General features: G+C 34.9%; 1 protein-coding gene and 3 pseudogenes across 2 annotated transcripts; 3 read left to right on the top strand and 1 right to left on the bottom strand.

Moving 5' to 3' along the window:
• The first annotated feature begins 10392 nt into the window (after positions 1-10392).
• Positions 10393-10511, top strand: LOC120601357 (uncharacterized; annotated as a pseudogene).
• A 26919-nt stretch (positions 10512-37430) lies between these two features.
• Positions 37431-140062, top strand: TRIM24 (tripartite motif containing 24). 2 transcript variants are annotated; one of them, XM_039860978.1, is made up of 19 exons: positions 37431-38127; positions 80120-80238; positions 87170-87317; positions 91990-92122; positions 98874-98990; positions 100755-100869; positions 103980-104126; positions 114663-114780; positions 116986-117152; positions 121953-122126; positions 125103-125276; positions 127111-127246; positions 128689-128761; positions 129836-130004; positions 131880-132208; positions 132960-133086; positions 134122-134196; positions 135503-135652; positions 136363-140062. In XM_039860978.1, the coding sequence occupies exons 1-19, from the start codon at positions 37764-37766 to the stop codon at positions 136570-136572; spliced, it is 3045 nt and encodes a 1014-aa protein (XP_039716912.1). In that variant the 5' UTR covers positions 37431-37763; the 3' UTR covers positions 136573-140062. The 2 variants fall into 2 exon arrangements, with proteins under 2 accessions (XP_039716912.1, XP_039716911.1); XM_039860977.1 differs by having other exon boundaries at positions 37486-38127; positions 116986-117254; positions 136363-137490.
• LOC120601303 (uncharacterized) lies at positions 101716-101834 on the top strand (annotated as a pseudogene).
• Positions 109492-109610, bottom strand: LOC120601329 (uncharacterized; annotated as a pseudogene).
• Positions 140063-144179: the final 4117 nt, after the last annotated feature.

The following is a 144179-nucleotide window of genomic DNA, read 5'->3' as shown; positions in this document are numbered from 1 at the left end:
CAAGAGAAAATAACTAAATTTAATACATACGTATGTATGGGAACCCCACATACATGAGAGAGTTAGTGATCCCACATGCACAAGAGATTCAGAGATAAGAAAGGGACATAGGTATAGAAGACATCCTGAACTGAGAATGAGGTAAAGTTCCTTAGTGGCTTCAAAGGGTCATTGCAGGATTTTAATGTCAGAATTCTCCTAAGCCTCTATTATCAGGGGGTACAGCCCTCCCCTGCTGTTGAAGGGAACAAGCTCATTTCTACAAAAAACTTTTCAATGTTACTTTCAAGGAAACAACCACAGAAAAATACCATATTTATTAATTCCTCATAATAAAAAAATACACATATTTTTTACCACTCCGATTTTCTTGGCTACAATGCAATTTTTGTCTCAGTTCATTATAACTACATACCATTTTTAAAAATGTTGTATAACATTTTTTTCATTGATTCAAAAAATATTTATATTTATTGGGCATTTATTATGTGTTTAGGATACAACAGTATCAAAGTCTATGATAATCTCTGCTCTCATGCATTTCATATTTCTTTCAAATATCATAACATACATTTTCTGTTATTATAGTTATTTAGACTAAGTGCAATGGATAAATACATTAATTACATGTAGCCCCTCATTTCTCATAACTGTTTCCCCATTTATGTGCTTTCTAGTTTTGATTCTTCTCCCTATTGTTGGATTAGGTAATTTAGTTGGTTTGTGATGAAGAGTATCGGAATATACCACCCCAAAATGTGCCTCTTTGGCATAAAGATTATTTTGAGTTGATTATTTTGAGAAACCGCAGACTCGCAAGAAACTCTGAAAAGAGAATAGAAGTTACTCTTTGTTAGGAAAATGTACACTTGTGAAGGAAATTTCCACTTGTGTCTCCCTGTCTGTATCAGGAAGAGAAAGTTGACTCTAAATCACCAGAGAACCTTGTCAATAGAGAAGGAAATCTGCATAACAAACCTGACCCTTCTTTATCTTTTCTTCATAACCTCCTATAACTGTCCTCCTCCCCTTCCCCCCAGAATCTTTCTTTTGTCTCTGATTGAAGATAGTATTTGAGGTGGTGGCTTGGGGCCATTTCTGAAATATACTCAGTTTTCCTTGGTATCAACTATGTGTATGTGAGGTATACATGTTAATAATTTTTTTCTCTTTTAATTTGTCTTTTATTACAAGAGTTCTCAGCCAAGAACTCAGAAGAGCAGAGGGAAAATTGTTTTCAGTAATTTACTATTTAAACTATATACATAAAGTAAATTTATTTTCCTACAATGTGGTAGGGTTTTTGTTGTTTGTTTCTTTAGAAAAAGTCCTGAAAGACCTTTCCAAAGGATTTGCACATAAAAGAATTTCTTCCTGTTGCTTTTAGAAATAAATAACTACTGAGCAAGAGAGAATCCTTTTTGAAATTTTCCATCTTCAAACATTACTTGAGAAATTTCAGTCCAATCTGATGGATTTTGCTTTTAGGTGACCTCTTCTGTCTGACTGAATGTAGAATTTTTTTTCCTTTAAGTGAGTTTGAGGATGTAGAGAAAATGACAATAAAGAGATAAAGACAAAATTTCCCAAAGCTGGTACAGACCGGAATTTTTACTTCTCTTTAATCTCTTTCTAGGAATAAATTAGCATTCTCGATAAAAGGTTTAAGTAATTCTAATAAACGATAATGGAAATAATAAGCTAATAAACTCCAATAATCTTCTGAAAGACTTAAATATTCATCCTGTCTTGTAAGAGTTTATTTGAGCCAATCCGATGACAACTGCCAGAAGCAAATATCTCAGTAGATTGGGAAAATGCCCTGGAAAATGGCAGTTTTACAGCTTATTTTGTAGATTAAAATCAAAGGAGACGGTAAGGAGGGTTACATGAAATTCATTAGTGGTAGATTAGGAAAGTGGGAGAATATTTAGGATGTATAAGAAGTTTAATATCATAACTTGTGGCCCAAGATTTGAATTTTTGCAGCCTGAGCTCCGAAGCTGCTCGCACAGCCTAACTTTGCCTTTTGGGGGTCCAGAACTGCCTGCAAAGCCAGCAGCCCCTCCTCCGTTGATTGTACTGTTTGATAAATTATACTCCTTGCATCATTGTTAACGAATACTCCTTCTACTATAGCTGTGTGATCAAGGACAGCTTTTTTTGTTCTACAGGTGTGGGCTGAAACTAGGACTTCATAAATGCTTAATCATGCGTTACCCATTGTTCTCACCTCACAACCTCACCTGCTTGATCACTGAGTCAGCTGACCGTTGAAAGTCTAGTTGCCCTCACCAATCAGAAAACAAATGCTGTAGGTTTATGGTCTTAGTTCTCCTAGCAACCCATCTCTTGGATCAACAACAGCTCTTTGCAACTTTTGCCTTTATAAACACTGCCCTAACCCTTTCATTTTGAAACATATCCTCCATTCCTAGCAGACTATGTTCCCCAGTTTGCGAATCGTTTCCTGGAGAAACTCTCTTTAAATTTCTTTGAAAAGGTATCTCTAGCTTTTTGTTTACATGAATGGTGATGAGTATGGGATTTCAAGTGGCTCCTCCCTCCGTAGGTGGAACTCACTACATCCCGCGTGCCCTGCACAGCCCTTGACATTCAAGTTGCATTCTACCACCCAGAGGAGCACGCATAGATGGGTGCTCTCAATCCTCCAGCTCCCACGCTTTTTGTAGAGGTCTGTGAGTTTTATTCTGACAGTTTATCCTTAAGGGAGGAAACCCTCTTCAAAGTTTTCAGGAAGAGACGCCTCCATAAGGAATCGCAAGACTTAGATTTGACCCATAAAGTTTCTGGCAAAAGCCTTTCTCAAAGTTACACAGGAAGGGACACTTTCACATAGTAATTCCGGTTCTAAAATGACCTCTGCTGGCCAGCTGCCATCCAGTGTCTCTACAAGATGTATGTTCAAACACTTGTGGTCTCAATAGTTGGAATCAGCTTAATCTCTGGACAAGAATTACACAGGACAATTAATTTTTTTTTTTTCTGGCCAATGCGGGTACCTTCGAAGTTTCCAAATTAATTTAGTTGAGATCCCAGTTCAAATGCCAAGGTTTTCAACACTGCTAAAGAAAACAGGAGGCTTTCTTTAATTGGCATTTTGAGGCCTCGAAATGAAACTAGGAGAAAACAGTTACCTCCCTCTAAGAAAATAATTTTAAACTTAAAAAATGCCTCCAGAGATGAGATGATAAGGCTCACATAAGCGACCCTCCTCCCTTCTTTCAAAATCCCTTGCAGCCTCTTCTCTTCAAAGCCTTTCAGAACCTCCTGGCGTCCGTCTGTTGCAGAAAAGTTGCCAAAATCAGACAGGTGAGAAACCAAGCAGCACTCAGAGAGTTGGAGAACTCAGGTTTAGGACACCCGCTGTCCCGGAGGAGCTAGTGCTCTGAAGATCTGGGCCCGGAGCTCAGTTGCAACAATGCTTATGTGGAACTTATTTGCAATGGGCTTATTGGTTCATTTGTCCTCAGCCAGTTACAAAGCACAGTAATTGCTAGGGGATACAGGCAGTTACATTTGTTGCTTAGATAGAACAAGCAAAAGGAAAGATGAGTCTTTAGTTAACTTCGAGTAAAGCCTATGCAGCAAGCATATCTACAGAAGCAGAACAAAGAGCTGATTAGCCTTTTGATCGAAAATTCCTCTTCACCTCCACCTAAACCTCAACTATCTGCAGCTCTGCAGGGTGTTCCCTGATGGATGAATTTTCATCAGGGAAAATTCTCATTCAATTTTGTGCTCTTTCATTTCCTTTTCTTATCTCTGCCTCTTAGCTATTTGTCATTTAAAAAAAAAAATGTGTGTGGAGGGAGGAGAGATTTCATAAGGAGAGGAATCCAAAACTCTTGGAGATAATAAAAGGCATTCTTTATTTGGGAAACAAAAGTTTCTAGAAGACAAATTAATTTCTAAATAAATTCTAAAAGGTACTTTGGCCATCTGAGCAGTTGCTTTTGAAATTTTATACTGTTGATGTTGTCTGAAACCTGACAAGATATTTTTAAAAATTTAATAACTCTATGTCCAGAAATTTGACAAATTAAAGGCTAATAGGATTTTCTAAGCCTGAGTAACTTTCAAGGTCTGCCAGATAACCCAAAATGTAAACACAGCCCTTAACTTCGTGAACAAGCCAAAGGAAAGAAAAACAACCGGAAAAGAAAGGTTTTAAAATATATATATAAGCAACTGAAAAGCTCCCTTGCTTAAGCAGCCCCCTTACCTCACCCACCTTAAAAATTGTTTATCAAGGACAAATAAAAATCTTAAAACTTTAGCCACCTGAATGAATAACTTATTCCAAGTGTTATAAATTAATGGGTTTTTCTCTTTTACATTATATATCTGTCTCATTGCTAAACTTTTTAGATTGAAACTATTACATATCTATCTGTGTCTGCCTATATATGTATATGTATAATTACCTCCAGAGGAAATTATTAAAATTGGTTTATATAAAGAGCCCTGTTTAATTGGCTTAAAGAAATTAAGCATTTGTATAGATTAAGAACTACTAACAGAAATTAACTTAAATGTTTTTCAGGATCATGTGATCTGGAAAAACATTTAAGATTGAAACTAAGTTTAATTAAAACAGATATGTCTCTAAATTTAACGTCTAATATAATACTTTGTTTTTATCTAGGTTTACAAAAAAAAAGTTCATGTTATCTCTGTTACAGGATTTGTCAACAAGACAATAGTTATAATAATTGGCTCTGTCTAATGTCTCAAAATTTTCATAAGTAGTTGAAATATAATTATTAGGAATTAATAAATTAAAAGGTAAAAATGATTGAATATCTAGATCTATTTCCAAATAAGATGAAGTCCTGAAACATTGGTAAGTGAATCTAAGTTTACCTACGTTAGGCTTCTTAATACAAAAATATCTAAAGATGTTTGAGGTCTATTAATAAAAATATCTTATGCTATATTAAGAAAATACATGTTTTTAAAAAATTATAAAATGTATTTACCAAAGAGACTATGTTCCTAGAGATTATGAGATGTATTCCTAAATTTGCCAATCTAATGAATGCTTTTGGTTGTCACAAAAATTAAGGTTTTTATGGGTTAAATATTCTAATTAATATGAAAGAAATTGATATATGTCTTCAGTAAAAATAATGGTATAAGATATGGAGAAATATTTTCATTAGGGGAAATAGAAATGATTTTGTCCTGGTTATTTCAGAATGGGAAGAGAGAAAGTGAGAATTTACATCTTACAATTAAATTATTATTATTAAGGTTAAAAAATTAATTAAGCTTTAATAGCAATGATCTGGTTATGCAAAACTAAAACTTAATGTTATTGCTCTGTTAAAAGAATGAAATTTTTCTTGTATTATTAGTAGCTTTTAATAAGAGATCACAAAGGAAAAACAAAGATATCGGATTTTATTAAAATGATTTCCTGTACTCTTTAACATAGGGTCTTCCATTGCTTAAGTAAACTGAGTCTTCTTAATATTCAAATAACTAAATTTTGCTTATAACTATTTAACTTTTTATATTTGCCTACAAAGTCTTTGCCATGATAGATATGAATACCTTCAATATTGTTCCATAATACACTATGATTTTATTTGATCAAATGTTTTAGAACTTTTGATATGTTTGACAAGCTTCCCAAGATTCAAAAAATAGAGTCATTTTCTTGACCTTTGTGATTTTTTAAGAACTTTGGAGTTTTTCAGAAGGATCCCTGAAACACCCCTTTGGTTCTTCTTAATTTTGGCTCCAACCCACTTGGTAAACATAAATTTTCTCCTTTTGAAATAATAACAGGAAGACCTATGCATTTGACCAAAGGACCTTATCCACCAACTCTTATAAAAGGAGACCTTTTATATTATTGTCAAGAATTAATTAATATCTTGCAGAATAACTCTAAGCTCATTAAAAGAGTCCTTCTACAGTGCTCCCAGGAGATAAAGATCAGCTTCTCTATTTGTAACTGGTAGATTTTGTCTATTGGCAAAGACATCAACTCAGACTCCCTCCAGCCTCATTGGAAAGGATCTCATCAGATACTTTTAAACAATCCTTGTGTTGCCAAATTACAAGGTATTGACTCTTAGATTCATCTTTCTTAGCAAAGAAGGCTGACTCCAGAAGAACATTGGACCTCAGAACCCATCTCTGACACCAGACTATGCCTAACAAAGTCATTACCAGGACGAGAAACAAGCATTTCTTCAGGATAAGAAATAGACATCTTAATAAAGAAACTGACACCTGATACCTAAATGTTCACCAGAACACCTAACTGTAATAATTTTTCTTTTACTCTATTCCTTACTGTTTTTACCATCTTTTAGTTAGCCAACTAACCTTCTTTCAAGATCCTCTGCAAATAGCCTGGGTTCTCTGGTTTTTTCCCTGATAAAAGTTCACTCTGCCTTTCCCACTTTCTTTACCATTTAAATGCTCACTTCTTACAATGACAACTAAAACAAGCATCTTTTTCTTCTTATCCTTTTTTATAACCATTTACACTTAGAAACATAATGTCTTGACAAAGCTCTCCCAAAGTGCAGCTAAAGGAGGCAACCTCTATGTCACCAAATCCCTCAATCAAGGGAAGACCAATGTTTATCATTAGTTGTTCACTCCTGTTACCAATTTTGCAAACCTAGGCCTCCTTGGTCCTCTCATTATATACTTCAAAAATGTATTTAGTGAAAAAAGAAAAACAGAAACATGACCAATTTGTGTAGAATTTATCTATCTATTAGATATCAAGCAGATGAATTCTAGCCAGCACGCACAGAAGCCCACCCTAGATTAGGGGAAATTCTTTCTGTTATACCTATGAATCAGTTTATAAATGAGACTACTCTTGGAGGGATACTTGTGTACCAGCTGGGTTTACTTTTGTTTGTGGAATTGGACTAGACCCTCCAACTAAGGGATAAGCACTCTGGTGTCTTGACAGCTGGAAACTAGAAGGGCTTTGCCTATTGTACAATTGATTATTCCTATATCTGTTCATAGAAACACTCTATCATTTTCTAAGGGACATCATTTTAGCAGTCCCATTCAATCAGACTAGAAACAGATTGTTGGATCCTAAAGAGAAATGCTGTCTGGCTATAGTGATGGCAAAGGACAAAGCATTTTCAGTATACTAATCCCCAGTGCAGAAGTATCTATCGACAGAGAGAAGATCAGAAACTTACCTGCTACTGTAGGTCAAACAGCTGAAGAAACAGCTAAAGCCATTTCTGCCCAGCAGAAATCCCTAGACCCCCCTGCTTGGGTAATTTTAGACAATCGTGTGGCCCTAGCCTACCTGCTGGCTAAACAAGGTAGAATCTGCACTGTTGTCTGTACTACTTGCTGTACGTATATCAATACCTCTGGAGAAGTACAAACCCGATTAAAAAAAAAAAGTTCAAGGAGCCAAATGGCTACAGAAAATAGGAAAGAATGACCCATTACATGACTTATTTAGCTGGTTACCTTCCAGAAAAGGAAATTGATTCCAATCCATATTACAAATTATTATCATGATATCCATAGGGTTACTGATCATGTTTATAGCACTTAAGTTTATGGTCTACTGCTTTTCTCATTGTTCGAAATCAATTGTAAAGACTAAAATTAGGTAGCACATAGAATAGAAATGATTAATCAGGATACTGCATTTGTTTAACTTTTGTAATCCTGAATAAGTATATATTCTCTTACGCTTTAACTATCGCTTTTGCTGAAAGCCATGTTCTGCTACTCTAATTTCTTACATCCTAGTTACCCAGCCTTTACAGACTTTGGTCACTGGGGTTAAAACCCCTATGAAACTTTAGTTTCTTTTCCCTCCTCTATGCGATAAGAGGGACTCAGAGCAGGAAGTCATACCATTCTGACAATGACAATGGGACTCAAGAGAGAACTGGAGTCATCACTGGATTCATCAGCACTGATGCATCCTATGCAAAGGGAGAAAGGAGGATTCATAAGAACTCCAATATCAGAACTTGTGGCCCAAAATTTGGATTTTTGCAGCTTGAGCTCTGAAGCTGCTAGCAGAGCATAACTAGGCTCTTTGGAGCTCTGGAACTGCCTGCAGGGCCTGCAGCCCCACTGGTGCTGATCGTACTGAAGGAAGCCAAAGTTTGCCATCCTATCTTTTTTGATATATTGATTTTAAGGTGTTTATTAAGAAACAAACTCAGAAAGAAACTTCAACCCGCCCCCTTTCTGCCCAAGGGATTCAGATAGAAAAACCTACTTCAGAAAGGAAACCTTAGGATGATCGCCTTAGCCTAATACGAATTAAGTATGATAAACAAGAGTGCTCAGGCAGGGGCCTGTTAACTAGATACCCCTGTGTCTCATTGTTTCTGAGTTGCCTAGCAAGAATTTTCCTTGTCTGTATGTTCCGCTCTTCCCTAACTACCTGTAAATCACCCATTCTTACTTCTGAAAGCCAATACTACACCCCCTACCCCTTTCTCCTTTGCCCTCAAATGTCATATATACCTAATGTTGCCTCTTTGTCTTTGCAATTTTCATGCTTATGTGAATTCCCCATGTAAATATAGTAAACATTTGATTTTCTCCTGTTAATAATCTGTTTCTGTTCGTTTGATTATTAACCTAGCTAGAAGCACTTAGAAGATGGGAGGAAAACTATTAATATTTTTTTTAGCCCCCACAATAATGTTAGATAAGTTGTACTTCTTATAGTCGTTAAATAATACTCCTTGTTCTATAATCGTGTGATCAAAGACAGTGTTTTTGTTCTACAGGCATGAGCTGAAACTAGGACTTCATAAATGCGTAATCATGTGTTACCCCTTGTTCTCACCTCACAACCCCACCTCTTGATCACTGAGTCAGCTGACCATTGAAAGTCCAATTGCCCCACAAATCAGAAAACAAATGCTGTAAGTATACGGTCTTGTTTCCCCTAGCAACCCATCTCTAATCAGTAGTTCCTTGCAACTTTTGCCTTTATAAACCTTGCCCTTCATTTTGGAATGTATTCTTGATTTATCTTGGTTTATAATGAGGACTACATTTCTCAGTATCCAAATCGTTACCTGGATAAACTCTCTTTAAATTTCTTTGAAAAGGTATCTCCAGGTTTTTGTTTTCAGAACAAAGCAGGAAAATCTCAGATTGGATAAAAACCAAAATGGAGAAACATCATCCTTCTTTTACATTGGTGGGCACAGGATAGTTAATGTTTATAGAACGTAGAGATGGTACGTGGGCAACGACATAACAGCATGGTCTCATGCTCTGTTGCTGGCAATTGTGCCTTCGAGGGATCTGGAAAAGAAAAGTACTCTGGTATTTCAAAGGTATGTTATCTTAGATGCATAAAAAAGACAATAGACAATTGCAAAGGTAAAGATTGACCTTTATCAAGGAAGCTACAGGCCCAGGAGGTGACTACCCACCATGATCTGATTTTAGTTAGGAATTTTTATGTTTAGACCACCCTGTCAGGTTACTTTCAGTCACTGAGTTTATAAGGCCTACATGAATGCCTCCTTTTGTCAGGTTTAGTATGTGGCCCCTTTTTTATCCATGATCCAATCTGTGGACTATCAATGAATATTCTGATGATCTTTGAGCATTCTTTTTTCCTCTTATCTAATCTAAGGATGATTAAATGATTGTTTAACCATTCTCTTTTCTGATAGAATCTCACTACCAAGCGTAAATCTTTGATATATTTAGATCAATTCCTTTGTGACAAATGTAAACAAAAGTGGTCATAGATATTCATAACTAAATTACCAGAAAAAAATTAAGAAAGCAAAGATCAAAAGAAGGTTGAAAGTAAGGACCAAATAAAGATATAACAAATTTTAACTTGTTGAAAATTAAAAAAAAAAATTAAGGTAATAATATTGATAAATTCAAAATCTTGTAATTTGGAGGAAAAAGGAAAAATACAAAAACTTATTTTTCCAGAATTCTTTAGTTAAAATAGAACTTATCTAGAAAGAGATATATAGCAAAAGGCTTCAATGTGCTCTTTTACCAAAAATTCCAATGCTAAGGCTATATCCTAAGAAAAATAACCAGAGTTGTCAAAAAGATTGATGTACAAGAATATGTGTTTTAATATTATTTATAAAACATAGTGAAAATTTAGAAACAATTAAAATGTTCCACAGGAGTAGAATTTATTTATTCACCAATAAATATTTCTTTAGTACCTATTGTGTATTGAGAAATGCTGAGTATAGAGATTCTCAAATAAATACATTATGATAAATGCATGTTATCTATTATGCAGTCATTGAAACTGATTTACTAATTTATCAATATATATTAAAATGAATAAATTTTTTCATTCAGCAATTCTACTTTGAAAAAATACACCTTAAAGAAACAATCCGAGTCTACAGCCATGCCACCCTGAATGTGTCCAATCTTGTCTGATCTTGGAAGCTAAGCAGGGTCAGGCCTCATTAGTACTTTGATGGGAAACCACATAGGAATATCAGGTTCTGTAGGCGACAAAAAAAAAAGAAAAAAAAAGAAATAATCTGAAATGAACACAAAGGTTTATGTAAAAAGAGCTCTATTTAATAGTACAAATTTTACTTTTACTTATTGTAATAAAAATGTGTCTATGAAAAGGGATCATATGATACCTCCATATAACAGAAGTAGAAATTTGTTTAATGGCATATAATTCATTTTGTGGTTTTTTGTTTGTTTGTTTTCTTTTTATGGTATGAGGCAGGAGCTCAAATTTATTCTATTTTATGTGAATGTCCAATTTTACCAGCAACATTTGTTGGAAAATCTATGTTTTTTTCATTTGAATTGTTTTGGCACCCTTGTCAAAAATTGATTGTTACTGTAAAAGTTTATTTCTGGACTGTCAGTATTATTTCAATGATCTCTATGTCTATCTTTATGCCAGTACCACACTATCTTGATTGTGATATCCAAGACCTAAATATAAGAGCTAAAACTATAGAACAGTTAGAAGAAAATATAGGGATAAATTTTTGTGACCTTGGATTAGGTAAAGACTTCATAGATGTGACATTAAAATTACCAGCAACGACTACAAAAAATAGATAATCTCCCAAACTAAAAACATTTGTGCTACAATGGACACATCCAGAAAGGGAAAAGATAACTTATAGAATGGGAGAAAATATTTGTAAATCATACATCAGAGAATATGTATTCAAAATATATAAAGAACTTTTATGACTCAATAATAAAAAGACAAATAATTCAATTTTAAAAAATAGGCAAAGGACCTGAAAGATATTTTTCCAAAGAACATATACAAATGGCCAATAAGTACATGAAAAGATACTCCATCATTATCTATCAGGGAAATGCAAATCAAAACCACACACATGCACTAGGATGGCTATAATCAAAAAGATAAATAATAATTTTTGGCAATGATGTGGAGAAATTGAATTCCTCACACATTGTTGTTGAGACTGTAAAATGACCCAATTCCTTTGAAAAACTGTCTGGCAATAGTTCCTCAAATTGTTAAACATAGAGTTACCACATGACCCAGCAATTTCACTCTTAGGTATCTATCAAGATAAATGAAAACGTATGTCCACACAAAAACTCATGAACAAATATTCATAGCAGCATTATTCTTAATAACCACAAAATGGAAACTACCCAAATGTGATGAACAGATAGAGTATAGTATATCCATACAATGGAATATTATTTTTCGATAAAAAGAAATGAAGTGCTGGTATATGCTACGGTGTAGAAAAACTTGAAAACATCACGCTAAAAGAAGCCAGTCACAAAAGACCATATAATAATTCCTTCTACATAAATTGTTGGCAAATCTATAAAGACAGAAAGTGTATTAGTAATCGCCAACTCTGGTGGGACTGAGGAAAATGGCTACTAAAAGTGAAACTGAAGGTACCTGTGACTTTGATTAAATTTAGTTTTAAATCCTAGCTCTAGAAATCATATCCCTCTCCTCCTCTTTCTACATCCCTCAGAGACCTAGCCTTTCCCCCAGATAATCAGTTACACCCAAGGCAGCAGGAGACAGCAGCCTGGACCTGACTAATGGCCACAAGGCCCAGACCTCTGGCAGGCTAAAGATAATATCGTGACCTAAGTTATGTTTCAGCTCCTGAGCTCCAAGGTGGACTGGCCCCCTGGCTACTTTCCCATTAAACCAGAGGGATGCTGGAACTGACCTCAGAGCTGTCCTCAAGACCTGAAGAAATGATTTATTACTCTTACTTCTCTTCCAATCAATCAGCTCCCAGCATAACCCTGAACTCCCTAACGCATGGTGTCCTGTGATTTTGTCCTATATAATCTATAACCTGCATGCCATTGGGAAGTCGGAAGTTCTCCACCTTTGTATTGGGCAATTCAATTTTAAACTATTTTTCTTTCTATACTGCAAACTCCTGCTTTTATATTTCTTTGGGTTAGCATGCACAGGCAGATGGACTCAAAAACAAAAATCAAACAAAACAAAACCAAAACATTGGGGTCCCAGTAACAAAAGGCACTGTGTTTCTCTTTGGGTTGATGAAAGTGTTCTATACTTAGATTGTGGTAATGGCTGCACAATTCTGTAAATACATTAAAAGCCACTGAATTGTAAATTTTAAGTGGGTCACTTATAGAGTATGTGAATTATATCTGAATGAAGCTGTGTAAAATGTAATCAAAAACTTTTTTAAAAGAGTGAGTCAATTGCCACCCTCCTCTTAGCAATCATCCAAAACAGGAAGTTGACAAATTAATAAATTTTATGTATTTTTTTGACATGAAAAAGCACAGACTGATCTGAACTTTAGCAGCCTTCTCCATTCCATGTTCCAATACCTACTAATCAGATTTGATATTCAAGAGGATTTTTTTCGCCAGCTCAGCTACATATTCTTAAATATACCAAAAAAAAAAAAAAAGTAACGTGGAAAAATGTTCACTGTGATGGTATCTCTGGATAAAGTTTTTTTTTTCTTTTAACTTTCCTAATTTTCCATTTTGAGCAGCATGTATTACTTTATAATCAATAAAAACTCTTATAAACTTATTTCAAACATTTTTAATAGAAAATAACAGAATTTGTCATTGTTTACTGAGGAAAAGTTTTCTGTGTCTGTGATGCCTACTGAACAATCTTCCTTCTAAATATTCCTATCGCAAGGATTAAACCTGGTCATTGGAGTAGACAGTGTTGACCCCTAAGAGTTACCTCAAAATAAACCACTTGGGCATGAGGATTATAGAGCTGAAGGCAATTGAGAACCAACAGGAGCAGTAAAAGTCCTCTGTTCTCCTCTCATCTGCCTAAAAGCAGGGCAAAATTTTCCCTTTGAGGAAAGGGCATCCGCTGTCACCAGGTAGAGAAGTATAACTCTTATCATTGAAGACAAGAGAGCTAAGACCAAGATGAGCTGGTATCAACAGACCTTACTAAAATAGCCCTTATCTTCTCTTCCTTCCTCCATAAATTTCCTCGTCGCTTCCCCACAATTTATCATCCCTTGAAGTCCAAACTCCCTTTGTTTTGTTAAAACGAATACAATCCCGAGTCTAACCACTTCTTTGAGTTTTACTTCTTTCCTGTGAACTCATATGCATGTAAATATTAATAAAAATTGTTGCTTTTTCTCTTGTTAATCTTTCTTTTGTCGGTTTAATTTGCATTACGCCGATAATGAACACAGGAGGGTGGAGGAAAAATTTTTCCTCCTCGACAGACCCTTACATTTTTTCAATTTTTTAATATTTAGTTGTATTTGCATAAAAATTTTTAAGAACTAAATTTTATCAATATTGCTTTTTATGACTTGTATTTGTCCAATATTGTGTAAAATTCAGTGGGTTTTTATGGGTGCCTTTTCTCTCTCAACTAGATTCTCAGATTAAGGGAATGACTATGTCATATAATGTATTATGGATACTCTACTTCCCCTAGAATAGTCCATTGCACAATGTAAGTAATCAATACGCTTTTCAATCTTTTTATTATAAAACTTTTTTATAACAAAACTTTTTAATAACTTTTTTGTAACAGAAAAGCGTGCATTGTAGGTTGCTTTCTATAAATGTCTTCAACAACTGTTGTGTTCTTAGATACTAATCTAGATATTTATAGCTCATTTTGACGTGAAAAAGCACAGACTGATCTATAGCTCATTCTTTGCCATATCACCATGTTTATAAATTACCTTTTGGTTTTTATAGGTATTTTTAAATTGCCTTCAAAATTCTGTTCTTTTACAAAAGTCTTCCTATATTCTTTTTAAAAAATGACATACTTAAATTGCAAATGTGTCTTCATTTATGGTAAGTCTTTCTTATATCTTATCTTTCCATATCTCATTTACTCAAGTCTGGATTAAAGTAAACGCTTCTGATTTCTTCCTTTAGCAAAATAATTTTACAGCTGTTTAAGTCAAAAGCAAACTTTCTTTTTTAAATTCTACATTGATCTTATGGAATGAATTTAATATTAATCAAATGTCTTTAAGCAAACATTCCTCATCATTAAAATATGCTGTCCGAAATCTTAACTGTCCTTGGTAAAACCCGCCACATATGAAAAAGATTACCTTTCATCCTGCCTTCGCACTCTCTGATAATTTGTTGAGATGAGGAGTACAATGTGAGGTAATCCTACACTCTCTCTCACTTGGCTGAGAGAAAGGCTAACTCTTACAGGTTTCATGTAAACTATCAGACCAAGATACAGTAGAATGTTTTTAATCACTTCTTATCTCATTTTCCTCTTTATTTTTCTTTTTCTCTCCACCACACTAGTTTATCCCCATCCATTCCTTCCACCAAACTATCAGCAGATCAAGAGCCAACCATACAACTTCTCTGTATAAAAGTTTTTAATGAATTATCATTGCCTGGATAAAGCCTAATGTGAAAACTGAAAGAAGGCATGTGATGAAGAAGAGGATCTTGACTAATGGCTGGTTTGTCAAGATGATGTTTTCTTTGCTGAAGTCATCACTTTTGTGCTGGGTCTTCATTGGAATTAATTTTGCCAATTTGCCCAGAGCCTGGGCTCACTAAAGTAACAGAGATTGATATGTAAACGACGATGCCTATAGATTTAACTACACTGAGAAATTTAACTGGCAAGAGGACTGGCTAGTCTGATCTGCTCCTTGTTGAATTCTTAGAAAGAAAGGTGCGAGAATCTATACTATAATTGAAATTATGCTACTTAGCCTCAGGGCCAGAAGTGCTATGTTTTAAGTACCTGTTGACATTCGGTTTGATATTTCAGCAACAGATTCATACTGCATGTTGAATCCTTAACTACAGTGGTCCAGAATACTTCCTAATGGGCCATTAAATAGCCATTCTTCAGACAGATCCATCCTTTATATACGCCGATATTATTGATAAGATAAAAGCCACAATCTTACTTTTCTTGCTTCTGGACTAGAAAACATTTTATCCGTAAGGCACCTTTGGCACATATCTGTTATCATACATCTCATTGTATATCGTAATTCTACTCTCTGCATCTCAGATTGATTTGGTTTTGTTCAAGCCTACAATGATATGATAGTAAAAAGATTGTATATAACCAAGATCAGCATAATATGTGGGGCCCAGGGCAAGATGAAAAGTTGGAGAACTTTGTTTAAAAATTATTAAGAATTTCAAGACAGTGACAGCAGAGCATCAGACCAAGTAAAGGGCCCTTCTCAGTCCAGGGCCTTGAGCTCATGTCACACACCAATGAAGTCAGCCTACAGGTAACAATCTTCTAATGCAAGAGTCAGCCAACTACCACCCACAGTCCAAATCTAGTAGCTCCCTATTTCTGTTAAGTAAAGTTGTATTGGAATGTAGCTACGCCTATTGGTATTGTCTATCGTCTCTTTTGCTCTGCAATAGCAGAGTTCTAGCCGTGCTACAGTGATCATATGGCCCACAGACAAATATTTACTATCCACCCCTTTCGGATAGTAAGTGAGTTTGCTGACTCATGCTCTAGTGTCTGATCTGTCAGTTCTTGCCCCATACTTGCTATTCAAAATGGGCATTCAGTTTGATTCATTCTCCTCCTAAGAAGCCATGTCAAACCCATGCGGGGACTGCAGCTATAAATCAGATGAATCTGGGGATTATCGACCCACTCAAAATCCACAGACTGAAGTGCCACAAGTTTCTACGATACCGTAGGACAGAAACACCCATACGTTCTCCATGGAGAAGCCCGTGAAGCTATCTAATCTCTTCTACCCAGATTTCTTGGATGCCTAGGATTTCTCACCAGCACTACCACAAAGCCATATACCATTCCAACTCTCAGTCAGAGGACCAGCATTTGCCTGGAGTTTTGTGTGTCCATTTCATGAGGCACTGGGCTCAACAACTGTTCTTCGGCTTGAAATAAAAACTTTGAAATCCTCTGGCTCCATCTCTGGCAGATCTACCCCCGACAATGATTCCCCTGAATAAGGTGCCCATACAATCTTAATATCTGGGCTTAGGCCCCTGTACAGAACTTCAGAGCATCTGGAATTTTCCTCTACATGCTAGTCATCTAGTTAGCCTGTCACAGTTCCTTAGATGCTGGTAGAAGACACAATACTGGTGGAAGACATGAATGCTATGTAAGAAATGAAGGACATTTTATTACTCACAGCAAGAGCAGGAGCCAAAGGAACAGCATTTTTGCACCATTTTCCCAAGCCCCATTTCCCACAGGGTGACATAAGGAAGGGCCAATTTACACCCTGCAGTAGATTCTTTCAAAGGAAAGCCACCTTTAGCTTTGAGAACGAGAATTTTTTAAACAATGCACTATAATACTATAGATGTTCCCCTTATTCACGGGGAATATGCCCCAAGACTCCCAGTGGATGCTTAAAACCGTGGATGGTACCGAACCTTACATATACAACATTTTTTCCTATACGTACATACCAATGATAAAGTTTAATGTTTTTTCCAGACTAACTAAGCACTTAGCATGTACTATGGCCTTAACTTTTGCAGCTCGAGATGTGGCAGCAAAACGAGGACTAATTTCTTTTTCCTTCACCATTTCATGGATTCATTCTTAGTGGAGATCTTAGCAGCCTCGGCATACGATTTTTTCTCTCTCCTTATTAAGTCAAGAATGTTAATCTTTTCTTTGGCTTCTCTTTGGCATGTCTGAATTGCCAGCATCACTACTGCTCGTGTTCACTTGATCTGATAACTAAGTGACTAATGCGTGGGGAGTGTATATAGGCTGATATGCTCGACAAAGAGATGATTTATGTCCCGAGGGGGAGGAAGCAGGACAGCACGAGATTTCATCAGGCTACTCAGAACGGTGTGCAATATAAAACCATGAATTATTTGTTTGGGGAATTTTCCATTTAACATTTTTGGACCAAAGCTGACTGCGCATAGCTGAAACCACGGAAAAAACGAAACCGCGGATAAGGGGAAGGGACTACTGTACAAGCACACGTGCCCTTAGCCCTCTAGAAGGAAGGAAGTGTTATCTTTATCACACCCGACAGTAAGCAAATCTATCCATCGCTCTGAAGGAAGACGCTGTCTCTATCTTCCAAGGCCATTTGCTACAAAAACATCCTTGAAAATACAGTTGAGAACAAAGGGCAATCGGTGCCCTGGTTGCAAGTTGTGCAGAAATGCAAAAAACTCCTGGAGAATTGTCTCAGCAGCCCTCACTTGAATTTGTTCTTTTACAGTGGCTCCTCCCTCCTATTCCCACCCCCGAAGGAACACATGAGTAGCTTTTTCCTGTGAGCAAGTTGGAATTTTGCTACTGTCTTCTCCCAGGTTTGATTCCTTCTTTTTCTAGTTCTCAGCTTAATTGTTGGCACTTTAGAGAAATATATCCCACACACCCTATTGCCCCAACACCAACACGGAGCTAAATGCTCTCTCCTGTTTTGTGACTTTTCAAGTAGAATTGTAGCAATTGTTGTCTGTGTGTAACTAAACAACCTTGGTACCAAGATATGTTTAAAGCACTTAACCACTCCCCCCATGCACAGTGTTCTTCAAAATTTCCTGAAGTTGTGTGTGTGTGTGTGTGTGTGTGTGATGGTACAAAAAATTACGTTATGCAAATGAGAGGACAAATAAGAGTGAATAAAAGGGAACAGGAAGAGGAATCAGGAACTGACTCAAAACAAAAACACCATCCGGAGGAAACAGGATAAGCCTGTCCAGACACTGGAAATTATAGAGGAAGGAAAAGCAATTACTACAACAGATGGACGGAAGCAGAGCAACTAACAGAGGTGGAGCCATGTTTATTTGAGAAAGTGTGTCCGGAGATTTGAGGGCTGAATAGAATTTGTGCTCATTCCTCATAGTTCCTGGATCTGTAATGATAGATACTCATAGAGACTTAACGGGCATGGATGAACTCCTGTAAACAATCAAGATGTTTCCTAAACCTGTAATTCTCTGTCACTTCTGACTTCCTTTCTTTTTATGTATGCGTATGTTTTTATTTTAATGGATACTAACTTGATTTATTCATTTCCCACTTGCCAGAATATTTGAATTCCTAGACAATTGTCTAAGTTTATGGAGATGATTGGAAAGTATATTAAAACCAGTTCTGTCCCAGAAAATATGGGACAGATGGCTGTGGGGCATTAAAAAAAGAGAACTGTTAAGCCTAAATGCAGTATCTTATTGTCTGCTGTATTTTTCAAAAGCTCGCAGAGCGAGGCATACGTTATTGTTTCATCTCTCATGATATAACTAAATTCCTTCAAACACATACAATTAAAAAATAATCCGCTCTTGAGTAAATTGCACATACATGAATAAAAATGCAATCTCTTTTAGATGAGTTTTGTGTTTCCCAGCTGTCCACAAGATTATTATGTATATTAAATTATATACTCTCTACTCTGCATTTCATCAGAGCTACAAAGGAAAAGATTTAGCCATTTTAAAATTTCTTACTAAAGTAAAGCCCTCACTAATTATTCATCAGCTTTCAAAACTTTACAACTGTTCAATCTTTTGAGGCATTTGGATGCATAAACTAACTCTAATTTTAGTAGTTCTCTCATCTAGTTGCTTTAATAAAATTAGAGCATCTCTTTCTTTTATACTCTAAATTAAACATCAAATGCAATATTTTTAAAACAATTAGAATCATTGAAATTTAGAGTTGAAAAAATATTTAATTTTTATAGGGTAAATGAGAAAACTGAGACTCGATGATTGCCCAAGCATCATATTCCCAAAAGATATGCCCAGCTAGGAGTGCATTAAAACCCCTTTTTTCATATACTTAAGGGTCCATGATCTTTCTACAGCATGCAAACTTTTCTATTTGTGATTTTCATAGGAAGTCGACTCTAAATTTATTCAATCAAGTAGTGCCTATGCAGATTTATGCCTTGTCACCTGATCAGTGAACGTTTCTTTTTAAATCCATTTTTAAATTAGATATTTGTATATATTGCAAAATGATCACCATAAGTCTAGTCAACATTGTTACTAAAGTTACAAAAAAATTTTTCTTGTGATGAGAACTTTTAAAGTCTACTCTCTCAGTATTTTTCAAATATGCAATATAATATTATTAACTATAGTCATCGTGTTGTACATTATATCCCCAGAACTTATTTATTTCATACCTTTTGACTCCTTTCACCCTTCAGTCATTTTTATAAGAAAAGAAAGGCTTTTTCTTTGGGGACAAGTCTATTTTTTTTTAAGTCAAAATATGTGAAGCTGAAGCTCCAAACTGAACATAAGTTAAAACTCAAATTTTACCATGTCACAGGGCCAATGAGCCCCTGATAGATTTTCAAGTCTTCATAGAGTTTGGTGAAAAAAATCCATAGGGAATAGATTTCATTACTTAGGATTATAATGTCTTTACTTGGCGTGTTTCTGAAGTGTTCATGAGCCTGAAATATTTAGAAATTTCCATCTGGACACATTTTTTCATATTTTCCTTTTTTCATCATTCTTGTTAAATTAAGTGCCCCGATATCTTAATCTTTCTTGGGGTTGCAAATCCTTCTGTGGACTCTTTTACAAATAAAACTTTTCCTTAAGTAGAGGAACTCTTATGATGGAAAGTCTCTGCTCCTCAATGTTGCTGGCTGCCAGGTTTTGTTGCCACTTTCAATGTGTATGCTTTTCCCTGTGGATTCTCCTGTACTTCCCTTCAAATATTATCATGTGCTCATATTGCCCTCATAAGGTGTAATTGTATCTGTCTTCCATTAACATCGTTTCTGAGGAATCTCCATACCGTTTTCCACAGGGGCCACATCAATTTCCATCAACAATGTACAAGGTTTCTCTGTTCACTACATCTTCCACAACACTTACTTTATATATATATAATAGACGTCCCAACAGGTGTAAGGTGATTTCTCATTGTGGTTTTGATTTGCATTTCCCTGATGATTAGTGATGTTGAGCATCTTTTCATATACTTATTGGACATTTGTATGTCTTCTTTGGGAAAATGTCTATTCAGTTCCATTGTCCATTTTTTAATCGGGTTATTTTATTTTTTATTTTTTCTTATATATTTTGGATATTCATCCTTTATCAGGTATATGGTTTGCAAATATTCTCACATTCTCTGTGTTGATTTGTTTCTTTTGCTATGCAGAATCTTTTTAGTTTGATGTAGTCCCACTTACCTATTTTTTCCTTTTGTTGCCTGTGCTTTTTGTATTATATCCAGAAATCATTGCAAAAGCTAATATCAACAGGGTTTTTCTCTATGTTTTCTTCTAGGAGTTTTATGGTTTCAGTTCTTATGTTTAAATCTCAAATGATTTTAAGTTGTTTTTTGTGTATGGTGTAAGAAAGGGGTCCAGCTGTTTTGTAGTAGAATCTTATCTGTGCTCCTTAGACCAAAAACTTTTGTTATAATGGTCTGAAGCAAGCTTGATATTTTATAATGATATTTTATATTTATATTATTATGAACAATCTTTTCCTCCAAATCCATTTATTATCCATAAGACTTTTTTATATTAGTTAAAATTTTGTGTCAATTGATTTATATTAAATGTTTATACATTTTTCCTCCTTTTCTCTTCCTCAATACTTCTTTATTATAATAATCTTCAAATTCTAAGATTAGGTATTATTTTTTCTTTTGCAATTTTCTTCCAGTCAAACCTAAATTTATAGAATCTTTGATAAAACTTTGAACTAACCTTGAAAATTGTGATAAAATACATATAAGATTTACTTTTTTAATCTATTTTTAAGTATACAATTCAGTAACAGTACTTTACAGTTTTGGGCAAACGTTGCTGATTAACATTTTAAAAAATAATAGTGATACTTTTACTGAACCCCTGCCATTTATATTTATTTCATTCATTTTTCAAAAGCCCTATTAGGTTGTAATTGGCCATCTGCTCAAGATCACGTGACTAGGAAGGAGCAGAACTGGGTTCCAAACCATATCTTCTGACTGACTCAAAATCTTGTGTTCTTTAAAAAAAAAAAATTGTAGATGTATAAGTTTAAAAACATATTAATATAATGCATGCACATAGTTGAAAAATAAAATCGAAAACAAAATAATTAAAGCAATAGGGAAGAAAATACATAGTAATTTGTTGACAGCCTTAAAGTAAGAAGATGTTCTTCTTAAATAAGATACCAAAAGCAAAGAACAAAAAGGCGATATATTGCTAAATTTGACTATATTAAAAATAAAAATATTTTGTAACATAAAAAAAAATACCATAAACAAAATTAAAGAAGTGACTAGACCCGTTTTATAAGGACACTGGTCATATTCGATTAGGATGCACTCTAATGACTGTGAATGCCTATAAAGATGCTATTTCCAAATAGCATCTAAAGGCCGCACACTAAGGTAAGGGGGGGTTAGTAATTCGACACGTCTTTTTTTGGGGTGATGCAATTCAATCCATAAGAAATAGTATATCATATATGGAAACACAAACGCAACGCACAGTACCATATATTTTCAAGAGTTCATGTGTATATATGTAAATACAGATGAAATTTTTGAAAGCTATATACTGAATTGATATAATAGGTACTGCTCCTGGTAGCGGGTGGCCATAGTGGATTTTAGCCTTCAGTCTTAACTGCAATGTTCACATTTTTACAAGAAAATGCATCACTGAAACAATTTTTTAAAATCAAATAGTATAGAAAAGTTTTAATGAGAAACAATGGAACCCTTCCCCGCTGTTTTCTACCTTTTTAGTCCCATTTCCAGAGGAAAACACTTTTTAACTTTTAACTCATTGTGTTAGTAGTTACTTTTGTTGATTTAAATAGCATAATTAAAAATATAAAATAATCTCATAAGATTATTGAGACGAGGAAATGAATTTTACATGTCAAGAACTTAAAATTATAATTGGCACATGAATACTTAATATAGGTTGGCTATTAGTAGTTTTAATATACCATGAATATTGAATACTTAATATAGGTTGACTACCAGTATTTTAGATAAACCATGGTCTTGTCATTTGTTAACTTTAGACGTTACTTATTAACTTCAGTAGCGATGAGCGAGGATTTAGAGCCCTTATTCATCCTCTCAATTGCGTCATCTTTTCAACCACTGATTAACTCAGTTTGAATTTCTTCCAATTTGTTCTAATTCTCCCATTGCTTCAGCTTCAAACTCACCAGTATCCAACAGACTCTTCTCAGAATTACTGCACTAAAATTTGAAAGAAAATCTAGCTGCCTCAATTGTGGAGAAGTGGTTTTTAATTTCTTGCTGAAGCTCTCCCTTTCTTTGCCATCTTTCTTGGCCTCGTCTTTTGTAAATCAAATTGGGTTATTACTGTGCTTCTATTCTAATACGTTTCCTCCAGCATCTAGAGATCTAGTTTCAGAGTGCTGACCTAAGTGATACTGTCAACAATAAATATTTGTTGATGGATTGAAAGCCCTTTTATTGTGATTTTTATAGAAATAGCATGTTTTTGTCTTCTCAAGTTAAAAAGAGCTCACTGAGAAAGCCTATTCACAGTTCACATGTCATCTCATTCTCCTGTGTGCTATTAATGAATTTGGTGTTGCCAAATTAAATGGCACGTTAGCTTCCCTTTGGGTCATGACTTTACTTATGACTTTAGTTACAGCTCCCATCATCCTGACCCACAGGGTTACCTGCTTCCATGTTAATTCTCTGGAGCAAGAATAGACAAAACCCTTTTCTGGTTTCACTCAAATAGAGTTGAACAGAATGCATTTTTAAAAAATGCTTTACAGGACAAAAATAAGCATGGAGTTCAGGAATATCAGTGGTCTGGCTGACAAAGAAGAGATGTCATATTTTGCAAGCCAGAATTTCATATTCCTTTTACATCCAGTCCGAGAGATTTATTTTCACTTTAATGAATGGAATTAAATAGCCTTAAAATATTCTTATACAGGAAGTGATCTCGCCCATAGTAAAGCTCTAGTGGTGTAATATTATAATAAATATTCATATATCAGAATTATGCACAAAAAGTAAGAGGAAGATTGTTTTTTCACTGTGCACACCTCAAATCAAATGAATAGAATCAAGGTAAGAAAGAAAATGTTTAATACTCCACAGCATTGACCTTGGTTTCTGTGGGGTTGAAATCATTGACATCTTCCTTCACCTTGCAAGGAAGTAGGGGTAATAGAGAAGAAGTTGGTGCAGAAGATCTAGGACTAAACTAAGCATTACATTATCTGTATTCTACTTATCATTCTTCCAATTATTCAACTAGAGTTCTTCGTTCTTAGAAAAAATCAACTTTTCTGAATCTCAATTTCCTTATCTAAAAAATGGGCACACTAATACTTATACTACCTATCTCTCAGGAGTTGTTCAAATAGTTGTCATGGCAGCAATTTATTGCATAGTTAAATTTTCTTCAATCTTGTTCAAGGGAACTTGAAGCAGGTCAGTTCATAGATTTCTTTCACAGACACTTTTTTGAACAAGAATAGGTAGCTAGGTAACATTTTTAGACTAAGTACAAAAAAAAATCTGAGTACCGGTTATTAGGCCCCTCACGTACAGTTAGTTTTCACAGAACTATGTGAGGAAATCTAATATCCACAAGGGCTCTTTAATTAAATCATTTTTTATTGTGGTTCAAATACATACAAAGTTAAAGAGAATATATAATGGCCTAGTACCTATCATTTCGCTTCAAAGAGTATCTGTACATAATCAATTTTATTCATGTATACTTCTCTCTACCCTCAAACTGGATTATTTTAAAGTGAATTCCAGATTTTACTTATAGATATGTAAGAGATCAGACTATGTCACCCCACGATATACCACTCTGGCATAAAGATTATTTTGAACTGAAGGCAATTGAGAAAAAGCCGACACAAGATGAGCTCTCTGTCATCCCCCATCTTCTGGAAAATATTATAGTCTTTCTGTTGGTGGATGCCTCCGAGTGAGTATCGTTAAAGTCTCCTCCCCCATGGCTAAATTGGAGTCTCCCAAAGAGCCTGAAAAAAGAAACTTCGCTTTTGTAACATTTGATGACCATGATTCTGTAGACAAGGTTGTTATTCAGGAATACCATACTGTGTCCAGTCACAATTCTGAAGCAAGAATGCTTCATCCAGCCAAAGGGGTCAAAGTGGTTCTGGAAACTTCGGTGGTGGTCGTGGAGGTAGTTTTGGTGGGAATGACAACTTGGGTTGTCATTCAGTGGTCGAGGTGGCTTTGGTGGCAGCCATGGTGGTAGAGGATAAGGTGGCAATGGAGATGGCTATAATGGATTTGGTAATGGCGGAAATAATTTTGGAGATGGTGGAAGGTACAATGATTTTGGCAGTTATAATGATGAATCTTCAAATTTTGGACCCACAAAAAGAGGAAACTTTGGAGACAGAAGCTCTAGTCTCCATGGTGGTAGAGGCCAGTACTACAAAACCGAACCACAAAACCAATAACAGTCTCAGAAGCAACAGTAGGTATGGCAGTGGCAGCAGCTTTTAATTACTGCCAGGAAACAAAGCTTAGCAGGAGAGGAAAGCCAGAGAAGTGACAGGAAAGCTACAGGTTACAAGAGATTTATGAACTCAGCCAAGCACAGTGGAGGCAGGGCCTCGCTGCTACAAAGAAGAATGTTTTATTTAGATAACACTCATGTGTGTGGGCAAAAAACTCGAGGACTATATTTGTGACTAATCCTATAACAGATTATTTTAGTTTCTGTTCTGTGGAAAGTGTAAAGCATTCCAACAAAGGGTTTTAATGTAGATTTTTTTTGCACCCATGCTGTTGAATGTAATAGTCTGATCATGACGTTGAATAAATCTGCCTTTAAAAAAACCATAAATTCCCTTTGAATTTAGCAATTCCACCACTTCCCATGCCAGCAAGAGAATAACAGCCTTATCGCCCAAGATGAAATGCCACCGAGAAAGAGTCTACACAAATAAACCTCACTAAATAGCTCTAATCTACCACTAGCTACCCATATATTTGCTTTCCCTTAACAGGTCACCTCTTGAAGCTCAAAGTCCCTTTTCTGTCTTATTGTTTCTCTTTAACTTGATCCTCTTTTGACAGGATGGTATTTCTCTTTTCTCTATGACGTCCCCTCATGCCAGATAAACCTTTTTGACACTGTATACATTCGCATGCCTTTTCTCCTGTTGATTTGTCAGTAAACAATTTATTTTGCAAACCCAGGCAGAGAACATATGAAAATAAAGAAAAATTCTCCTCCCCTGCAGAAACTTGAGTCTGAACTTCTAAGGTAACCTGTCTTTCTCTGTCACTTTGTCGTGGATGTTGAAGAACCCAGATCATCTGTATTTGTACAGAATTTCTCATGTTCTGGATTTTGCCAATTACACATCATCCGCATTCTCTACCCCATCCCACCCCCATCTCCATGTGTTCTTTAATTCTCTGAATTTCCTGTAGACTGGTAGATTTAGGGCTTGATTGGATTCAAGTTTGATTTCTTTTTTTCCTCAAAATAATTTAGCGGTAATAATGTATGCTCTCTATTGTATCATATCAAGAGTAATATGATAATTAATGTTCTCTCCTTTTGTGATGTTAAGATTGATCTTTGGTTTCAGGTGCTATTAGCCTCATCCATTCATTATAAAGTTTCCCACCAACTTTTCACCTCGTGGTTTTAGCAGCCATTGATGATCATTTTTTAGATCCATTATTTCATTAAGGAATGAGTGGTGATGTTGTAATTTTATCAATTCTTGTCTATTTTTATATAATCTAGAATTCTTCTCTAAGGAAAAATTTTCCCAAGATTTCCCTGAGGGGCAGTTCTTATGTGAGGCAGGATAATTTTTTGTTATTGGTCAAATAATTTGGTTCTCTGGCATCCTCCCAAAATGATCAACGTGGTTTTGTGTTGACTATGTATGAAAGCTTGAATTTTCACACATATCATATGTTTAATTCATTGTGGTTATCACTCTTCTTTTTGATGTTCAAATTATCACTTTGGTCATTGGCAGCCCCTTTAACTTGGTTCCTGTGTCCTTTTGATGTGACCACAGAAATCTTTCATAGATTCTTTGTTTTCTGATCAACAAGATATTTCAGGATCATTTTATATATTTCCTGCCCCAAATCTGAGATCAGTCATTTCTCCAAGGCATCTCGGCCTAAAGATGCTCTTAGTTTCACAAAGTCTATCAGAAAATTGTTTAAAACATTTTCTCAGAAATGCTAGATATCTCCCAGAAGGTGGTTTAAATATTACATCACAGCAAAATTCTATCCTAAACCACTTTTCCTCAAATTTGAGACAATTTTATTTTTCTTAGATAGTAAAATATTTTTTTATAAATTATTTAAAGAGCTATATAAATGTAAACTTATTATAATTATGCATAGTTTCAAAGTTTTAAAGATGTATGGAGCGGAAGAGTAAGACGAGAGAAGCAGGATAGATGTGATTAACAAAATCTGGAGATTACGGCATCCATTACTTTGCCCATCACCAGTGCTAATGCTTTGAATTTTTCCTCATCTTTTCTTTTCTATTTACTTATCTATTTATCTATTCATTTTTATTTGTTTCTACTTTTGTGGCTGTTATAACTATTACTGTGATTTTTAAAAACTATACATATGCATTATTTACATTCATGTATACTTTTCTTCATTAAATAAAGTTCTAGGAGTGGAATTTTTGTGTCAAATGAATAAATGTAATTAAGTTTTTGCTACATATTTCAAATTGAACTAATTTATACTCCCACCAGTACACTAATACTTTTACAATGTTATGCTGCTATAAAAAGAAATAGGAGACAGCAACTGCTGGCTTCTAGAGGAGCTAAATGGATATTGCTTTCCATTCCCAAAGAATGAATGCTCACCAGCGCAAGAGACAAACTGGATTCATTCATTGTACAATTTGGAGGGGGATGGGGAGGAAGGTAGTACTGTACTCGAAGCTTTAAAAGTTCTGAAATCATCTCCTTCAATAGAAAGCAAGATTTGAAATTGAACATTTTATTATCAAATCTAATCTGGAGTGATTCAATTCAAATATTTATGAGCAATGAATAGTAACTCGAGTATAATAAATAGTTACTTGTCTTAATGATTGATATACTAAAGAAGGAAATATTCTCAGATTGAACTTCATGATTTCAACATGAAATTTTTTTCCTATACAACCGATTATAGAAAATCATAGTTTTAAAACAAATTTTCCTCTTTTTACTTTGAAATAAGAGTGGTGTTGGGGAGGGAGTCTGAAATAATGGAAAAGTTTTTAGAAATATTTCCAAAGATATAAGATCATTAAAGGTGTAGCAACATTCAACACATAGTTATTGAGTACCTACCATGTTCAAGGTCTTGTGCTGGCAAGTGGATGAAATAAGATGATTAAACTGAGCTTCTAACCCTCTCATTCTAATGAGGACACAATTAATCATAATACAAAATAGATGACATTGAAGTTCTGAAAAAGAGAATAAATTCTTTTCTGGAGGCAGGTATGAGAGGGAGCAGGGCTACTCAAGAAAGACCACATAACTTCCTAGGGCATCCAGTCATTAAAGTCTGTACACTTTACTATGATTATAACAGTAAAAATAGAACAGAAGCATTGTTCCAAAGAGATTACTTTTTAGGCTGGAGAGGGCTTGGGAATACTTATAACCATAAAGCTGTGAACTTATGTTGTCCTTTAAAAATTCAAATGAATAATAGAGAAACATTTTTGAGATTGGTAATATTTTTTCTCACAATTATAAAGGATTTTTCTATTGTTTTCTAGCTTCTTATGTGGTATTGTTATGACTCTTAGACTTTTATATATTACCTATTTGTTCGTTTTCTCTTTAGAGGCTTTTGGGATGTTTCATTATCTTCTAAGAGGTTCTAAGTAGTCTCCCCTTCTCTCCTGTTGCTTGATCCCAAGCGTGGGCATACACACTTCTTTTTGTTCCCAGTGGTGATAGCTAAGACTTGGCTGGAACATTTAACAAGATTTTACCAAATGCTTGTAGATTTCAGAATGAAAATTTAACACATCGGGCTAAGTTTTTTGTATTTTTCATTCTTAAATCTTAACAACTATTCCATTTACAACTTTTTACCACAATAGCCATAATGCCACTTTTCTGACAACTCATCTTTTAGCATAATGTTTTTTTTTCTCTCAAAACCATACTAAATATTCTATAAGCAGCAATATTTTGATATGACAGTTTTAGACAAAGACCCACTCCCCAATCCACTCGACACACAGTTTTTAGTTAAAAAATCATGTAGAACAAATGAATTGTGTGCTATGTTTGACTTTTATATTGCATGTGTTTTCATGTGCATTAAGCAAGAGGGATTCTTCTGTCTTGAAGTGATTTTCTGTTTAGCTTCCATTTTGTCCTAAAGTGTGTATGTGTTATAACTTTATTTTTAAGAGCATCTTGAGTGTAAAGTAGTATGAGCCTCCAAAATCTATGAAACAAACATTTCTCTAACTGATAGGCTCAAAAAGCATAATATTCAGATACATGATTCTGCTCAGCATTGAGAAATGTTATAAAATTATGAAGAGCATTTCAGCTCCTGGACCACTGTTCCATTCCCAAAGGCTCTTTACTTTGCATTTGCACAACTAAAGCAAAATGAAAATGGTTTCCTGGAACTCAGTGATGACTGGCCTCCTCATAAATCAAGTCTCTCCTAGAAGTCTAGGAGGCTGATGATCATTTATATATTTTAAGTGACAATTGTTTTCAGTGTCTACTTCCGCTGGAACCCAGTCTTAATATAGCTCACCGTCTTACTAAAACCAACCTTTCTCTCTCTGCATTTCATCCCAAGGCTCTAGGCTGTATTCTTGGCACTAGACAACAAAGAGAAGGAACACAAATGCTGTCCCTGGCAAGTCCACACTTCTGTTGAGGAGAGAAACACAATTACATATACAATTAACTATAGTAAAAATAAGACTGAGCAATATAGAAGTACGAACCAAAGACAGAGTTAATGACACACACTAAGGACGTAAGGGTCATAAATTCTTTTTCTACTAGTGCTTAGCATCTACATGCCATCTGCCATCGCTGCTTTCTAGTATGCACTGCTTTCTATATACAGTCTTATGCACTTTGAATTTTGCATCAGGCCCATGCATTTCCTGTTTGAAAAATACATGATTTCATTTTAAAAAATAATAATAAAATTCATCTTACAACTTAATAAATGGATTATAAAATTTAGATGAATAGTGCTGTGATATCTTTTTAAAGCTGCTTCCCAATTATTTCAAGTTTACATTATAAATTTTGACTAGAATATATATGACTATGCAAAAAAATTATTTGTATTCTTATTCAAAATGCTTCTGATAAGCACAATTCTTTAAATTCGTTATACCAGATAATAAAGATACTTTGTTTTCTCATAGAATAAATGCATATGGAATAATAAGCATAAAAGAATAGTCTAAATACTTTGAAAAGAAAAAGAAAAGTTAGGATGGACTTACTCTCTAAGATTGTGATATATATTTTAAAGTTATGGAAATTAAAATCGTATGCAGGAATAGACAACTCAATGAAACAGTATCTGAAGCAGACCCGTGCAGATGTGGAAATCTCATATAAGCTATAGGTGGCATTTCAAATTAGGAGGAAATGGATGAGCCACTGAATGAATAAGGTTGGTACTGCTGGTCATCCATAAGGAAACAAGAATGAACTGGGTGTCCCCTCCCCTCCTTCCCTGAAATAAGAACATACCCATGTTACAGAGTTGTTTTTATATTATGTGGTTGTTAAAAAGAATGAAGTACATTTATGTGCAAAAAATATGAAAAGAAATTCAGAGTATAAAGTAAAAAGAGCAAGATACAGAAAAAAATCTGTATATCACAATCCTATTTCTCTGTGTTTGAGCGTGCATTGGGGATAGCCAGAAGTCTCCAATACACAAGCGCATAAGAATACAATGTACAGATGACAGGTCTAGAATTATATACAATAAACTGCTACTGTAATTTCAAGGAAGAGAGTTACAACCGAGGGGAGTAGATGTAGAAGCCAATATTCTTTACCAAATTTCCATAATTGCTTATTTAAAAATAATTATACTATGAAACAGTCACATGTAAAGGGTTGTAAAATTATAAATAACCCAATAAGTATAGTATTAGTTAATAAATGAATCCATTCATCTAGCTTTTATGAAAAGTCGACCTGCTACCAGGCTGGTGCAGTGATTATCAAAATATGGTCTGAAAACTCTTAACGGTCTTAGATGCTCTCTTAGGGAATCCATGAAATCAAAACTATTTTAAAAATAATATTAATGTGTTATTTGCCTCTATTTGCTTTTATTCTCACACAAGTTTACAGTGGATTTTCCAGAGGAAGAGAAGGGTCATGAGGTTAATGCGATAGAAGAGGACAGGGATAGTAACAAGATTTTTCCCTGTGTAGTTTTCATATTTTATATTTATGTTTAAACCATATGAATGTGTTACTATTAAAATGCATACCCTAGAAGACAATATGGGTAAATATTTGTGTAATCTCTGGATGGAAGGCATTTCTGAATGTGCCACAAAATCAAAAGCCATAAGGAAAAAATGATAAATTTGACTACATGAAAAGTTAATTTGTCTAGCAGGAAAAAAAAAAAAAATCCATAAGGTTAAAAGACAAATGACTCATAGGAAAATATTTTTGCAACATATGGAACGTTATAAATAATGGTCCCTTTCAAATGAATAAGAAAAAAGAAGAGTACACGATAGAAAAAGAGGCCAAGGCCACGATCAGGCAATCACAAATGAAAAAGATGCAAATGTTCCTAAATGTATGAAGATATGTTCTGTCTCAGCATTAATCAAAAGATGAAAATAAAGCTGGTAGTGAGTTACCTCTTTTAGACATTCAGATTGGCAAAGATTAACTAGAATAATGGCAAAGATGTGGGGAAATTGGCATTCACATACAACGTTGGAGGGAGTGTAATGTAACATATTTCTAAAGGGAAGTGTGGCAATAAATACGAAGATATTAATTGCACAACCCTTGTTCTAAAAATTCCACTTCTAAGAATTTAAAGTCACAAAGATAAATAAGAAGCTGCAAACAATAGTGTGTCAGTTTACTTATTTCTGTCCCCACTGCCCCATTCGATCTCTCTTGATCCTTTCTCTAATAGAATCTCCACCCCTCATAGAATACATGACTACTTCACTGAAGAGGACATTTCTTAACTTTTCTTGAAGCTAAATGTGACCTTGTAACAACATGTCAGTGGAAGTGAGTGCTCAAATTTTTTGTTACTTGATGAAAATTGCCAGCTCTTCTCTTGAGGAAAAGGTGCTTATGGGCCAGTTCTGGCCACGTAGGTAAGAACAACATTTTGAGGGATGGCAGAATAAAAAGCTTGAAGGAAAATGTTGCCTTGAATGATTGAGAAGCAAAGCTACAGACTGCATTCATTTTTAGGAAAGAGAAATAAATTTGACATTGTTTGAGCCATGGAAATTGTCATACCAGGTTAGCCTATAACTTGACTAATAAAAATTTAAATGTCTGACGATAGTTTTTTCCCCAACAAATTTTGTTCTAATAAAATCATAGGCAATGATTAAAAGTGATTTTGTAAATTTCTAAATGTCTATATGTATTGTTGGGTTTTTTAGTGTGCATAAATTGCTGTAATAAAGGTTCACAGAGTGGATGGCTTAAATAACAGAAATTTATTACTCACAGTTCAGGAAAATGGAAAGTCCATGGTCAAAGTTCCAGCCAATTCGGTTTTTGATGGGAACTCTACTCTTAGCTTGCAGATAGCCACCTTGCTAGGTGTTCATATGGCCTTTCTCTTAGTATATATGCTTGGGGTTGGGGAGTGGAGGTAAAAAAAAAACAGATATTGAGAATGTGCTCTGGTTTCTCTTCCTCTTCTTACAAGGACACTGATCTGACCAGATTAGGGCTCCACCCTTCTGACCTCGTTTAACTTTAACTCCTAAAGACCCTATCTCCAAAAACAGGTTCACATCTGGGGTTAGAGTGTTGACATGTAAATTTGAAGGGGACACAATGCAATCCATAGCATTAAGTTAAAAAAGTTACTAAAATCATGCGTATTGTGATCCCAATTATATCAAATTATACTTGTGTGGGTATGTATGTATAGAGTATGTTTACATAGATAGATTCTGAAAAGATGCTCCCCAGTAGCAATGAACTCTGTAGATGGGGTTTATGGAGGCAGTGACAGGCATCACTGTGCTATATTAAGAACAAATTATAGCACAGAAAAGCACATATAATTAAAAATAGTGGCTGATGTATATCACCACTATAAGAGCAAACAAAACCTGTATAACAAATGAAGATTTGTTCACATAAGTAGAGTTAAGAGTAGAAACAATAACCCCAAAGAATGACACTTTTTAAAAATACAAATGTGACTTTGAATTCTACTATCAAGTGAAGTATTTCTTCAACAGTAGAAATTGCTTCTGCCATTTTGGTGCTTTATGTGGAGTTGTACTAGGCTGTAATTTTTAGCACTTATTTCTCAGGAAGAAACCATATCATCATTTTCAGAGTCCTTTCAAACTTCTGCTTTGGTTCGCTCATTCATCTTTCATTTATTTGCCCCTTTGTTGCGGTGTCTTTGATCTACTCATTGTCTTTCTAGTTACTACACTTTCTCAGTTACTACACTTTTCTTCCCTTCATTTTTTCCCTTACTATCATCCTTGTTTTCACTCTCTTCCTTTTTCTTGGTTCTCTCATTGACTTACTCTTGATCTATTGAGTTTTTCATTGCTCACCCCCCCTCTTCATTTTACCCCTCTGCAAGTCCTAACCTCAGAAGAAAACCCAATAAATGTGCCTCCACCGACCAAGCAGAATATTAAAATGTGGGGCTTTTCTCTGCCCCTCCACACTCTCAGAACGGTCTGCATAGGTATTGCTTTCAGTCCCTAAGCCACTTGCTCTAACTGTTGTAAAGGTAGTCTAAGTTGAACAAAGCCTTGTGTGTCAATATTTAGTTACAGCCACTTCATTACCTCTGTCATTCAAACAAGGGAAAAATATGCCCTTCCCCCGTCACTCCCCAGCCTTTATATGACTTCTTTTCCTCTGCACATAATGTTCTAAAAACATTATTTACCTGGAATAAAAAGGGGAGGTGGTGAAGGAAAAGGAAAATCACCTGAAAATATCTCTCCTGGATCTTCCTCTTTTGTAAATGGCTCTCAAGAGCCAAATATTTGAGGGAAAAAAAAAGCTATAATTGAGGCAAATACTTGGAATAGAGCAGAGGGTGAGAGGACTAAAGCAGGGGGAAGCAAGCTCTAGATTTTTAGCTTCCACAAATTTCGGAGCTATTAAGGGACTACAGAGTAGAAGACATGGTTGTTAGTCTAAAGGAATTAAAATCTAGTAGGAGAAATGACATGCCCTTCGTGTTGGGTGTCTCTAGGACCACCCTCAGTTTTGGTGATTTGCTCGGACTCGTAAGATTCAGAAATTTTCCCACTCTCGGTTACAGTTTATTACCGAGAAAGGATGCAGATTAGTATCTGCAAAGGGAAAAGGTGCACAGGTCGAGCCCAGGAGAAACCGAGAGCAAAGCTTGCAGTTGTCCTCTCCTAGGAGAATCCCACAAACAGCACTTGATTCTCCCAGCAACAATGTGTAACAACACGTGTAAAGTGTTTCCAGCCAAGAAAATTCCCCCAATCCTTGGTATCCAAAATTTTAAATGATGGGCAGTCACATGGGCATGCATTACCCTGTGACTGACCTCAGCTACTCGGTCTCCAGTCCTCCAGAGGTCAAAGAGACACAGCATGATCCAGGGCCTCACACATACAAAAAATCCATGTTAGCCATAAGTCATGCTATTGTTAGCATAAACTATCTGGTCAAACTGATGGAGTGTGGCCCAAAGCCTCAAGCATAAAAAACACTCTTATCAGGTAGGATAAAGGTTCAGAGGCCATCTCCCAGGAGTTAATCAAGGGCCAGCTCTTTCTTGGGAATATGCAGGATTTGAGTAATCCATGCTCACTGAGTTAACCTTTTAGTTCACCCCAAGTAGCACGTAGGCTATAAACATTTTTTAAACTGAGTTTTTATATTCCTGATGGCGGAAAACTTAATTTAGTCATATTTTTGATTACTTTAGGTTTTGTTTCTATTTTGATTTTGGTCAACTCAAATTTTAAATCAGTCAATACAATATTCATTCTTCTATCTAGAGCCGATTTGCAGATCCAAGGGTTTAATAGTGTCTTGGCGTATGCGGTAACGGCACTGGGTTCTCGAGCCTCCTTGGTTCACAGTGGCATAGACAGAATGTGCCTTGCCCGCCTTGGTTCTTGACTGTTGGCATCTCTGTGGAAGCCACTGAGATGATGAGACAGTCTTTAGTGCCAGCGTTCTGCATTCTTCTTGTCCTAACACTGAGGTCTCAAGTCATCTAGGCTTCTCAGCCACTACTGAAGCTACAGAGATCTTTTCTTTGTTCCTCTAAAGCTGTAGAAGATTGAGTGAAGGGGCTATCTCAAACCCTCCTTGCCTAGACATGTATCACCTCTGAGAAGTCTACTCAAAAATGATGTTAAACTTCCCTGAAAGTTCTAGAATTTCTATCCATTACTACTGCTTGGGGGGTGGAGGTGGGCATGAGAAATCCTCACTAGCATCTAATGCTCTTGTGCTCCTCTCAGACTCCCTTCTCTTCCAGCGTAAACAGCTCTTATCTCCTCTCTCAAAGGTGGTTGTAGAGGTGGCGGGGGATGCAGCTTACGAAATGTCAAGCCATCCAATTACTCTGAAACTTAAAATGAGTATGGAAAGGCAGTAAAGAATAATCTATTAGTAGTGTGGATCTCTGTGAAATTTTTTTGCAACATATTTGAGAGGGCGACACATGAGTAAAAATAACCCAAACTAATTAATTCATTCTCTAGACTTAAAAAAAATCCCAAACAAACCCAGAAGCTCTATGTATTTGAACAAAGTAAAACACACAATTGTTTTAATTACATGAGACTAGGAAGACTAAGAATATGGAAGGTAATTTTCTCTAAAACTGGTTATCCGTGATGACTGAGAAACTAAACTAGTGGGTCGTATCGAATTGCTTGGAAATCTCTCAAAACAGGCCTCTCCGGTTCACCTCTTATTTTTTTTCTTATCCACCACCATCATCTGAGGTAATAAAGAGCACTTGTCCTTAGTCTGCTTGAATTCTGTATACCACCTCTCTAATTATTGGATTATTTGATTAGCATATTCAAATCATTAATTTGTAATACACTTTGCTTTTCTAGTATATAAAGATCTTCAAAGTGCAGCTATAAAAAGTTGAATACTGAATGAGTACTGGGGAAGAAGTGAAGACTTTGAGGTGGTTTAGGGGGACAATAGGCAAATCTGTACCTGGGAAGAGCATTCCAAAACAAAAGGGAAAACATGTGCAAAGCAGTAGGCATTAAAATGAAACGAGAATAGTGGAAACCTCAGCTTGGGAGGAGTACGGGAATGAAATCATGGAGGGATAGTTAAGAAACTTTGGCTATGTCTCTAAGTGTTTCTCTAAGTGTGGCCCTGGAGCACCCAGACCGTAATCATGAGAGGCTACTAAAATTAAAAACTGGGACCAGCCCAAAAAAACAGCTTTTAAGCAAGCTTGCTAGGTAGTTTTCATGCAAACTAAAATTTAAGAAGCTACTGGGTTACAAAATAAATAGCCCTTGAATGTCATCAAGGAGAACTTTCTACTGTCTTACGAAGATTGAATTTTATGACCTCTTTGGAAAAGAACTGTAAGAGAGGAATAATCCGGGACGGTAAAGTATTGTGAGAGGGCTAGAGTTTGCACTCCTCCATTGCCATTTCTTCTTTCAAGGTCATTTCAACTTTAACAAAGCCTCTTCTGACCCCATCTCGCTCTCCTCAAAGATCCAGCACCACTTCATTTGTACTTAAAAATGACACTTCCACACAGCTTTTTAACAGTCTTGCGCATATGAAAGCTTTGTTTCATCGACCTCATTTCTACACTTCAAATTCTTTAAAAAGCTTGGCCATTTTCTTTGAGTGAAAATATGCTTAACTTCTGATATAAGTGTGCGAGTGTGTGGAGTGGGTGGGGAATGAAAAAGAATATTGAAGTTATGAAGTAATTGGACATAATTATTGATTTATTTATATTTTTTGTAATGATGCCATATTTATGCAATAAAGACGCTTGCAAACTACACACATATACATATATAAATTCTTTGGAAAATGAAGGCTTTTTATTCACTTAAAAATAAAATCATTGACTTTAAAAATTAATTTTTTTATTAGCGAAATCCTTCAAAAATTTCCGACTTGCAGAACCTTCCCCTTTATTCTTCATGCTCCAACGCTCATCATAGAGAATGCGTACATTCAAGTGGCAAAATCCATGCTGCCTCCACAATATCCTTTTTTCCACATTTTTCATTTTTACAATCCTTTCCTTGTTCGCTCTTCACTATCTTCACTTGGGCATCCTTTGACCCTTCTACCACATTTACTCCCCCTACAGGACCCCCGTGTCCAGCAAGCAGTAAAACCAGAGTTTTCGAAGCAGTTATTTAATTAACGCGTAGACACGGTAGAGCTCCGCCCCGTAGGAGGAGCCTACACATGCGGACCGAATTAGGTGGTCCGTGGTTAACAAATGAACCCTCAATATTTTCAGAGGGGCTACGCGCACACAAAGGGCCAATCAGAGGTCGCGGTTCTGGGATTCTGAGGGGCGGGGCTGGGCGAGCTCGCTCCCGCCTCCCAGCCTCCCACCGCGGCCGTCGGAGCCTCGCGGGCTTCGGCAGGCCCCGCCCCCTGGCCAGGCGCGGCGGCTATTGGGCGGCGCGCTCCCTGCCGTGGTCTCAGTTGCTGGGAGAGAGAGCGAGGGCGGGGGCAGAGCCGGAGGTGGGTCGGGGGCTGGGGAGAAAAAGCTGGGAGGCGAGGGCGGACTGGGTGGATTCGACGAGCGCCGCGGCGGTTGGCGAAGCGGACAGAGCGCAGCCTCCCGTGTGCGAGGGACGGTCCCCGCTGACAGATCCCCCTCTTCCGGCCTCGCCGCCCGGGAGGCGGATCCCCGGGGCCTGAGGAGGCTTCTTCGTCCCGGCCCGCCCTCCTTCCCTCTCCCGCGAGTCACCCGAGCGGCCTGTGAGGAGGAGGAGGAGGAGGTCGTCGGGGGCGGCGGCGGCGGGCGGGGACCGCGCTCCTCCCTCCCCGGCGGCGGCGGCGGCGGGGGCAGGACAATGGAGGTGGCTGTGGAGAAGGCGGCGACGGCGGCCGCGGCGGCTTCGGCGGCGACCGCCGGGGGGCCCTCGGCGGCGCCGAGCGGGGAGAACGAGGCCGAGAGTCGGCAGGGCCCCGACTCGGAGCGCGGAGGCGAGGCGGCTCGGCTCAACCTGTTGGACACTTGCGCCGTGTGCCACCAGAACATACAGAGCCGGGCGCCCAAGCTGCTGCCCTGCCTGCACTCCTTCTGCCAGCGCTGCCTGCCCGCTCCCCAGCGCTACCTCATGCTGCCCGCGCCCATGCTAGGCTCGGCCGACACCCCGCCGCTGGTCCCCAGTCCCGGCTCGCCGGTTAGCGGCTCCTCGCCATTCGTTACCCAAGGTGAGAGGCGGGCGCAGGGCAACCGGGGGAGGGCGTCGGGGAGGCAGGCGTCCTAGTGCGGCGCGACCCGCTGTCATGTCGCCGCCGCCAGGGGTGCGCGGCGGGGGAGGGGAGAGGAGGAGGGTCCGTGTCGGCAGCGGCGACACGCAGGGCTCGCGCGTTCTGCGGCGTGCCGCCCGCCGCGCGAGCAACTTCCACGGGCGCCGTGGACTTGGCGGCGCCGCCGCCGCTCCTCGGCATTCTTCAGGTTGGGTGGCCTGTGCGACCCACACTTTTGTTGAAAACCTCTGTCGAAGTCGGCTGTAGTGAGTTATCTCGGGTTCTTTGCCAACTGCAGCTAGTTAACGGCAACCCTCTGCCTCCCGCAAAGCTTTGTCCAGGTGCATATGATCCTAATCATCTCGTATATAACACACGTTTTTTGAGTTGGAGGGGAGAAGGAGGGATGAAGATGAAGTGATGGTGACTTTCTTTGGTGATTGATTACAGATCAGGTGCTGTTTATTTTCTATCTTGCATATTTCGGGTTCTCTACCTTAATGAGAACCCAATTCTTCCCCTCTGCTGTGGACAAAGGAACCAAGAGACGGTGTTTTGTTCTTTCTCTTTAGAAGATGTTATTTTTCAGACGGGAAGGAGTAAAGAGAAATAGAAAAAAGTATTTTGGGGTGCAGACTTTCTTGTATTTTGTAGACAGCAGCTTGGAATGTTGAAGTTGCTGTTCTCTTTGTGGTGTTTGTTACTGTACAAAAAGACTTTTGACAGGTAGTTCCCACTGCTAACGTTAACAGGTTTGATACGTTTAAAGTTAGTCAAAGTAAGCACAGCAATTATTTCTAGTAGAATACTTGAGGTTTTTAAATTTTAATATTGCAAATACTTGAGCACCTCTAAAAATTACGAAGTAATTGGAAAAGGGGAGTAATTCATTTTTAATATTTATTGACTTTTTAGAAGAAGTAGTCGATTTGAGATAAAATGTTAATTAAATAATTGGGCTAGGTCAAGGTGTTATGGAAAAGCTCCAAAATCAGACCAGCAAAAAACAAAGCAGAAAAACCAAGCAGTAACTCGGAGAGAAGGAGAACTCAGGTTTATTACCTGTGGTCACAGAGGAGCTAGCGCTCTGAAGGTCAGGACCCTCAAGCTCAGTTGCAACATTCCTTATATACAGGGATTTTACACAAGCTGATGGGTCAGTTTGAACTCAGACCCTTACAAAGAGGGGGAGTTGCTATGGTTGCAAACAGTAACATTGGTGTGGGGGGAGTACAGATGGTTACAGATTGTTACAGGAAGCTGGAGTGCTAAGATACAAAGTGCTACAAGGGGCAGGAGCTGCTAGGGGGGTACAAACAGTTACATTCATTTAGACAAGTAGGACAAAGTGCAAGTGAGCTCTTGCATGCAGCAAGCATATTTACAGAAGCAGAACAAAAGGCTGATTAGTTTTTAATGAGAATCCCTCAAATTTCCTCTTCAAATGGGAATATGAAATTAACGATTTAACTAGATAACAGTGTTAGACTATTCTTTTAATTACATGTTAGGAACAGTATCTAGTTGAAGAAAACAGTTTTCCGTTGGTCTCAGTATCTGCAGGTATGGCCAACAGACTGTCTGCCCTTTGCTTCTCTTTTTAAAGGATGTTTTTATAAGAAACAGCCTTAGAAGATATAGTGTCTTCCATCAGAACACAGAGTGGGCATACGTATGGTCCAGGTTAATAAAGATAAATGCCTCCTGGAGTAAAAGGCAGGCATGCTTATTGCTCATCATAAAAGGTTAAGATTCTCTAAGCTTAGGTTTCCTCTCATGTAATACAACCCATTACCTGTGCAGGTGTCAACTGGCTCTCTTCACCTTGCCAGCAGAATAGTTGGTGCTTTGGCTTATGTTATTATTGTAAGTAATAAACTGCCCTTTGAGACCTCCCAGTCTCCTGTTTTCTACCAGCATCTATGATAAGCTACTTTGTTAGCTTGTAAGTTGTAAAATCTCAGGTCCTTCACACTAGTTTGCTCAAATATGGCCCATCTGTTGGAAAGTTAGTACAGATGAAACTTAAATGTTGGTTCTTAATTTTTAGACACATTTTAGGATTTCTTATATTTTAAATGGTTAAATAGGCCAGTAGCCAATTAGGATATGAATTGAGCGTAATTCTAGAATTAAGATGTATTGTGCACCTGGCCGTGACATTCAGACCTGAATGAATGAGAACATGGGTAATAAAAGCTCTGGTCCTCAATTCTGAGACATGTTTCTTTTTTTCTTTTCTTTTTTTTCTTTTTTTTTTAAACAGTAAGGCATGTATATATATTTGCACTGTGCTTTACCTCTTTCTGTCACCAAATATTTGACTCCCTTTACCCTGTCTACCTCTCCCTCCCCACTACCCTCTGGTAACCACTAGTCTGTTGTCCATGTCCATGAGTCTGTTTGTTTGTCCTATTTATTTGTTGCTTTTATGTTTATATCTCACATGTAAGTGATATCATGTGGTTTTCGGCTTTTCCTGTCTGGCTTATTTCACTTAGCATGATTATCTTGAGGTCCATCCATGTTGTCTGAAATGGCAGTATTTCATCTCTTCGTATGGTTGAGTAATATTCCATTGTATATATGTACCACAGCTTCTTTATCCAATCATTTGTTGTAGATGATGATTGCAGTCATCATCTTCGGTTGCTTCCATGTCCTGTTCACTGTGAATAATGCTGTTATGGATATCAGTGTGCAGATATCTTTTCGGATATGAGTTTTCTCGAGTCTTTGCGGTAAATACCCAGTAGAGGGATTGCTGGATCGTACTGTTTTCCATAGTGGCTATACCAACTTGCAGTCCCAGCAGCAGTGTATGAGGGTTCCTTTTTCTCCTCATCCTCTCCAGTATTTGTTATTACCTGCCCTGTTGATTATAGCTATCCTAACAGGTGTGAAATGGTATCTCATCGTGGTTTTGATTTGCATTTCCCTAATAGTGATGTGGACCATCTTTTCATATATTTGTTGGCCATTTGTATGTCCTCTAGGGAGAAGTGTCTGTTCAGGTCCTCCCATTTTTGATTGGATCACTTGTTTTTTGTTGTTATTGAGTCGTATGAGTTCTTTGTCTATTTTGGATATTAGGCCCTTATCGGAGGTGATGCTTGCAAATATATTTTCCCATTCGGATGGTTGTCGCTTTATCTTATCCACAGTTTCTTTTGCTGTGCAGAAGCTTTTTAGTTTGATATAGTCATGTTCATTTATTTTTGCTTTTTCTTCCCTTGCCTTTGAGGTTAAATTCATAAAATCCTCTTTAAGTCCAAGGTTCCTGAGTTTAGTTCTTATGTTTTCTTTTATGCATTTTGTTGTTTCCAGTCTTATGTTCAGGTCCTTAATTCACTTTGAGTTAATTTTGGTGTGTGGCCATAGACAACAGTTTAGTTTCATTCTTTTGCAGGTGGCTTTCCAGTTTTTCCAGCACTATTTATTGAGGAGGCTTTCCTTTCTCTACTGTATGTTTTTGGCTTTTTTGTCTAAAATTATTTGTCCATATAAATATGGGTTTACTTCTGGACTCTTTATTTTGTTCCACTGGTCCATGTGTCTGTTTTTCTGCCAATACCATGCCGTTTTGATTACTGTTGCTTTGTAGTATAATTTGAAGTCGGGCAGAGTGTTGCCTCCAGCCTCGTTCTTTTTTCTCAGGATGGCTTTGGCAATTCGGGGTCTTTTGTGCTTCCATACAAATCTGATGATTTTTTGTTCTATTTCTTCAAAAAATGCCGGTGGGATTTTGATGGGGATTGCATTAAATCTGTATAATGCTTTAGGAAATAAGGTCATTTTAACTGTGTTGATGCATCTAATTCAAGAACATGGAATATCTTTCCATTTTTTTTGGTATCATCTTCAACTTCTTTTAATAGGGTCTTACAGTTTTTGTTATATAGGTCCTTCACATGTTTCATTAGATTTATTCCTAGGTATTTTATTCTTTTTGTTGCAATTGCAAAAGGAATTATTTTTTCCACTTCTTTTTCTGACACTTCATTATTAGAGTATAGGAACGCTATGGATTTTTGAACATTGATTTTGTATCCAGAAACTTTACTGTATTTGCTTATTGTTTCTAGTAGTGTTCTTGTGGAGTCTTTAGGGTTTTCTATATAAAGGATCATGTCATCCACAAATAGTGACAGTTTGACTTCTTCATTTCTTATTTGGATGCCTTCTATATATTTCTCTTGCCTGATTGCACTTGCTAGGACTTCCAGTGTTATATTGAATAAGAGTGGTGATAGTGGACAGCCTTGCCTTGTTCCTGATCTTAGAAGATTTTTAGTTTTTCACCATTAAATATAATGTTGGCTGAGGGTTTGTCATAGATGGCCTTTATTATGTTAAGGTACTTTCCTTCTATACTGATTTTGTTAAGTGTTTTGATCATAAATGGATGCCGTATCTTGTCGAAGGCTTTTTCTGCATAGATTGATATAATCATAAGCTTAGTTAATTTTTTATGTGGTGGATCACAATCACTTTGCGTATGTTGAACCATCCCTGTGCCTCTGGGATGAAGCCCACTTGATTGTGATGTACAATCTTTTTAATATGTTGCTGTATTTGGTTCGCTAGTATCTTATTCAGGATTTTCGCATCTGTGTTCATGTGAGAGATCGGTCTGTAGTTTTCTTTTTTTGTGTTATCTTTACCAGGTTTTGGTAAAGACAATATTGGGTAATGTTAGCCTCATAAAATGAGTTGGGAAGTATTGCCTCCTCTTTGATTTTTTTGGAAGAGTTTGAGGAGAATAGGTATTAAATCTGTGTTTGGTAGAATTCACTGGTGAAGTCATCTGGTCCTGGACTTTTACTTTTTGATGATTGTTTCAATTTCCGTACTGCTGATCGGTCTATTTAGATTTTCCAGTTCTTGATTCAGTCTAGGAAGGTTGTATTTTTCTAAGTACTGGTCCATTTCTTCTAGGTTATTAAATTTGGTGTTACATACTTTTTCATAGTATTCTTGTATGATCCTTTGTATTTCTGTGGTGTCTGTCATAATTTCCCCTCTTTCATCCCTGATTTTGTTTGTGCCCTTTCTCTTTTTTCTTTAGTGAGTCTAGCCAGGGGTTTGTCAATTTTATTAACCTTCTCAAAGAACCAGCAACTTGTTACATTTATTTTGACTATTTTTTTTTAATTTCATTTATTTCTGCTCTAATTTTAATTATTTCCTTCTGCTAACTTTAGGCTTCGTTTGTTCTTTTCTAGTTTTTTAAGATGAAGCATTAGGTTGTTTATTTGGGCTTGTTCTTGTTTTTGGAGGTAGGCCTGTAATGATAAGCTCTTTCCTCCTATGACTACTTTTGTGGTGTCCCAAAAGTTTTGATATGTTGTACTGTCATCATTTGTTTCTATGTATCTCTTGATCTCTTTTTATTTCTTCTCTGACCCAGTTCTTCAGTAGTATGTTGTTTAATCTCCATCTATTTGTGGTTCTTCCCGCTTACTTTTTTATAGTTGATCTCTAGTTTCAAAGCATTATGATTAGAGAATATAGTTGATATGATTTCAACCCTCTTATATTTGTTGAGGCTATCTCTGTGTTCCAGTATGTGGTCAATCCTTGAGACTGTTCCATGTGCACTAGAGAAGAATGTATAAGCAGCTCTTTTGGGATGAAAGGCTCTGTAAATGTCAATTATGTCCAGTTGTGTCAGTTAAGGATGTTATTTCCTTATTGATTTTCTGTTTGGATGATCTCTCCATGTCCAACAGTGGGGTATTTAGGTCCCCTGCTACAATAGTGTTTTAGTCTGTTTCTCCCTTTAGTTCTTAGTAATTGCTTTGCATATTTTGGGGCTCCCTGATAGGGAGCATAGATATTAATAAGTGTTATGTCTTCTTGGTGCATGATTCCCTTTATCACTATGATGTGTCCCTAAGTATCTTTCTTTACCTTTTTTATTTCGAAGTCTATTTCATCCGATATTAGTACAGCTACTCCGGCTTTTCTCTGAATGCCATTTGCTTGAAATATCATTTTCCACCCTTTCACATTGAGTCTGTATTTGTCTTTGGAGCTGAGATGTGTCTCCTGGAGGCAGCATATGATTGGGTTTTGTTTTTTGATCCAATCTGCAACTCTGCACCTTTGTTTTGGTGAGTTCAGTCCATTTACATTTAGGGCGATTATTGAAATATGATGTCTTATAGTCATTTTATCTTTTGCTTTCTGGTAGCTCGGTGTTTCCATTGCTTGTCCTTGTGTTTCTGTTTTCTTTATTTTGGTTGGCTTTTGTGGGTTTTCCCTCTAGTCCTTCTTGTTTTATGTTATATACTTCAGTTCTGAATCTTTGGCATGTGGTTACCATTACGAATATGTAAAGGATAGGTGTACACACACACACACACACACACACACACACACACACACACACACACACACACACACACACACACACACACACACACACACACTCACATCCATTTCTTCTTCTGTGCGTGCCTTGTCTCCATTCCCCTTTGTGAATTTGGATCTTTGAATCCTCCCCTTTTCAGTCATTGTCTCAGTTTGTCCCTATATGTGCTGAACGTTCATTACTATCTTGCTATAGCAAAACTCTTCCTATTGTTTAAGCTTATAATGCCCTGTTAGTTGCGCATGGGTTGCACTCCTCTGCTTCTATCAGCCTGCTAGTCACCTTACTCCTAATTATGTATTTTTTTTTTTTTGTCATTTTGTTTTAGGTGAGCTGACCCCTTTCAATATTTCCTGTAATTCAGGCCTCGTAGTGGAAAATTCTCTCAAGTTTTGAATGTCTGGAATGGTCGTTATTTCTTCTTCATATCTAAGGGAGAGCTTAGCTGATAGTTCCTTTCATTTAATAGTTTGGATATTTGATTCCACGCCTTTCTGGCTTATTGGTTTGTGCCGAGAAGTCTGACGATAATGTAATGGGTTTTCCTTTATAGGTTACCATCTCCTTTTCTCTGGCTGCCCTGAGAATTCTGTCTTTGTCGTTGATTTTTGATAATTTTAATACGACGTGTCTTGGTGAAAGCCTTTTTGGGTTGAGATAATTGAATGTTCTATTGACTTGTTGAATTCTGGGCTCCAGCTCATTTCTTAGATTTGAGAAATTCTCATCAACAATTTGTTTGAAAATGCTTTCTAGTCCCTGCTCCTTTGCCTCCCCTTCGAGAATGCCCATTATTCTTAAGTTTCTTCTCCTGACGATATCAGCTAGTTGTATTTCCCTTTCATTATTTTTCATTCTTTGGTTTCTCTCTTCTTCCTTCTGATTTATTTCTAGATTTATGTGAGACATATTGCTAATTGCAGATTTCTCACAATGCTTTGTGTAATTCTAGTCTGTAGGTATTTTTTTCCATCTTTGTGTTTATGTTATAAACAAGAGTTCAAGGAGAGCATTTAAATTGAAAAATAAATGTTTTTGTTTTTATACTAAGAAAAGGCTTTAACTAATGATAGTGTCACATATACCTCTAAAAAAGATTAGGATTATCTTCAGTTAATTAAAAATATCATCCTGAGCCTTATTTACAGGAATATTTTCTCCCCTTTCTCCCTTCAAACAATACTAGCTGAAGCAAAAGTTTAGACAGTACGTTTTAGAACTAAATAGGGTTCATTTGACCAGCTGTTGTTCATTCTCCTAATGAACTTGTGGGTACAGGCTTCATGGATCAAACTACAATACCTACAGGTGCTAAGCAGGTAATTGAGATGGAGAGCTATGAGCCTGGGGTTAAAATAATAGGGAATGGTGGGGATTGAAAGGGGTAGCGGGCAAACTACTTAGCTCCAGCAGATTGTCATGTGAGGGTAGAGGGCCAGTGTTGAAGGATCTTTTATTTTTTTTTTCCTTTACTGAGAAATCAAGTCTGGATTTTTGCGTAAAATATCTCCAGTTATTAGATATTGGCGGGCAATTAAAAACAAAAAAGCCACGTACACACACACAGGCCCATTCTGTAGGCAACTCCCCCACTCAGAAAAACAGTTTGGTATAGGCTTAGGCTACATATCATGTTGCAGTTATAACTTTTCCCTTTTAGATTTAGATAGGGGTTTTCAGATTTTAGCTCTGTTAGAATCACCTGATATATTTCTTGAAGACTTAGATTTCTAGTCCTGTCTCCCCAGAGAGCCCCATTTGGCATAGTTTTAGAATTCTAAAGTATAATATTAAACCCTAGTGTTTCTTAGCTCAAGCAGTATTGTTCCAAAATTCAGTTGATCATAAGAGGATTCTTTAGAAAATTAAGACCAAAATTCAAGGTGTAGCGTAGTAGTTTTTAACACTGTCAGACCTAGTTTCCTTTACTATTAAATACTTATTATTGTTCCTTATCTTTTCTTAAATGAAATTTATAGAAAATTTTTAACACATTTTAAAAATCAAAATAAAATTAGTGCTTTTAATTTTCAAAAGAAAAGTATTAAAAGATAAATACTTTAAAAAAATTACAATTTGTAAATGCTGAGACAGTGATACTGGCCACCAAGCCTTCATCGAGAACATTGGTTTAAACTGTCTTTATCTAAGGCTACCAGCTGGAAGGAATGAGAGTGAGTGACCATAAGCTAAAGTTGGATAACTACCTCAGAACCCTTACTGTCCTTTTCTTAGTATGCCGTTATATCCAGGAAAGAAGAGAGAGCTTAGAAAACATTCATTAGGTACTTTATAGGTACATGAAGTCAGGAGACAAACTGATCTTGGAGAAATGTTACAACTTATTTTTTTCCTTATAGTGATTTTTGTGTTTTAACAATTGTGCAGTATTTTATAGTGTTGATGTCCTTACTGTTCAGCCAAAGAATAGCAAATCCTTAGAAGCTATTTTTTAAAAATATGACCATACTTTTGAAAGGGGTCACATTAGTTATCCAGAGAGTGTAAAATATAAGAATCCATCAGTTTTCTTAGGCTACTAACTGGCAGTTTGTAAGATACAGAACTGTCAGTTCTGGGAGCTAATTTCTTGTTTCTTGGTGAAAAGTATAAATCATTTTGTGAATACAAGATATAATGACAAAGGATTAATAGTATTTAAACTTGATTCATATTGTCTATATTATCTATATCAGTTTTATGTGCAAGTTTTCTACTTCTGTCTACGTTGATGTAAATTGCTAATGTTTTTGGTGTAGGGCTACTATGAATAAAATTGTTATAAATATTTATAGACAGGTCTTCCTATGGATATATTTTCATTTCCTTAAGTAAATGCTTAGAATTGAAATTTCTTGTTTGCATCATAAATGTATGTTTACCCTGGTTGCACCATTTTTCATTTCCTCCAGCAATGTATGAGAGATCAGGTTGGTTCATACATATCCTCATCAATTTGAATGTTGTTAGTCTTTAATTTTAGCCATTCTAGTATGCCTGAAGGAGCATCTGATGGTTTTAATTTTTATTTCCCTCATGAATAATGTGAGCACCTTTCTCTGTGCTTATTGGCCATTCTTATATCTCTTGGTAAAATTTCAGTTTGTCTTTTGCAGATTTTAAAAATTAGGTAGTTTGTCTTACTGAAAAGTAAAAATTCTTTATTCTGATCCTCTTAGGTACATGTAGTACAAGTATTTTTTCCCATTCCTGTCGGTTGTCCATTTTCTTAATAGTGTCTTTTGCAGAGCTGAAGTTTTAAATTTTGATTGGCTGTTTTATCAAATTTTTCTTTATAGTTAGTGATTTTTGTGTTCTAACAATTTTGTGCCTACCTCAAGTTTACTAAGATTTCCTCCCATTTTTTTCCAGTATTTTTATAATTTTAGCTTTTATACTTAGATCTATAATCTATTTTGAATAATTTTTGCGTTAGGTAAGAGTTGAAGTTTATGTTAACTATACATTAAAGCACCATTTATTAAAAAGAGTACTCATTTGGCATTTTTATAAAAAATCAAACATGTATGGCTCTATTTCTCTATTTTGTTCTATTGATCTATCCATTCAGTACTATATAGTTGTTTGTTGTTGTTTTTTAAATACTGGAGCTTTTTAAGCAAAATTTGGAGTTGGACAGTTTTGTTCTTTTTCAAAATTGTTTGGCTTTTTGAAGTCATTTGCGTTTCTTCATAAATTTTAGAATCAGCTTGTCAGTTTCTATCCGAAAGCTGCTGTGATTTTGATTAGAATTGCATTGAATCTAGATACCAATTTGGGGAGGATGATTTTAACAATATTGACTGTTTCTATCCAAGAACATGTTTTGTCTCCTGTTTACTTATATTGTTAATTTCTCCCGGCACTTTTATTGTAGTGGTCTTGCACAATGTTTGTGGAGTTTATTCTAAAATATTTTATGCTAATGTTTAATGGTGTTTTTATTTCCAATTGTTGCTAATATATTGAAATACAATTGACTTTTGCATGTTGATTGTATCCCATTATCTTGCTAAATTCAATTATTAAATCTAGTTGTTTTTTGGAGATTCCTTAGAATCCTCTATGTAGACTGTCGTGTTGCCTATGGATAGTTATACTTCTTTCTTGCCATTGTTTTGTAAGTTTGCATTATTGCACTAGCTAGAACCTCCAGTCCAATATTGGGTAGGAGTTTAATTTCATATTAAATGAGAAGTATTATTTCTGGTCTTAGGAGGAAAACATTCAGTTGTCACCATTAATATGTATGTCCATTGTCAAAATTAAGAAGTTTCCTTCTTAGGCTGCTGAGGGTTTTTATTATGAATGGATGATGAATTTGGTCAAACGCATTTTTCTGTACAGTATCTATTAAAATGATTATGTGGTTTTTCTCTTTTTTCTGTTAAAATGGTGAGTTACATTGATTTCTGGGTATTAAACCAATCTTGCATTCTTGGGATATACTCCCCTTGGTTATGATGTCTTACCCTTTTTGTATACTTCTGGATTCGATTTGCAAATATTTTAAGAAATTTTTATTTTATGTTCATGAGGAATATTGGTGGTTAATTTTCTTGTATTTTTATCTGATTGGGGTAGCAAAATAATACTAGCTTCAAAATGTGTGAGGTGTTCTCTCCACCTCTATTTTCTGAAAAAGCTCTTGTAAAATTAGTATTTTTCCTTAAATATTTGACAGAATTCACCCATGAATTCATCTGAGCTTAGAGTTTTCTTTATGAGAAGGTTTTTTTTATTAGGAATCTGTTGTCTTTGATATTCAAAGGGCTATTCAGATTTTCTGTTTCTTCTCAAATTCTGTTTTGGTAAATTGACAGAAATCATTTCATCTAATTGGTATATTTATCGGCATAAATTTGTTCACAGTATTCCCTTATTTTAATGATTTCAGGAGTTGAATGATGTCTCCTCTCTTGTCTTTATTTGTAATTCATGTTTATTCTTTTTCTTGGTTACCATTACTGAGGGCTTATCAACCAACTTTTGGCTTTATTATTTGTCTCTGCTTTAAGGTTTATAGTTTTCTCTCTAAGCCAACCCGAACAAATTTTTTTTATTAACATTCCATTAAAATTTTAAAAAATTTTCTCATGATTTTTTTTCTATGACCAATGGGTTGCTTAGAAATGTGCTAATTTGTAGGCATGTGGGGGATTTTCTAGATACCTTGTTCCATAATAGTAAAAAAATAAGATTTCAATTTTTTGACGTTCATTGAGACATATTATGTTTTAGCATGTTAGGTGTCTTGCTGAATGTTCCATGTGCATTTAAAAAGAATTTAAAATCTACATTTGTTGGAGGTAGTGTTTGGTAAATGCCAGTTAGATTGATAGTGTTGTAAAAATCTATATTGCTTGTTTTTCTTTTTGTCTACTAGTTCTATCAGGAGAGAGGAATGTTAAAATCTTAAATCATGATTATTGATTTATTGCTTTAATCTGATTAGCTTTTGCTGCAGGTATTTTGAAACTTTGAACTGCCTGCCCTTTTTAACACTATGAAATGTCCTTTATCTCTCAATACTTTTTCATGAAGTCTACATTGCTTTATATTAATATAGCTACACCAGTTTTCTTCATATTTGAGTGTTATACTTTTCCATCTTTTAACTTTTAATCTGTATTTTTAAAGTGTGTCTCTGGAAGACGGTGCATGGTTGTGTCTAGCTTTTTTATCCAAGTTGTCCATTTTTGCTTTTAATTGTTTAATCCATTTACATTTTAAGTAATTATTAGTATGATTGAGTTTAAAACTACCATCTTTCTGTTTTCTATTTGTTCCTGCTGGGCCTCTAGTATTTTTGCTCCTCTCAGTCCCTTAGCACCTTTTCTCTAAGCTTTCTGAAGTCTGCACATGCGTAGTAGCCTTCAGCCAAGAACTTAGAGAAACCTTGCATATACTGCTGGCGCCTTTCCTCTGTGCACCACCCATCTCTCCAGTGCCTTATCTTGTTTCGTTGCCCCAAATTCTAGAGCTCTGTTGTGTTCTGTTTAGGCTTTAACTCCCTGCACCATGGTCAGGAAATAGCACCCAGGCAGAGAAGTAAGACATTTTAGGGGCTCACCTCCTGAGTTTCCCTTTTTTCAGGGATCACAGGAAACTGCATTGCCTATTTTCCAGTGCCTGAAAACAGTTGTCTCATATATTCTTGCCAGTTGCATATAGTTGTTTATGGCCGGCAAGCTAATCTTGGTACAAATTACTCTGTCCTTGTGGAAAGCGGATGTCAGAAGACCATTTTCAAATTGCATTGCCTCTGTTTAGTGTACTCAGATGTGGGAAATTTGCAAACTTTGGTTCTTAGATCTCTGGATTTCTGTCTTTTTAAATTATATTTAGATAACTCACTAAGTTAACTATTCCTTAGATTCTTGAGTCTCTCATTTCTTCCAGTAACCTTGATCCCTTTTTCAAACTTTACCCTGCATTTTCAAGTACACAGTAGAACAGTAGTCTCCAAAATGGAGTGTGTGCTACATTCTGAGGTAAAATATAATCTCTTGAAGTGAAGGAAAACATTAGAATTTCTTTGCATAAATTAAGCTTTAAAATACTTGATATGTAGATTGTCGTTGTCACCTAACTAAATAGGTCAAATGGCTACATTTCACATATTACGCAAAGTATCCTAAGGGAGGAATGAGGTACCTTTGTGTGAGTCAGAAATAAACTCCCTCTTGGCATATGTAGCACCAAGAGATACTTGCCTTAGGAAGTGGAGTGCATATTAATCCCCATTTGCCATCTTAAATTAGGCAGTCTCTTGCACTATGCAACCGATCAAACTGTGCATGGTTGCCCTGGAAGTAATGGGATTTCTACACTGCAGACCTCATTGTGTTTTTTAACCCTCACAAATGTAACAATTTCTATGCATTTGGCTAAGTAGAATTATAGATTTCAACATTTGTTTTTATCAAAAAATGACGGTCAAAAAGTGGAAGATTATGGTAGTCATAATCAAGACCCTGGCATAAAACCCCTGTAACCTCAGTTCCTAGGGAAGTCCCATATAGAGGCCATTCACAAAAGCCTCTTGTTTTCAGTAGTCTAGAAAGTCCCTAAATTATAGGATTTAGGGCATATGTGTAATGGCCATAAAAAGCGATCCTCAATTCCAATTAACAGCATAGAGATAGTTTCATTTAAGTACATAATCAAGGTTAGGTCCTGATGACTTGGCTTTTAAAATATAGAAAGCTGAGGCCTTTGAGCCACGCTTCTCTTGCTCAGGCCTGCTTCCTCATCTGGAATTGTACTTTCCCTTCTAATAACGCTTTTCTACTGTAAAAAATTTGTGTGTATGGCTGAGCCCAGAGAAATCAGGGCTGCTCATATTTGATGACTTCTTCAGTGTTGAGTGGGGTGGATACTTGTCATTCCTGTTGCCTACCTGTGAAACCAAAGGTGAATTATCTGGCAGGGCGATCCATGTTCTATGTAAAGCTGTAACCATTGCTACCTCACTTTGTTTTATCTGGTGTATGGAGTTGATGGAATTGTGATTTTTCACCAGCCTTAAATTATTTGAATCTTTGCAGTCTCATTTTCAGCTATGATAAAGATAATACTACATAATTTACAGGCATAACAGCATTAGAGTGGCAGAACTGATATGATACTTTTATAGGCTGTTTTGTGAAGTTCACAGCAATGATTAACCAGATCTCGTAAGAATTACACATAAAAGTTTCAAAATTAACAAGATTCTGAAGTTTATTGACATCCTCTGTGTTAATGATGAACTATGTCTTAAGTGTATATATATTACATCTTGGACCATTAGCTAATAGTATGAAGCTATCATGGTTAGCAAGACATTTAAAAATATTTTTTTATCTTGATTTCATTCTTTAACAATGTGTTAGGTTTATGTGATTTATTATGTACAAATTACACTACTATTATATGTATATAATAAATATGTACATGTTCAAATATTTGTGTTTAAAACAACACAAACAAACATATAACTATCAGCTGAATTCCCTCAATGTTTTTGCATGTTTATCTAGTCTTTCAAAATGTTTTTCAAATCTTCTTTGAAGTTGTGAAACTACTCTATTCCTCAAAGAACTTTGTTCTGATTTTTTTTAAGTACAGTTGACCCTTGAACAACATGGATTTGAGCTACGCAGGTCCACTAATACATGGATTTTAAAAAAAATAAATGCCCATACTGTTTTCAGTCTGTGGTTGAGAGTCCCCAGATGCAGAGGGCCGACTGTATGCTTTTATCTATGCCACTTCATATAGGTAACTTGAGCATCACAGATTTTGGTATCTGCGGGCTGCCTGGAACCAATTTCCCATGGATATCAAGGGTCAGCTTAAGTTTTGGGGGAGTCAGGTTATATTCGGATTTCCAACCGCATGTGGGGAAGGGGAGTTGTTGGTGCCTCACATCCCCATGTCGTTCAGGGGTCAATTGTGTAAATAGTCCATAGGTACTCATGTCACTGAACCTCAAATTTAGAAGAAAAATGTCTTATATAGTAATTAAGAATCAAATACTATGAGATCTTTATTTTACTTTGCTTATGTATGGATAGCCTCCCTGGAATCTCTTGATTGTCTATATTCAGCATTAAGCATAACCAGGAAGAGAGCCTATAACACACGAGATTCCCGATGTCTGTCCATTTCTTTGTACTGGTGCATGTTGATTTATGTCTCTTCCTGTCCTCATTAATCTTCTAGATTTGTTTGTCATGTACTTTGCTTTTACTAATCTTCTCAGCTCAGCTTTCCCAAATCTTGGTATTTCTCCTCCTCCTCCTCTGAACCTTCTGTTTTGGTCTCCTGATTGTCTTCCCTCGAGGGGTTCTCCTCCCTTCCACTCTGAAGAGTAGAGTGAGGAGATCACCTAGGATAAACCTTCAGGCATTCTGACATGTAATAACTTCTAGATAAGGATGAACCTACAAAGGAGAAAACCAAGAAAAAGTAATATGGAAGCCAAGGATAGAAAGTATTAGCAAAGGCAGCAGTGTTTGTCATGCTCCTGCAAGGTCAAGTAAGAGAGGCCAAAACATTTTTAGGGTTAAAAACATAGCAGCCATGCAAAAGCATATTTTGGTGGAGAGGTAGAAGGGAAACTATATTGGAATGCATTGAACAGTGGGTGGGAGTTAAAGAGATGTAGATGGAAAGTTTAGACAAAGCTGTAGAGAAGTTTACTTCTGAAGGGAGGAAAGGGAGAAGGCAGTACCTAAGGATAAAAAAATATGGAATTGAGAAGAATTTCTTTATTTCCCTTTCTGTAAATAGTAGAGGTTTAAGCATGTCGAAATGGAAAGGACCCAATCGCTAACTATTGAATACACAAAAGAGATTTATGAGTGTGTGAGGCTTTAGAAGGCAGGAGAGAATCGATCAAAGTCGTAGGTGGAGTGATTGGTGACTTTGGATCAGAGAGACGTTTATTATGAACAGGTAAGAAGGCAAGAATAGATGTAAATGTAGAGGATCTGTGGCCTGTTTACTGCTAGAGATTGTAAATTTATGGTGGTACCTGTCTGAGCCTCCTTACAATGCTACCCAGCACCTCTCTGAAAAAGCAGAGTACTTTAGGGCAGTGCTACTCAAAGTATGGTCCACAAACTGTTAATATGGGTAAACGAGACAAAGTGCCACAGAAAAATTTGAGTGAGCTGAGACAGCCAGGTTCCCGAGGTTCTTGGAGATATTCAGTGAAAGAACAAAGCCCCACACTGAGAAGCAACACAAGTTGACTAGGGTAGGAGTTTAGTGGTAAAGAGAAAAGACTCAGATATGTGTGGGAGGGGGCGTTGGAAGAGGCAGATTTCAGAAAATATTAGATAATTGGTTACACTAAGGAACCATAGGTTTTTGAAGACTTTGTGGTAACACCATGAGGGGAAACCCTGGAACTCTGGATCTAAGAAAGCAATTATAGCCTATTTACAAACTTCTATGTAGGAAACTGCTCTTATATATAAATATAGGAAAACCCATTCTACTGTAATGTAAAATTTGTAATATGAATTATAGAAAGTATTGTGGTTTTACACCATTCAAAGATATTATAAGAAACAGATAAGAAAAAAAGAACCCTCTGAATAACAGATCTAAAGAAATGAAGATAGCAGTATACCTTGGTCTTAAAACAGAGATAGAAGGAAACATTTCTACATACAAAATAAGGGAAGATAAAACAATATGTTATGAAAAATTAACATAAACCAGAATCAGAAAAGTTTAGAAATGAGATGATTGTGCGATAGGAGGCCATGAAAAAGAAAAACTAACAGTTAAGGAATGAATTAGAGATATTTCAGAAATGAAGATGAACCAGAAATTTATTGAATGAAAATATACTCTAGAAAGTATCAAAAGAATGGGAAAAATGAGTGAAAACAAATCAGTCAGGTAAAGAAAGATAAATTTATAAAGTGACAAGATCTTACATGCACACATATAAACATATGGACATTTATAATAGTACCTGAAGAATACTAAAAAAAAGGGGACAGAAAACTAAAAAAATATTAAAAGTGAACTATATCATGGAGCTATATCAAGGACTGGCTAGTAATTAGAACTCTAAAGAATATAGGTATCTTAGCAGATCTGATACAATAGGACATGATCTATAGTATCTCTAAGGCTGACACAGAGTGGGCAAGGAAGAATTTCCTCTCCAGGGCTGTTGGAACACCAGAGAGTGAGCCACGGCTGTACCCTCTCCAACAAGTTTGATAACAGCCCTGGAGGGAAAAATTCTTCCTTGTGTACTCTGTCTCAGCCTTAGAGGTCTTATAGATCATATCCTATTGTATCAGATCTGCTGTTATACCTGTATTTTTTAGAGTTCTCTCTACTTACTAGCCAGTCCTTGTTAACCCAATCCTTTGGTTAATATTTATGTTAAACTTCGTTTCATAAACTCAATGTTTGGTTTCTCTCTTCTTATTGTATCCAGACTGATAGATCATTTTTGGCAAAAATGATACATCCTTTTCAGTGCTTTACATTGGGAAATACCTCATTCTGTCCTGTTATTGTTAGTGTTGGCTTTGATCACTTGTTTAAGGTTGGTGAACTGACAGATTTCTCCACTCTAAAGATATCCCCCTCACCTTTGTAATGAATAAGTAACCTCCTTGGACATACTTCGTGTGAATACACTTGTTCCCCAAAACCTTAGATTGGCATCTGCTGATAAGTTTTGCCTTCATCAGTTATTACTGTGATGTTGCAAAATGGTTTTTTTCTACGCTTATTAGTTGATAGTTTACTATATGGGTGACATTTTACCTTTCCATTTATTTGTTGGTTATGGGCTGATGAAATTTATTTAATGTATTATAATATTCCTTTTATTATTTTGATAATCATTGTTCGCATTTGGGCAGTAAGAACCCCTTCAAGTTGACATTTTGTCCTTTGACATGCCTCTATTGTTTTAGTGCACTTCTAACTTTCTGGCTAAAGAGTTTCTAGGTTCATCTTGAACTTGTTCTGCACTAGCCTTGGTCATTTCTCCAAGGAACCCCCCAATTCCTTTTTTTTAATGAAGTTCAATTTATCTTTTATGAATTTTTCTTCCGTGCTGTATCTAAGAAATCTTTACCTAGCACAAATGTTTTCTCCTTGAAGTGTCATAATTTTAAGTTTTACATTTAGGTCTATGACCCTTTTTGGGTTATTTTTTTATGTGGTATAAGGTATGGATTCAAGTTCGTTTTGTATGAGGATATTTAATTTTTCCATCACTGCTGTTGAAAAGGCAATGTTTTCTCCACTGCATCACCTTCGTCAAATATCAGTTATCTATGTATGACTGGATTTATTTCTGGATTTTCTGTTCTGTTCCATTGATCTATTTGTCTCTCTCTATGCCAGTACCACACTGTTGAGTCTGTATATCAATACCAAAAGATATCATGCCAGGAAAACAACAGGGAAGATGTTTCATGGGGAATTCTTAGGTTTAATTGTAGAACTGAATTTAATGATGGAAATGAGGAGTAACAAAGTAGTATGTACTTGTGACAATGTAGTTATAATACAATTACCCAGGAACTTAAGGAATATAGAAAGACATGAATCTTTTGTGGGAAAGCTATTAGAGAATAAATTACAGACAACCTATGGTTTAATAGGATCATTGAGTGCCTTATAAAAATTTAGAGAATTAAAGTATATTATTACTTTAAATAGCTGTCGGGAGATGTAGTTCAGGGATGGTATGAGGAGAAGAAAGGAGCTAATTTCTATATTGTTCATAGTACAGAATCAATAGACAGTATCTATTAAATCGAGGTCTAAGGTTGTATAAAAATGTTAGTATAAAGATAACTATTAGGACAAAAACAAACTTTTCTAGATTCCAAAAGAAAAATGGAAGGGGAAAAAAGGGAACAAAGTAAACAAACACAAAATAATTTATATATTTTTTTCATAACAAAATTGAGATCGTATCAGTCATATCAGTAAATGGGCTTAAACTTGCCTATTAAGAGAAAAATAAATTGACGTTAACATAGCAAAATCCAACTTTGTGCTCTATGCAAAAGGCAAAACTGCAAAACTGAAAAATTCAAAGGTTAAGAATAAGAGGTTATGTAAAGAAAATGCCAGACAAATCAAATAAAAAGAAAACAGGTCACTATTTTGATGTTGCACAAGATAGAACTCAGGCCAGAAATCATTAAAGAGGCAGGGCACATTATAAGGCTACAAGCTGTAACTCTCAAAGAAGATGTGTTATTGGATACATGGATATTAATGATAACTTTTTAAAAAGAGTTTCAGGAGAGTTGGTATACTCGGAAACATATTAGTAGACTTAAAATCTCTCAGTTGAAGACAGATCAAGTGGACAAAAATGTTATAAGGCTGTTGAAGACATAATATAACCAAAAGGTGGATCTCATGGTTGTGTATTATATAGGTGAATAACACCTTCTTTGCACATGCACATGGAACACCGAAGAAAAATTATCATTGACATAAAAAGAAAACTTCCCAAAATTTCTCCTCAAAATAGATACAGCATTTTTTTGACTAAAAATCAGTTAAAAATTTCAAATAGGCCTTTCCATTTGGAAACTAACGAACATGCTGCTAAACAACTCTTAAAGTTGAAAGTACAAACAATTTCTAAATTTCTAGACATGATACACCAGAATCAATAGGTTATAGCAAGGGTCAGTAAATTTTTTATACAAGAATAGATAGTAAATATTTTAAAGTTTGTGGGCCATACGGTCTCTGTTGCAACTTTTAAACTCTTCTGTTGTAGCATGAAAATAATTACAATATATAAGTAGGTGTGGCTATGTTCCTATAAAACTTTATAAAAATAGGAGACATGTTGGTTAATGGATCATGAACTATAGTTTACGAACTTCTGTGGTTTTTGCCAAAGCAATCATCAAAAGAAAGTTCTTAGCATCAAATGCTTACATCAATGAGGATGAAAATAAATGAATACTCAAAAAGGTAGAAAAACAACAAAATAAACTTAAAGAATGCAGAAGGAAAGATTTAATAATAAAGGTAATGAGTTTTAGGTAACGGAAAAATAGTAGAATAAATACATCAAAATTTGGGGTTTTCTGAAGTTTTTTTTTTTTTGTTAAAGCTTATTAATTAAATTTTTAAGAAGGAACCTTAAATACAATGGGAAAGTAACCATAGAAACAAAATTTAAATATTCACAAAGATAACTATATAAATATATGCAAATAGATTTGAAAATAGATGAAAGAATCATTTTATAGGAAAACTGTTTGTTACAGTAGAGAGAGGCTATTTAAGCAGACCAGTTTCCATTGAAGAAATAGACAGTACTACAAATTGGCTCACCTGCACAAGAGTTCGAAGCCCAGATGGATTCATAACAGAGGTCCAAAAATTCAGATAATCTCCGTATTACTTCAGTTGTTCCAAGATAGTGATAAAGAAGGTAAATTTCTGAATTCTTTTTTATGAAGGATTTATAACATCAAAATTAAAGCCTAGAAAATATTTCACAAATACACAGGACTATAGATCAGTATTACTAATGAATATTAATACAAAACTTAAGTAAAATATTAACAAGCAGAATCAAACAATATATTAAAACGACAAAGATTTTTTTCTAGGAATGCAAGGATCAGTATTTGGATTTTAGAGCTAAAGAGAAAATTGTATGATTGTCTCCATACTAAAGTCATTTGGAAAAATTCAGCTCTCCTTCATGTTAAGAATAATCAATAAAATAGGAAATGATAGATACTTTTTTAAAAAACATTAAATATATACATCAAATCAAAAGCCAGCATATTAAAAGGAGAAAGTCTACAGGCTTTTTCCATTTAAAAAAACCAAAAACAAAAAAAACCCCTGAGGATTCCCACTATCTCTTCCACTCTTTTTAGGTATATGTGAAATTACTACAAATAATATAAAAATTTAAGTTGCAGGATATAAAATTATAGAGACATTAATAGCCTTCACATATATAAACTATAACCAGTTGGAAGATAAAGAGAAGATTCCATTGTGTAATTGTAAGAATTCAAATGAAGAAATCGAACACGCATATAATCTACACAAGAATGGTCAGATACTTTTGAAGACTGAGAAGCAGACTTGAGCCAAGTGAAAAGGTATTCCTTGTTTTTAGCAGGAAGGATGGGATAATAAAACACACAAAAGCTGTGTAATTAAATTTGCATAGTACTGGAGAATTAACAGACTCAACAAGCAAATCCAAAAATAGACCTAATGTATATGAAAATTTAGTATAAAAGTGTCATTTCAAAGTGAGGAATATTTTTAATAACCATTATTAGGAAAACTGCTTAGTCATTTAGAATTGTAAAAAATACAAATTAAAATAACATTTGATCCAGTTCTACCATATACCAGTATAAATTCCAAATTAATCAGAAGTCTAAAATGTAGACAGTGAAAGAGAAGGTTTCCCAACCATTCTCTCAAATCTAGAAACAATAAGGGAATAAATTGACAAAATTGAATACATAAAATGAAAAACAATTACAATACAGTAAGCATCACAAGCAAATAAAAGGCAAACAACAAACAAATATTTGAAATTTATATTTAAAGAGTTTATCCTAATATTTAAAAGTTTCTAAAAATTGGGGAAAAACCCCACAACCTGATAGAAAAAGGATAGACTGAATGTACAAGGTCCACAAATAGAAGTGCAAATGGTCCTTAAACTTGACAGTGTGCTCATTGTCATGTTTACAGAAATACAAATTAAAAATATAAAACTGTAGTGACAAAGCTAACCAGAATGGCAAAAAAAACAAAAGTTTGGCATACTTTTTTGGTGAAATGGTTGGGGAGGGAGAGTTAAGACACTCAGCCATATTGCTGGTGGATGCAGAATAGTAAAACTGGAATGGAATTTGGCACCATCGAGCAAAATTGCAATTGCATTTCCTCATTGACCCAGCAATCTTTGCTTTAGTCTTAAAGATAGATTCGCGAAAGTATAAAATGAGGTAGGTGCAGAGACATTGCAGCATTGCTTGCAATAATGAAAGATTGGAGTGACCAGCAATAGATAATTGGTGGAATAAACTATGGTATATCACTGGTAAGTTGTAAAGAAGGAATGAGATATAGACTGCTATGGAGTGAATTCCGAGATTTTAAAAATGTCAAGGTGCGGAAGAATGGATATTATATGCTAACTTTTGTGGGATATGGGGTGAAATTATTTGTATGTTTCTTAGCTCTGTCCACTATCAGGGCCTAAAAACAATAATATCTCAGTAACAATAAGAAATAGGTAGAGAAAATATGTTTATATTTTACAAAGAAGCAAAAAACTAAAATTGGCTACCCATGGAGGCAAGAGAGATTAGGGAAGAGAATTAGGGCTGTAAATGAGATGCAGGTAATGTAACTTCTATTGTTGTGTTGATTTCATAATGTTATCAATATGTTATATAACAAATAAAAAACGAAAGTATTAAACCCTATACCTTCCTAAAAGAAACCAGCCTGAAACAAATAAACATTATATATAATCAACCAGGTTGTCTTACGAACATAGTAATTTTTTCAGCTGATTTTAAATCACATTATTAGTCGTGCAAATCTCTAGTATGCTATATCCTAAACACAAAAAGAAATCTTATTAAGTGGCCTATTTTTAGTGGTTATATTGGTATTGTTACTTTGAAACTAGATTTCATATGGCATAAAGCAAAGGGATATTTGTTAATGTCATCAGGCATAGTCGTTCCCGGGATAATGATGAAGGAAAGTCCCAGTATGGCCCCTTGCAGCAAGCAGGCTTGAGAAAGATTGGAGCTGGAGGAAGACTTCAGAAGACACATCTGAGGAAACAAAAGTAAAAATTCATAGATTACTTGATATTTTTGAACATATTAAAAGGGATTTACAGTTTTGTTGGAAAGGTTGGGGCTGATTTAGTGATGAATACCTAAAAACTGAGGAAATAAAAGCAGCAACTTAATTACTAAGAATAAAATTGTTAGAGAAAGGGAATATTGTAATATGCTCTTTGGCTCAATTGTGAATATTTTTTAAGTGTTCATAATGGTTTAATTTAATGGAAAACTAGTAGAAATAAATATTAGGTGGATGAAGAGGGATGGGCCCTATCCATCACCTTCCATTGTACAGTTGGACAAAAGGATTCGTTTTTTATAATGTTAGTAAAATTTAAAAAAAACTTACAAGTATGTTGATTAATAGGTCAAGGCAAATTAAATTATTTCAAAAATAGAAAAAGTCTTTTAAAATCATACCTGTTGCAGTATTTAGTAAATCTCAGCTTATTATTATAAAGTAATATTTGAGTCCTGAGGGTTTTTTTGTTTTTGTTTTTTTACTGAAAAGTAGAATTCTTGGTCATAGAGTATGTGAATCTTCCAACTTTTACCAAACCCTCACATACCCACGAGGTGGGGACTTTCACCAGCATTTGGTGGTGTTAGTCTTTTTAGTTTTTGGCAATCAGGTGGATGTTTCTTGCTAACTTCTTTGAGTCTGATATGCTTTTCCCAAGTACCAGTTAGGTTAAGCAATTTTCATATGCATATTGACCATTTGGATTTAAACTGTTGTGAAGCGCTTGTTCAAATCTTTTTCATCTTTCTGTTGGGTTGTATATTTTAATAGGAGTTCTTCAATATCCTAGGTATTTTCTCCCATTCTGTCTCAACTTTTTTTTTTATAAGGTCTTTGAACCAAACTCAATTTTGTGAATCTTCCCTTGTGTTCGTTCTTAGTTTTAAGAATCTTTCCATATCCTAAAGTAAAGAAATTATTTTCCCTTTCTTTTAAAAGCTCTAGTTTTGCCCTTCACATTTAAGTTTCTGTTGCAGCTGCAGTTGATTTATATGTAGCAATAGGTTGAAGTCTAGTTTCATTTTTGGTCAGCTGTGTCAGCACCAGTAGTGAAAATCCCATTTTTTCCCCGATGCACTGTCATCCCTATCAGTTATTAGATATTTATATATGCATGAGTCTTTTCTCAGCATTTAATCTTTGTTTCGCAGCCAGTTCTGATCTATTGGTCTATTTGTCACTCCCCAAATCAATGCCATGCTCTCTTAATCACTTATTGGTCTTTACAATAGGTTCGATAGCTGGTAAAATGGGTCCTTATGTAAGCACCCCCCCCCGCTTGTTATTATTCAGAAATGCTTCTGTTTTTAGCTGTTAAAGTTATATAAATTTTAGAATCCAGTTTCAAGTTCCACAGAAAACCTAATAGAATATTGTGAAAAATTGTTAGATCAATTTGGAGAGAATTTATATGTTTGTAATGTTGAGTGTTCTAATTTACAGCCATGCTATTATCTCTTATGTGTTCTTTAGTGACTAATTAAACATTTATAATTATTTCCATAGGGATTTTGGGGGTATTCTCTTAGGATTTTTCCTAGGTGACAGTTTTTGATGCTGTTGTAAATGGTGTCCTATTTTAACTTCAGTTTTACCTTTTTATTCTTGCTAAACAATTTTTACCTTTGTGTTCCTAGTGAAAATGTTTAAATATTTCTTTTCAATAACTTTGTTGATACTAATTTTACTATAGCTTTGTTTGACTCTTCTACATATATAGTCATATTATCTATATATAAGCATGTTATCTGAATCACAGCAGTTTTTATTTCATTATTTCTAATCCTTAAACCTTTTCTTTTTCTTGCTTTACCATTCTCTGTAAAATATTCAATACACTGATGAATTAAAATGACACCATTGGACATTATTGTCCTGTTCCATATCTCAGAAAACTTTCAACATCATATCAATAAGTAAATATAAAGTTTACTGTAGGGTTTTTATTGATACCTATTATAAAAGTATAGATGTTGTTTTAATATATTAAACTTAGACTATATTGTTTTAATAGTCTACTATTCACCCTATCAGTGAAGGAGAAATTCCCACTCCAGGGTCATAAGAATGGCCCAGCTCATGACACCCAACACTGGACAGATAAGATTGACTGCATTTTATGAGCCCCACATGCTCACAACCCTAGTGGGGAGGACACCGCATACAGTGCAAGGCCACGTGGGAGTTATACTTGGGGCAAGATGAATAACTAGGTGCTGTGGGAGGCAGGCTTTGTACGTACTGTTATGGAAGTGGGGTGCCCCCTGGTTCCCACAAGAGGATGTGATTGGCTTGTTTGAATAATTCTGTAAACTGGCAGGGAGGTAAATCTCGCAATTCAAGGATAAGCAGCAACTGTGCCTGGTCCTGTTGATGAAGGAAAGGATACTTTGTTAGGGAACCTTATTTGTTGGCAGTAGATTGGGGAGGGGAGCTTGTGGTCATGCTCTTTGAAGCCCTCCCAATTTTACCAGAACTGAGGTAGTACATTATATATCAGCCTCGACTTTAGGCCTTAAAGCACCCCATTTATTCCTAATAGTCACAAACATTTTTGGTTTTTAAAAATCATACACCTTTTCTGCGTCTAGTGACAGGATAGTAGTGTTTTCCTTTAATTTGTTAAGTGGTTAATTCTAAGAGTTGATTTTTCTAATAAAATCTTGCATTCCTATCAGATGTCTACTTAGCAATGGAATAGTATCCTTTTTACATGTTGCTAATTTGGTTTGCTAATATTTTATGATTTTTGCCTTTGTTTATATGGCCTGGGATTCTCCTTTTTTATACTATGAGTTTTCCTGCAGTTATGTGAGTTTTATAAAATAAAATGCAGAGTGCTACCTTTTTCAATTCTCTGAAAGAATTTTTGTAAGATTGGAATTAAAGTCTGTCTTTCTTTGATATATGGTAGCAATCAGGGCTTTGGCTTGGTGGGAAGACTTTTGACTCCTGATTTAACTTTCTTAAAGGTTTATAAGACTTCATTCTCACTAGAGACACTGCGGTAGTTTCATTTTTTCCTAGGACTTTGTACATTGTATACACATTTTTAATTTTATTGGTATAAGTAGTTCATAATAACTGTGTACTAATTCTTTGTATCTGTGTTATCTAAAGTTATGATATCATCTTTCATTTGGGTACTGGTGTTACAAATGTGTGCTCACTTGCATTCTCCCTCCCTCTCCTCCATCAGAGGTTTTCAATTTTATTAGTTTCTTTGAAGAACTACTTCTATTCCATTGTATTTTTTTCTAATTTCTTTGGGTTTATTTTACTATGTCTTAATCAACTTTTTAAATACTTTTTTATTGTAAAATACGCATAACATAAAATTGACCATTTCAATCATTTTTAAGTACAGTTTTGTGCATTAAGAACATTCATTGTTGTGTAATCATTACCACTATTTTCAGAACTTTTTCATCATCCTAAACAGAAATGCTGTATTCATCAAACAGTTAACTCACTATTTCCCCTTCCCCAGGCGCTAGTAACTTTGTCTGCATGAATTTGCCTGTTTCTAGATAGATACCTCATAAGTCTTTTTTTGTCTGACTTATTTAGCTTAATATTTTCAAGGTTCACCCATGTTATAGCATGTAAAAAGAATTTCGTTCCTTTTTGTAGCTAAATAATATTTTGTTTTATGGTTACAGCCTATTTTATTTATCCATTCATCTGTTGATGGACACTTGGGTTGTTTCTTTTAACTGTTATGAATAATGCTGGTATGAACATTAATTTGCATAGAGGTATCTGTTTTATTCCCTGTTTTCAATTCTTTGGTTATATACTTAGGAGTAGAATTGCCAGATCGTATGGTTATTCTGTGTTTAATTCTCTGAACCACCAAACTCTTTTCCACACTGGCTGCACCATTTTACATCTCACCAGCAATGCACAAGAGTCTAATTTATCCACATCCTCAGCAAAACTTGTTGTTTTCCTTTTATTAAATTGATAATAGCCATCCTGTGGGTGTGAAGTGTAGTATCTTATTGTGGGTTTGACTAAAGATGAGGATTGTTTCATATGCTAATAGGCTGTTTGTATATCTCCTTTGGAGAAATGTCTGTTCAGGTCCTTGGCTTGTTTTTGAATTTTTGTTATTGAGTTGTAGGGGTTCTTTATATCTTCTAGATACTAAGTCCTCATAGATAATATGATTTGCAAATATTTTCTTCCTTTCCATGAGTTGTCTTTTCATCCTCTTGATAGTGCCCTTCGATGTACAATAGTTTAAAATTTTTGATCAAGTCAAAGTGACATCATGCAAAATGGCAGAGTAGGAATCTCTTGGGGTCCCTTCACTGAAACAACCAATATATTGGGAAAAAATTATCAGAATCAACTATTTCAGACTCTGGACCTTGATCAAACAATTCACACAATCAGGAGAGTGCTAATTAAGGGAAAGGCTGCTGCTCTTTGGTCAGAGGACTCCAAAAATTTTCGGTTGCACATTTTGGTCAGTCTGAGGGATCCCTGAAGGCTGACGTTTGCCAAGATTTAAAGAGACTACCTCCCTCTGCCTTTCAAGCCAGACATTTAAGAAAATCTTTGTCAGGTTACTGGCTGGCCACCAGATAGCATGGAACAGAAACTTAAGTGACAAAACAACAAGGAATATATACATACACATTTCACGAAATAGTGTCATTAAGTTAACAAATAGACTGTTCCAGCTATCAACAAGCAAAAATCAGCAGTCCCCGAGGAGTGGGAAAATGAGTTCTAGAGTTACTGCAATAACAAGATCTCTGACAATCTTGCTTGGGGTTTGTTAGGCTTCTTAGATGTGTAGATTCATGTCTTTAATCAAATTTAGGAAGCCATTATTCAACTATTTTTCTGCCCCTTTCTCTGTCTTTTCTCCTGGCAGTCCCATGGTGTATATGTTTGATGGTATCCCATAAGTCCCTCAAGTTCTGTTCATTTTTCTTCATTCTTTTTTTATTCTACCCAGACTGGATAATTTCAATTGCCTTTATCTTCAGGTTTGCTGATTCTTTTTTCTTCCTGTTCAAATCTGCCATTTCTGTCAAATTTTCTTTGCCTACGAACAGGCCATTTCCTGGTTTCTTTGTATGCTTTGTAATTTTTTATTGAGACCTGGACATTTGGAGTATTATATCGTGGTAACTCTGGAAATCAAAATTTTCCCCTTCTTAGGGATTAATTTTGTTTCCTGATGAGGTCTTCAGTTGTCTATTTGTGTAGTGATTTTTCCAAACTATTTTTCAAAGCCTTCCTCGCACGTATTACTGGCATGTTATCTTGGTACTCAGTCTGTGACATATTAGAAGTTCTTTAAATATAGATTTTTCAAATGTATATGCCAATAAAATGTCCTGATAGATACCACCAGAGGAGCTGCTGCAGCCTAGGGGAGCAAAATAAAGCCAAACATCTCACCTGGCTCTCAGGATACCCCCATACTAAACAAATCATACAACCCCAAATTTTAGAGTACAAGGTCCTTACTGTTCACTCTGGTACCAGCCAGATACTTTAGGAATGTGGGCTGCCATCCCCACATTGCAGCAGGCAGGATTAAGGAATTGGAGCATGGTAGCTATTTCATGCAAGCAGCTTTCTTGCCAGAGTTCAGCATCTTCTCCTGTCATTGAGCATTTTGCTAATTGCTATAAATGTTTGAGTTAGTTCCAGAGTTCTGAAGTAGTTAATTCTGATCTTTTTTTTCTAGCTTAATAGTTGTTATTGGTGGAGGGACCAACCCCTGAAGCTGTCATTTTTTATGATATCCTTTGCTACTATTTTTACTGCTCTCCTAGTTTCTAATATAATTGCCAGATAAATGTGTAATTCTTTCTTTTTAATTAATTTTTCAGAGATGCAGAGTTAGGGTCATTGTCACCACCATTGGTGGCAAAGGACTTGTTGAGTATCATGGACTCATAGATTTTTTTTTTTAACGCCTACAGCACCTGGTATTCCTAAAGATTTTTAAAAAAATAAATTGAATGCATTTTAGTTGTTATTCCTTTTGCCCTTCAAATTTTCTCAATCTGATGCAACCCTTTTTTTCTTTAGCTGTTCTTTGCCTTCTAACAACATATCCCAGTCTCACTACACATCCCAAGTTTGCCGCAGATTTGGAATCAACAGTTTTTTTTCCTTTTGTGGGGTAATGGTATTTAGAAACCAAAAAATGAGGATCTTTCTGGCATGTGATTACTTCTAAACCTTTTGAGACTGGAAAGAATTAGGAAATATATTTTTAGAAATTCATTTGTGCATATTTATATTTCTAAGTCAGTTTTACACTTGAAGATATTTACTTGACTTTTTAATTTTACATCAGTTTTCTTTCTCTGGTCTACTGAAAACTTTTGCCCTGATAGCATTAACACAATGTTTCTGTTTAACCACTAATTGAAATTGTTTTCCTTTATTTGCAGAAAACTTATCTTCATAATAACACTACCAGTATTATTCTTAACAATAAGTTCTGAGTGTAGCTTAAAATTACTTTGCAGTTTTTACTTAAGAAAAAAAAAACGGTAAAAACTGACAGTATACTTAAAACAGATGCAAAGAACCCTCATGAAAATATGTTAAACCTCAATAAGAAGTATAGAAATGAATACTATACCAAGATAAGTATTTTTCACCTCTCAGGCAAAAATCCAAGTTTGTTAACATACTCTATTTATGAGGCTTTGAGGAACTAAGTATTGCCACACGTTTCTAATAAGGGTACCTTTGGCATTTTCTAACAAAATTGCAGATTCTTTTACCCTTTAACCGACAAACCTACTTGTAGGAATCTATTTTAAGGCTATACCCGCCATGAGTATAAAGTGATGTGTAAACAGAGATGTTCATTATGTCATTATTTATAATAGCAACAGTTGAAAATAGAATTTACTGATGAGTGATTGCCAGGATATATATACTGTTAAGTGAACAAAAGCAAGCTACAGTACTGTGTATATGGTTTGCTACTTTTGGTATATGGAAATGTGAATATTTTTGCAAAAAGAACTTTTGGGGAACGAAAAAGAAAATAGTTACTGAAAGGATAAGCCAGAAACATGGTTTAATAAAAAGTAGTGAACCTAAAAAACTATCCATTTGGCAATGTAACAGCATATTGTTGGATTTTGTTATCCAGTGTGACAGTTTATCTTTCAACTATGCATCTTTAAATATATTTAAATATATTTCAGTTGGATTTAGAGTTCTTCCTAGACAGTTATTGTTTGTCACTTGAAAGATGCCTTTCTACTGTCTTCTGATTTCCATTGTTGCTGATGAGAAGTAGGCTGTCAGTCTTTTGTGTTTTTGTTTGATGATAATCCATCTTTTTTTTCTTTGATTTTAAGATTTTTTTTGTTTTTTACAGGTTTAGTGTGATATATCTAAATGTTTGTTTTTAATCTACTTGTGATTAATTCGTTATGGAACATCTGTAAGATTTATTGCTTAACTTCTACAGAATTCTTACCTATTATATTTTATCTCAGACCATCTTTTGAGACAGTGATTAAATACTTGTTACATATTCTATGTGTATATTTCTATTTCTAGACTCTGTTCTTTTACATTGTTTGTATTTCTGTTCTAATATGAATATGACCTGGTTTTGATTACTGTAGCACTACAGTAAGTCTTGAAATCATGTCACATAAGTCTTCCAGATTTGTTAGTTTTCAAATTGCTATTCTTAGTCCTTTTCATATAAATTTTAGGATCAATTTGTCAGTTTCTGCAAAAAGCCTGCTGAGATTTTAATTGAGATAGCACTGAATTTTTAGCTTAGTTTGGGGAAAAAGAACATCTTAACTATATCGAGTGTTCCATTCCAGGAACATGTTTAATGTCTGTTTTTGGGTTGTCTTTAATTTTTGTTTTGTTATTTTCACAATACAGTCTTGCATACATTATATTAAAAGTATTCCTAGGTATTTATGTGGCTTTTGTATGGATGCCTCACAATTTGTACGTAGATGATTGTTCCTGTGAATATAAACAGTTTTACTTCTTTTCCAACCTGTTTGCATTTTATTTGTCTATCTTGCATTCCTTCTTCCCAATCACGTGAGAAAGCATTCAGTATTTCGTCATTAAATATGTTAGGTGTAGGTTTTTCATACGTGGTTTTTATCAGGTTGAGGATGTTTCTTTCTGTTCCCAGGTCGTTGAAAGATTTTTTTCTTACATGGGTGTTGAAATTTTCAAAGATGATAATATGGCTTTTCTCCTTTATTTTGTTAATATAGTGAATTACTTTGAATGCTCAACCATTCTTGCATTTCTGAAATACACCCTACTTAATCATGATGTGCTATCCTTTTTATGTATTTCTGCATTTGATTATCTGGTATTTTGTTAATGATTTTTGTTAATCTTTGTTCATGAGAGATACTGGCCTGTACTTTTTTTCCTTGTAATGACCACATCTGATTTTGGTATCCGGGTAATGCTGGCCATATAAAATGAGATCTAAAGTGTTTTCTCCTTCTCTATTTTCTATGAGTTGTCTAGAGTTGATAGCATCATCTTTACATGTAAAGAAGTGAATCCCTATATGTCTAGACTTTGCGGGAAGGTTTTTAGGTACAAATTCAATTTCCGTCATTGATACCGTGCCATTCAGGTTTTCTGTTTCTTCTTGAGAAGATTTTGATAATTCGTCTTTCAACAAAGCAACACATTTAGTCAAATTGATCTTAATATTTCCAATATTACTTTTTAAAGTATCTGCAGATTTTGATGGAATCCGTAGAAAAGGCCCTTTCTGATTTTGGCCATTTTTTTTCTTCATCAGTCTAGCTAGAGGTTTATTAATTTTTTCATTTCATGTTTTGTTTCCTTAAAAATTGGATTTAGTCCATTTCTTACCTTTTAAAAAAAATTTGTTTAAAATATAGTCAAATATGCAGTACATTGTTTAGACATCTATATAGTTCATAAAACGATCCTCCAGTTGCTCCCTCCTTCCCCTGGCCCTCCACCTAGCCATCATATTAATGCTGTCAACTATCAGCTACTAATTTGTACTTCTTTAACCCTTCACCCCATTCTCCCAGTTCTCCAGCCTCCCCTCCCTTCTGTCCGTCACCAAATTGTCCACTATATTTGTGAGTCTGTTTTTGATTAGTTTGTTCTTTTTATTCCACATATAAGTGAAATCATATAGTATTTATATTTCTCTGTCTAATTTATTTCACTCAGCATAATAACCTCTAGGTCCATCCATATTGTTGCAAATGGTAGGATTTCATTTTTTTTTAATGGCTGAGTAATATTCCATTGTATATATGAGCCATAATTTCTTTATCCAGTCTTATGTTGTTGGGCATTTAGGTTTCTTCCATATCTTGGCTATTGTATATGGTGCTGCCATTAATATTGGAGTGCATAGATCTTTTTGAATTATTGTTTTGGTTTTCTTTTGATAAATACCCAGAAGTGCAGTTGCTGGGTCAAAAGGTTTATCCCTTTTTAATTTTTTGAGAAACCTCCATACTGTTTTTCATAGCAGCTGTACCAATTTGCAATCCCACCAGAGGTTTATTAATTTTTACTCTCCCCCCAGCCTGAACTGTGGTGTCATTGATATTTTTGCCCCTGTTATTCCCATATTCTTTTTTTTTTTTCATTGCTTTCTGCTTTTTGTTTTACTTTCTGGGATTAATTTGCTCTTTTTTTCCTAAGTTCTTGAGGTAGCAGCTTAAACATCGATTTTTAGACTTTTCTTCATTAACACATTTTTGTTAATTTCTAAATTATTTCCAAATATTTGGGGATTTTCCACTTCTGTCTGTCACTGATTCTGAGTTAATCTCATTATGATCATAAAACATATTTTCTGTTTCTAGTTTTTTTGTTTAATACTTATTTTATTGCCCAACATATGTTATATCTTGGTGAATATTCCATTCACATTTAAAGAATAGACATTCTGCTATTTTTTCATTTTTTATATCATTACTTATTTTCTGTTTACTGCTCTATTGATTAGTGAGAGAAGAGTTGAAATCTCCAACTACCGTGTGGATTTGTATGTTTCTTTTTTCACTTGTTTCGAGTTTTACATAATATGTTCTGAAGCTCCGTTGATTTGGTGCATGTGCATTTTAGGATTAATATGTCTTCACGAGGAATTGACCCCTTTATCATTTATACTGTCCTCGTTTTATGTCTTGTAATAGTTCTTGTTCTGTAGTCTAATATTGATTGTAAAGTCCTCCATGTGTCATACACTTATTGTTTGACTGTATCTATTTCCATTCTTTTTTAAAGCTGTGTGTATTTAAATGGAATTTCTTGCAGATAGCATTTAATTGGGTCTTTTGTTCTATACACACGTACATATGTTTAAGTAGCAAGCCATCAATGATATTGACAGGACCATGGGCAGAGCACTCTTCTGTATTACGTAGATCCTTTCCTTTTTCTCCCCTGGATGTTGAAATATAGTTGTCTGACTGGTGGTGATCCATCTCATGGTTCTGTCATATAACCGTGCTTGTAACCGTGATCCACAGTGTGTAATAAGAGGCTTTGAATCCACGTACATTGCTTTTGTGGAGATGGGCAAAGAGTTCCAAACCATTCCTGGTACTTAATATCAAAGTATAAGCCCCACACTATGCTTAGGTTTAGAAACTAAAACTTCATCAAAAGGTGATATAGCAAATCATATTCACATTTCAAACCTAAGAATCTGTAACATTTGTAGAAAAAAAGAATAAAACCAGATCTTAGTAAATTTATTTTAAGTCTGGTCATGTTTTAAGTGTATAATGGTGATCTATCATTAATCTTATATTAGTCATATTTTTTGACCTTATAATTATCTAAACATGTTTCATTATTTAGCAAACATGGAAAATTATACTTAGGTGGATAATGAACATATAACTTCAGTCTTTTAACTTTATTATTTTTTTTTTGTCTTTTAACTTTAAAATTCCAAAAAATATAATACTGATGTGTTACTTGTTACAGTTTGATTAGTAAATAGGTGATTCCCTTGTTTAATTTGTTCAAAGCACATATTCCGTATCCTTACCTTTTGGTATCAGCAAAGAGAAGCAATTTATAGCATTTATACTGGTCCATTTGCTTTACCATTTCTCCTTAATTAATGTTGACTATGCTTGCCTTTTGGATTTTGTATTTTCCCTTTTCAAAAATGAAAGTGGAATTATGTTTCTATAGTAATCCCACACTTCCCCATGATAGTGTATCAAAGGATCACTTTCTTCATACAGGCATTCAGGTATTGTTTATAATATGCAATGCTTGGTTTTTCTTGTACTAAATGAAGTACATCTTCAGCTTGGAAATGAATTTTGGGTAGAGATGCAAATTTGAGATTCACCAACATTTAGTTCCATTGTTCCTTGTTAGGTAAAGGAACATCTTTGACTCAGAATTTATTTGTAGCCTAAATAGATCATGCTCTGAGGGAATCAGGTAGGCAAGGTCATGCTGGCCCTTTCAGAAGGAGTCAGCTGTTACTGATTTTAATTGAGGGCACAGGCTTTAATGCACAAGTTTACCAGGTCTAACCTGGCATCATTAGTCTCTTTTTATACACTTATTCATAGAATCCTTATAACAGCCGTGCATCATATTTGTTCTAATGGGCATGAAATACTTAGCAGAATAACAGGAACATAGTTCTCAATATGGTAGCCATTATCATCATGATTATCATGTTCTTCTGTTTCACAGAAGAGGAAATAGAGGCTCAAAAAGATTTAGGGGTTATAGAGCAGTCAGTAAAGAGGAATAATCTAGATCTCTTTGGCTTTAAAGTCTGTGCTGTATCTTTTTTATTTAAATACATTGCCTGGAAAATATACATGAAATGTGTCATTAGGCAGGGTTCAAATACTAGATTTGCCACTTAGTAGTTTGAGCACCATGGCCTGCCCATGGTCACGTTTCCTGATCTGTGGAATGAGGATAATACTTAATGCACCAGAGCTGTGTTGTTGTGGGGGTTACTAGTCCTCATGCTCTCTTCTAACCCTAGAAGAGAGCTCTGACAGAAGCCAGAAGAACTTTGAGCCTGAGATCTCATTTGCACCTTCGTCTCCCTGTGCTCTTAGGCTTGAAAGCAGTTTGGCTCAGGAAAGATAGATTGGTGAAGTTAGTATTTGGAGAGGAGCTGCTGCTTCTTTCTTCCTGCCTAGGTATAGCCACTATCCAGAATTTCATTCTTTTTTAAATATAGTTTATCAGCTATGTATGCTTTCCTATCTAATATTTTTTTTTGGATTTGACTTTCTGAACTTTATGATAGAGTATAATATGTAGTCTTCTGTGATTTACTTTCTTCACTCAGTAGTTTTAGGGATTCAGTCATGTTGATGTCTGTAGTTTGAGTGCATTGATTTTATTGCTGTATAGTACTCTATTATTTGAATATACCGCATTATTTTGTTTGTATTGTTGACGAACATTTGGGTTGTTTCCAGTTGTGGACTTTTATGTAAAGTGCTGCTATGAGCATTCTTGAACATGTCTCCTGATATGAAGTATAAGAATTTCCCCCTGAAGGAATTGTCCATCATGGGCATGCATATTACTAAGGAAGTTTATTCATTTGTTCACCAAATATTTATCGAGCACTACTATGTGCCAGGTACATTTTTAAGTGTTTTGGAATATTGGTGAACTAAACAGATAAAAATCTCTGCCCTGCTGGAGTTTATATTCTACTTGGGATAGTCAGATAATAAACAATAAACATACATAAATGAAATAGAAGGATGAAAAGTGCCAGGAAGAAAATCATTAGATCGGGATAAGGAAGATCAGTTGTACAGGGAAGTGGGTGGGAATGCAGGTGTCATCAAAGGTAACATTTGAAAACAGACTTAAAGGAAGTTACGCACTATTTAAAAAGTTTTAAACCTAATTAAAAAATAGGCAACAACTATGGCCATTATGCACAAGTGTGTGCTAAAGTAAAAACTCCACATTTCTCAGGAAATTATTTTTCTTTAGTTAATCAGATTTTAATCACTTCATTTTCTGCTGGGATATTCTAGTTGCTGATCTCTACTAATTTGTGCAGAGGAACTACAAATGTGCTCAGATTTGTCAAATAGAAATTACATTTCCCCACTACTTTATGGGTAAAAAGGATGTGAAGGACCTACATACTGAAAACTATAAGACATTATTAAAATAAATTGATGACACAAAGAAATGGAAAGATATTCCATGTTCATGGATTGGATGAATCAGCATAGTTAAAATGGCCATATTACCCAAAGCATAGACAAATTTAATGCAATCCCCATCAAAATCCCAACAGCACTTTTTAAAGAAATAGAACAAAAAATCATCAGATTTGTATTGAATCACAAAATACCCCAAACATCCAAAGCAATCCTAAGAAAAAAAGAAAAAGGTCAAGGTAGCACAGTGCCTCACTTCAGATCAAACAATAAAGCGACAGTAATTTAAAAAGTCACAATATTGGCAGAAAAACAGACACACAGACCAATGGAACAGAACTGAGAGCCCAGAAATAAACTCACATATATATGGGCAAATAATTTTTGACAAAAGAGCCAAAAACAAAGTGGAGAAAAGGAAGTCTCTTCAGTAAATGGTGCTGGGAATATTGGAAAGCCATATGCAAAAGAATGAAACTAAATTGTTGTGTGTCACCATTATACCGAAATTAACTAAAAATGGATCTAAAACCTAAATATAACAGTAAATTTCATGGAAGAAAACATAGGTACTAAGCTCATAGACCTTGGTTTGAGAGAGAATTTTATGAATTTGACCTCCAGGGCAAGGGAGGTAAAAGCAAAAGTAAATAGGAAGATATCAAACTAAAATGCTTCTGCACTGCAAAGGAAATGGTCAACAAAACAAAGAGGTACCAGCTGAATGGGAGAAGATATTTGCAAACAACATCTCTGATAAGGGGCTATAATATCCAAGATATATAAAGAATTCATACAACTCAACAACAAAAACCAAACAATCCAGTTAAAAAAAAAATGGGCAGAGAATTCGAACAGATGCTTTTTCCAAGAAGACATACAAACGGCCAACAGATGTGTGAAAAGATGTTCAACTATACTAGCTATTAGGGAAATGCAAATCAGAACCACAGTGAGATACCACCCCACACCTGTTGGATTGGCTGTTATTCAACAAGACAAATAAAGCAAGTGTTGGAGAGGCTGTGGGGAAAAAGGAATCCTTCTGCACTGCTGGTGAGACTATAAATTGGTACAGCCACTATGGAAAACAGTATGGAGGTTCCTCAAAAAATTAAGAATAGACCCAGCAATTCCTCTTCTGGGTATTTACCCCCCAAATTTGAAAATATCCATACAAATGTATGTACACTGATGTTCATTGCAGCATTCTTCACAGTGGCCAAGACATGGAAGCAACCTAAGTGTCCTTTGATAAATGATTGGATAAAAATGTGGTACATGTATACAATAGAATACTACTCAGCCATTAGAAAATATGAAATACTGTCATTTGCAATAACATGGTTGAATCTTGTGACTATTATGCTAAGCGAAATAAGTCAAATAGTTGAGAACCATATGATTTCACTCGTGAGATAGGAAACTGAAGGCAACAAACAAGACAGACAAACATACATAGACACAGACAACAGTTTAGTGGTTACCAAAGGAAAAGAGGGGAGAGAAGAGGTAGATAAAGGTAAAGGGGGTCAAATATATGGTGATGGAAGGAGATTTGACTTTGGGTGGTGAACATAATGCAATATACAGATGATGTATTATTGTACACTTAAAACCTATATGATTTTATTAACCATTGTCCCAATTTAATTTTTTAAAAAATTGGATAATGATTCTTCTCACTTATTTTTCCTTTTCAAAATTGCTTTAGCTCTTCTATTACCCTCCTTTTTCATAACTCTTTGAATAATCTTGTCTGTATCTATAAAAAATCTTGTATAGGATTTTGATAGAAATACATTATAGATCAATTTGGGGAGAATTGACATCTTTACTGCAATGTGTCTTCCAATCCATGAATGCAGCATATCTCTCATCAGCATTTTGTACTTGTCAGCTTAAAGATGTTTGTACATCTGATCAAAAATCAGGGGTCCCTATTGTGTGGGTCTGTTTCAGGTCTTATTCTGTTTCATCTATATGTGAATCCCTTGGTCAATAACACACATTTCTGATTTCAGTAGCTATATAATAAGTCTTAAAATTGGATAAAGCCATTTCTCTACTTCATTCTTTTCAGTACTGATTTAGCTATTGTTCATTTGCCTTTCTATGTAAAGCTTAAAATAATATTCTCTAAATTTATAAAAAAATGTTGCTAGGATTATATTAAGAATTGTGTTTAAACCTGTAGATTGTATTAAGGAGAACTGACGTCTTTACTACACTGTTTATCTCTTAACACACTATATCTCTTCACTTATTTAGAACTTTGATTTCTCTTATCAGCATTTTGTAGTTTCCAGTTCCTGTACATGTTTTAAGTTTACACTTAAGTATTTCATTTTGTTTAGAGCTAACTTCCATGTACTTATAGGGCTATTCATATTATTTCATATTGGATAAGTCATAGTACTTTGTGCTTTTTGAATAATTGGCTCATTTCACTTAACTGTCACATTTATATGAGTTGTTTTCTTAGTATTCTATTATCTTTTTTATGTCCACATGATTGTAGTGATAGTCCTTTTTTCATATCTTAATGTTTCTAAGTTGTGTCTTCTCCTTTGTCAGTCTTGCTGGGGGCTTGTTAATTTTCTTGACCTTTTCAAATAACCAGCTTTTTGTTTTATTGACTTTTCGGTTTTTAATTCCATTGGTTGATTTCTGCTTTTTTATTATTTGCTGCCTTCGTTGAAGTACAAATTGAAGTCTATACTCCTTCTGCTGCCTGTCTTGACTCCTGGGTGGGGAAGAGCCTCCTTCTTACTGGTGGATGGCAGTATCCCACTAAGCTTCCGTTGATACCTCCCTGGCTGGTAGAGACACGGGTGCCTATTTATTGCTTTCCATGTGTTCTTCAAGAACACAGCTGAATGGGAGAAGATTTTTGCAGACAACATCTCTAATAAGGGATGGGGACATAGCGGGAGGGAGGTTACTGGTAGGCAGTGATGAAAGTGCTGACTGTCCAATAGGCCTCCTCTGATGCCAGCACAACATAGAAGTGAAGGAGTGTTTCATTATTGTGCTGGAAGTTGCAAGTTCAGGCTCCTGATAACGAAACCAGTGAAGGTCCACCAGCCCAGTGCGCAGCAGAGCCAAACACTGAACATCGAGCTTTGCAGTGAAGAAATGGAGCTGTTTATTTGCAGGGCATGAAGCAGGGAGAACATGAAGCTATCGCTTAAAACCCAAATTCCTCGATAACTTTTAATCACAGATTTTTAAAGGCAAAGATTGAGGGTTAGGGGTCTTTGGTGCAGCTGATTGGTTAGTTCTTGTACAAGCTTCTGTGGTTTTCTCCAATTCCTGATGTCATCTTGCTGGAGCCTTCTTAACTGTGGTCAGGTGCTCTAATTAGGATTTGCAAAAGCATCTCATGATTGCGTGTCAGTGATATCTATAAAGCAAAAGGCAGAAACTAAACATCTTGTGACCTTTGTTATTTAAACTATTGTTGCTTCTTACTTAACTAGTTAAATTTCTCTATTATCTCAAGCAAAGTACACTTAACACTTTTCCTGGGCTTGCTTTACAGTCAGGCCTCTAGGACATGACTGACATACTTTCTTAATCTTTGACTATAAGTTATATGACAACCAAAACAATTGAAACATTTAATTAAAGCCTATACTTAACATCTCTGGATTCTGTGATCTAATGCCTAAACATATTTACTGCTAACTGATTTCATTCCTCACATGGTCTCCAGTGACACTGCAGGGGGCCTCATTACCACCCAGTGAGGATCAAAGCCCCTGCTCCCCACTAGTCTTCTCTCATATACCCAGCAGAAGGTAGTAAGGGCACCTAGTTTCTGCTTAGCCCAGGTGGAAGTCTAGGCTTCCCACTGGGCCTTTGCTGGTGGGAAAGGGAGTACGTTTTCTGTGGTGTTTGGCTGAAGTAGAGTAGTCACTACCTAGAAGTGTTGTCTTGCTAGACTGCCCTTTTCCTGGTCCTTTGGATAGAAAGAGCAGGCTTTTGTGGGCTCGTTTGTTTGTTTGTTTATACTTGTTAGTGTTTGTGGGATAGTGGCTTCATGAACATCCACTTAGGAATATATAAGGCTAAAAGAAAACCTAGATCCCTTGGGTCCTGAGGTCTCTAGCCATTCTGCTGCCTTCTCTCTACCTTTTACAGTTTTCTTGTGCTGATTTTATATTGGATGTCTAGTTTTTAGCTGTAGTTATCTGGAGAAATAAGAGAAAATGTGTTTATGCAATCTTTTTCTTCTGTGAAGTGCATTGTCACATATTTACGGATTTTAATTATTAATCACTTTCTTCATAGTAATCTTTTGACTAGCTGTCGTTCTTCAGTGAAGTTGAATTCATTAATCTTTCCCTTACGTTCTTTTTGTTTGCTTAAGAAATGTATACCTGCTCATAGGGTACACAGATATTCTTTGTGAAAGTTTAAAAATTCTTAATTTTTCCAAAATAATTATTTTTTGAATTGAGTAAAATAGGGCTCTAATTTCACTCCCCTCCCGTTTTAGAGAACTGTAGCATCATTAAAGTTCATCTTTTTTTTCTACTAATGTCTACTGCCACATCTATCATATGTAAAATTTCCATATATGCGAGCCTATTTCTGGTGTGTATCTTTTGTTCTTTTGTTTATCCTTACATGGATATCACACTATCTTAATTACTATAGCTTTATAGTCTTATTTGGTAGACACGTCTCCTGGCTTGTCAAAATTCTATTGAAATTCCTGTTTGGGTTATTATTAAACCTGCACTGAATCTGTAGATATGTTTGGGGAGACTTGCCATCTTTACTGTCATGAACATGGTTTTTTCATTACTTAGATTTTTTTTTAACTTTCTAAAGATAGTTTCACATTTTTCTCCACGTGGAGAAAATTTTAGTTTCTATTGTAAAAATGGATTTTTTAATTAAAAAATTTGTTTATTGCTTGGATATATAAGTGAAATTGACCTTTGGATTTTTTTGTATTCATTCTTATGCATTTCATTTTATAAAAATATATCTGGGAACCTTATTACAGTCTCCTTGGTACAATTACAGCATCAAGTTTATATTAGACTTTTTAAAATTTAATTAAAAATTTAGATTTTAACTTATTTATAATCATTTGCTTTACCAAGCACCGTGAAAAATGATTTATTTTTTTAAGTAATAGTAACATCCCCAAAGGAACATTATTTGCACTTATTAAAGAGAAACAGAATAGTGTTTCTTAATCTCCCATGTAGACTTTAGATGAAACAAATATGTCTAAGTATATCTGTGCTCCACTTTTGGAAATGCTGATTCTATAGGTCCAGAGAGAACTAGAGCTCTCTGTTCTTTTAGAAATGTCCCACATGGTTCTGCACGTCCCTATTTGAAAACCACTGCCGGAGAAGTGAAACTATAAAAATGATGGCCCACGGGGGTGTTTATTTGGAGGAGCAGCTCATTTAAAATTATGAGGATTTATTCATTTACTGTACTAGGTGTGGGATATGTATACACACATATATTTATACTCCATATATGTACATAAACTAAATTGCTTTGTATTAAATAACAGCAGGCATGAATTTGAAGAGAATGAACATTTTAAAAGAACCTATTCACAGTTTGGATGAGATATGTTGGTTTAGTGCATGACATATTTGTATTAAAACTTAAAATGCAAGCTCATGGATGTAGATTGGTGTTTGCCTGAGGAGGGGGTGAGGGGATGAATGAAATGGGTGAAGAGAGTCAAAAAGGTACAAATTTCCAGTTATAAAATGAATAAGCCATGGGAATGTAATGTGTATAGCATGGTGACTATAGTTAATAATACTGTATTGCATATTTGAAAGTAGTTCAGAGAGTGGATCTTGAAAGTTCTCACGAGAAAAAAATTGTCACTATGTATGGTGATGGATGTTAACTTATTGTGGTGATTATTTTGCTGTGTGTACAGACATCAAATCATTGTCTTACATCTGAAAATAATGTGTTAATTTTACTTAAAAAAAAAAACAAAAACAGAATGCAATTTTGTCTTTTCCAGTTGGGGTCATTCGATGTCCAGTTTGCAGCCAAGAATGTGCCGAGAGACACATAATAGACAATTTTTTTGTGAAAGATACTACTGAGGTTCCCAGCAGTACAGTAGAAAAGTCTAATCAGGTAAGTGTGTTAAGTCTTGAATCTTTTGCCTCCTCTTAATGAGGCAGCCTAAAATGCTGGAGGACTCGAAAATAAAACGTCAAACAGAACTTTTATATCTGTGAGGTTATGTTATATCATAAAGGTATATAGATATATAAAAAATAATGAATAATTCATCTTAAGGAATAAAATACTGCCAATACAGAAGCCCTAATTACACTCAGACCTTCTCTAGCCCCTCAGAGAAAACCATTACTCTATATTTGACATTATTTTGTTTCTTTTTAATTTTACTCTGTATTGACAATTAGATTTATGTCAGGCTCCCCCCTCCCCTCCTTTTCATTATTTTCTATTTTAATGATAAACTCTGTAATGGTACATATGAAAAATTCCGTGTCTTAGATCAGTGTGGTTTCTACATTTTAAGAAGGTCTTTTCTACATGGTACTTCTTCAAGAGCCCCATTTGGTAGCATTGTCCAAGGTGTTGCATTTAGAGATCCAATGGTGCTTTTTCCCCTATTTCAAAACCCACATGTAGAACATTTCTGTTAGCTCCTTAAATCTAAATGTCACGTTTCTATTTGATGAACTATAGTGCTCCAGTAGATGTGAGCTATGATTAATTCTACAGTATGTGCTAAGTATAGTGTATAATTCTTTTGGGTCATGATTCTTTGATGGTTTTTCTAGGCATTTCCTTTAATTTGGGAGAGAAGGTCTGACAATGGCAAAATGATTATTAATATAAAATGTAAAAATCTAAAAAGTAATGTTTTAAAGAGTTAAAAGATGACTCTTCAGTAATAACACAGCTAAGTTTCTGTATTTTTCATTTCATTTTCAGCTTTTTTTCCCCTTGGAGAAACTGTAAGAATTTAGGGTTCACTTTAAATGAACATGGCCACTACTAAAATACCTCTTTTTTGTTTTGTTTTAAAAGTATCCACAGCTCCCTAATGTGAACTTTCATCAAAGGCCAAAACAGAGTTTGGTGCAGGAAATAAACTTTCTAATTGTGAAACCAGCTTTAAGGAATGGCAACTTCATCATTTATGTGTGCTACAGTGTCAAATATTTAACTCCTCTGAAAGTTCCTTTTTAAATACTACTGATTTTCTTTTTGTCGCCTGGATTGCCATGTCATTTTGCTTCATAGGTGATATTTATATTAGATATATGTTGTTAGTCATATCACACACCAAGTATACTTCATCAGGTGAACTCCAGTAGTATATATGAATGCTCAATCCAGAAAATTTGAAACCAAAGCAGCATAAATAATCAATAGGGTGGAGTCATGACATGAGAATTGAAGTGATTCTAATCTAAAGGACAAATTTAAGAGGCTGCTTTATGCTTCTGTATAATCAATTAGATTTCAGTAAGTTAATGTACTCTGCTTATGTTATGGAAACATAATAGGAAGAAGTTATCAATTAAACTATAGATAAAGTCCAGTAGACATCTCCAGTGATAAATAAATGGGGGGTGGGAAGGGTATTCAATTTGTTTCAAGAATAAGGTGCTTATAGGGATATTTTGGGAATAAAGACTGGAGGGGTGATAATATAGGTCGGATTTGAGTTATGAAGCACTAGAAGAGAGGTAGTGAGAGCTGAACTAGCATTGCGGTGATAAGGAAAGGAAAGGAAGGGAGGGAGTAAGTTACAGTCCACACAGAAATTGATATACCTGATGACATGTGGAAGATGAGAGAGGACTCACTGCTAGAATGATGGTGTCTTTCAGCAGAGATAAAGGGGGCAGGGAAGTAGACAGAGGTAGAGAGTTGGTTTTGAATGTGGCTGAGTTTGTAAGACTAAGGTGGACATGTCATCTGTGGTCACACTGGAACTCTCACACTCCCCTCTACCTGCACTAGATTATGTTGAAGTTAATCTCAGGCATTATATCATAATCCTTAAAAAATTTCAGTATTTCTATGAAAAAGAACTTTTTCTATAAACATAAACACTATATTAGTTTCATATGTAAAATTTATAATAATTTTTTAGTATCATTGAACATTGAGACAGTGATCAAATCTATTTATTGTAGTTTCTTTTTTTAACACAGTTTCTGCAAGGATCCAATAAGATCTAACCAGTGCATTAGGTTGATTTGTCTCAAAAATATCTTTTATTTAATCTCAAATTACCTCTTTGCCTCTCTGGCTTTCTTTTTTAACATAGTTTTTGGATAAACAGTTGTTAGTCCAGTAGAGTTAGCCTTATTCAAAACTTTGCTGATCATTTCCATAAAGTCATTCAACATGCGTCTCTCTCTCCTGTATTTTGTGTAAATTGGTAATAAAAATGTAGAGGCTGGTTTAGATTTAGGTCCTATTGGTTGTGTGCATGTGTTTGGGGGGGTTAGGGGGAGTGACACGTAAGAATACTTTTATATGTCCATATGTATTTCAGTCAGGAGCCATATGGTGTTTGGTTGTTTTTCTCTTTCCTGATGTTAATGTCCACTAATGATCACTGCCAAAATCTCATATTTCATTAGGGCTTTGAAAAATGATGACATTCTCATTCTATTTATTTCATTCCCATTTATTTCTTCGCTGGAATATAAAGGGAGAGAGCTTTCTCTATTCTTTGGTCAAACAGGGAAGGTAGGTTAAATGATTCTTTCCCTTTAGTCGCTAATTTAGTGACATAGTTTCTCAGCATTTTTCAGAAATGACTAATGAGTGGTAGGTGTGTGTTTATCATTATGAAATCATGGATTATTATCATAAAATGTGTCGCAGTTATGCATATTGGTGTTCAAATCGTGCCATGTGGCAGTGGGAAGCTCACATTGATTACTGAGTCCATCTGATAAAATCCCTGTAGTTGTTTCTGTCTCTTTTGCTTTCTGTTTTGGCAGGATATTGTTCATTTTCTCTTCTAGACCATTTCTCCTGGGACCCTTGATTCCTTTAATCAAAAATGGTATTAGGGGTGCTCATCACTATTGGGTTGGTCATTTTTCCACAATATGGGTGTTAGGGGTGCTCATCACTATTGGGTTGGTCATTTTTCTAGGCCTTTCAGGAGAATGAGTTAACAAATACTTTTTATTTTAGAAAGGAGATGAGAAAATACCTCAAAAGTACATATTGATAACTCCAATTTATAATTATAGGGTTTTACCTTTTTGATTTTATATTTATCTCACTTCTCCAATACTGGAAATCTTGGTTCTTAACTACATTGATATAATTATTTATATTCTCAATATATATAAAAATATAAATGTTAATATGTATTTTAGTAATGTGTTAACATGTAAAATACATATATAAATATATAATGTACGTTATATATTATAGGGTATATTATGTCAATTTTGGTACAATCAAGAACCATTTTAATTCTTTTTATAATGTTAATTTGTGTTTGATTTTTAAAAAACTGAAAATTTTTTGATTAAAATTGACATATAATATTAGTTTCAGGTGTGCACATAATGATTAGACATTTCTGACACTATATATAGTTATTACAGTATTACCGATTGTATTTCCAGTGCTATACTTTATATCCCCGTGACTATTTTAATAAATGGCAATTTGTAATTCTTAATCCCTTTACCTTTTTCACCACCCCCCCACCGCCCTCAGTCTGGCAACCATAAATTTATTCTCTGTATCTACAATTTTGTTTCTGTCATAGCGGTTTCAGTTTGCATTTGCCTGATGATAGGTGATGTTGAGCATCTTTTCATATATCTGTTTTTGTCCTCTTTGGAGAAATGTCTATTCAGGTCCTCTGCCCATTTTTTAATCTAATTGCCGTGTGTGTGTGTGTGTGGTATTATTGTGTGTGTGTGTGTGTGTGTGTGTGTGAAGTTGTATGAATTCCTTATGTATTTTGGATATTAACCCCTTATTGGATGCATAATTGACAAATATCTTCTCCCATTCAGTAGGTTGTCTTTTTGTTTTGATGATGGTTTACTTTACTGTGCAAAAGCATTTTAGTTTGATATAGTCCCATTTTTTCTTTTGTTTCCCTTGCCTGAGGAGACATACTCAAAAAAATATTACTAAGAGCAATGTCAAAGAGACGACCGCCTATGTTTTCTTCTAGGAGGTCTATGGTTTCAGATCTTGCATTTAAGTCTTTAACCCATTTTGAGTTCATTTTGTATAAGAAAGTGGCTCAGTTTCATTCTTTTACATGTATTGGTACAGTTTTCCCAACACCATTTATTGAATAGAGTGTCTTTACCCCATTATATATCCTTACTTTTCTTCTCATAGATTAATTGACCATATAGGCGTGGGTTTATTTCTGGGCTCTCCATTCTGTTCCATTGATCTGTTTGTTTTTAATGTCAGTACATGCTGTTTTGATTATTATAGCTTTGTGATGTAGTTTAAAATTAGATAGTATGAAACCTCCAACTTTGTTTTTTCTCAGGATTGCTTTGGGAACAAAGGCAGAAGGTTGGAATTACTAAAAGTCAGAGGAAGGGCCTTAAGGAATGTCAGTTCAAACATCTGAAGAGAAGGTACTACTGGTCTGAGTCTTTGGCCTTGAGATCTCAGATCTGGGAGGAACAGAAGTAGGCCTGTGGTGTTAGTATTTCTAAAACTGGTAGCTCTTAAACCTAGTTCTCCAAGTATTGGAAAAACTGCAAGCCAAAGCTAACTGTTGCTATAGTAAGGAACTGCTGCAGCAGTGGTGAAGCAGCATTGGTTGGTGTGATGTTCACAGAAATCGCTAGCAAATAGGAAGCCAACTAAGATGATCAAGTAAGTCCCTTCTTCCTCTGGCATGGCAGTCTCCCTCCAGCACCACCTAAGTGAATCTAAGGTGAAACCAGCTCATGAAGCATAAATATGGCTTGCAGAGTAAAAGTATAGAGAATAGAGTTGGTGCTGAAAGTAGAAATTACAGAGTTGTTTCAGTCAAAACCGAAAACAAAGAAAGAAAGCAAAACTACATGTATACACTGGAGAGATTCAATCATATCATGTTTAAAGTCACTTGAAATAAGTAATTCTCCGCATGGTTAAGCCACCCACTTGATAGGCAGGTTCATTTGTTTTATTTTGCTTTTGATGTTTAGGGACTTAATTTTTTAAACTTAATTTTGTATAACTACATATAAAACATTTGTGTAGTTCTAAAGGAAAATCTATAACACGGTGTATTCAGAGAACTCAGACTTTCTATCCCCATCTCATCTACTCGTCTACTCATCTACCTTATTTATCCTTTACCTTATAAGTAACCATTTACTTTTTTTAATGGTTTATTCTTTCATTTTTGATATTTTATGTATAATTGTAAGTAATTTTATTTTTAAAATATAAGCAAATAAGTCATCCTGCCTCATCCCCATCTTATTTTAGTTAAGCAGTGGCATGCTGTGCTTTGCTACTTTGCTTTTTAAATTTTACTTTATATAGTACTAGAGATCCCTCCCTAGCAGTATATATAGAGATCCCTCATTCCTTTTTGTAGCATAGTGTGGAGATTGTTTTAGGGGACATCGTTATAGAGGTGACAGCAGGAGCTAAGAGAGTAGATGAGACCAATCCCTAGATCTAACAGAAAGCTAAGAATCAAAACAAAGCGTGGTGGTGAGATCCTGTGAGGCGTTCAGGGAGGTAAGAGGATCTGGAGGTTTCAAGGAATTCAAATGATTTCTAGGAAGTAGGAGCGGCATTAAATGAAGTCAGAAAGGTTGAGGATAATAATTGCTCAGAAAAGGTAGATTTGGGTTTATGGAAATGTCCAGGTATTTGGAATTTGATTAATGTAAACCACTGACTGAGGGAAATTTTTTTCCCCAAATACAAATGATATCATAGGACTGCTTATATGTATGCTGTATAACTTTTATATCCGTTCTCAGAGAGCACCATCTACACAGTTACACAAGCTTTTATATCCAGTACATTCTCCATACCAGTCGATTTTACTTCCTAAATCTTCCTCATTTATCTGCACTTCCACCCACTCTCACCTAAACCACTGAAAAAGTCTCCTACTTGTCTCTGTGCAGAAACACTTGCCCCCTTTTTAATCTGTTCTCCACATTGCAGTGACTGTGATTTTTAAAATGCAAATATGGCCACGTCATTTATTTACTTAAAAGCTTTTAGGAGACTTCTTTAGACAGATCAAATTGTCGTGTGATCCTACTAGATCTGGTTCCTGTCTACCCTGCCACCAACTTCTCTTGCCAGTCTTCCCCTTGATCTCTCTACTTCAGTTGTACTGGCTTTCTGTCACTTCTTGGAACTTGCCATGCTCTCCTTGCTGGAAGCTTTTGTGCATGCTGTTCTCTCTACCTAAAAGGCTTTTCATCAGTAATTGATGACTCAACTTTCATATCTTAGTGCTAATATGATTTCCTTAGAGAAAACCTTGCCTAGGTAATCTCTTCCTCTCACTTTCCCCGACCTCACTAAAATGGATCAGTTTCTCCAATCATATGTTCTTAACAGCAACTCATACTTTTACTTTATGGCACATCTCAGTTTGTAGTTTTCTGTTAGTGTGATTATTCCAATAATGTTTGTCTGCCTCACATTTAATCTTTACAACTATTCAGTAAAATTTGTGTCGTTGCTCTTATGCATTCTAAGTAATCTACCCAAGGCTACTCAGCTAGTAAGTGGAGGAAGTGGGATTTGAACCCATATTCCATCTACGAGACTAGGCATCACAAGAGCAAAGATCATGTTTGCTTTTTCGATTGATGTATCCTCAACACTTAACATAATGCCTGAAATATTTGCTTTGTTGAACTAAGGCCAGTGTCCTTATATTTCCACTTCATGTGTTTATGATTTAAAACATAGTATCAGTTTTAATTTATGAGGACTGTTAAGGTAAGCGATGGAATCAGTATGGCTGGTATATCATTTTCATACAACTAGTGGTGTGACCATCTTTTAGTTTTTTTCAAAAATTGATGTGACATGTTTCTTTTAGGTGTGTACAAGCTGTGAGGATAATGCTGAAGCTAATGGGTTTTGTGTAGAGTGTGTTGAATGGCTCTGCAAGACATGCATCAGAGCTCATCAAAGGGTGAAGTTCACAAAAGACCACACTGTGAGACAGAAAGAAGAAGTATCTCCAGGTAATGGATTAGTTCTTCTAGTCTCTTTTTTCCCCCCTCTATCCTTCCACCATCTTTTCTTCCTCTCTACATTGACATGTTTTAATACACTTGTAAACATTAAATATTCTCTTGATTTTTAAAATCAGTGTGATCTATATTGTATCGAAATTTGAATACTTATACATATTGGCAAGAATGAATAGATATTGAGCCTTTTTGCCTCATAGGCATACTCCCAACCCCTTTTCCTATAAATGCCTTAATTTGGTGTGAATGTACAGCACATGAAAAAAATACTTGCTTTTTAAACTTATCATCTTAGAAATGTACAATTCAGTGGCGTTGATTGCTTTCACAGTCTTATGCAACCATCACCACTGTCTAAAACTTTCTGTCACCCCAAAAGGAAACTACCCGTTATGTAATAACTGCCCATTCCTCTCTTCCCCCAGCTCCTGCTAACCTCTAATCTATTTGTCTGTGAATTTGCTTATTCTAGATATTCCAGTCAAGTGGAATCGTACAGTATTTGTCCTTTAGTTGTCTGACTCATTTCGCTTATCACAGTATTTTCAGGATTCATTCATACTATAGCATTTATCAGAATTTTATTCAACTTTATGGCTCATCAATATATTTTTGTTTAAAAATTATTTTACTTTTTATTCATTGAGTCAACTAGTGTTTGTATACCTATTCTATATTCCAGGAACTTTGCTAGGTACTAGAGATGAAAAGGTAAGTAAGACAGACACTTGTACCCTTAGGAGTTATTAGTATCATGAAGACTATAAACAAATTAGCAAATATATTGGGCCTCATAAATTCTGTGGGAGCACATGAAAAGAGTACTAAACTCAGATTTGGGATTTAGGTTGGAGGCCAAACCTGGGACTTCAAGGATAAATAATTCATTCCATAAAGGAGAAGGGTAGGGAAAACCGAAGCACATGCACACATTTCCAGACGGGGAAAGTTGAGTGTAGCTGGAGAGTAAGATTCAAAAGGAGGAGGAGTCAGAAATGAGGCTAGGAGTCTGGAGACAAAGGAAAAGGGAGTATAATTTCTGAGGATGCCGATGAAAAGACACAAGAGAAAAAAGGCCAGGTGTAGATTCAGGTAAATTTAATAGGTTAGTGCTATCAAGACTTCTTTGAGATCAATCATCTGTTGAAAAAGAGAGCAGGAAATAATAAAAGGTAAGGAATGTGGAGGATATTTGAAATAACTCCAGTTGAAAGAACACTCCAGCTTCAGGAACAGAACGGTTGCTAGGTAACATCAAGGTTATATTTGATGTGTAGGACTTAAAACATCCCCTGCCAGACCTCAGCACCCTGGGTATAGATATAGAGAAGAATTGAACTTATCTAGATTTGGGGTTTAGCTGGACACGTGTTCCAGAAATTCAGCAGGGCAAGAGATGCAGGTAATGTCATGTATAAAAATGAAGGATTTAGGGATTTTAACTGTATAAAGTTGATAGTGTCAGTTGATAGGGTGAAAGAAATAGTTAAGGATTAGAGATATTGATGAAATACAGTGAGAGTGGTTAAGCAAGAATTGGAAGTTTAGAAAGTAGAAGTTATTAGAGTGGGATGTTTGAATTAATGATTGTAGAGTGGAATAGTTATAATCAAAAATCTGGGGTGGGGCCATGATGTATATTATATGGAATAAGCAGCTACAATGAAGAACAGGTCTCTAAAGATAAGCAAGTTTGAGAGGCTTGTCTTCATGTGGTAATCTCCGTGGACTTCTAAATCATTCAGGATGATGATGAGACTTACTACTCGGAGAATGACTGAGAGTCAGGATCTAAATTCTTCGATAAATAAAGTCTATAAATGAGTGATATGATATCCTAATTATCTAAATCAAAAGCTTTATAAATAGTTATGCCTGTATAGCAGGAACAAACCAGGATGTCCCAAGCCAGCTAATGGTCACCCTATCAACTATGATGCCCAGAAGACATGAATTGAACATCAAGGAAAAGGGCACAAGGAGCTATGAGGATGTTCATATTACTAACATTGAACCATCTTTGCATTGCTGGAGTCCTTGCAGGACTTTTGGTCCTGTCCACACATTGACTGAACATTTGATCCACACCGAAAGATCCTTGAAATTTGGTCCTGTCTAAAATGTCCAGGAGCATGTTTGGTTCATACTAAATGACATTTGGTCTTGTCAGAAACATCCACGCTTAGGAAATGTTCCTAACATTTACTTATACTTTTGGTTTACAGGATTAATACATAAAAACATCATGTTTTACTGGTCCAATAGTTCTTTTGTGGCTGATTGCCAGTAATAACCCTTCTTGCCTTAGCCTGATTCATAATGGCACATGTCAAGGACCAAATATCATGGACCTTATGGCATTGACCAGATGTCTCCATAGATGTTTCATTAATTGCTGGAATTAATTCCATTTGGTATTAATGTGTTGTGCTTTTAATTTTCTTTTAATATATTGGTAATTTACTCTATCTGGTTATTTCCATTTTTTTCATTCTCAATTTTATGTATTTTTACCTTTTTAATCTAACTAGGTAATAAGTTATCTCTCTGTTTTTATCCGCAGAAACAACTTTTAAATTTATCTAATTATGTTATATATTTTTTAGTTCACTAATTTATCTTTAATCCCTGTCAGTTTACCTTGGTTTTAAATTTCTATTACTAACACTTGATATTTATTTCCACTTTTCTTAAAATTATAAGTGTTTAAAGCTTGATTTATGATTTGCTCCTTTGATATTTGATATTTATTTCCACTTTTCTTAAAATTATAAGTGTTTAAAGCTTGATTTATGATTTGCTACTTTGATTTCTGCTGTTTTTTTAGATTTTCTGCATTTATGGTTGCCAAGTTGTTGGGGATTTATGAATTTTTCTATCTGTTATTTTCTACTTTGGAATATTATAAGTAATGCTATGAAAAGAGGGTCATGATGTATATTAAATGTAAAAAAGGAAGTTGCTAAACAGTGTGATTATTATGAACCCACGAATTCATTAAAAGAAAAAGGAAAATTTTCCCAGGCATGGGTTTTGTTTGTTTCTGGTTTCAACTTTATAGTTTTATTATAGTATGATCAGCAAATGTCAGTCTGTTAACTCATTCTACTTGCTGGCACACATTTAAATATGTCTTAAATATGGGTAATATATGAAAATTCAGATAAGTTCATTTATATAAAAAACCATAAAAGGTTACTGTATGAGCGAAAGTAAACATTTTTATAATTAAAGGAAAGCCTTTTTAGAAACAATTTTCTCAAAAACTAAAGTCATAGAACGGATAAATTTTTCTATTAAAAATTCTAATGGTGTGCTTGGAAAAATACCAAAAATCAGAGTTTTGGCAGGCAATTCATTAAATGTTTGCAAGTTGATAAGAAGGATAATTGGACAGAAAAACGATGGAGGTTATAAATAGACAATTCTTAAAAGAAATGTAAGTGGTTGATAAAAATGTAAAATTGTTCAACCTCAGTTGTTAAAGAAATACATTAAAAAATTGTGATATCACTCCCCCCCACTTATCAAATTGGCAAAGATTAACAATATTGAGAATACCCCATTAGTAAGGTGATAGCCACTCTACACTGGTAGGAATACAAATTGGTATAATTCTTTGGAGACCATTTATTGACCCAAGAATTCTACTTAGGTATTTGTATTATGGAAACATCCAATGGTTTATACATTTCATGTTTATTTCAGCATTACCATACAATATTGAAAAATGAGAAACATTGAAATGTCCACTGGCAGGTGGTAATATTTATTTGACGAGATACTATATCGTTAATAAATAAGTAGATACAGATGTATTTACTAACACAGAAAGAACGGTATCTAAGATAAAGTGAATAAAAACACTTTTACAAGGAAGTATGTGTAGTGCCATTCTTTAAATTTTATAAATTACTTAAATTTTATAAAATATTTACTAGTATACATACTTACACAGAAAAACAACCAGAGGAATGTATACCAGGTTTTAATAGTGGTTATCTTTGGAGGTGGATTAATTTTGAAATGTTTCAATATTACCTTTAATTATCAGTGAGATAACTAGTGTTTACTGTTTAACCAATCATTGTGTTTATTTGTATTCTGATTTTTCTGTTTAACATAAGCATCGCCCAGTTTTATCCCTGTTTTGGATATTTAATCCCCATTGAAAAGATACATGGATGACTATAATATGATAGTGAAAACTTAATGATTATTTCTGTGTTAATGGGTATCATCTGTTAGGTTTTTTGCAAAAGTGGGGAAGTAATTTTTTTACCAGACCTTGTATACATTTTTATTAGTTGTTCTGAATTGCATTTTTAAAAATTTCTTCCATGTTTGGAATGGAAAACATCTAATTGGTTCACACTCATTTATCTGGGCTCTTAAGATTTTTTAATTCCATAAACCATTTTTTTAACTACACATTTTCTTTTTCTCCTAAATTAATTTGAATTTATACATTGGAAAGTGAAAAAGCTCATTTATATTTTCATTCTGAAGAGCTGAAAATATTTAATGTTTAATATCTGTAAAACCTGGTGATAGTGATGTTGATGAAAGTGTTTGTATTTTCCTGGATTTGAGTTTGAATAGTCAATCTAATATTTACTATTCAATTATGTTAATTTTTTTTTGCCCCCCATTGTTTCTACAGAGGCAGTTGGTGTGACCAGTCAGCGACCCGTGTTTTGTCCTTTTCATAAGAAGGAGCAGCTAAAGCTTTACTGTGAAACATGTGACAAACTGACTTGTCGGGACTGCCAGTTATTAGAACATAAAGAGCATAGGTACCAGCATCTTTCATTATATACATAGATTTATATTACAGCTTTATGAAGACTTAGAGGACTGCTGGCACCTAGTCAAATGGCAGTCTGCAGATAATGTTTTGTTTGCCAGCACCACGTTACCTTGCTTATTCAGGAACTTTTCAACTTTGGCAGTATTGACATTTTGGACCAGATAATTCTTCGTTATGGGGGGCTGCCCAGTGCATTTGTATGGTGTTTAGCTGCATCTTTGACCTCTGTTCACTAGATTCCAGTAGCATCCTCCCAGTTGTCAAAACCAAAAATGTCCCCAGACATGACCAAATGCCTTAAGAAGCAAAATTACCCTGGAATAAGAACCACTGGCCTATTCATTGTTTTAAAATATGTGGAATTAGTTACCAGTGTTGTAAAATAAGATTTTATGCTAAAACAAACAAACCAACAACAGCAAAAACACCACATCTTTGGTATTTCGAGAAAATGGAAGCTCTTGGAGCCCTTGGCCTCATATACTTTCATATCAGCATTTGGCTGGAATTGACTTTAGTGCTCTTTAGAATGAAGCATGCTTTTTCCAATTCAGAAGAAAAATGGTAGATGATGCATGATGGAGTAAGAGCAGTTAAAGTATGAGTAAATCAACAAAGATGTCAGTCTGTGTCGTGTGTGTTGTGTATCACAGCAGATATGTTAGGATGTAGAGTTTATGGTCTAAGGCTTATGTATAATTTAGGAAAAGGATAAAAATACAAAATATTAGAGGTTAAGTCAAGATCTGCATTTTGTAATATCTCTGTATGTAATAGTAGCTAAAAGAATAGTAAAAGTGTATATGATTATCAAGATGGTGAGGGGAAATAGAATAATTAGTCTAAAAACAGGCCAATAAAAAAAAGAAACATTAAAATAAAATTTTTCTTACTCTTAAAAAAATTTTATTTTTCAATTATTGGTTGACATTCAATATTTTATATTTCAGGTATATGGCATACTAGTTAGAGACATAATTTATGAAGTGATTCCTCCAATAAGTCTAGTACCCACCTGGCACTATACATAGTTAATACATTATTGACTATAGTCCCTATGCTGTACTTTACATCCCTGTGACTATTTTGTAACTGCCAATTCATACTTCTTAAATCCTTAACCATTTTCACCCAGCTCCCCAATCTGCCCTCCCATCTTGCAACCATGAGTTTGTTCTCTATATCCGAGTCTATTTTTGTTTTATTTGTTCATTATTTTGTTCCTTGGATTCCACGTGTAAGTGAAATCATATGGTATTGTCTTTCTCTGTTGGACTTACTTCATTTACCATAAGACCCTCTAGGTCCATCTATGTTGTTGCAAATATTAAAATTTCATTTTTTATTGCTGAGTAACATTCCATTGTATGTATGTCCTGTAACTTCGTTATCCAGTTGTCTATTGATGGGCACTTAGGTTGCTTCCGTATCTCTGCTATTGTAAATAGTGCTGCGGTGAACATAGGGGTGCATATATCTTTTTGAATTAGTGTTTTAGATTTCTTCAGATAAATACCCAGAAGTGGAATTGCTGGGTCATAAGGTAGTTCTGGTTTTAATTTTTTAAGGAACTTTGACTTTTCTATAGTGGCTGTACCAGTTTGCGATCTCATCAACAGCGCACAAGGGTTCCCTTTTCTCCACTTCTTCGCCAACACTTGGTTTTTGAATTATTGGTGATAGCTGTTCTGACAGGTGTGAGGTGATTTCTCATTGTAGTTTCAATATGCGTTTCTCTAATGATGAGAGAACCTCAGCATCTCTTCATATGTCTGTTGGCCATTGGTATGTCCTCTGTGGAGAAATGTCTATTCAGGTCCTCTACCCGTTTTTTTTATTCGGATTGTTTGTTTAGTTTTATGAGTTCCTTACATATTTTGGATATTAATCCCTTATCAGATGTATCACTGGCAATATCTTCTCCCATTCAGTAGTTGTCTTTTTGTTTTGTTGGTTTCCTTTGCTATATAAAAACTTTCCAGTTTGATGTAGTCCCATTTGTTTATTTTTTTATTCTGTTTCCCTTGCCCAAGGAGATATATCCAAAGAAATATTACTAAGAGCAATGTTAAATGTTTACTTCCCATATTTTCTTCTAGAAGTTTTATGGTTCGGTTCTTACATTTAAGTCTTTAATCCAGTTTGAGTTTATTCTTGAATATGGGTAAAAAACAAGAGTGGTCCAGTTTCATTTTTTTTGCATGTATCCATCCAGTTTTCCCAACACCATTTATTGAATGGACTCTTTACCCCATTGTATATTCTTGCCTTCTTTGTCATAGATTAAATGACCATATAGCCGTGGGTTTATTTCTGGGCTCTCTGTTCTGTTGCATTGAACTGAGTGTCTGTTTTATTGCCAGAACCATGCTGCTTTGAGTACTATACCCTTGTAGTATAGTTTGATATCAGATAGCCTGTTACTTCCAACTTCGTTCTTCTTTCTCAAGACTGCCGTGTATATTTGGGGTCTTTTATGGTTCCATGTAAACTTTAGAATTATTTGTTCTGGTTCTGTGAATAATGCCGTTGGTATTTTCATAGGGATTGCACTGAATTTATAGATTGCTTTGGGTAGTATGGACATTTTAACTGTTAATTCTTCCTTTATGTTTCCATTTGTTTGTATTTCCTTCCTTTTCTTTCTTCAGTGACTTATAATTATCTGAGTAGAGGTCTTTTACCTCCTTGGTTAAATCTATTCCTAGATATATTTTTTTATGTAACTGTAAATGGGATTATTTTCTTAATTTCTCTTTCTGATAGTTCATAATTGGTGTATAGAAATGCAACTGATTTCAGAATATTAATTTTGTATCCTGCTACTTTACTGAATTCATTTATCAGTGCTAACAGTTTTTTTGTGGAATCTTTAGAGTTCTCTGTATAGTATCATGTCATCTGCACGTAATGAGTTTTCCTTCTTTCTAATTTGGGTGCCTTTTATTTCTTTTTCTCATCTGATTGCTATGGCTAGGACTTCCAGTACTATTTTGAATAAAGGTGGTGAAAGTGGGCATCCTTGTCTTGTTCCTGATCTTAAGGAAGTGCTTTTAGCTTTTTCCATTAAGTGTGATGTTAGCTGTAGGTTTGTCATATATGACCTTTATTATGGTGAGAGAAGGTCCCCCTATTCCCACTTTGCCGAGAATTTTTATCATAAATGGATACTGGATTTTGTGAAACACCTTTTCTGCATCTATTGATATGATTATATGATTTTTATCTTTTAGTTTGTTAATGTGGTGTATCGCATTGATTCGCGGATATTGAGCCATCTTTGTCCTGGGAATAAATCCAACTTGATCATGGTGTATGATCTTTTTAATGTATTGCTGAGTTTGGTTTGCTAATATTTTTTTTGAGGATTTTTGCATCTCTGTTCATCAGGGATATTTGCCTATAATTTTCTTTTTTGGTAATGGCTTTGGTGATCTTGTAGAATGACCTTGGGAGCCTTCATTTCACTGCTCTTGAATTTTTTGAAATAGTTTGAGAAGAATAGGTATTAATTTAATTTTTCTTTGACTGTTTGGTAAAATTCACCTGTGAAGCTATCTGGTCCGGGATGATTTTTGTTTGATGGGAGTTTTTTGATTACTAATTTGATTTCATTAGTAGTAGTCACTCAGTTCAGGTTTTGTTTCTTTACTCAGTCTTGGAAGATTATATGTTTCTAGGAATGTATCTGTTTCTTTCATATTGTCCAATTTCTGACATCTAGTTGCTCATAGTATCAAAGAACAGATTTTAATAAGGACTTGATAAATTAAAAGAGCCATAAATACTTTCTAATTATAATAAATGTAAATGAATAAAATGTTCTAAATTTAAAATTTTCATGCTGGTTAAGAAAGAAAATAGAAAGTCTGTTTGCTTTTTTAAAGAGATATTAAAAATCTATGTATATAAAAATAATGACAGGAAAAGACATGTCATACAAACACTAACCAAAGGCAGGCTGGCATACCAAAGTACATTATTTGAGATAAAGAAGGAAACTTTATAACAATAATTGGTTTTATTTATCTAAAAGTTGTAACAGTTGTAAATATGTGCCCCATGGCCTTGAAATATATAAAGAAAAATGACAGCTTAAAACAGAGTGGGAAATTTTTAACATACTTCTCAATAATTGACAGAATAAGCACATTAAAAATCAGTAAGATTAAAATAATACAATTAGCAAATGACCTCATAGGTATTAAGAAACACTATGCCCCAAAATAGACATTCTTTTCAAAATAAAAAAATATAAAAATAAAAAAATTTAACCATATGCAGTCTTCAATTTCAGAAGATTAAATTGTATAAAGTTTTATGTAAACTCAATGCAGTTAATCTGGAAAACAATAATAGATGATAACACTCTCCATATATTTGAAAATGAAGACATGCAATTCATATGAAAATTAACGTAGCACATGATCCTCTGGCATCCTGGACGAGAGGGAGAAAAAAATGATATGGAGGACGTTATTGAGACAAATAACAATTGGAATGTGGTCTATAGATCAGATGAAAGTATTATCTCAGTGTAAATTTTCCTGTATTTAATAATTATACTATGGTTAAATAATAGAATTTCCTTGTAAGGAAATGCATACTAATTATTATTGAGTTAAAGGACTACAAGGAGGCAATATTTGAAAAACTAAGCTGTGTAAAGGTATATGTGAGATCTCTACTATTGCAAATTTAACTTTGAAGTTATCTTAAAATAAGCAGTTAAAAATACAGCGTAAAAGGAGAAATCCCAATAGCTTTTAGAAAATATTTTTATTTGATAGTGAAAATAACTATCTTCGAAATATATTCTAAAACCATGATTAGATGGAAATATATATCATTAAATGCATGTAGTAGATAGTAAGGATAAAAAGTAAATATGCTAAACATTTATTTCAAATTGGAATGAACAAATTAAACCCAAAGTAAGTGGAGGGAAAGATAAAATAAAGACAAGTGCAGAAATTGATGAAATAGTCAAAGCCAAAACTTAAGTTTTTCAAAAGCTTGGTAAAACTAACAAATCTTTTTGTGAGTGATTAAGGAGAGCAGTTCCAAATAATCAATGCCAGGAGTAAGAAAAGGGCACATCACCACATTTTCTAAAGGTATTTAAAAATATAAAAAGGATATCTGTCAATAGATTTGAAAATCTTAACATGAAATGAGTTAATTCTTAGAAAATACAACTTAACTGGTCCAAGATAAAATAGAAAATCAAAGTACCCTTAATTTCATGTAAATTCATAATTCGTAATATCCCCACAAAGAAAATGACAAACCCAGATGACTTCACTGATTAATCTATGAAATAGATGAGGTAAAAATAACCCTTTTAATACAGCCTTGTCCAGAGAATGGCAAAAGAATAAACTCTCTCCAACTTATTTTATGAGGAATAAAAATAAAATTACAATCTCATACATGAAATGAACCTAAAAGTACTAAGAAATAAGTTAGGAAAAGAAATCTAGCAGTATTGTGATTTTTGGACAATTTAATTACAACCAAGTTGACCTTATATTAGGAATACAAAGTTCATTTAACATCTGAATATCATTTATGTAATTCATCATCTTTAAAGAATAAAAGGGATAATTATATGACCATCTCAGTAGTGGTGGAAGAAACATTAAAAATATGCACCTATGATGTAAAATCTTAGTAAACTAGGAATAAAAGGAAATTTTCTAAACCTAATAAAGGTTATCTGTGAGAAGTACTGGAAAACATCATAATGGAGTATTGAAAGTTTTTACATTGAGTTTAGGGACAAGATAAAGATGGCCATTTTGACCATTTCATTTAATATTATACTAGGATCCCAAACAGTGTAGTAATGACAAAAAGTTTTGGATATAAAACTTGAGTTACCTAAGGAGGAATTTAAAATGTCATTATTTACAAATATGATTATGTATAAAGGGGATCCAATAGAATTATCTGTGTGCTTTCCCCCTCCCTTTTTTTCTAACTCTGGCAAACCTGTTTATAATATTTAATTTTAAGTTATATTATGTCAAACATTATATTTCATGTGTTTTATGAAAAACAATGAAACTTCATAATTTATCTTCTGCATCATTGTCTGTTTCTCTAGAGCTACTCTTGAGTCATCTTACATAGTGTGTTATGGGTTACCTTCATTTCCAAGTTAAATATTTTAAAATGCTGTATTTTATTGTTGCCTGAAGCTTTATGTCATGCAAGGGAGAACATCAGGAGTTTTGCTTCCCCCCTCCCATACTTCTCATTCCCCATTTATCCTGAAGGCAAATATTTGTGACTCCTACAAAACAACTACCTATTGTTTAAAATGAATCTTCAAAATGTTCATGATGTCACACTTTCATAATTATAAAATTGTAAAATAATAAATCTGCTTAAATATCTATAATTACTTTTTGGCAGGTCCTCCAAGTGAGCTCTGTAAGCCTCTAAAACTATGATGATGAATGTGTATCTTTCCCAAATTTTCAAAATAATTTAAAGAGTGTCCATGAGTAATATCTGTAAAGATTCCCTCTTTTTCTTTTTGTTATTTAGGACTCCTTCTTTCTTAAGGGATAATTTTGAGAGGAGGGGAAAACAACTTATCTTCTAGGGATATATTTGGTATTTTTAATTGATTATTTTTTGTATTCTTTATACTCTCTTAGTTTTCTTTTATTTCTTTGCATTGGGCTTTTCCTCATTTTAGACAGATAATTGACTACTTATTTTTTCAGATATCAATTTATAGAAGAAGCTTTTCAGAATCAGAAAGTGATCATAGATACACTAATCACCAAACTGATGGAAAAAACAAAATACATAAAATTCACAGGAAATCAGATCCAAAACAGGTAAATTTACATTTATGGTATTACAATAAATCGTCTGTAATATAATGTGTTAAGTATATTCAGAACATTTTACTTAACTCATGGTGAAGCAGATCTGAGTAAGCTGTCAGATGGCTCTAGTAACACATATTTGATACTTTTCCAGAAACTTAGGGTTGGAAAGCATCTTTTCAGTCATAAAATTTCAAAACTATTGTCATGGTAATCTACATTTAGCAGCAGCTCATCTATCTGGAAGATATTGATAATTTATAACATCTAGTGACAAATGGTAGCAATTGTAAAATTACCAATTATATGTGAAAGAGCCACCATTGATGAAATTTGCCCTTTTGACTTTTTTCTTTCTTTTTCACTATGTATATAGTATGAGCTATGGTCTAACGTTTTGTTTTCTTTTTCTTTTTTTTTTTTTTAAATATTGATGTCCGTTTGTTCCAGCACCATTTGTCGAAAAGACTAGCCTGTTGCTATTGAGTTGCCTTGGCACCTTTGTAGAAAATCCGTTGACCATATGTGTGTGAGGTTATTTCTGGGCTCTATTTTGTTCCATTGTGTTTCTTTTTTGCCAATACCCTACTTCATGACTGTAGCTTTGTGTAATGAGTCTTAAAATTAAATAGTGTGAATTCTCCAAATGTGATTTTTTTTTTCACCTTTTTGTTAGTGGTTTATGCTGTTTTTACAAAGTAATACATTATTGTATGAAAAGATTTGGGGTTTTGAATTATGGTAAAAATTAAAGAATCTTTGGAATCGGTGTTAATTTCTCCTATCTTTGTTGCCTACCTGATTATAGATGGATTAAATTTAATGACTGAATGACTTTGCAGTTTAGTTCATTTTTTATGCATGTGCAAACATGGCACTGCTTGTCCCTTTTTTCATTCTGTTCTACTGCCAAGAAGATTTAAATTAGTTTTTTTTTAAGGTTGTTTGCTTCTCACACCTACCTGGTTTACTTGATCCTATAGCCAATACTGATGTCAAATAGTTATAGTTATTTTGAAGAATTTCCAAAAGAAAATCTCTGCCCTTTGGTCTTAAGTTTTGGAGTGTAAATGGGGAAAAGCAGACAGAAGAAAAGCTTGTTTCTCTCCTAATGTTTGGTGGTTCTCTACTTCTGTAAGGTATTCTGGTATGTGATACTATGTATCACATATCCATCTCGATCTCCATGAAAACAGCATTCCCATTTTCTCTTATCAAAGGAAAAAACATATTTGGTGGTTGATGAAACATAAAGTAGTTATTTGGCTGCTTAATGTCATTAAAAATAGCAAACTATGATTGTTGTCTTCTTGCTTCTATTCAGATAAAATGAACACCAGTGATTCAGATGACTAAGAGTGACACATTTACCCCTTCTACTTCTTAACTGCAATGAATACAGTACAACTTGTTCAGATTTGTGGTTTTCTTCATCTTGCTTATACATCTTTTTGTCCATCCTTTTAGACTAAGCATTGATTTTTCTGGGTGTCATCATAAACTTTCAAAACTGTATTTTCTTAAAATGTGTTCATTCTCTTGTAATTTTATGCATTTTGATTTTAGGGTTGAATTCAGTACTATGTCTTTCAGAAGAATTGTATTTCTGCTGTGTTCAAGAAAGTCAATTTAAACTGAAGGATCCTTAGAAATAGCTGAGCTTTTAAGAGCCAAAAACATTTGGCCTAATTTAGACCGTAAAGAAATCGATTATAAAACAAATCATCTGCCGTAGATTTTAGTGTTTTTTCCCCCCTTTTGTTTAATTTTCAGGATAATTGAAGTAAATCAAAATCAAAAGCAGGTGGAACAGGATATTAAAGTTGCTATATTTACATTGATGGTAGAAATAAATAAAAAAGGAAAAGCTCTACTGCATCAGCTTGAGGTAAGTTACTGTTAATGGGAGTATGTGGTAGTGATTTAATATATTTTGTATGTATTTGTGAATTTGAAATCACAGTCTTTTTCATATAATTGTTTTATGAATCAATAATATTCTCCATTCCCATGTTTTCCTTTGCCAGGCTCCCCATTGTTAAGCTGACAATTTATGACTTCATAAAACTAGGAATGTCTTTTTTTTTTTTTTTTAATTTTAGTCTTTATTGTACTGTAGCCTGATAAATGAGAGTGAATCTACAGTAAGAAAATTTAACCAATGGCAATGGGTGCTCTCTAGGAAAGAACAGTCTTATTTAATATGCTGTATGGGGTTTCTAGAACTTGGGCTATTTATGGAAAGGAAGGAAAAGACATTCATTCTGCTATATCCAGTAATAATTGTTTTTTAAACCAAATTAATCATGATGTTTTAAAGATTATAATTCTTCTACTTAAGTTGATTTCCAAATACAGTAATTCTTAGTGAAAGAATTTAAGCATTTTTGAGCTTTTGACATACACTATAAGGCAAATGTAGATAACTGAATTGTTGAAAGCCTTTGCGTGATGCGTTAAAGAACAAAAACTCAACTGAGTAAATTCGAAGATCTAATTGGCTTTTTTGAGCTATTTCATGAATTGGGCAGCATCCCATTTAGCAAATAGGGAGATACTTTTAGTAGGAATGTCGTAATTCTTACTGTTAACATCATAGTGCAAAACAAAATGCCTCGCTTGACAGAAGCGCTTTGTAAATGTTGAAGAGGTGAATCTTTGTAGAGATTCATTTAGAAGTGACAACTTTGCCTCACCAAAGGGGTACATCTGAGCAAAATTTTTAGGCACACTGGTCTACAGCCATGACACCCTGAACGTGCCCGATCTCTTCTGATCTCAGAAGCTAAGTAGGGTCAGGCCTGGTTAGTACTTGAATGGGAGACCACTTAGGAATACCAGGTGCTGTAGGCGTTAAAAAAAATTTTTTTAGACACACTAAGTTAGCTATATTTAGTTCTCAAATATATATGTTTAACCTTATGAGATATTAAATAAAAGGAGATGCCTCTTATCCTCAGCGTTTTTTCATCTTAATTGCGAAAGCAAATTAAGAAGAAATGCTCAGAGCACTTTGGATAGTTGTTTCTGAGAAAAATACTACTCTCTTTATCAGCTTTTTTACACATATGAGGGTCAAGATCCAAAGTCAGTGTTGGACTTCAAATAATAGGAGGTTACAACTTCTACATGATATATTAACACAATATTAGTTGTACATTTTAATAATCTTATATATTGATGCAGAAAATTCACAGTAAAGCAATTTAGAATGGGACGAGAATAAAAGAATTATGTTTGAAGGTTAAAAACAAAATTCCTAGAAATAATTTTAGTTCAGTGTCTTTATTATATAGTTGACAAATTACAAGGTCTTTGTCAGAAAGTTCTGTCCCTCCTGGGAAAGCATGGTAAGTCCCATGGTTTCTCAGCCATACTAAAGACTAAATGATTCTCTGGTTTTTTAGAAACAAATCCTTATTCAGTGAATAAGTCTGGCCAGGAGGAATCAGACCACATTTCCAGTAACTACTTTTTCAAGGTTCTGTGATCTTTTTAAAAAATAAAAGCATTTAAACAATTTAAAAAGTTTTCAAAGCTCTGCTTAAAATCAAACATCCTTTAGAATTGCTTTCTCAGAGATGAGTAGCACACACATTTCTGTGGCTGTTTCCAAACTTCACTGTAAATCAGAATCACTTGCAGATTTTTTTTAAAAATTGAAGGTAAAGAACAGATGACCAAAGTCCTCATCTCTAGGAATGAACCTGGTCATCAATATTATTTTTAATCAACTTTATTGACATATAATTTTTACAGCACCTTTTAAACATGGCTCTAGTCTTCATATCCATTTTCCTATTTCACAGACTCCTCCTTTAAGGTAAATAAACGTAGTCAATTTTATCTAAGACTCAAGAGAAATTGGTGCAAATAGTTGTTACTGTGGAAGACCAAGGAACTAGAGCTTCTGATTCTCAGTTTGCAACCTCCTCAAAAGTTAACAAGATTTCTATTCTTTCTAGAGTTTTTCCAGAGAATCACTTAGTTTTTCCAGAGGTCAGAAATAGCCTAATATATGTTATCTCTGAACTTAAATTAGACATGACAAAGCCATCTTCAGTCACTGCAATTTTTCCCTTAATTCAATTTAGCACATGTGTAGTTCTAAATTTTGAAACCGACTACGGCCAGGATCTAGGTTCATAATTTATTCAGAATATAAATCCATAATTTGAGTGTAGCAATTTTACTTTTAAACTTTTTGGGGGAGGGGCGGGGGTATCAGTTGAAAGCCCTATTCTCTTTCCCTTTCCTTGCCAAGTATAAGAAATTTATGAACAGAGATCTTTAAAACGACCAAAGTTTAGGTCTCTTCGCTTTTGATTAATCTGCGTTCTTGCTTGTTTCCTTCCCTTAGAAAAGGGGAAATCCCTTATAGAGAAATTCTGTGTTCTGCTTTTATGTAGCTTTTCTGAGAATATATTGACACTATCAGTCACTGTATAAAATGGCCTCGCAAGGCAATTCTCAATGCACAAAAATAATATATCTTTTTTACCATAAAATGTGTTGTCTCTCACATGTTATGACTGAGCACAAACGTTGCAATCAGGACTCGAATGCTAGAAGGCGAAACCATGTGATTTACTAATCATATGATCTGGTAACTTTACTAAATTGCTGGATGGTAGGTACATCTGTTTTACTTGTGGGTACTGAATTTAACAGGCATTTACTGTATTATAGCTCATCTGCAGTTTTTGATCCCTTTTGGGTATTGAAAGATGCATGAACAGAAATCTAAATCCCAGAATACATAAAACCAGATGGTGGGGGTTAGGGGAAGGCACTGGTGGTGTTGGCTTTGACATTTGGGACGCAGTTGTTTGCTGCAATAAGAGTGATCTTTTGTACTAAGGGGAAAAAACACAAGTTTTTTTCAGTTTCTATTGGGTTCTTAGAGGTGGTGATTATTCTCATTTGGTAATCTGAAAATGACCATTAAAGTACGTGTTATAGGCAGAACTAATTTGGAACTTATTTTCTTCTTTTCAGAGCCTTGCAAAGGACCATCGCATGAAACTTATGCAACAACAACAGGAAGTGGCTGGACTTTCTAAACAGTTGGAACATGTCATGCATTTTTCGAAATGGGCAGTTTCCAGTGGCAGCAGTACAGCATTACTTTATAGCAAGCGACTGGTAAAATAGACTATTACATTTAATAAGCCATCAAAATACAGAGAGAAACAATGAAGTGATTGGAATGCTTAAAATTCAGAAATGATCATTAGTCTGTGCTTAAATGCCTTTTACCTATTTCTAATTTTAATTGATCAGAATACTTTGGTTTTACAAAATATTTTTAGCTGACAGAGAATCATAGGTTCTTCATGCATTTCTTGACAGGCGTGTGTGCTATCATCGGGCATATTCACAGGTTAGAAGCTCGAGGGCATCTATTTGGGGTTGGGACATCATGGGGACTATAAAGCCTGCTCCCTCCTTCCCCCCAGTTTTGTTTGGGGTGAGAAAGGCACTTCAAGAGCCAAGGGAGATTCTGGCCTGGCCAGTTAGGTGTCAAGGTTCCAGAGGTCACTCCAAGGGCCCAACTGGGCCAGTGCCAGTCCTTTTCTCTCTCTCCAGTGGCTGGACTCATTGATTTGCTTATCTGCCACTAGGCTCTGGCTATCTAGAAGAAAATTGATCCAGAGAAGAAAACATAGCTGTCTCCTTCATCTCATGTTGTTCCCTCTTTCTTCTGTTTCTCTTCGGTGTTGTGGTCCTTCTCCCAGGCTTTCCCCGCAACCCCTACCTCCTATTTAGAGAGTCATTTGCAGCCCCAGGTTGATAAATCTATTGATTTTGATAGTTAAAAAAAAAAAAAATTAATTGCCATGTTTTAGGTGTAACTTCAATTTTAATCTCCCATTGCTCCTCTCTCATTTTGTTCTTTTCCAGGTTTTCTCTCACTTAGTGGCAATTGAACTCGATACTGACAATAATGATAACAGTAAACGTTTCCTGATTGCCCACAGTGTGCCAGGCACTAATTCTGAGCATTTTCTACATAATATTTCACTTAAACTTTAAAGTTATTTTTATGAGATAGGTATACCTATCCATGTCCATTGCAGGGGTGAATGAAACCAAAGCATAGAGTTAAGTAACATGCCTTAGATCACACAGGAAGAGGGGTAGCCAGAATTCCACCTAATTCTGGACACCTAAGCCCAGAGACTGTTCCTTTTGTCAGCACTACATTATTTATTCTGTCAGTAGTATATGGTGATGAATATTTCAATCCATTTGCTGCAAAATAGATTCGATGAACTATTTTGACGATAGTCTAGAACCTCACTACTGAAAATAAGGCCTCTGTACTAATCACATGAGGATTCTAGTTCAGTAGATCTGGAGTGAAGCCAGATTCTGTATTTCTAACAAGTTTGCAGGTGATGTCGATGCTGCTTGTCTGTGGACCATGCCTTTAGTAGCAAGGATCTAGAAGACATTTAGTCACTAGAGTCATCATATAAACATTCTTAAAAATTCCTCCTTTACTTTAGAGATCCATAGAGATTTATACTTTGAAATCAAATTATGACATCCAAATCAGTTTTCTGTTCCCCTACTCCATTTTTTGGAATCGGGTAGCAGAAATTTCCAGTGACCATTTTGAAATAAGGAAATGAACTTCTGGATAAATTTTTATAAACTAGGTTCAAATACTGAGTAACTTATTAGAAAACTGATTTGTAACCATTACAGAAACTATTCCTGATAATGAATTCTATTCAACTCTAAGGATTTTTTTTCTTTTTTATGTCTCTCTGTCTGTTTTTCTTTTCCTTATTCGTTTTTATTTAACTGCTTCATTGGTCTAATGAAAAAGAACTCTGTAGTACATATGATCTCTGTTACTTGTAATTTCCTAAAAGTAAAACAGAAAAGGGATAAAAGGAAAAAGTGAGAATTGTTTTTCTTTTTTAATCCACTAGACCCATAATAAAGATTATTACTTCTGCATTATAATCTTTTGAAATAGAGGGAGATTGTCTTCTTTGTTATTTGTAGGAGAAAATAGGCACAGAGAATCATAAGGAACCAATATTTACTAGATTCCTGATTGACTAAATCATGTTTTTTTGTTTGTTTGTTTTTAAAAGCCTATCCAAGTGGGCCTCAATGTATCACCAGAAGAGGATATAATTAATAAACTAATTTGCCCGTAGGCATGCAGAACTGAGACTTATGATTAATTTTACACATTTGGAAAGATTTCCAATCTGATAAAATTTGAAAATTGCTATATTGTACAACTCTGTTCTTCAGAATTCTTGTGCTTTGTAAATATATCCATATTTACTCAGGTTATCCTTTAAATATTAACTTTTTTTATGCTTAAAAAAATACTTGTAGGCCTGAAATTTCAAGCTTGGCCTGCAATTCTTAGTTCATCTTTTTGCTATAGGAATTATAGTCAATAAAAGATCAAACCCATTGGAATACAAAATTCTTTCAGAAGTCTGGTTTTAAATATATTTTGAAATATTTTCACAGTATTTGGATTCTTCTGTCATCTGTTAAACATTGAATTTATCTTTATATTCTTTAGAAGGAAGGTAAGAAATATTGACCGAAGACAGATCAGGAGAATAAAACAGAAATCATTCTTTTTACTAGCAGTCAATATTTTATAATACTAGTGATTAGGAGACTATTAAGGTATAAGTAGTAAAAAGGAATTCTACAATCCTTTCACTCCATTTTCCCCGTCCCCCCATCTAATTAATCTTTAAAGACCTTTTTGATGTTTACTGAATGTCATTGCCAATTCCTTACTTCAAATCCTCTGGGCTAAGAAAATATCATACTCTCTTTCCTTGGTACCCTTTCCTGGAGTGACTTCTTTCTCCTAAATAACTAATTCTTATCTTTTTAGAGACTACCAGGTCCACTGTAGGTTCATCTTCCTTTCTTCTTGGCAACCTTCAGTGACCAAGACTGGGTTAGATTCCCTCTCTCTGTTTACAAACCCGTTGTGCATATGTCCATAATAATACTTATTTTTATCTGATGTTTTTACAGTTGCATATTTTTCTGTTAATCTCATTAGATTATAGTAGGAATTTTGTGCTTGATGTATAGGAGCTTAATGAAAGATTGATGGTGAAAAAATAAGTTCCAGATAACATCTCCTGTCAAAAAGCTATAAGTATAGACAAAACTAATTTTTACAGGATTGGAAACTAAAAACACTAACTTTCTTTTTTTCTTTAAGTTTATCTTAACTTTCGTAGAAAAGAGATACTATACAGCATTGCCATCTCAAAAGCTGTTCTGACATCTTTCATAATTAAAAATATTTTTTGTCTTGCTTTTTGAACAGCTAAGTTTTCAGTGTGAAATCTGAGTTTATTTACATTTAGATACATCTGAAGTGATTAACAAATATATTTACTGACCATTATTTATCATCTTTAGTCAGACTTTATGATTTCTCAGAATTATCCAAAACATGTGTCAGGAATTTTGACAAGCATAATGGTTTGCATTTTAGATGGTTAATAATAATTCAACAAGAGAGCTCTTTACATTGAATGGCAGTAAAATACAGAAGAAAAAATATTAAGGAGCAGAGTTTGACCAAGTTTGATATTACTTCTAGAACTTGCCACAACTTAATTAGCAGATAGATACTAGCTATCTGAATTGTAAATAAATTCTGTGTCTTCTAGCCTTTTACCAGCGAAAGAAGGGATTTATAGCATAGTACCTCAAGTGAAAAAAAAAATTATGTCTTAAGTGAATTACCTCAAGGTTCCCTTTAATAAAACTGAATTCTATTTAAGAAAGTACTCACATTTCTGATTAATCATCTTTTCTTGGCAAGAAAGCTTATATTTAATCGCAACACTAAACAAGATATTGAAAGTATTGTCGATGTATGTGCTGAAAGGAAGAAAAAAGTTTTTAAATAAAAATGATCAAGCATCTTCCCTTCCTGACATGGAGGCATCAGCATGGGGTAGTGAAGAGGGTTGGGGATCACACAGAGGCACAAGGCCCGTAGCCAGAGATAAAAAGTAGGGAACACAGAGATGATAAGCAGAGACAGTCAGTGTCATTTGGATTTTGCTTACATTAAGGAAATAGGTAAATGGATGAGGCAATGAAGTAAATTTGTTAAGGGTAATGGCAGTCAAGATTTTTGCTACTAGAGAGTATGTCTAGAAAGATAGAAAGAAGACTAGTAAGAGCCCTAAGGTGTGTTGGATTGGAATTGGAAGTGTACGTATGAATTCAAGTTTTACGCATGTACACAGATCTAGAAAGTTATAGTCATGTATGTATATACCTGTATGTGTGTATGTGTTTGTGTGTTATACCCTAATAGCAGTGAGCCCACTGTCCTTCCAGATCTTGTTTTCTAAATTCCAAGCAAAGTAAGGGAAATGATGGAGACATGTCAAAAAGACCAAGATCCAGCCTAAAAGGCCTCCCCCTTGGCAAATCAACCAGTTTGAGGCTCAAACTAAATATAATAATGGATCACAACACATTGAATTAAGTAGGAATACATGAGTCCATGATGATATAAGTAAGTAAATGCTAAAGAAAATTTTGTCAGAATGTAAATTAATAAATGTTGAAAGAATAATGGACCTAAAGAAGCTCATTTGGTCACTATCATAGAGGTAATTCTTCTAGAAAGAGTTATCAGTGAATAATAATGTGGTGGGTAGAGTATTGATGAGGAACAGGATTTGAGTATAATCCTAAGTACTAATCAGTTTCTGTAAAACAATCAGTTACAGAGTGAGGAAAGTGATGAATTTAAGGTGGGGAAACTGAGCAGCAAAATTGCCAGGTAATGAAGATTAATATCAGCAGTGGTGGGACAAGTTGACATCCTGAGCCTCCTGATATGATGCACTAAGTGCACATTATCATTTGTGTGGTATTCCTGACAATGTTCTTTATTAAGTCTGATCAGAAAGAATTACACTCAGACCCAGGTTGAAGGTCATCCCACAGAATGTAAGGCCTGAAATCTTTAGACCCATCAGGTACGTGAATGGTAGGGAAAGATTAAGGAAATGAAGAGACATGGCAGCTAAATGCAACCTGTATTCCTTGATAGCATCCCGGAAAGACACTGTTGGGATATTTGGCGTTTGAATGAGGTCTTTTGATTGGATGGTAATGTTGTACAAACTTGCTTTCTGAGTTTAGAATTTGCTGCTTATGTCAGAGGATCTTTGTTTTAGGTTATACTCACTGGAGTGTTTAGGGAAGACAGAACCTCATGTCTGCAGCTTGCTGTCAGAAGATTCAGAAAAAGACTAGTCATAATAGTGTTTATGCGTAGGAGCAGTTGGGCAGTGTTGTAACAAATTTGCTAATATATTAACAGTTGGGAAATCTGGGTGAAGGGTTCTTTTCACTTTTCTACAATTTTAAAATTATTTAAAAATATTTAAATTTTTTTTTAGGTGAAGCAACCCTTGGTTGACCTCACAGATTGCAAGGTCCTTGTTAGCTTACAGTCCCTTATTTTTTACGCCTACAGCACCTGGCCTTCATAGGTGGTCTTCTATCCAAGTACTAACCAGGCCTGACCCTGCTTAGCTTCCAAGATCAGATGGGATCGGGCTTGTTTGGGGTGGCATGGCTGTAGACAAGTTATTTCAAAATAAATGATTAAATTTTGGAAAATGATAAAGCATGAGGATATTTACAAAGGAAAGTTCTTGGAATCTTTTGGTTAGCACATTATGAGAATGTTTCATAGAATTACTAGAGGATGCAAAAAAATGAAAAGAAGAAAAAGTTGGGGGAAAGAACATCGTATTGAGTGCTGTTTGGTAAACACTGCCAGGTATTCTACATAGTGTCAAAATAAGTTAATGGTTTCTACTCAGAATTTATAACTATTTATTTATTGAATACTAGCTATTTATCAGGCGGCATTCTAAATACTCAGGGAACAGAAAACAAAAATCTCTGCCCCTGGAGTTGCATTGCAGTGGAGATAGGCAATACTAAAATAAATAAAATATATAGACTGTTGTGTAGTATTAAATGCTCTAGAGAAAAGTAAAAGTAAAAGAGAGGAGTCTGGGAGCGTTGGGATAGGGGTTGTAATTTTAGGTAAGTCTGACTAAAGAGGGTGCTATTTGAACAGACGCGTGAAGGAAGTGAGGAAGCAGGCCACACAGATGTTTGGAGAGTATTCTGACAGCACAGCAAGTTCAAAGACTGAGGTGGGAGTTTTTGTGATGTGGACATAAGGAAGCCTGAGGTGCTGGAACAGAGGAAGGAGCAGAGAGTAGTATGAGTAAGGTCAGAGAAGTAACAGAAAGCCAGACAGCACAAGCCTTGTAGTTCATTACGAGGACTTTGGTTTTTAATGGGTGAGATGGGAAACCATTAGAGGGGCTTGAGGCAAGGAATGAAAGAATATGATTTATAATAGCACAGTCACTCTGGCTGCTGAGGATAGGTAGCTGAGGGCCAAGGAGAAGAAATAGGGAGACCACTTAGAACCTTACTGAAATAAGGTGGCTTTTCCAGGGTGGTAGCAATAGAGTTGATGGGAGAATTGGTAGGATTATTTATACCTTTTAAGAAGACAACAGGATTTGCTGACAGGTTGAATGTAGGGTGTAGGGGAAAGAAAGGAACCTAGGACTAACTAGACAATAGGAAAAATAGTGTTGCCAGTAATTGAGACGGGGACGATTATAGGATGAGTAGACTTGAGAAAGATCAGGAGCAGCTCCCCTTTTAGACTTTTAACTTCGAGATGCCTATCAGACAGCAGGATGGAGATGCTGAGTAAGCAGTTGGAAATGCAAGTTCAAAAGTGAGGACTAGGCTTGAGATGTAAATTGAGAAGTCATTTAAACTGTGAGACTAGATGAGGTTGCCAAAAATATGCTGCTGTAAGAGAAAAGAGAACAGTTGAAAGACTGAGCTCTGGGGCATTTCAGCGTATACAGTAATGGAGAGGGAAAAGAACCAACAGTGGAGACTGAGATGGTACTTTGGAACCCATACCTATTCTCAGCAAACCCCCAAAGTAGCAGTGGGCGAAATAAGGGGAGAAACCATGAGACAGTGTGCTAGAAGCCAAGGGAATAAAATGTTTCTGTGAGGGCGGAGTCCTGTGTGTGAAAAGCTGCTGAATGCCTGAGTGAAGTGGTTTCAGAAAAGAATTAGGGGAGAGGAATGGAGGACAATAAGTAGAAATGGGTCTTTTCGAAGAATTTTGCTGTAAAAGAGCAAGAGGAGGGGGCAGTTGATGGCAGTAGCAAAGGAGACAGGAGTTGCATTTTTAGTTGGGAAAAGTTAAAACATGTTTATGTGTTGACGTGAGTGATCCAGTAAAATGGAGAGCTGGGTGATACAGGGGAGGGAAGAAAATTGTTGAGTCACGACTGAGTAAACCAGAGGGGTTGATGCTAACTGCACAAGTGGAATGATTGTCATGGCCGTTTATTTAATCCATTGTAATAAGAGAGAACACTATTGATAGATGGTGGAAGGTCGTAGAAGGTTATTGTCTGTTTTCTTGGTGAAATAGTCAGCAAGGGCATTAGCTGTGATTGAGAATGGGGGAGCTGTTGGAGATTTGAAAAGAGAAAAGAAGGTTTGATAATAGTTATTTAGAAAAGTGAGGAAGTGAAGAACTAGAAAAATGTCATCTTAGCCAGTCAACCTTAGGGACCGAACCAAAATAAGTAGTCATGTATTTTGAAGTGAGATCAGTTTCTTTATCAGTCCAATTACATTCAGGCAAAAGTATTTAACTAGGGTTGTTTTGTCTGGGGAAAACACTTTAGCTCCAACATTACTCCTGTCATAATTCTTGATGATTTTAATATCCTAAACTAGATGATCCTTCTTTCCAGCTTACTTCTGCTGGTACCCAGATAGCAATACTCCCACAAACCCTAAAGGTCCTATGCGCTTTTGCTCTTAAAATTGTTCCCTGTCCTTCAACCTCACCTTATCATTACCCTTACCTTCTATCCCTCAGTACCTCCTTGTCCAGCTTAAATCCCAGGGTCGAACATGATAATTTCCTTGCATATGCCCGTAACATGTCTTTCTCTCACATACCCCATTACACATAATCCCTTGCCTCTCCTCAAGGACTGAGGGAGGAGTATTCCCTGAGGACTGCGTGTGGAGAGTGGTGGCTGTTGTGATGACATGAAACTCAAAAGAATAGGAGCAAGAAGAAGCATTCCCTTAGCAGGCCTAGTTCTGGGCTGTACTTGCATTTTCTGAGCAGAGATTAATTTATCTTTACTGTAACTCATTAGCCACCCAATCTAAATTCTGAATCCTTCTTTAAAAGTAAACAAAAGCAAAACGTGTTATTTTTTTAGTTTTACAAATATTTAGTTGGTGTTTCTGTGAAGTTTTATTAATTGGAAAAAACCTGACTTTAACCTTAATCACTTCAAGATACTTTTCAGTTTTGCATTCAACAGTATAACCAATTGAGTTATACCTCAAAACTTTTAACGTTTTGGAAAGAAAACTTATATGTCTACTTTTTTAAAAAATCAGTTTCAAGTATACAGTACATCGGTTAGACATTTACATAGTTTATGAAATGATCTCCCTGATTATTCTGCCTTCCCTCTGGCTCTACACATAGCCATTACCTTACTGCTGTGTGCATTCCCTATACCGTGCTCCGCATGTCCGTGACCCTCTATGACTAATTTGTATTTCTTTAACCCTTCACCACTTTCTCCCAGTCCCCATCCCCCTCTGGCAATCACACAGTTGTCCTCTATATTTGTGGGTCTGTTTTCAATTAGTTTGTTCTGTTTGTTCCTTAGATTCTGCATACAAGTGACATCATATGGTATTTATCTTTCTCTGTCTGACTTAATTTCACTCAGTATAATGACCTCTAGGCCATCCATGTCTTTGCAAATGATAGGATTTTATTTTTTTAATGGCAGAGTGATATTGTATATAAGAACCATAACTTCTTTATCCAGTCATCTGTTGATGGGCATTTAGGTTGCTTCCATATCTTGGCTATTATAAATTGTACTGCCATGAACATAGGGGTGCACAGTTCTTTATGAATTATTGTTTTGGTTTTCTTTGGATAAATACCCAGAAGTGCAACCGCTGGGTCAAAAGGCAGATCCATTTTTAATTTTTTGACTTTTCCATAGCGGCTGTACCAATTTGCAATCCCACCAGCAGTGTATGAGGGTTCCCTTTTCTCAGCATCCTTGCCAAGACTTGTTCTTTGATTTATTGATGTTAGCCATTCTGACAGGTATGAGGTGATATCTCATTGTGGTTTTAATTTGCATTTCTCTAATGATTAGTGACCTTTTCATATGTCTATTGCCTATCCATATTTCCTCTTTGGAGAAATATTCAGGTCCACTGCCCATTTTTTAATTGGATTTTTTTGTTGTTTTTGTTGAGTTGTATGAGTTCTTCATATATTTTGGATATTAACCCCTTATCCAATGTATCATAAGTGAATATATTCTCCCATTCAGTAGGTTGTCTTTTTGTTTTGTTGATGGTTTCCTTCGCTGTGCAAAAACTTTTTAGTTTGATGTAGTCTCATTTGTTTATTTTTCTTCTGTTTCCCTTACTTGAGGAGATATATCCAGAAAGAAATTACTAATAGCAATATCAGAGAGATTACTGCCTATGTTTCTTTGTAAAAGTTTTATGGTTTCGTGCCTTACTTTTAAGTCTAATCCATTTTGAGTCTAGTATATGGTGTAAGAAGGTGGTCTAGTTTTATTTTTTTGCATATATTTTTGCAATTTTCCCAGCACCATTTATTGAAGAGACTGTCTTTATTACTCCATTGTATATTCTTGCCTCCTTTGTGATATATTAAATGAACGTATAGATGTGGATTATTTCTGTGCTCTCTATTCTGTTCCATTGATCCATGTGTCTGTTTTTATGCCAGTATCATGCTGTTTTGATTACTGTAGCCTTGTATAGTTTGATATCAGGTAATGTGATACCTCTAACCTTTTTCTTTCTCAAGATTGCTGTGGCTATTTGGGATCTTTTATGGTTCCATAGAAATTTTAAGATTATTTATTGTACCTCTCTGAAAAATGCCATTAGTATTTTGATGGGGATTGCGTTGAATCTATAGATTGCTTTGGGTTGTATGGACATTTTAATGATGTTGATTCTTCCTACCCATGAGTACAGTATATGCTTCCATTTATTTCTGTCTTCTTCAGTGATTATAATTTTCTGAGAAACAGGTCTTTTACCTCCTTGGTTAATTTGATTCCTAGGTATTTTATTGTTTTTGATGCAATTATAAATAGGATTGTTCTCTTAATCTCTTTCTGAAAGTTTGTCATTGGTGTATAAAAACATAACTGGCTTCTGAATATTAATTTTGTATCCTGCTACTTTACTGAATTCATTGATCAGTTCTAACAGTTTTTTGGAAGCATCGTTAAGGTTTTCTATATATAGTATCATGTCATCTGCAAATAATGAGAGTTTAACTTCTTCCTTTCCAATTTGGATACCTTTATTTCTCTTGTCTGATCGCTGTTACATGTCTACTTGTTATAATTTATATATGATTGCTTGTGTTGGCATACATACCAGAGACCATTTTTTGTGTATTTCCTGGGAACTTAATAAATTATATGCCTGATAAAAATATTGATGTTTAGTTGTCTCTCTGCTTTCTTCTAGATTACATACCGGTTACGGCACCTCCTTCGAGCAAGGTGCGATGCTTCCCCAGTGACCAATAATACCATCCAGTTTCACTGTGATCCTAGTTTCTGGGCTCAAAATATTATCAATTTAGGTAGGCCATTATGTACATTTTCACAAAATGCCATTTGTTTCTGGAACTCCTAATGATTATGATATGTTATTGAAAATGTATTTCCTTCTACCCCCAAAGTGTTTTCATTATCGTGTTTTGAAAACATGGAATTTTCACTAGTATTTTATTAATGTGTGTATATATGTGACATATGAATAAATATAAACATGTAAACATGTGGATGATATGGAACATCCTCTTTATCATATTCTTCATCAACTACCAGTATTCCCTTTGATCACAGTTTTGGGCTCATTGACATTGCTTCAAAATTATCAAAGATGATTGCTCTGTCATTCCCTAGGCTAGATTCTGGATAGGACAGGAAGAAATGGCTGGAAAGAGCCAGTTCTCAGAACAGCAGTCCCCAACCTTTTTGGCACCAGGGACCGGTGCTCCTGTGAGATTCTAATGCCTGATGATCTGAGGTGGAGCGGAGGCGGTGATGCTAGCGCTGGGGAGCAGCTACAAATACAGATGAAGCTTTGCTCGCTCACCTGCTGTTCACCACCTGCTGTGTGGCCTGGTTCCTAACAGGCCACAGACCAATATGGTCTACGGCCTGGGGGATGGGGAATCCTGGCTCAGAACACATCAGGAATAGAAGAAATAGGATTACACAAATCCCATCCATACAAGAGAAGAACAAAAAGAATGATGATAGAGTAATCCCTTGAAGAAAATGTGATAAAGTGACCTGTGCAGTTCAGTTTAGAAATTAATGCAACCATCTGTTTATTGATCCATAACAGGCAACTGGAATCACACTCTCACCTATATTACAAAAAGCATCATAATACAAAGGATATAAGTAACTATTGCTTAGCCTACCCCACCCTACCCCCACACGTACAACTATGGAGAAAACCTATCACAAGTTATATATCCACCCAAGTAATCATATATGTAGAGATATATGTACTTATAAGTATGTCACTTACAAAATAGACCACACAATGTAGGCATAGGTAAAACTAAGACAATGTGTGTAACTACACACATAAATGGTATAATTTTAGATGACGCTACATCAGCAAAAATGAAAAAGCATCTCCTGTTTGTGAAGAGTTTGTGAAACTCGGAGACAATAAAGTTAAACTATCCTTTACTGTAGGACTTTTCAGAGCTGTCATTTATAGCTTGGTAAATTGTCATTTACAATGAGATTTACCTTTTAAATTTTCCAAGAAGGAGACAAGTTTCCCAAACTCTGAGAAATATCTTTTCTGGAACAAGGGAAAAATATTGATCTAGATGAATATTCGGTTAACGTTACTGTGTGATTTGGGTAAGTTGTTCAATCTCTCTGAACCTTAGATCCTTTAACTATAAAAAGGTCTTTAACAGGAATGTACATAGACCTGCTGTTACAATGCCTAACACAGTATTTAATGAATGATAACTATATTTTTTTAGTATGAATATACTTAGTAAATCAAAAACATTTAATTCTCTACTGTTGAAGAAAGCAAGCTTTGCCTTCTGCTTAGATCAACCCTATTAGTGGCACCTTTAAACTCTGTAAGTTGTAAGCCAGTCAAAGTATTCTGTCAGAGAACTGATATCGTATGCACTGTGAAGGTGTAAGGAATTTGAGAAATTCCATATTATTAATACGAAAGAATCAGAAATACTTTGTGAGATTGTTTTTAGTACCAATGTCTGATTGGCTTACCTTATTTTGATATACAACAGCAGTTCTCAAAACAGTCTGAGGCTCCTTCAGGAAACCACAGAAGTCTCCCTTTTTCAACTACACATCTCTGTGGCTGGAATTTCTTCACATATTTTAACCTAAATGATATATTATGACAGATAATGCAAAAAGAGTTCAGCTATTAAGCCAGATATTTCAAGAGATTTTCAAAAATGTAAAACAATGCCACTGTTCAGTAAAATTTTTTAAAGTTATTTTTCATAAAATGTGTATTATGAGTTTATTACTTTTAAATGAAATAACGAGTAAATTTTTTTTAATTCTCCTTTTTAGTTTCAAATACGGTAAATTTTGATAGAACCTCCATTAACAAGAGCTCTTTGGGACCTTCTATATTTAAGAGTGTAAAGGGTTCCTGAGATCAAAAAGTTCCTTGGCAATTCTAAAGTTTAGTAAAAATAGCCTTACAAAATGTGGTTTTTCACTATCAGAAAAACGTTAGAACTTAACCCCTTTTCTTTGATTAGGTTCTTTAGTTATTGAAGATAAAGAAAGTCAACCACAAATGCCTAAGCAGAATCCTGTCGTGGAACAGAACTCACAGCCACAAGGTGGTTTATCTTCAAACCAGTTATCCAAGTTTCCAACACAGATCAGCCTAGCTCAATTACGACTCCAGCATATGCAGCAACAGGTAATGGCTCAGAGGCAACAGGGGCAACGGAGGCCAGCACCTGTGGGTTTACCAAACCCTAGAATGCAGGGGCCCATCCAGCAGCCTTCCATCTCTCATCAGGTAAATTTGGAAGCAGGCCTGTCCTAACTTAGATAATTATAGTACAATTGTATTCAGCAGTTCTTAAAATAACCAAGACATCCGTCATCCATGATTTAAATATCTGAATTTACAAGAATTTATCACATTGAGGATCTCTGATTTAACTCCTAGGTTTCAGGCCTTCTCAAAAAAGAATGAATGGTTTATTTAGCTGATACACCTATTTTCATCTGTTCTTGTCTTCAAATTATAATAGAGGATAAATGATTGCATTCCTAAACAACCCATGCCTGTGATTGATGGGAAATGTTGTGTACCTGTGCCTCGTAATTCCTTTGTTAGTGCTTCGTAATGACTAATACTTTAGGTATCTCTTCTCTGTGGGGATGCAATGTTTAGAAAACCACATTGTATCTTAGAAACTAGGGCAAAATGAAATAGAAAAGGGTATAGGGTTGTGGTTCATTAGAAATCTACCTTTTTCAAACTTTATTTCTAAGCAAATATTCCATGAACCATTCTTATTATCACTAGATATAAAGTACTATTTACTTTTAATCCAATTTTTGAAGGTAAAAGGTTTATATACTTTGTTAAATAGTTGAACCGTCCTACTCAGGTTAATGTGGGCATACTTAGATTTAACAAAGGTTTAGTAAGGAGTATAAAGTCTAATTTTTACAATTTTTCTGTTATTTTCAGTTACATTTATTTATTTATAATCTTCATATTTTTGAGAAGGATTTAAAGTGACTTACGGTAAATGACACAAATGAAATGGAATGCGGTTTAATAAGAGCTTAATAAAGTCAGTAGAACTAGGCTAAGAAATCTCATTACACATAAGAACAAAACTTAGCCAGAACTTTTTGTCAACCTACGCAATAAAAAAAAAAAAAATAGTATCTGTATTATTTGATAAAAAGGAAACATGCCAGTTAGAGGAGAAACTTTTTACTAGCATTTTACTAGCACTAAAGGGAATATATAATGTAGGTATTTATGAAAAGCAATTAAGTGGCATAATAGCATTTTTGTAGCAGTTGTACAAAACAGAAATGGTCTTCATAGGACTGTTGATTCAACCCTAAATAAAAGTTATGGGCATACGTAGATCCTGATTTTGTTAAGTCGCTCCTTTGAAGGCCTGAGGTGATGTATTTGAGGTTTATGGCTTTCTAGTAGTTTGATTAGGAAGGCATGTCAAATCCAGGGGAATATTAGTATGCCCAATTGATTATTCCTCTCAGACTGTTTTAACCCAGGTGTTTACAAGAAGCAAAAAACAAGCAATTTAAGACGTCTTCGGTGAGTGTTCCATGGGAAAAGACTTGCACACGTTAGATACCAGGAGTGCAAACTGGCAACGTTGAAATTTTATTAAGAAAACTGAGGAATAATTTTGTCTTAGCTCTGCAGACTGCAGAGTAACGTATTACAGATAGACTGCAAAGGGTACCAAGATTTTTCTGAAGATAAATATGAAGAGGAGAAGAGAGAGAAAATAATTATGTATTGAGTGCTCTAGTGCTAAGCATTTGCATGAATAATATTTATCTTAAATGTCTGGAGGTGAGAAATGATTTTTATGTAATAGTTTATTATCCTGAAAAAGGATAAATCCATGATTCGTTAATTGCCTTTTCACTAAGAAGTGAGGAACTGAGGCATTAATAGATATTATGTGACTTGGTCACATTCTCATGAATTTTACATAAGCAATGACAACAAAAGTGACCTCAGAACCTTTAGTTTGTGTATCTCAGAAATTTGCTTTTGATCTTATTTTTCTTCTCTAGGATTTACTGCTACATAATTTTTATAATGTACAATCTTTATTCAACCTAATTTTCCCATTTAGAAACAAAGTAATTTTTGCATCTTTTGGTCATTACCTTATACATTGTTCTTTTTCTTTTGACTCTAAGTGACTCTTGTACTTCACACTCTCTTCTCTCATTTTTAGCTGCTCTCTGCCAAACACCCACTCACACATTTTTCACTCATCAGTTTGCACTTTTCTATAAATTTTTACACTGCCCTGCTCACTTACGTTCTTAGTTTTCTACCAGTTTATTTGCATATACGTATGGGAAAATGTCTATATAAGTAGGTGTGTATGTGTGCCTCCAGATAGGTGGATATGTTCAAATCATACTCTTTATATGTTCATAGGGTCCAGGTAAATTTAAAGGACTGCTTCTAAAAATCGCTCACATAACTCCCTATTTCTTCTTCTTCTGAAGATTCACCATGTACTCTGCATGATTAAAGAGTTGGGTGATACAGAGGTAGAATACATAATTATATGACTGCATATAATTGGTACATACCTGATAGACATGCATCTCTGTTTAGTTTAGCAATATACAGTATATTGTACTCCAATAGACAGTCCTAAATTTGTTAGCATTGTCAATGTTTTATACATAAATTACAGCAATGATTCTTTCTCCTGAGCCAGATTTACTCCTGTGGAAGTACTCTCATTTAATATGTATACATTAATTTTTCTAAACAGTGGATGGATGTTAGAAAGACATCTGTTATCCTTCATGGTTATACACAGTTGGTAACTGCTGACCTAGAATAAAATCAAAACCTATAACAACGGAGGTACTTAGAATGAAGATTAGGATGACTGTGTGTCGGTTTCCTTAAGAACTCACTGGTTTTCTATTCTCCCTTTTCCCTTCCGTATCTTGCAAATTAATAGATTAAAATAACACTGATTTGCTATTTTTTAATGCTTATAACTAGTTCCTAATCTTAGTCTTTCAAGTTGCTTCCTCAGTCACAGGGTTCTTGGAAATTAACTTGATCAACTATTATAATTTAGGAAAGGAAAAAAAAAAAACCACTAAAAACAGTCATCTCACATCGCAGGGTTGACATCCATTCATTCCTACGTTACACAGTATGTTACTCTGGCATCAAGTGTCACTTCTTGACTGACTCAATGTGAATCTGGGTAGAGGAATGAGAGTAGGGTAGCAAAATCTTCTACAACTACCTTTATTCTTCTTTAAGGATTATTTTGTGTGCGTTTCCACTTTTTAAGGAATTATCTTTTAGATAAATTTAGAAATTTTCCACTATAATTTTCTATTTTTCTGTTTGTGTTTCTGTGATATAAATCCCATCAAATCACAAAACTTTAATAGAATGAAAAACAATTGTTATGGCTTCAGGCTTTTTGCTTCTGTAAAGTTTTGACATTTCTCTATTTTTCTCTAATATTTTTCTAATCTTCACCCACAGAATTTCCCTTGGTCTTGAAACAGTATCGAAATCTTTTTCCTTGGGTCTATAATTGCTGGTTACTCTTGAATGTTACTAAGAGTGAACCCAGTGCTAACTAATTTGTAAGAAAGAAGGGAGAGAGAAGCAATGTTACCCAGTAAAGGAAAGAAAATTCCAAAAATGAGAGAAGCAAAAGAAAAGAGGGCAAGGCTATCTACTTTATAGCTATCTGCCTTCATCTGTCAAAGTTTAAGGTGTTGCTACTTCAGCTTTATCAATTCCACATTTATTTGTCCATTTGAGAATGTGGGAGCTAATAGTTCCCTCTGTGAGGAATTCTAATCATGTACCATTAAGATAGCCTGAAAATAAGTATTTGCAATAAGTTGCCAACTATAGAATTGGATAGTCAAGATGAGACTAGCATATAAGATTACCTTTTTTTAGAATACTAGTCTCAATTTCCAGGGCCAGCCTTTATGAACAAAGAAGGAGTGCCGTCCCAGCCCTTGCCCTGTCCTGTAATCAACCAGTGTTGTCCTTAAAGAGTTTCTTTTCAAAATCTGTTTTCCTTTAGAGAAACTCATCCTCTAAGCTATAATTAGTCAGTACCTTAATCAGTCCTCAGCTAAACACCAGGACATGTTTTGGTAATGATATGGCAGACTAGATTTGAATTAAAGCCTTAGTGCTGCCTTTTACTAGCTGTGTAACTTTTTTCAAGTTATCTAAGCTTTCAAACGATTAGTGTCCTAATTTGTAAAATGAGGGGAGGGTATTAATGAGATAACATGTAAAATGCTAAACACAGTGTCCAGCATATAGTTTGATCTCAGTAAGATCCAAAACTCATTTACTTTTAAATGTTACTAACCGTTTTCATTATTGATGATTTATTGGTTAAGAGTGTAGACCTTTGAGCCACAGTACTTGTTCAGACCCTTGCTCCATCCCTTACTATCTTTGACAAGTTACTTAAATTCTCTATACTTTAGTTTCCTTTCCTGTAAAATAGAAATAATCCCTGCCTCACAGGATTGTTGTGAAGATTGAGTTAACACATGTAAAGTAATACTGTCATGTAATAACTGCTCAATAAAATGTTAGCAGTTATTATTTTAGGAGGTTTGAAGAGGGCAATTCTTTGCAAAAGATAATCATCAGCGACGTAGAAGGATACCAAAGACAAGTTTTCCCCACTTCTTACCGTGGCCTAGGTTCATTCCTGGTATAATCTACTTATAGTTGGAAACCCCTCTCCCAAGGTTCTTTCCTAATAAAACTCCTGTTGTTTAAATTGCTCATACACATTCTGGAAGGCTGCCTCCTTCCCCCATAACCTTGTTGTAGTATTAATAAATAATTCATCTGTGACAGAGTTGCTGTCTTTCTGTAAAAGTTATAATAGAGTTCTCTATGATTTGTCTTTCAGGAGATGATTGTCACTGAATTGGTTCAATTTCTTTTTTCTAGCAACCTCCTCCACGTTTGATAAATTTTCAAAATCACAGCCCCAAACCCAATGGACCAGTTGTTCCTCCTCCTCATCAACAACTGAGATATCCACCAACCCAGAATATGCCACGACAAGCAATAAAGCCCAACCCCCTACAGATGGCTTTCTTGGCTCAACAAGCCATAAAACAGGTATATATTTTCACTTCTCCTCAGTTGCTTATTCTGTTTCTCTCTACTTCCAAATCACATTGAATTTATAGATGAAGCAACAGTTATGAAGAAAGAGCAAATTTTTTTTTTTTTTTTTTTTTTTAATGAATATGAACAGACCTATAGAGACAAGGCTAAGAGAAAGGGTCTTGATGCTTTGTGATTGACAAGAGAAATCAAGTCACTTTATGAATGAAGGCCCAGAATAATCAGTGAGTCATAGAAACTAATTTTTACAATACTGATATGTATAGCTGTTAGATGAGTACATTAAATTTCCTAAGACCAGAAGCATTATAATAGAGTTAACATTCTGCAAAATGGAACAATAAATGAATCTTTTAAGTGTTTCAAGGATACTTCCTGGGAATAAATGTAGCATGACACAGTTTTAACATGGAGTACTTATGCATCTGATAAAGTTTAATATTTATGGTTATATAGTAGATACAATTTAATATTTATATTTATGTCCAGGTAAAAATAATTTCTAGGTATTACATTAATTTTTTAAAACTAGTTCTCTTAGTGCTTCGTCTTCTCTAAGCATCGTGTCTACAGTCTTTCCAGCTTAAGACGTATAGATTGGTTTCAGTTTAATTATTTTGCCAAGACCAAAATAGAGTATGATACTATTTCCATAATTCTGTGAGATTGATTTTGATCAAGTGGTTTGAAAATTTTATTTTAAAAGTACACATTCAGCGTGTGTCTGTGTAAAATTTGTACCTATCTCTGTTGTGTCATTAGAGGTGAGATGAAAAGACCCAAGCTAGTTTGGTCTTAAATTCTGTTTATTTTCCTTTAATTTTGTGGCCTTCTGCATGTTTATTTTTTTAAAACTCATTTGCCTCAACTGTAAAATAAATACTCTGTGGAGTTGTGCTGAGACTTAATGCCAATGTGTATAAAAACACCTAGCACCTTCTGCACACTCAAATGTTTACTTTCCCTCTTCCTCATTTATTATTTTTAATGGGTAGACACACACTAAGAATGTTTTTAAAAATGTTTCCTGGTCAGAAATCTAAACGTGAATGAATAAATGAACAAACTAGGAAAAAATATAGTGGTTTTAATTTGGAATTGGTCTTAAGTTGGTAGTTTAATTTAACGAATTATAGTATACTGGTACAGTGGGAATACTTTTTAGCTATTAAGAAAATATGGTAATTTATATAGGATCTCCTAAGTATATTAAATGGGAAGAAACATGTTACTGAATTTTTTGTGAGGTATTCTCATTTTTGTGGGTTTTTTAAATCTCATATACCTGGGAGGATATGTATCAGCTGTAACTGACTATTCTAGGGACAGAAGGAGGAAGGGGTACCAGCAAAGTGGGGTGGGCAGGGATGGGAGAGGTGGATGGATATGAGGGGTGAGTCGGTAGTAAAGATGACATTCACATTCACAGGTCTTCACATAGTTTTTTCAGTGGACCATATAAATTAGAATGTTTCAGACACTACCGCACTATATAGTATAGTCCATATATAAATGGTATTGTATTTGGGATAATTTTGAGATAACTCTTGGTTGCTTTCCTTTTCTCCAGTTTTATTATGAAATTTTTCAAACATGACAAGTTGAAAGAGTTGTATAGGGGATAAATTGCTTTATTTGCCTTCTCAGTTATTATGTATATACCCATTCATCCATCCATCAATCAGGCCTTATTTTTTGATGGATTTCGATGAAAATTGTAGACAGCAGCATGGTTCATCTCTGTGCACTTAAGCATTCCTTCTGTTAGCTTAGTTAATGTGTTTATCTCAGCCTCTAACATAAATGAAAAAGTTTCCTCATATGTTGGTGCTTAATTACCTGTTCAAATATGAGAAATGAGTAAAAAAAAAAAAAAACCTGAAAGCTTGAGTCTGAGGCTAATGTTAGATGATTGAGCTTTCACTCTAGTATTGAGGCTACTAGGCATGCTTATTGAGAGAATTCCTGGTATCATCATTAGGTCTTACTTCTTAGGCTGGTCTAAGAAGATCCCAAAGGATCGTCTGCCTAAAATGCAAGGTCTGGCTGCTAGCTGAAGCCAGCCGGGGGAAGAAGATTGGTAGGGAGCCAGCGGCCGAGTGGGTGGGAAGCTTGGCATTCAGTGTGTGTATGTTTTCTGAATATTTATTTTCAGTGCAGTATTCTGTCTTCAGCTAAGCCTGGTGCCTTTCTGTCTAAAGACACAGTTTTACCTGTCCCAGAGAGTAAACTTCCAGCCTTTTTCTGTGGAGGTCGAGGGAGTTCTTGTTTATCTTGCGGTAGCTACAGGTAGGGTAGGAAAGGAACGTGAGATTTAACTCTTTTTAAACAGACTCTCACCTTATCTTCGTTTTTAGCCCTAGCTTTACCTTTCATGCTTCTAATTCCCGACCTCTTAGTGATTCTGCAGTGTATGCTGATTTGCTTCTGTTTTCCTCACTGCTCGCTTAGGTTTCCACTTTATCAGATTCATTAAGTTATTTGCTATCTGTCCGTCTGCTTTCTAGCTTCGAAAATGTGGTTTCTGTCTTGTTTGCTTTATGAGTGAGTGCCTTTTAAAATTCCTTTTAACCATTATTTTAGTTTCAGGTATATCAGGTAGAGACAAAAGAAAATATGTTTTCAGCCCTCTGTCTTTACCTTGGAGTTGCTGTGCATTTGTTCATATTTCTATTCCAGCATATATATGTTTTCCAAGATTGGTACTGTGGTTTTCTGGTATATACTGTTTTCTTCTTAGGAAAAGCAATTCTTTTTATTTTTAGATGAGATTAATGAAAATTATGCTTGCCTGTGCCCTCTAACCTTTCTAACCTTTGAATTCGATTAGCAGAATATGTGTTTGAATTCTAACCTTTGAATTCGATTAGCAGAATATGTGTTCTGCTTTGTGTCTAGAACAGGGATTAGGTAGACATTTTCTGTCACACACCTGTTGATAGACAACCTTTCTTCTTTCTACTGTAGTGGCAGATCAGCAGTGGGCAGGCTCCCCCATCAACTGCCAACAGCACGTCCTCCACTCCTTCTAGTCCCACCATTACTAGTGCAGCAGGATACGATGGAAAGGCTTTTGGTTCGCCTATGATTGATTTGAGCTCACCAGTGGGAGGTTCTTATAATCTTCCTTCTCTTCCAGATGTAAGTATACACAAAATTTATATGAATATGTTTGGAAAATTTTATGTGAACTCGAATCTGTTAAAAGCATAGTTTTGTTGAATTATAGGTTGTTCGCGTGTTTGTTATTTAAATTAAATATATTGACTCTCTAAATTCTAACTTTATTAGTACGACTTTTTAAAAAGTCTTTAAAAGCTGAAAATAAAACATTTAGAGACAAATCTCCATATGTAATTCGATACTTGTTTTACCTTTTCTTAATCCTATAAGGTTAACCACGCACAAAAAAATTTTAAGAAATATCTTGTAAGATTGTAAAAGAATTTTTAATTTTTCATTATTTGTTTTTCAGGTTACTGAGATCAATTAATATTTCCTAATATTGGCATCATTTACCTTAGCAGAGTTATTTCATTATGTAAATAATTGTATATACTTAAGTGGGTAAAGTACATGTATTTTTCACACATAGGTAATACATAGGAAAACTTCCTTTGTCTCATATAATTTGGTTTAACTTTTACATTTACTCCACAGTGTAAGTAACTTCTTACATTAAGATCTGTCAAATCCAGTTATTTCGATACTCACTAAAAATTATTGGCCAAGGTATTGCCAGAAGAATGGTAAACGTAAATGACCCTGTGTACGTCCCACTCTCCCAACTTTAAGGTGACCCACAGAAAGCAAAATTGACCTTCTGCTCTTTCCTCTGCAGTCTTCAGATACAGGTGGCCCTTTGTCTACCAGCCTTTCTCAATTAAAATTCATCATCTGAACCACAGAACAAAGAAACTGATTTGAGTGGCTATTTTCTCAGTCTTCCCAAGGATGGTTCTTAAGTAGCACCATTCTCCATGCAGAGGCGAGAACTAAATTCATTATATGCTGCTTGCATCCTAGGACTGTAGGACTTCCATTTTCTTAGAAAATCCCGGTTGAGAAAGGCTGCGGCTGTATTAGAGAAGTGAACTGGATTTTAATCACAAAGACATTCTTGAGAAATATATGGTGTCTATAAGCATGAAAAATGCTTGCATCTAAAGTGTCAAACTCTTATTCAATAGAAATTTATCAGTATTTCACCCTGGCAGTCAATTAGGGAACAAGGATTATTTGTATACTATTACATTAAAGCAAGAATCTATGAGGGATCATTTTTTCCTACCAAATGGTAGTAATGTTTTTAGGTGACGTTAGTGTTCTGGAAATGTGTCAGGTATGCACTTGATCCATCTATCTAATGCATACCAGAGCGTCAGTTCTCGACCTGTGGGCCAAGGACACAGGGGTCCCTCCACTCTTTCAGAGACTCAGACACCCCACAGGGCCCTTCCTGTGTAAGACCAGATTTTCTTCCTATTCTTCAACCAAAACCACACGTCAAAGCAGATTGAGTACAGAAGCAGATATAAGAAGATATAAGAATCCAGTTGGCTGTTACTAAACAAGATGCTAAAGAGATTTGCAGAAATGTGAAATTGTGCTACTTTTCTCACCAAGGTTTTTTTTTTTTTTAACTTAGCTACCTTTTGTTATTTTGAAATTATTTTAATGTTTTTTGCTCTATTTTTTAAGGATGTGAATGACACATAGTACTCCTTTCTCTCAGCTCATGACTTCTGAAATGGTGTGTCCTCAGTATATTTACTAAGATGGAACATTAAGAAGGGTGAAAGCTCTTTTCAAGATTGTTTACGGGGAAAATATGCATTATAACTTCTCATGTGATATTTGCATGTTTTATTATTTGATGATAATTTAACTGGTAAAGTTTCCTTATAAATTTAAAGTAGCTTTTAACGTGCAAAGTCAGGATGCCATAAAAGAATTTTTTTTTTTTTTTTTTAAGATTGACTGTTCAAGTACTATTATGCTGGATAATATTGTGAGGAAAGATACTGGTATTGATCATGGCCAACCAAGACCACCCTCAAACAGAACTGTCCAGTCACCAAATTCATCAGTGCCATCTCCAGGCCTTGCAGGTAAAGTGGGCTTCTTTTGATTTTGCAAGTGTTTTTCTAGTTTTTATTCATCTTGTAATAAAAAAAAAAAAAATTCCCTTTCTTCGTTGGATGATTAAATGGGTCTGAGTTTTTGGCACTATTTAAAATCAATATACGGTACTTTCAGAGTAGGAAGCAGAGGTTAAACCTTTGTACCTTTTCAGTTTCAACATAATTTATAGGCATTGTATACTCCCAGGAGGAAATTAGTATTATACTTTCTCTTTTTGATAAGCCGCCTGTGATATGGCCTCATTTTATATGTAATTTGCCTAGTGTTTAAGGATTTTTTTTAACGTACCTATTCATTTCCTCCAAGAGAGAAAGAAGCATTCTGACTAATACTACTCCTGGAGACCTTGGCAAAATTGGTGCTTTGGCCAAAATAAAGAAAGGAGAATTTAAGTCATTCACCAGTCACATAAACATAAGGCAGTTACACAGTTTAAAAGGAGATGCTTATTTAAAACATTGACAAACTTGACATACAAAAAAACTGGAAGGAAATTGCAGACAAATGTAGCAGAGGCTGTTTATATAATGAATTCATTCAAATTAATAAGGAAAGTACTGAATATTGCCAAAGGAAATGAGTTAATAATTCCCTAAATAGGAAATACATATAGCCAGTAAAATGTGTTTGTGGGGTGTTCAGTCACACTAGTAGTCATTAAAAAAAAATCAAAAGATATAATTTCTAACTACTGAATTAGCAAAGATATAAACAGTGAAAATACTCATTGATGAGAATGTAATGAACAAAGTACTCATACGTAGCTGGGGGGAGTATAACTTGACAAAACATTTCTGGAAACCATTTTGGCAGTATTACTAAAGCTAACTTTATCCAGTACTGACTCTTTGCCAGGCACTGGACAAAGAACCTTATGTGCATTGCCTAGTAGAATATTTGTTTCAGTGTCTTCCGTGAATTGATCTGTAGTAGATCTCTTTCTTGGACGGCTTTTATATCAGCCCCTACCCTTTTTATTGCTTCTGTAGCTTTCACAGGCACTAGTGTCCTCATTGAGATCCTACCCTGGTTACTCTTAAACAGAGGACATTCTGCAGTGTTTAGAGACGTATTTTATTGCCATGCCCCTGGGTGGGAAGTGTGGAGAGATGCTACTGACATCTAATAACTGGTAGAGGCCAGGGATGCCGCCAAACATCCTACAGCGCACAGTCAGCCCCCACAACAAAGAATCATCTGGCCCAAAATGTCAGTAGTGCTGAGGTTGAACAGCCTTGCCAGTCTAATGGAGCTCAGACTGTGCTAGGAGTGTTCAGCAACTTTATTATTTTACATGATGTCATTATATGTTCCCAGTTTCAATGTAGTACTAAGTGAGCACATTCAGTAGAATTTAAATACATAATTATTAACTCATTTTTATGAATGTGTATAATTTCCTCTTCAGGACCAGTTACTATGACTAGTGTACATCCACCAATACGTTCACCTAGTGCCTCCAGCGTTGGGAGCCGAGGAAGGTAAACTGACTTTCTCTAGGTAGAAAAATCTCTAAATTGATTTCTTTTGCCTGAGCGCTCAATATGCTTTGGTATTCAGTACATTTTGAACAACTTCTTTTATTCTTTACTTAAAAAAATTTAAAATATTAATAGTTATTACATATTATTATGTTAATTTAATAAACTTGTTAAGTAAATTATAATTTTATCTTTAAAGATACAATAATATTTGTGTATATGTTGGAAATAGGAAAATATCTTTGACCTCAGCATAATCGCAAGGAAAAAATAAAAATGAAGTAGGTACAACTTCATTTGTGGGTATAGGAACACCCACAAATACAAACTTAGGGAAAAGAAACAATAATTTTATACTATAATTTAAGTATTCTCTGACTTTTCTAACGACCAAAGATTGATTCTAGTTTAAAGTAAATAAATTTACAGTTGATGAAATTTTTTTTTAACTTATTGCTTTGCTCATCTTCTCATTATGCTTACAGATTTCTCCTAGATCTTGAACCCAATTCTTACTTTCTAATCATATGGAAAACATTCTCTGATGGGAAAAGGTTTGGGTTTAATCCCATGAGAACATAGTGGCTATCTGTAAATGGTTTTTGTCCCACTATGTTTCTTAAATTGCAGAACATCAATAAATTATGTCTCTAGTTAATTGTCTTCACACTTTGTGACAATAAATTGTTAATGTGAGCCTAGAAATCTCTTTGTCACTGACTAGAAAAGGAAATGAGAAAGCCTAAAAGATGCTAGTTCTAAAGTACTAAATCTGGCTGCCTAATTTTAGAGCCTCAGAATATTGAAGTCAGTTTGCTTTTAATTCTTGTCTTATTTAAATTTATTTAAATATCTTTCCAAATATATAAGATAAACAGAACATTTTTTTATACATAAGTGAAACTTTTACATACAGCACTTGAATTTAAGTTATGTATCATTTATTACTGATGTAACATAGTTACCACTGCTGTGAAGATATTGTCATTATTCAGAACGCGCTATCGTTATATTTTGTTTTGAGATACTGAAGGTATATTCTTAGATGTTTTTTATTTTTCCTCTCTCTCATAGCTCTGGTTCTTCCAGCAAACCAGCAGGAGCTGATTCTACGCACAAAGTCCCAGTGGTCATGTTAGAGCCAATCCGAATAAAACAAGAAAACAGTGGACCACCTGAAAATTACGATTTTCCTGTTGTTATAGTGAAACAAGAATCAGATGAAGAATCTAGGCCTCAAAATGTAATTATATCAATGATTGCTATACTATTCCTATTTGGGGGATAGAGTGAGAGAAACTTTTAAATAGCTCATAGGAGGTTAAAAATGTTATTTTAAAGCAGGGAAATAGTCAACTTAAAGGTTGAAAAGTTTGAGGAAATCTCTCAGTAAATTAAAACACAAAGATGGGAAATGGAGAGGAGTTTGAAAAATCAGAGGCTCAAATGAGGAGGTTGGGTATTTAAAAGAGAAGATGGAGTAAACACATGGAAGGTAATTGCCAAAGAAATAATATAAGAATTCTGTAACTGAAGGGCATGAGCATTTGAATTGAAAGGGCCTAACAAGTACCAGAATATTTAATGAAAAAATTATCAATCATGTATAAAGCTTAAATAAACATTTTTAAACATGTGTCCCAGGTCACAAAAAATTTAATTTCCATGTACTTATTCTCGGGAAGATATTTGAGAATATGACTCATCAAAAATGGAGTACACCAAGAAAGAGGAAGACATAAGACCCCAGAAATGGGATCTAACACAGAAGAGAAGCAAAGAAAAGGGTATCCCCAGGACAGTAGCTCCTCCAGTATACCCTGTAGCAGGAGTACAGAAGACTCCATAGGAATGTGTGCAAGGGGAGAAAAATGTTGACAGCACTGAGAAGCATTTTATAACACTGTTGGAGATTGTGAAAATGACTTAGCGATAGGTACCTACAAAAATAAGCAAATGAAATAAGTAAATAAGATGTATGTAATTATTAACTCAGTAAAAACAAAAAGGTAAAAAAAGAGTGTAGTCATAGTACATTCTATGGTTATGCCATGAACAATATGGTTTTAATGATGTAAACACCTGAATACAAATTTCACTAAAAACTAGAGATAATCAGGATAATAACCTAAATATTCATTTAATCGAAAATTGACTTTTCATGATACTTAAACAGTACAGCAGTGTTTGACCAGTTGGACTAGATGCTGGATATAGTTATATTAGTGCCTACAAACTAAAAAAAAAAATCAATGCTTAATAATTATGTGAAGAAGATAGTATGAATGGGTGTGTGGGTGTGCAAGTTTGAGGAGGGAGTGTGGAGACTCGGGAAGAAAATCTAATCTTTCATAGTAAAGACTATAAAACTGAAAATATGTTTAAAATCGAAAATCTGAGAAATTATGGTATAAGCTTATTATTTAGAAATATAGAAGTAAATAAAATAGTGAAATACCAAAAGAAAAAGCTAAATAGTTTGAAAATACTTGCCTCCCAGGAATGAGATTATGTACCCATGATTTAACTAAGTCTGTGGTTATTTCATTGAAATTAAAAAAAAAATGTTTAAAGGAGATAACAGATTTCGTTAGTGATTTGAAATTTACACCATCTTAGACTCTTAACAAAATTTAGATTTATCTTGAAGATATTAATAGCTCTTGTAGAGGTGAAGCTGCGTCTAAGAATTAAAGCAGTATACATTTGTATGAATGATAAAAATTCTATTCTAGGCATACGTTGTGTCTAGGTATAATTTAAATTAACATCTCCAATAAAATGAACTTACAGTTTGTATGGTTGACTTCTATACTATCCACCTGTTCTCTCATTTCTGTAGCCATCAGAAGATTCGAAAATTCTTCCTATATTACCCACACCCTGTTACTACTGATACTCTATTTTGATGATATTTTTAGTAGAGGCCCGTCTTCTTTACCATTCGAGACTCTAATACACTTAGCAGTAAATATAGTCTTTTCTTATGCATATTTATAGACTCCTTTGAAGTAGCCAGGTGCCCAGGACAAAACAGTGTTTGGTCCAGGGTCACAGTAATGCTAATAAACTTGCAGAATTCCAGTTTTAAGAAATACATACACTTTTTCTATTACAGACCAACTACCCAAGAAGCATACTCACCTCCCTGCTTTTAAACAGCAATCAGAGCTCTGCTTCTGAGGAGTCTGTGCTAAGATCAGATGCCCCTGATAGCACAGGAGATCAGCCTGGACTTCACCAGGAAAATTCCTCAAATGGAAAATCCGAGTGGCTGGATGTCTCGCAGAAGTCACCCCTTCATGTCGGAGAGACAAGGAAAGAGGATGACCCCAATGAGGACTGGTGTGCAGTTTGTCAGAATGGAGGGGAACTCCTATGCTGTGAGAAGTGTCCCAAAGTATTCCATCTTTCTTGTCATGTGCCCACATTGGCAAATTTTCCAAGGTAAGGTAGTATTTGCTTCCCTTTCCCACATTCTTCACTGTAAATAATAACAGCAAATTTAACTATCATTGCAACATAAAGACTTTAAAGTCCACTTGGCACAAATGCATACTTCAAAACCTTCAACGTAGAGTTTCCCATACCCTGCCTCCACATTCCTTGTGCTTCTCTCAAAAACCTAATCTGTTATGAAAACAAAACAAAACAAACTGGCCCTTTAAATTATTACAAGGAGTTGCCATAAAGAACAATGGTCCTTATGCACAACTGCCACAAGTTATTGCATCTTATTTGCCAAGCATGAGCTATATAATTTAAAAAACATCTCAAGCAAATTCTCAGTTTCTGTTAGATGATGAAGAAACATTGAGTTAATCTCTTAGTTCTAAGAAGGCTGTACTACTTAAAATTTAATTTCAAACTTAAAGTTGCAAGAATAGTACCAAGAGTGTTTCTTTTTCTTGAATCATTTGAGGGAAAATGCCAGTTGTGCCTCACATCAGCCATAGATTCATTTTGCATATATATTTCATACTCCTTTATCTAGACTAATATTTATCACTTAGGCTCTTGCATTGTAGTTGTACTTTCAGCATGGTACTGTGTACACAGTAGCTATATGGTAAACCCTCAGTGATTTAAAATTCATGCCAAATAAATTTGTATCGTAGATGGCATGGAGGAGGTAGGAAAGGGCATGGTGAAGAGAGAAGTGATGAGTTAGGAATTCATATACTTTATCTCCCAACAGTGGAGAGTGGATTTGTACTTTCTGTCGAGATTTATCTAAACCAGAAGTTGAATATGATTGTGATGCTCCTAGTCACAACTCAGAAAAAAAGAAAACTGATGGTAAACTAACACCAATAGATAAAAGGGTAAGTTTTTGAGCATTTCCAACCCTAGACTGTTGTTTTAATTTGTTTTCTCATTTGTTTTTGGTTACATGCATTATTGTAATGCAGATATTCCTTTCATCAAAGAAGTTGTATGTATCTTCAGTCAAATTATATACTGACTTCTTTTTTCTTTAGTATTTTTCCCCACAAAAGTATAAGAATCTTAACTAATATTTAAAGGCAGGCTATAACTTTTTTTTAGTTTAAAAAATCATTATACATACATTTTCTAGAAGTTGAAAATATTTTATCTGAATAAGGTAGAATGTGTATCCTTTGTGTGGTCTGGACCTTTAAATTTAATTTAGTCTACTTTTAGTAAATTTCTGTTCTGTTTTATTTCTACAGCAGATAGATTTACTTCCTCAAAATTTGTTGAAAATTGGCATCAGAGAGATGGGTTATTTATTTACTTTTCCTGGAAATAATCCATTCTTTCACCCAGTGGTAATAGGTTGTACCTCAAAACCAGCTAAAATATTTAACTGTAATTTACTTTTAAACCTATGAAATTAACACTTCTGCATTACTAAAGAAACTCCTTTGCTCAATTTTGTTATACTTAATTGTATCAGTATGAAAGTCGTCATGTAAGAGGGGGCCCAGATACACACTACCAGTACCACAGGGACTTAGGCCCATAAGCAGAGAAGTAGCAGGGTGTGTGATAGAACCATCTGCCTTCAGAGAAGGGGGCCTTGGGCCTGGACATGCCATGGAAAGGGCTCCATCCTTGGATCTCTTAACATATGTGTGTTCTTTCTTTGTGGACTGTTATTAAATTCAATACAAAAGTTGAAGAGATAAGTGGAAATTTATTTTTAAGAACTTCAAATGGGTTTCTAGTGATAATACTTCTGTTCCTATAATTGCAAGGACTGCTCTCATATATAACATAAACCATAGACTGATCTTAATTGTTATTCCGGAACTTTGAGACCCATGACATACATTGTTATTGAAAATAAGCTGTGACTTCATTATTGTTATTTTATTTATATATTTTTTGCTTAGAAGTGTGAACGCCTACTTTTATTTCTTTACTGCCATGAAATGAGCCTGGCTTTTCAAGACCCAGTTCCTCTAACTGTAAGTATTAATGTCTTTTCATGTATTTTTACACAGTACGTGATTTTTTTTGAAACTCGATTTATGAGACTCTAGTTTCTGTACCCGTTTTCAATAGTTTCTTATGTCTAATCCAGTCTTAAAGCTTATTCATACATACCGAATGCTTTGATCGTAAATACATTTTAATGTTAACAAATTGGCCCCAAACTTTATTCATTTCTCATAAATTCTTCTGATCTCAGAAACTTTACCTACTATTCTCTGGGATGATTTCTATCAGATGTCTCTGTCTCAGGAGGTTTAGGCATGTATCCTAAACTGTTGGGGAAAAAAACTTTCCATTGGAGATAGAGACCCCAAAAATTCTGTATATATTTTGATTTATAGGTCCAGACTTCAAATAATAAGTAGACTTTAATAGTAAAGGAAGAGGGGGAGGGGTGTGTGTGTGTATATTAACCATTGACTTCAAAAAGTTCATATTGGAAGTTCGATATGACTTTAATGAATAATTTTAGAGTGCTGAAAGTACTACTCAGTATATTCTCTATTCTCTGATGTCCAAAATTCCTTTAAACATTTAACCTATTCTATAGTTTGATAAATTTTAAAAATTTAATGCAAGGTTAAAAAAGAAAACTCGCTTAGTAAATAATGTCTTAGTAAATGAACTTCTCTCTTGAGAACAGGTTTTGAGAAGTTGAGATAGTTAAAGGAAATGAATACTTTCAGGGGAAGGACCTTTTGTACCCAAAATAGGCAGGACAAAAATGTCAAAGAAAAGCAGCTTACACCACCAATAAAAACTTCATGACTTAAAATCGTAACCTAGAACTTCGTGCTTTTTATGATCTTGGCTCACAGTTACATTTGGTGTTACAACAACAGCAAAATAGCCCCCTTTTTCTTAATATATATTATCACATTCGTCTTTACAAAATCCTATGAAGTTGGTAGAATTATCCCTATTTGATACATGAAGAAATGAAGATTCACCGAAGATAAGTAACTTAATCAGGAGTGTGCTACTGAATAGCAGAGCTGAGGTTCAAACCCAAATTCAAAGTCCATTTGCTATGATACATGCAGCAAAAACATGACAGATCTCACTAAGAATGATACTTTTTATAATAATTTCTTTTTGTTTAATAAGGAGAACAGAGGTTTAAGAGGGAAAATGTGGAAATGTTTTTCCATCTAAAACGGTGAAAACTTTTGAAAAATGTGGCACAAAAATACCTTCCAATGTATGAAAATAAAGAATTTATTTAGGACCAGGCAGAATTTAGTTATTTGTATTATAGTATCTTACTTATTTTAAAAGGTGCCTGATTATTACAAAATAATTAAAAATCCAATGGACTTGTCGACTATCAAGAAAAGACTACAAGAAGATTGTTTCGTGTATACAAAGCCTGAAGATTTTGTAGCTGATTTTAGATTAATCTTTCAAAACTGTGCTGAATTCAATGAGGTGAGTTGGGGTTGCTAAGAACCAATAGCAATATTGAAAGTAATATTAAACCAAATACTTTATCAACAAAATAAGGAAGTTAAGAGATCTATTTATGCTGGCAGAAATTTCCAAAAGTTAGAGTCTGTCAGGGAATAACTTTATCCACATTTATATTCAAAGGTTTATTATATGATAAGTGCAAATGGAAATTATAGCCGACAACTTGAAAACAATTAGAATGTTTTTTTATCTAGCCTGAAAGTATTCTTTTTCAGTCTCACCTTTATTTCTTGTAATATGGCACATCCATACTTTAGTCTTTTTTGATATCGATCTTAAAATATTAAGGACGTAGCTCTAATTTTAAAATTTTCTCAAAAATTTTGTCATTTGTCAGTTTGTTGCATTTATTGGATACTCATTACACAGTTCCACAATTTATTTAATTTGTCCTAAAAATACCTACTACATGATTCTATGATTATGGCATCTTTTTAATCTCTGGTAATCCAGTCCTACCACTACCACCCCCTTCTAGAATAATCCAGATAAGTCAAAGATATATTTACTTTATATCGCTGACATTGCATAAACATTTTCTCAGGATGTTCCACTGATATTTATAATCTCAAGTTAAAAGGTAACAAAAATGTGAGAAACTACTTTTATCGACTGTCTAAAATGATGATATTTGTTTTTTAATTCATATTTTTATTTTTCTCCAACAGCCTGATTCAGAAGTAGCCAATGCTGGTATAAAACTTGAAAGCTATTTTGAAGAACTTCTAAAGAACCTTTATCCAGAAAAAAGGTTTCCTAAACTAGAATTCAGGAATGAATCAGAAGATAATAAATTTAGTGATGACTCAGATGATGACTTTGTACAGCCCCGGAAGAAACGACTCAAAAGCATAGACGAACGCCAGTTGCTTAAATAAGGAGCACCATTGGCATGTGATGGTTTTTAGATTTTTTTTGTTTTCAAAAAACATTTTGTCGGTAATTTAACATCATTACAAAGAAGAATTTGTGACCACTCTGATCTATAAGTTTTGATGTTTACTAGACTTTGATTTTCTTAATAACCTATTTCTTTTAACCTTATTAAGCAAAAAAACAAAAAATAAAAGAGAAGGGAGGGAGGAAGAAAGGAGAAAGGAAGATATAAAGACGCATCAACAACAAAATAAATAAGACATTGTTCCCACTTCCTGGATTTCAAAACTGTAATCTGGAGCGTGATAGCTACTGTAGAAAGGAAATAGACTTTGTTTGAACTCTAAGTTGAAAATTTAATGTGGTTTGGATGTGTGCAGTAATCGATTTTTAGAAAATACCACTGCCCATTAATTATGGCCCGACTGTGAGTTAGGTTTACTATCCATAAGAGCGGTTCTCCATGAACACGGATGGTAATAAGAGATCTATCCTAGGATGCCTACTTGTGCAACGAAAAAGTAGATTAGATACTATTAAGAAGGCACCTAATAGCATATCATGTAAGATGGAAACTTTTAAAGAAAAAGCAGGAAAGCAAATGTTTGGTTTTTATTTTTGTTTCTTGTCTATAGAGGTGTTTGGTATAGCAGATTTTCGAGGCCATTTTTTTCATACATTTCTAACTTCTTCCACTGAGGAAGTAAGTGAACACTTTTGGTTTTGCTCTATGTCTGTGTGAGGTTTTGTTGTTTTAACTGTGCAGGTGATCCTTTTGATAACAAGACTCATTGTTTGCTGTATGGCTTTTAGTGGAACTACTCAAAATATGAAATACAGCAGTGTGCGCCATATTTGATGTGAGGATTCTTTAAAATATACCCTGTTGGGCATTAAATGTTAAGTTCCCCCGAAAGGAACTAGTTTTTGTGGTTTTCATCTGTCTTTATAATTTGGGATGAAAATGTATTGTGGCATTTGGGAGCAGGCAGTTAGAGGGAATTATAATGAAAATGTAATTTTTTCTGAAGCATCTGTTTCCTATTTTTAAGAAACAGAACCTCATATTGAATCTTTCATCTGACAATTCTGAATTTCATTTTCATTCTTCTGATAGAAATACAGAAGACATATCTTCTGAGACGAAGCATATTCTTAATGGGCCAGACCTAGCTAGTTTAATTGACATTTATTTCTTTTATTGTTCAGTGTCAAAGGAAACTAGATTAAGATAGGAGAAAATTGCTGTGCTATTTGCTAATCTAACATTTGACAAAATATTTACACCTGAAATTTTTTCGTTTTCCAGTTTAAACCTATATTTATAAAACATTAATTAGCTGAGGGAAATTTTTCTCTGTAGGCTCACAGAATAAAAATATAGCTGACTTGAAAGAAGGTTATCTTTGGATGGTGTCATCTGCCATGAATTAAACCTAGAAGACTTGCATTTATCTATATGGCACTACTTTCTAAATTAGACAATTTGAAAATAATCTGTGGCTAATTTATTGGGTTTTCAGATATTGCTAAAGATAAAATATAAGAAAATAACTTAATAGCAGTAGCTTCTCACTTTCTACATAGAGTTATTTCTTATCCATAACATGTCAGTTATATATTAATGGTTAAAAAGTCTTAATCACTTTTCCGAATATGCGTTCAGGGTAATTGTTGTTTGTGTTGTTTTGAATACGCATTTGACATCCCTCCAAAGACCGAACAAATTTTGGTAATCGTGCATATACCATTTAATTTTGTTTTTTTTTTTTTTTGCTCCAGCAGCTGTGGGACTTTTACTGATAAGTTTATTGTTGGCATCTTAGATTACAGTTCTGATAGTTTGTTCTTCCATACTTACCTCCTGAGTTAAAACAGGGCAACACAGATAAATTTTGAAGAGGATCATAAAGGGAAGTAGCACTGAGGAGAGAGAAAAATAATTTCTGAGCCAGAATTTCTAGTAATGTATCCAAAACTTTCCCTGTTATATTCAGTGCCATATTAATCTTTTAAAACAGTATTTCCGTTTCACCTTTACCATTTTTTTTTTGCTGAATTAAAGGCAGTTGGGAACCATCTTTCCTATAATCATACATAATATAAATTATATTAAAAGTATTTTTCTCTTCAAATAGCCTTCAGCAATGGTCTTTAAGATTAAAGTCTTATGACTTTATTAATAAACGTCTATGTGCTCAGGTGGATCCCAGTAAGTAGCTCCTAAGTTCTAACAGACATTAAGTAATCCTGACTCTATCCCATGCTCATTTAGAGAGTATCCTCTCAAAAGTTCAGTGCAATTCAAGCAGCCTTGACCTAAGCTTAAACCCAGTGTTTATCTCTGATCAAAAACTCCATGAGATTTCCCTCTGGATTTGTAACCAAGAGCCCAGTGTCATAGCTATAAGACACCCAATACTGAATGTGACCACATGATCACCCCTTTAGCTGGGGCTTATGAATGAGCAGATGATGTGGGAGCTAGGATTTACTCAGTCCAGCTCATCGAGAGCTTTCCCAGGTGACAAGCATCTGATCTTCCTGGCAATAAGGAAACCCAGGTACACAGTCAGTGACTTATATGGCTATGACAAATATAAATGGACTGAGATATAGCATATTTAAAATATATTTGTACATCAGCATCTAGCAATGCAATCATTTTGTCCTTTGAATTAGCAGGCCTTATCTTTTCTCAATGGAGGGGTAGGAAATTGGAAGTCGCTAAAAGGAAAATATCCTCTTCTTTTCCAAACTAAAGAATAGGCTCCACATTTTACTACCACACAGTAGTGTAGTTGTAACATAAAAATGCTTTCAGAAAGTTTCACTCCACAGTCAAAAAGGTGAGTATACAGCTCATTGCTCCATTTATTAATTTGCATGTCAAAGTCCTATGATGTTGCAATGCTCCGACTTTTAAATTTGGGTTCCATGGAAAGACTAGTTAGACAACGAAAGGAGTTATTCCTCCTTTTGCTGAGGCCTGATCCACAAATAATGTGAATCCCAAAAATAAGTTACTTCATGTGAACAAGAGGTTTTTAGGTTTAAATAGAAGATGTACTCATTTTTCTGTTTATCTGTATTCGTTATGAAAGAGAGAAATCAAGTGATCTGATTAGCCATTAAAATATGGGCATGACCATGCATTCAACCATCTAATTTCTTACTGAAATAGAGCCCTTTTAAATAACCATGTACATATTTCTTAAAGTATTTTATAACTTCATGTAAATTAATAGTTGGTATCTTTTTACAAACATATATTGCCCCTTCATTTTGGGTGTGAATTTATTGTCATAATTCACATGCTGGTGGCTCATGTACCTGAGTGGGAGTAATGCTAGCCAATTAGATCACAGATTTCTTTCTTCATGAAAGGTTTGCTTATTGTAAAGGACATCTGAGACAGTAGTCTTTGTTTCTTTGTTTAATTTTAGGGGGCTAATTGGTGCTTTGGTTTTAATAAAAATTAGCTTCAATGGATTTTTACTGTGAATATTTTACCAAACAAGGAATTTTTAACCGAAAAATCACTGTATGTCATTCAGTAGAATTTTAACTAGCTTGAGTCTCCCTTCATTACTGTCTTTGTGTGTTTCTCTATAAAATGGATACATATATAGGGACAAGCTACCAGTCCAGAAATAATAGGAAAACTTTTAAGTAGTTCTAACACATGTATTTCACCAGTCTTAAAAAATAAGCAAAAAATAATCTGACAAGAAAGGAGTGATAAATATCTTTGGTTGTTGATTCTCCCCACCCCCCACCCCCCAAAAAAGAACCCCAAACTTCTGAAAGTAAGAGAACCAAAGATGCTATAAAAAAAATTCTACTGGTCTGAAAGCTTTTGGGGGAGGAGGATGCTATAAAATAATGGGGACTTTTACAAGTCACTTCGAAAGTTTGTTAAATTTACCTTAAAGATTGGAAAGTTTTGATTCTCAGAAATTTACAGCTATTTAAAAAACACAACTATTGAATATTTTGACTACTATAGATCTTATTTAGGGGATGGGAACTGCCTTGTATTTGATTACTAAAAGTTTTTAAATAGAATAATTAAGTTTTAATTTGAGTCCTAATAAAAAGCCTTCCTTAGAAGTTACAAGTAAAACATATAGCAAAATTCTATTTTCCCGTATTTTCAAATTCAATATGAGAAAAGGGCTATTTTAAAGTTGTCAATGAAAGAACATCTAAACCTATGGAAAGCTTTATAATAATTTATTTTAGGCAAGATTGAGAAAATGCTCAGAGAATGGCAGTTTTATAGCTTATTTTATTCATTTAGAGTCAAAGGAGAAAACATAGGATACATGAAATCCATTGGTGCTAAGATGCAGGAGTCAGGAGAAGGAAAAATGGGGAAATCCCTAGGACTAGACAAAAAGGAAAATGGAGAGAGACATGCTTCCTTTACATTGGTGGGTACAAGGTTGTTAATAATTAACATTTATCACACTTAAAGATGGTACACAGGCAACAATATAACAATGAAGAGTTTCATGGTCTCCTGCTCTGGTGCCTGTTGTTGTGTCTTCAGGAGGTCTGGAAAAGAAAATTACTCTGGCATTTCAAAGGTATGTTATCTTAGATGCCTAAGAACAATAGACAGAACTCAGGATTGTGAAGAAGCTATAGGCCTGGGGCATGACTACCTGCCATTACCTGCTCAGACTATCAGACTATCCTGTGTGGTTACTTTCGGTCACTGGGCTTGCCAGGCCTGCCAAGTAGGCCCTAAGCTTTTCGAGTCTACTATGTCACCCCTTTTCGTTGTATCAGGATACTTGTGAATTCTTTGCCCATGTTCCCTAATGCCTTTAATCTCAGGTGAGCCAGAAAATTGTCAGGAATTTTTCCATTGCAGATGACTGAAGCCCAGTTTTGATTGTTTTGGGGAAGAAGATAAAATACCTAATCAACCAGAGTTGAGCACTTTTCACACTTGGAATGAGAACGTACTGACCTGAGAAGTAGCATTTCCCCCAAAGAAATTCAGTGTTCTCGAAAGAGGAGAAATGGCCATAAGACAAGAACAACAGGCTCAGTGGGCCACCAGGTGCCACATTCAACAATGATGCTGGTTCTAATCTGATTGTATTGAGGATTTACTAATGAGGGTTATGTTAAGAAAGCTCAACATATAAAAAGCCTAAAGGTTTTAGAATTCATATTACAGAAGAGTTTTTTTGCCCTTATAGACTATGCTTTGAGTTGTAGAAACCGAATCCCTTCAATTGTAAAAATATTAGATTCAGACAAATTCAACCTCTGTCCTATTACGTAAAATATGCTTGTACAGAGATTCCAGTTAAATTATTGCTGTTTTAAATAACCTCAACCAGTATTGTCTTAGTCTTTTCATAGGCTGTGAAACCAATCCAAAAAAGTTCTTACAGGTAAGTGACTTGAAATTTGTTGACTTTCATTTCTGTCGATGACTAAATACTTAATAAGGTAAGCAGTACACGTGCATTTATCAAGGATTTCTCAAATTTAGTATTCAACTAAAATTAAGTTAACAGAGTTTGCCGTGGACTAATTTAGTGTCTCCTAAGAAGCCTGGGTGCTAGACAGTGTTGGACAACATTGTAAAGTTCCTTAAGCCTGGATGCCCCCATAGCTACTGACAGTTCCTGAAATTTGGGAAGGTGCTTGAACGTCAGGTTTGTCATTGGTTGACTGTGGTTTTCAATCCTTGGTATACTTTGGTTTTAATTACAAATTGCTGCTAATGTCAGCTTTGGGGTTTATTTTCTTTAAATGTTTTTAGTTTTCAATTACAGTTGACATACACGATTGTATTAGTTTTGGATGTACAACATAGACATTTATATACTTTATGAAGTGATCACCCCAGTAAGTCCTAATACGCATGGCACCATACACAGTTGTTACAATATTATTGACTATATTTTCCATGACTGTTTCTATAACTGACGATTTATATTTCCTAATCTCTTCACCTTTTCACCCCTCCCCCCCACCTCCTTTCCATCTGGTAACCATCAATTTGTTCTGTTTTTATGAATCTATTCATTTAATTTTTTTTTAGATTCCACATATAAGTGAAATCATGGTATTTGTCTTTGACTTATTTCACTTAGCTTAATACTCTCTAGATCCATCCATGTTGTCACAAATGGTAAGATTTCATTTTTTTTATGGCCAAGTAATATTCCTTTGTATATATATGTACCACTTCTTAATCTATTGGTAGGCTTTTAGGTTCCTTCCATATATTGGCTATTGTAAGTAATGCTGCAGTGAACATAGGGATGCATATATTTTTGAATTACTGTTTGGATTTCTTCAGAGAAATACTAGAAGTGGAATTGCTGGGTCATAAGGTAAGTTCTCTTTGTAATTTTTTTGAGGAATCTCCATACTGTTTTCCATAGTGGCTGCATCAATTTACAATCTCACCAAAAGGGCACAAGGTTTCTCTTTTCCTCCACATCCTAGCCAATACTAGCTATTTATTGATTTATTGATGATAAATCCGCCATTCTGAGAGGTATGAAGTGATACCTCATTGTGCTTTCAATTTGCATTTCTCTGATGATTAGTGACCTCGAGCATCTTTTCATGTCTATTGGCCATCTCCATGTCCTCTTGGAGAAATGTCAATTCAGGGCCTCTGTCCATTTTTTAATCAGATTGTTTTTTTGGTGTTAAGGTGTATGAGTTCCTTATATGTTTTGGATATTAACCTCTTATCGATATATCATTGGCAGTGTCTTCTATTCAGTAGTCATCTTTTCGTTTTGTTGTCGGTTTTCCTTGCTGTGCAAAAACTTTTCAGTTTGATGTAATCCCATTTGTTATATTTATTTTTTTTATTTTGTTTCCCTTGCCCGAAGAGAGATATACAAACAAGTATTACTAAGAGCAATGTTAAAATGTTTACTTCCTATGTTTTCTTTTAGGAGTTTTATGGTTTCGGGTCTTAAATTCAAGCCTTTAATCCATTTTGAGTTTACTCTTGTATATGGTGTAAACATATACATAAATAGTTTCAATTGTTTTGCATGTATCCAGTTTTCCCAATATTTATTGAAGAGATTGTCTTTACCCTATTTTATATTATTGTCTCCTTTGTCATAGATTAATTGACTATATAGGCATAGGGTTGTTTCTGGGCGTTCTGTTCTGTTCCATTGATCTGTGCATATGTTTTTATACCATTCTGGTTTTTTTTAATGAAGAAGTTGAATGTTTTATTTTTAAACTGTTTATTTTTCTGTAAGGCTGTTGCTTTACTGTATTGAAATAGCAGCAGCAAACACAGTATATTCCAAAATTAAGATGGTATTGTTCGTTATCTGACACTGTACAAGTAACAAAAACTTTTCTCCACTGCCAGTTATTTCCAGTAGAAAGATCATTAAGTATTTTGACCCAATTCCGAGATGGATGTAAGCAAGTTACCATATTGTGTAACGTTGTTGTTTTTTTTTTAAATTAGTTTCAAGTATACAGCATATTAGTTAGACATTTATATAGTTCATAAAACAATCCCCCCACTTGCTCCCTCCCTCCCCTGAACCTCCACCTAGCCAATGCATTAATGCTAACTACATTCCCTGTGCCA

Source organism: Pteropus medius, unplaced genomic scaffold, assembly GCF_902729225.1.
Source record: "Pteropus medius unplaced genomic scaffold, Ma_sr-lr_union100, whole genome shotgun sequence".
Taxonomy (NCBI): Eukaryota; Metazoa; Chordata; class Mammalia; order Chiroptera; family Pteropodidae; genus Pteropus; species Pteropus medius.
The sequence above is the reverse complement of the archived record's forward strand: the minus strand, read 5'-3'. Positions and strand labels throughout refer to the sequence as shown.

Excerpts from the sequence above, each read along its gene's own strand:
- TRIM24 (XM_039860977.1), top strand. The coding sequence starts at position 37,764 with ATGGAGGTGGCTGTGGAGAAGGCGGCGACGGCGGCCGCGGCGGCTTCG. Across the intron at positions 128,762-129,835 it reads AGCGTTGGGAGCCGAGGAAG|CTCTGGTTCTTCCAGCAAAC; the intron begins GTAAACTGACTT and ends TCTCTCTCATAG. Across the intron at positions 132,209-132,959 it reads ACATTGGCAAATTTTCCAAG|TGGAGAGTGGATTTGTACTT; the intron begins GTAAGGTAGTAT and ends ATCTCCCAACAG.